We start from the raw sequence: 144,179 nt of genomic DNA, 5'->3' as shown, positions 1-144,179 counted from the left end.
TTGGATAGGAAGATTCGATCTGTTTCTTGGAACTAAGGTTATTTTGAGATTTGTTTACAACCGGTATCTTATTTTCGTGTCATCCCTTCCCCTGTCGTGTGGCCATAGTCCCATATGACTTCGAATCCAGCATAACTCGACTATTTTGCCTTTTTTAGTTAGAAGATGGTAAAATGTTTGTCATTAAAGATTTTAATGTACTCAAACGCAAGCTGAAATAGCTTTTGAGGTTATAAGATTAAAGGTCAATATACTCTGGATTTATGAAGATATTAAATATCTTGAGAACCCCTTGCTTAAAAGACATCAAACTTGGTAGACTGATTGCTCTAAGACGTAGGTGCCCCTTATTGATTTTGATGTCATAAGATCAAGCTCGACATTATAAAACATATTCGGTTCAATACAGAATCCTTTGCTTGAAAAACATCAAACTTAGCACATTGGTTCTACCTAAACGGTATATCATCCCTATTGGTTTTAACCACAAAGATCAAACTGGACACAGTAACTTAATGTCTGCTTAATACCGTATAGCGGGTTTTTTCGGCGGGGTGATAAAGAAGGTGTTGCACGTCTCATGTTAATTTCCCTAAAGGTGTTGCAAGAAGATCGAAAAATTTAAGTTATTCAAATACATGATAAAACCAATTGGAACGCATGTCTTGATTCAATGATTTTTGAAAATATATTTAAAAGACGTGTATTGACAAAATTTGAAAAATATTTTGAGTTTAAATCGAGCAGTAAGCGATTTATATGATTTTTTGCGTTGAAATGGAGGGGTATCCCCGAATTTCAGAAAAACTGCCCCTGTGAAACAAAATAAATTTAGCACGAACATGTTCTTCGACTTCGAGTTTTCTTCTAAAAAACTGTCGCTTTGAAGTTTTGTTTCACGGGGGCATATTTTTGTAAATTTAATTTCCCTTAGTATTATATGGTCTACTGCGTGGTTCAGTGGATAAGGTCGTCGACTCTTGTATGTAAAACTTATACGGTACCAATTTTGATGCACCAGATCCGCATTTCGACAAATAATGTCTCTTCAGTGATGCTCAACCGAAATGTTTGAAATCCGAAATAACAATGAAGTTTTAGAGCTATTATAGTCAAAAACAGCGTGCCAAAAAAAGTGGAGTCAAATTCGTCTAAGGATAAGAGATAATCCTTTTTGAAATGAATTTCTAAATTTTATAACAGCAATTAATGTAATTTTAAAAGATGTTTTCTATTTTGAAAACGACCGGGTTCGAATCCCTCACGAACACATTTTTGTTGTTCATATTCATCTAGATTTTTTTTTTGAACTGAAACACGCTTCTAGTTTTTATCCATGGTTCAAGTCAAATCTCTGTTTATTACCATGTGTCGAGTTTGAAATAAGCTTGCAACCGGGCCACTCTTTAGTTTGTGAATAGGACTCTCAACAAACACGCCGAACACACCTGTGTTTTAATAGTCAAGGCTGCTGACGAGAACTTGTATGTTTTTCTGAATGAAAGTTGTTGACAAAGGCATGGTGCCTTTTATGATTAATTGATTGATTAAATATTGTTTAACGTCCCTCTCGAGAATATTTCACTCATATGGAAACCACCACTGCCGGTGAAGGGCTGCAAAATTTAGGCCTATGCTCGGCGCTTTTGGCCTTTGAGCAGGGAGGGATTTTTATCGTGCCACACCTGCTGTGACACGGGACCTCGGTTTTTGTGGGCTCATTCGAAGGACCGCCCCATTTAGTCGCCTTCTTCGACAAGCAAGAGGTACTGACTACTGAGGACCTATTCTAACCCGGATCCCCACGGGACGCCTTTTACGAAAAACCGTTGTGAACTTTGCAAAGCTTTGGAAGGAAACCTTTAAGGCCAAACAAGGTAAATAACCGTTAAACATTTGAGTTTATATGTATTCCAGTAGCAAATTGCTATGTTGAATCAATTTTTATAGGTGCATGTACTTCGAATAATGTTGAACTTTATTAATGCGTATTAAACTTTCCATATTTTGTTTTGTGGCCAGTCATGTACAGTTGCCAATTGTTGGTTGTAGAAAATAATACATACGAGTAAAAGAGCTTTTGGACTGTAGTAGTATAGAATATTAAATATTTGATACACTCGTAACATGTAACCGTATACATTATATCTGATACTCAGAAAAAAGAAGACAATTTAATTTTCACAATTTCAAAAATTATCTTTATACTACATGTATAATGTATTGACATATAAAATGTATTAGGCTTGTCCCTAGCACTGGGGAATCCTTCGGGTATTTAAATTGCAAATACGCAATGAGTGTAAATATGAATGAAGGTCACGAATGCTGGCACGGAGCTCCGATTAGGAAAAATTCCTGCTTCGGTGCAACACCCTCTTTGGTTTATTTTAGCGGTTACAAAGCTTTCCTTTAAAATTTCACTCGCCAAATATGCACTTAAATGAGACTTTAATATTTGGAAGGGAGAAAACTTTCTCTTTGTCTGCCGAAATATATTCCGCTAAAATTATTAGCATATCGTTCAGCAACGAAATCACCAAATTTTAGACCCGCGGGAAAAAAAGCCGCTATATGGTATCTTGTGAGACGTTTGATGACATACCTAAAATTACAGAGTAGATGACCTCCATTGGTTTTCAAGTAACAAGGTCAAACGTCATGATACAAATGACTAACTATTGGATGGAAATGTGTGCTCAGTATCTCGAGCGATCAAACTTAGTGTTGCAGTTGCCCTTGAGTAGTAGATAACCCATAGTTCCCACCATCATTTGAACTATTCTAAATCTAAAGTTGATCCTTTTCAATATATGTTACACGGCGGGCAAATATGTTTTTAAATTATTTCTTCTTTTTAGAAGTAGTGATAGTGGAATTGTCAGGTTGAATCGATGAATTGAACCCGTTAAATCAATGATCATACCCTCTTTACGATTTGCAGCAGAACTACCCAGGTCCTTATGTTCATTTTTTCCCTTAAACGTTCTGACGATTGCGAAGTCAACGTCTTTCCAGCTGCTCCCTTTCCCACTTTGAAAGTATAAATAACTCTACATGTACATGGTACTTCTCTTTAATACCTATACACCTAGCTGCAATAATGTAGCCCTCTCTGATTTTTTTTTTTTTTTTTTTTTTTTTTTTTTAGGGAGAGGGCTACAACTCCTTAGGATCTCCGTAATGGTGCAAATGCGGGAGTGATTCACTCCCGCAACATTTGTGCTCATTCTATACATTTCCTGACTTTCTTTACGTAAATAAAATGATATTCTGTTTCTTAGTCAATATATAAATTTACAACCTGCAACTTTAGATTTGTGAGGCTCTATTCTACCGTTTTCAACAATTTCGATAAATTCCAATTTCTCGATTCATATTTGTGCGCCATGTTTGATGTACTGAAGTTTCAACTTCCGGTTGTCAAGTCATTTGCATATGCCATATAAGGTAGTATTTACATCAATGGACAAGTATGGAGGCGAAAGCTATTTCATCGGTATTGAAAAGGTTTGAATTTAATATCAAGTTAAAAACCGAACAGCAGAGTGTAAATTCTTTCTGCAACAATATGATTTTCCTTTCTTTGTCGAAGTGGCTCGAGTAACTACATTTTCGCGCTGATGGTCAATGTTTAGGCTTTTCATTAGATCCACCTACGAGATCTCGCGATAACAAGCATGACGGAGCAGACGAAGAATTTTGCATGCTGTACATTATATTTAATGAAAAACACCTTTATTAGACATGCCCGAGCACAAAGTTGGTACTCCTTTTGGTGTAAACAACATTTGGGACTAAATACACAGAGTTTATTATCGGTTATTCATAAATTATTTTGCACCATTACGGAGATCCTATGGAATTGTAGCCCTATCCCGAAAACGTCAGAATAAAAAAAAATTAGATAGGGCTACATTATTGCAGCTACTATACACCATATTCAAAAACTTACCCAGTGTATGGTTACCTCAGAAAACGTCCTTTTACAGTATACAATTCCTTATAGTGTATGAACATTGTCGAATATTCTATTGATTTAATTAGCGTCCGTCATATGAAAACAAATCACACTTTTCGTTATTTTTACCTTTTCATTTAATTACAATACTGTATTCATTCTCTCACCAGAGGGCGCGCTACGCAAGCTTCACTTTCACCTCTGTTATCGTCTGATAAATAGTTCGGCTAACCACATGATCTCGCACGGACAAAATAGCGTCTTTGACTCCAACAGAAAGACATGTTTCTGTTCTTTGTGTAATGTCAGATTTTCATCATTATAATCTCGCTAGTTTTTCTAATGTACTTTTCTGTAGAGTCCATAGTTACGAAGTGAAAGTGAAATTAATACATTTGACAAGACAAAATAGTTCCATAAATATGGAGGTTACACTAACGTAATACAGCGTTTCGATACCTACCAATGTGTTTTTAACTCATAAATTTATGTCTCATTTATGAAAATGATGCAGATTTATTTTATTTTCAAACACGCTCTGTTTTACAAAATTCTTGTAAATCAGACGATAACAGAGGTGTTGTGGAGCGTAGCGTAACGCCCTCTGGTGAGAGATTGTACTATATTGGGACAAGCAAACTTAAGGTTGACATAATGACGATTTAAAATACTCGTACATACTTTTCCACTTCGTCCAAGGCGTCGTTAAATTGTTTCAATGTCGTTAAATTCCATCGATTCTGTCCATTTCTCATCGTTAGTATAGCGCATCCGTCATTCTGAAAATCTACTGTTACCCCCATGGTTTACAAGTGTGCATTTAAAAACATCGGCACACATTGTCACCTTAGGCCGAAGATAATGTATGGAACACAAAAGGGCTTTTCTGGTGTTTATAAAAAAAATAATGTCTAGAGATAACTCTACAGATTCCCCGAGGTTATGCGAGAACGGAGAATATGCCTGTATGACATCTAAATATGGTCACGCTTAGATACACATACATTTTACTTTTGGTTGCACGTGCATTTTACGCTTGGATGCACGTACATTTTAACTGATCACGCGTTACAAGTTTGAAAGTTTCAGGTTAATGTGTATCCTACATGACTGCTCTAAATCGTGAAAGTTTATTTTCTGATACATTTATACGACAGTCGGTAAGATATATTCCTTACACTGTATGTAGTTGACCTAAGTGGTTTATATGTGGACTAGAAATCCCATATACTGATTATGTTTAAGCCATATTACAGTGTGTACAGGCTGATAACCGTAGTATACGAGGGCTGTTCGATATGTAATGTGTGTTGTAAGAAATCTCAAAAGCATTGGACTCAAATAGTGAAATGAACATTACATCCCTTCAAATTATTCTCCGCGGTTTAAAAAATATAATTTAAATCTCTGAATCCATTTCTGAAATGTGTCACGGTACGCTATGGTGGGTGTGGCAAGACGGTAACCTTCTCCGACTTCAAAAATTGCTTCACAAGCTCAGATGTACATGTATGTGATGGAGCATTATCATGAAGTAGACAAACATGCCTAAATCCTGACACAGGGCGTCGTTTATGATAATATTTCTTGAGATTTTGTAGTATAACATCCCGGTAATATCGACCTGGAACACTTTTGCCCTTCAGCACCGGAATTTATACGGCTATACCATCACATGAGAATCACATGCAATAAAGAACCTTCTTTGTGCTTATGGTTCTGCCTTCTACCGTGTTTAGTTTAGCCATATTTTGTTTCCAATTTTTCTTACTGGCTGGAAATATAGAACCCATGTTTCATCACCAGTAAAAATGTTTCCAAATTGTCTTTGATTTAATTTGGGAAACATTGTGAGCAATTCCTTAGCGGTTTGTACTCGTACCCATTTTTGGTCATCTGTCAATATATGCGGTATCCATCTGGCAGAAATCTTTCGTACTTTGAAAATACGCTTCAAAATGAAATGCACCCGCGATAGCAATATGCCAACAGCTTTAGCAATATCACGAATCGTGTATCTGCCACCACTGTCAATTATTTCCCTGCCTTTTGAGACATTTGCCTTGCCTGTTACAGTCACCGGTTGGCCAGATTTTGCTACATCTTAGACGGACTCTGTTCCAGTCAGAAATGTCTTTCTCCACCTACGAACTGTCTCATAAGATACCTTATCAGAATCAGACCCACAAACTTCCCAATTCAGTAAACATCTGCATTATCGAATGACCGAGTTTTGTATATACTCTAATTTCTTCAATATTCTCAACCCATTTCCCAACCATTTTTACAACAGTGATCAACGACTGGCTCTATTGAAATGACTATACGTTTAAAACTATGTGGAGCTGAATAGAGCTATTCAAGAGTATCATCATCCACGAAATAGTGCAAAGCGTTATCGCGTTGTGGTACAATACACATTATATATCCCTGTGAGCTCGAAATAAAGGACACCACAGAGTCGTCCACTTCTGCTTCATACTTAGATATTTTATTGATAGTAGACATTAACGGCAAACTAACAACTCAACTGTATGACAAACGGGATGATTTCAGCTTCTCCATCGTCAACTTCCCACATTTATGTAGCAATATTCCATTATCACCTGCATATGGTGTTTATATATCTCAACTGATTCGATATGCAAGAGCTTGTTCTGGGTATAGTCAGTTTTTAAATCGAGGTAAGCTACTGACAAACAAGTTGGTGGTACAGGGATTTCAACAGTCTCGATTGAAGTCAGCATTTCGCAAATTCTATGGTCGTTATAACGATCTAGTTCGTCAATACAACCTCGCATTGGGTCAAATGTTGTCTGACGTGTTTCATACCGATTGTTAAGCCGTTCTTGGCACATGGATTTTGACTGCGGATAACTCCGTTTACCCGATCAGGATATGGGGCTCACGGCGGGTGTGACCGGGGGATGCTTACTCCTCCTAGGCACCTGATCCCACCTCTGGTGTGTCCAGGGGTCCGTGTTTGCCCAACTATCTATTTTGTATTGCTTGTAGGAGTTATGAGATTGATCACTGTTCGTTATCTTCACCTTGCATATCGAACAGCCCTCGTATATATGGTAATCAAAAAATGGCGGCTGACCTGATCGGGACAGTTATATTTCACGATTTCAAACAATTGTCTGTTTATCCCCTTACTTATGAGTACCGTATTCTATCTATCGATTCCTTCTTTAGTGGAGGTTTAAATGTAATTTTTAATACAAAAAATAACCATGATGTTGCATTGTTACTATTCCCCAAGTAAACAAACAAAATGTATTCACGTTTCCGAAAACCGTTTTTGTTGTTTGGGTTGTTTTTTTTACTAAATTTTCGATTTTCGACTCAACTCTAGATGTGATCAACATAAGTGTTGAGATGGTGGATATCTGATTTTACTTTATTACACTCCCACCCAAATACATGTATTTTGTTAAATCAAAGAAAGGCATGTTAAACAATTAATTTATTAACCTGTTAACAGTGATTGACAAACCTGAACAGATGTCATGCGTCTGCGATTGCGGAAACAGATGATCTGACGTCTGGTGCCTTGGTAAAGCAGCTTCCCATCGTCTTCTTTGGGCCAAAGAAACCTTGCCGTAACGCTGGATCGCTTTAACTGACTGAAATCCGCGTTTTCCCCGCATTTCTGAATTTCAATGTGTCAAAAGTGTCTCAGACGACAACACTATGTTTACATTGCCGAAAAGTAATTGAAGTCGTAAAATTTACGCGATTGTTTTTATTTCGAATCTAATAATATTTTTAACTTAGCTTATGTAAAATATATCTATAAAATTAAATGCAATGAAGATATTATCTTATATGTACTCAGAATCAAACAGTAGATGCGAACGACATAGGATTTATTTACGTCATTCGGAGTTGCGCGGTAATTTCAAAATCGTCAGTCCCGTACATCCTTAAATTATTTATATAAATTCAGGATACCTGAACTAATGCAGTAACATCGGTAACAAATATAGAATCCTGTTTAATGTATAGTCCTCTTTTAATCTGGTGTTTTAGTCAGTAGTGGATCGGGGGGAGGGGGGGGGGTCACCAAAATGTCGTCAATATGCTTATATTTCAGATGAGGGAGATAAATGTATGTTTTCTTGTAGGAAATTGTGCAATGACGTCGCGCACGTTGGTGTCAGAATGTATTAATACATGTAGCATTACGGTTTTACATTAATAAAAACATTACTATAAGAAAGTTACACATCATTTTGACGACATTTTTACATTCTATCCATTCGATATCAATACATTTCATTAAAATGCGAATTATTATATGTATTAGCTTTGGATATTCTGATACTTGCGTAAATATTGCATGTAGACAGGTAACGACAGTGTCGCACAGACACTTTACAAAAATGTTCATAGATTTCTTAAAACTATAAAGTAGTTACTACTATTACTGTAATACAAACAAAATTTTGCAGAATAATCAAGATTTGAAATTGTGATGTCACTTAATCCAGACGTGTAGATGTTGACTCACAACGCAAGAATGGAGGTGTAGATAAACCTTAACGTGAGGGAAATAGACCATGGCCGTGTTACATTTTGTACGTACATTTGGATATTTGGAAGAATTCTGAATTATTTATTCAAAATTCGAATTAATATTAGGATTAGTGATTTTGATATGAAAATAATTATACTTATGAAATGATGGATATTGTATACATATGGACTACCCAATGGGACGAAAATGTTCCCTATCGATTTTGGAGTCAAAAGGTCATATATCACACAAACATATGATATATATTAAAAGGTCATTTACATTGTGCAAATCGTCCAGCGATCAGTTGATTCCCGCACTATTGTACCATTAATACAGCTTCCTCTACAATCGATCTGAATTCGACCGTTGTCACAAATTATATCACCATATGGTAATGGTATGTGATGTCTAATGAACTTATTTTTATTTAAATAATATTTTATTCACAAATAAGTGAATGGGATCGGGCATCAGGTATAGCCTATTTTAGATCTCTCCCTACATGAAGGTCATCGTGAATCAAACACTTGTACATATATATACATTTGTAGATATAATATGTGTGCAAGATAAAATGTATAGAAAAACGAGATACAAAAATATATAGACTAATGAAAATAATCATGAAACAAGTGAAGAAAAAATAGTAGAATTAGAAAAATATATATAATGCACTTATTATGCAAAACATCACATGCTACGGTTATATCACATGACCTTTGAGTGCTACCTGTATAAATAAGAGTACCGCCGCTATGAATCTCGATTTCAGAACAACAAAGGCCCGTTCAATTACGTTCCTTGTTCGACTGTGTGCCCTGTTAAATTCTTCTTGAGCTTCTGTGGTTGGAATCAGTACCAGGATCAGAAGCCACGGGCGCAGTGTGTACCGGCTATCTCCGAGTAGCCATTCCTCTGATATAGTACCGTTTTCAAAAAGACCATGTATTGAAGAGTTTCCCCCAAAAGGAATCATATGTGTTGCCAGACCATTTCGATATAACATTCATGAAAATCAATGCACTGTCACACACCTAGCTGCAATAATGTAGCCCTATCCAATTGGTTTTTTTTATTCTGACGTTTTCGGGATAGGGCTACAATTCCATAGGATCTCCGTAATGGTGCAAAATAATTTTATGAATAACCGATAATTAACTCTGTGTATTAGTCCCAAATGTGGTTTACACCAAAAGGAGTACCAACTTTGTGCTCGGGCATGTCTAATAAAGGTGTTTTTCATTAAATATAATGTACAGCATGCAAAATTCTTCGTCTGCTCCGTCATGCTTGTTATCGCGAGATCTCGTAGGTGGATCTAATGAAAAGCCTAAACATTGACAATCAGCGCGAAAATGTAGTTACTCGAGCCACTTCGACAAAGAAAGGAAAATCATATTGTTGCAGAAAGAATTTACACTCTGCTGTTCGGTTTTTAACTTGATATTTTAATTCAAACCTTTTCAATACCGACGAAATAGCTTTCGCCTCCATACTTGTCCATTGATGTAAATACTACCTTATATGGCATATGCAAATGACTTGACAACCGGAAGTTGAAACTTCAGTACATCAAACATGGCGCACAAATATGAATCGAGAAATTGGAATTTATCGAAATTGTTGAAAACGGTAGAATAGAGCCTCACAAATCTAAAGTTGCAGGTTGTAAATTTATATATTGACTAAGAAACATAGAATATCATTTTATTTACCTAAAGAAAGTCAGGAAATGTTTAGAATGAGCGCAAATGTTGCGGGAGTGAATCACTCCCGCATTTGCACCATTACGGAGATCCTAAGGAGTTGTAGCCCTCTCCCTAAAAAACAAAAAAAAAAATCAGAGAGGGCTACATTATTGCAGCTATCACACACCCCTTGAACATTAATAGATAGATGTTCATCTACATTTTTTTCTTTTTTGTGTCCAATAACTAGTAATTGCTCCGACCGTGTTTGGGAAGTTTGAAATCTTACTGAAGTCAGGTATGATTTTGGATATACATGTACGTCGTCGTTCAACGAGCACCACGATGTGATCACGAGATCTCTGTAGTAAGGATTCATTCATGTCGACAATGACGCGACTCACACTAGATCTATGTATGTTTGTACGTCCCCTATCACCGTCTGAAAGCTACCGGTTGCGTAAGTTCTTGAGTGGGACGTTAAACAGTATATAACCAACCAACCGGTTGCATAGAATCTTAAGGAAACCATACATTACAATGATATTGGCAATACACGTGATCGTGCAATAGTTCTTTGCAGTTAATTGTCATCAATGTTGCATAAACTGATGATCAAAGGCCGCGAAAGTATGTACTAACGAACTATATCATCGTCGTTTAAATAATCTAGCGGGTTGTCAACCCATCAATAAACATCCTCCCACGGTTTCTCTCAGCTCTTTGCATCAATATCATGGCTGCCGCCATGGTTGACCTTAGGACAAGGGTTATGCTACACGTCGTAGTCCTACGATAGCTTCGTGAACATACCTGCAGGGATACAAGTATTTCTGACGTGTTTCATACCGATTGTTAGACCGTTCTTGACACACTGATAACTCCCTTTACCTAATCAAGATATAGGGCTCACGGCGGGTGTGACCGGTCGACAGGGGATGTTTACTCCTCCTAGGCACCTGATCCCACCTCTGGTATATCCAGGGGACCGTGTTTGCTCAACTCTATTTTGTATTGCTTAGAGGAGTTATGAAATTGATCACTGTTCGTTATCTTCATCTTTCATTAGAGTCCCTACTATGAAGTTAAGGTGTGTGAAGTGTCATAAAACGTAAACTTCTTTTGTTCCAAATAGAATATAACAGGGCATTACATGGTAGTAGCATTCCGTAATTATTGTGTATACCTGGAGAGATCGATCAAAGGACAACGTTCACAATTTGATAAACAATGTATTTACAACCTTCGCTGCCCGGCTTTTCAGAATAACAGAGTATAGAAAACAAGATAACGTTGTTATTGTGATTTGGTTCAATTTAATATGACTAAAGCGTCCAAAACAACAGGCGCAAAATAATCTGCTGTGCTTTTGTTCAAACGATAATAGGGAAAAGAAAATATGTACACGTACTTCCACACACACATTTAAACTTTCACACTATTTCACGATATTTCTAATTCTTCAGAGTTTGGATACACTAATGGTTCGTGGTATCATGTCTTTCTTCATCATATGCAAATCATCTCTTTTGATCACATTTTTCCCGAGAGCTTCAAATCCTATGTTTACTCCCGGATATCAAGTTTGTCTCCGTTTCGATCTTATCTACGATCCTCAGCTTCCGGGCCTGTTATTCTTTTGGCAAAAATGACAGATTCTCGTAAGGCATCTCTACTTAATTTACGTCTGAAAAATAAATACAAGCTTTATATGCAAATGTGAAGATACATAGTACTCCCTTTATTATAGATACTAGCTTTCGTTCTCAAAAATGAGTCTAAGGCGTCTTCTTTGAATTACATGTTAAACTATCAAACTTACTGTAAAATTTCATAAAATGGCCGTAGGATACGAATGCATAGGCGTAGCTTGGGTTCGAATATTACCGAGGCAGGGGGTCTGGGGGGCGCAGCCCCTCAGAAGCTATCGACATTTTAACAACGTAAAAGGTGTTGTTTTTTTTTACCGAGGCAGCTGCCTCGGTTGCCTCAATGGAAGCTACGCCACTGGAATGCTAATCAACATTTCATTCCAAGATATCCATCCGCGATCAGACCGCATCACCCGGTAATCATGACACACTGCAAGGAAAGCTCCGCCAGCAAAACAGTGCCCTAGAAATCGGATCAAAGAAGGCTTATTAGAACACGACCACAGTTATAAGGTTACGTTTTTATAACCTAGATTTTCCTACTCAACTGCTATCAGATCATTTATGCCACCATTTATACATGTCACGCCTTTACCGTTAATGGCGGCCACTGTGGGAAGCGGGAAGTGCTCCACATGGTGTCCAACAGGAGGGTGTGGAATTTATCAATGACCTCTTGTCCTTGTATCTTCCTCCAGTCCAAATAAACTCCATTACTAAAAAATCTACCTTCCCCCGTGGTCACCAAAATACGAGTAGCCTCGTTCCTGTCAATAGAAAGATAAAATACACCACCGCTTTAAGGTAGCTATTGATAGCTAGCTCCAAAAAAACTGCTCATTGAATTTTTTTCAATTTTATTTTTTATAACATTTTGACTTTATCCTAAAACATATCAAAAAATCAACAAAAGTAATCAGGTTAATTTTCGAGGAATGCGAGATTGAAATCCCCTCTTTTGCAGCCCCAAAAGGCAAAAAATGCCAAAATTGAGCAAATTAACAAAGAAGCCAATAAAATTTTTATTGACACCAGAAATATTGTTTGTCATATATAGTTATGTAAATTAAACACAAACAGACAAATAATCAACATTGATCAGAAATTCAAAATGCATCTAAGGAAAACATTGGGATGATTCGACTTGGCAAATGGCCAAATTTACCCTAAATATGGCGTTTCTCAAATACTACCAGGCATACATTTTCTTACAACAACAAAATTCTGCTTAAAAAATTTCTGATTTTATTTCATTTTTACAATAAGTCAAGTAGTATCTAAAATATTGAATGGAAAAAAATATACCAAATGAGGTTTAATCTGAAACTATGTCAGATTTTGTAACCCTACCCCCTCCCTTCTAGAAATGAATTTTAAGAGATACAGTCAGCAGAGATAAACTATTGACCTTAAATGATTAAGCATTCCCAAATTACCACATTGAGCATTCAAATTCACAATACTAGAAGTTTCTATGAGCCATTTAAGAATGATATATAGTGTGTGCTATTGCAGTTGACCTTTTTGCACTCGCAATGATTGCCTAAATATTTAGTTATTTTTCACACAATTTCTTGTAATAACTGGACCAAATCTATTACTTATACATATTTTTTTTATAGAAATTTATATCACTATACAGTATAATACACCAAATATGTTTAAATAACCATTTCATATTTCAATAAATAATTAATATCAATGGAAAGAGACCCATGGACTGCCCATGGATCACTACATGTAAGTCCATCTGAGTCATCTTGCCCTCACAGATAAGTGTGTCTTTCATAAGTTTAAGATTTTTAATTGTAGTTTCACAATGAACCAAAAACTCACTATTGGATAACTGAGAATGCATGTACATGTATATTGCATTAACTAACAGTAGATTTCCCCAGGTGAAGGTCTATGTTCACTGTATGTGTATAAGGGGGGGGGGGTGTGAATTAGTTCCATTATGAAACTTTTATAAAAAAAAATTATGTACATTAATGTATCAATGATGTATGTTTCAACTAAATTTTGAATTACAAGGAAAATTCAAACACATTGATTGAAGTTATAAAATTGATATTCTATCATGTGCACATTTTTTACTAATATATCTAAGAAAGAATAATCAACATTGAAATTTCCTTTACATCTATGCAATATTATTGTCTTTCAAAAGGCATGTACATGTAATACACGAGTACATGTACTTGTTTTCCCTCAAATTCACAATTTAGTTTAAAGTATGTTGTACAACATCCACTGCTCTGAGCTCATATAAGTGAATTAACGTTTTTCATCCAAGTCCCAAATTTTGCAGTAGTTCTTTAATCTTCGGAACTTGATCAAACATTTTTAAATTTGTGGAGTTGTGGGGGCCAGGGGATATGTCATCATCACTGTAAATGGAGTACCTGTTCAAAATATAGATAAATATATTTAAATATAGCAAAAAAGATGAATATCTGATATACTCAGAATTGTCTTTACAAATATTTATCAAAAGAAAATATAGTACCTCTCTTGCTGTTATACTTGTTGACTCGATATCTAACCTCCCTTGGTCCTCAGACTGATGCCTAGAAAAAAGATCATCATAATTGATATTTGCACAGTTAGGTCTATATTATACCATTGAGTAATTAGACTGCGTCAGACAATGTGAATTTTAAAATTGTGTCGCAACACATATGCAGTGAACATTTTTATACTGATGTTTCAAAATTATAAATTGCAATATGAGATGACATGTATATATGTTTTCATAAACTGCCATAGACTTATCATATCTGTTTTATTTACAAAATGTGGGTCAAGAGAAGGGCATACGTGTAGTATACATATCTTACTTATACATACAGTGCATACATTTGCCTATGAGAGGGCATATGCAGACTTGTGATTAATTTACATTATTTTTAAAAAGTTTTTGCCAACCCTACATGTTTGTGTGAAACACGAAACCTCAGGTTTGATATATTTCTTAGGTCACTGAAATTTCAAAGTAATAGTATATGTATACACACTATAGTCTAGGGAATTATAATTCAACACATGCCCCCCCCCCCCCTCCTCCACTTTCTATCCGGTTTCCTCATACCCCTAGATAGTAGGTCTATACAGATATTTGTTTTTCATTACTTTTATACATGTAGTTCAAGGTATGTTATTTTCGTAACGGTTATTTTCATAACGATATTTTCTTAATAAAAGAGTTGTGAGAGCCCATGTTTACAAATGTGGTATACATTTACATGACATCCGTTCGTTTACAATCACATGCACAGGAGGGAGTTACATTTTAAGCACACATGGAATATATATATACATACAAAATAATACATCTACTGTGTATGTCGTGTGTTTAAACTCTTTCAAGAAGCTTTCATGTAAATGTCAACTCTTCTGGTCCAGTGGTTCTTGAATAGATATTTTAAATGACCCCACCCTATTTTTGTGATTATCTCCCCCTTTGAAGGGGGCGTGGTCTTTCCTTTGAACAATCGTGAAAACCCTTTACCCAAGGATGATTTGTACCAAGTTTGGTTGAAATTGGCCCAGTGGTTCTGAAGAAGAAGTCGAAAGTATGAAAAATTTACAGACGACGGACAACGGGTGATCAGATAAGCTCACTTGAGCTTTCAGGTCAGGTGAGCTAAAAACTTACCCTGTATATGGTTACAACATTAAAGGTCTTTATCTATTTTACAGTATACAATTCTTTATAGTGTATGTATATTTGTCAAATATTCTATAATTGATATACTTAGCGCTCGCCATACTATTATAACAAAATCACACTTTATCGATCTGAATATTGCACCTAATCCGACCTCTAGTGTTTCAAAGATTCGTGTTTGCCATGCCTAGACTGATCACTGTTCGTTATTTTTACCTTTTTATTTAATTTCAATACTGTATTGAGACAAGCAAAGGTTAACATAATGGCCATATCAAACACTTGTACATACTTCTCCACTTCGTCCAAGGCGTCGTTAAATTGTTTCAATGTCGTTAAATTCCATCGATTCTGTCCATTTCTCATCGTCAGTATAGCGCATCCGTCATTCTGAAAATCTACTGTAACCCCCATGGTTTACAAGTGTGCATTTAAGAAATCGGCACACATCACATTGTCACCTCAGACCGAGGATAATGTATGGAAACACAAAACGGCTTTCTGGTGCTCATAAAAATATAGTGTCGAGAAACTATTTGCCTATGCGGATAACTCGACAGATTCCGCGAAAATGAATGATCCGCCTGTCCGATATCTTATTATCAAAACGCTTGAATGCACATTTCAACTAATCACGCGTGACAAGTTTGAATGTTCCTCGAAGTAAGCAAACAAAATGTATTTATCAGCTAAAGTCACTTCTTGGACGCGTATCCGAAACAGGTTTGATGGACTAAAAGTTTCCATCTTCAACTCTAGATGTGATCGGCATGCGTGTTTAGATGGTGGATATCTGATCTTAATTTACACCCCCTACCCAAATATTATGCTAAATCAAAGAAAGACATGGTAAATAATAATAGCCTTTATTTATTCAGGATGACAAATTAGCATATAGCTAGTTTCCATTGTAGTCCTGCATTAAAACATATACACAAACATAAAATTAGCATATAAATATGAACACATGTTATTAAAGGAAAGAAAGAATACATAACATACCATAAGACACACACAGTAATAAAATTAGTATATAAATATGAATACATGATATAAAAGGAAAGAAGACAAAAATACGCTTTGGCATAAGACACACGCAGTGTCGTATAACAACTACATTATTTGACACACTGTCAATGACCTGAGCAATAGAGGAAAGCACGATGTTTAAGTCTTACTTCTATTAAAATATTCCATCAGATACACAGCTTTAAAAATGCCAACCGAACCAAAGTTTCGAACATTATGAGACAGTTTGTTCCAAAGAAATGCAGAAAAGTAGCTGTATGAACCTTTATAACAAGGTATAACACGCCGCCATCTTGGTTTTCGTTTTTACCAGCTGCATCGCTTGAAAATTTCGGCGAAAAGTTCGATATAATACAATAATTAGAACCCTACCGTTTAGAAGCAACTCTGTCAAGGTCTTACCTCTCGCATCGTTATGGAAAACTCGAAATAATGTCCATTGATCAGATATAATCAGGTATAACCCAGGTACATTGTATCTGGGTTCTCTCTTTCACCAATAAAACCTGGGTGCCACCATATAACTGAAAAATTGTTGAGTGTGGCGGAAAACATCAATCAATCAAAATTACATGAAAAAGTTTGATACACTAGGTTAACCATTTCAAGTTTGATTTTGGGGTCTAAGGTTAAGGTTACTATGATACTTTAAAGAAAATGCTGTAGATAATATTCATTGGGAGGAGAATATTTCTCTTCCTACTAATTACCCCCCCCCCCCCGAAAAATTCCTGCAAGCTGTTTGTTACATTAAAACCTCTTAGTACAACATATATTTCCTAAATATTTATAAGTAATCACCTCAGTAAAATTTACAGGTGACTGAACCACAAGAACTCATAGCCTGAGAGTCCTCATCAATAAGAAAAAAGGTTGTGCCATACAAAAATAAACAATTATATTTCAACAACATTTGCTATATCACATTTGTTCTTTCTGTAGAGGAATGCGCTACATTGGATATCGACAGTTGGCCCATTGGTGATGGGGATATATAGGGGAAAGTGTTCGTGTTGCCTTCCTGCCTGTGCTGTACGTTTCATTAGGGCAACCTATCCTGAGGAGAGTGGACAGTGTCATGGATTAACTTCCTGCCAATTCTGTCTGGAGGAATTGTGGTACAATCTCCTGGAGTGGTGGCTGTCTTTGTCAATATGTACGCATAGCCTGAAAAAACAAAAGCATAGCAATATAGATTGTGTTTGCATGTAAATTTCACAAATTTTCATTAAGCACTTGCCACATTATAAACCATATGATATAGTGCATGATATTTTTGTTCTTGTTATGATATATATAAGGATTGTACTGTATTTTTCTGTGCACAACCCCTTACAAATGAAAAAACAAAAATGCCTGGGGTTTTATAAAGTTCTCCTTGAAATGAAGTCCAGCCAACACCAAACTGAAAATAAGTGACAATTCTAGTGGCTTGCAGATTTACAAAATTTTATGAAACATTGCTACTTGGGATAATTAATACTGTGTAAAGGAAAACATCTTTTTACTAAGAAAGAAAAAAATCTACTAATATGTAATTTTGTAATGATGAGGCGAGTGGCCAGTATAATAGACATACCCCTCCCCCTAATTCTCCCTGTATCTTGCGAGTATTTTCCGAAAAGCTTCACCTCTGGCCAAATAAAGTTGAGATGGAGGAGCATCCCCTATAGCATCATAATGAGACACGTGGAACATTTTACACGAGTGATGTCAGGCTGTCTTCATAACCTGAAAAAACAACAACATAGGAATAGATTCAATCTATTAGATTGTACAGATAGATTGCACAGATGTGAATTTCATATTTTAGAATACATTTTGTCAAAATGCTTTATTTGTTCTTGTCATTTGAATCGTTTGGCACTGTATTGTAAATTTACTGTGGAACCTCACCTATCCCAATGAAAAGAAAAATACCACACACATTTTGTTTATTTAATAAATATACAGTTTACTTGCATATAATTTACATACCAAAAGTACTAAGCGCCTTCACTTTTTTTGACGGTATAATATCCCCTCTTTTGCTTAGGGAATGCTATCTCGTACTGGAAAATACCCCTGTTTTGTGACTCACTGACTGAAGTCCAGCCTAGGCTATACCAAACTGAAAGTAAGTTACAATTCTAATGGCCAATAGATTTATAAAATCGTAACATATGGTAAGAACAGTGATACTTAGAATACTTTATACTGAGTAAAAGAAAACATCTACAATATTGTGATGAAAAACAAACTTACCGGCTTTGCATTCGGCTCTTCGACCATGTTCGATAGAAGTATCAGTGTCACGGAATTTACAATGCTGATCACGAATACTGCGACTTAAAACTGTTCACGATGGCTAAATCTTAACTATAACATATGAATACATAAAAACTACAAGTAAATACTATAGATCAGGCGAAATTCAACTACTGATTTACACTCTTTTCCTTCTTCCAAAATGGCTCGGGGTATCCGTAGTGACGTCACAGCGATTTGGCGCTTGAACCCGACCATTTCAAAAATACGTTCAGGTAATTTATATCTTCGTCAAATTTTCAATTAAGTTTTAATTTAGATAGACGTTTTTCTAAACAAAATAAACCTTAATTGGCATCCAGTTCAAACAAGAAAATAAAAAGTTTGTATACAGAGGTCCCCATATCTCGGATAGTTAAAAGTATTCTTGCTGCCTTTTTTTGCAGCTTGACTTTTTGTTCTAAATATAGTTGCTTTTATACGTCGCACCAGACAGTACAGCAGTAAGTAAACTGGACAAATGATACTATTAAAAACTGTTATAAAGTGCATTTGGTGGCATAAAATAACTCAATCTGTTAAGTACAGCAAGTTTTCTTACAGTGGTTTTTGAAATACTCCACGTGTGTATACCATGATAAAGTATTATCTATATAAACACCTAATAGTTTAGCCTTCTTCACAAATTCAATTTGTACACCATGACATTCGATATTCGACATTTCTGTACCCTTTGAGAAGTGCCAAAAAAAGCATACGTTGTAACTAAAGATTGATTAAATATTGTTCAAGGTTTAAATCGAAAACATTTCACTCAGTTGCAGAAGTCAATACTGCCGGTGAAGGGCTGCAAAATTTAGGCCTATGCTAGGCGCTTACGGCCTTTGAACAGAGAGGGATCTTTATCGTGCCACACCTGCTGTGACACGGGACCTGTTTTTTGTGATCTCATCCTAGGGATCGCCCCATATAGTCGCGTCTTACCACAACTGAGGACCTACTCTAACCCGGATCCTACGGGATTACAGAATGTTTAAGACATTTTGGATAATCGTCAATGCACAACGTAAAAAATAATGGTCCTAAAATTGATCCCTGAGGAACACCTAAGGATATACCTTATATATAAGGGTACTTTTTTCTAGATAACACACCTCTCCAACTGATACATTGCTTACAATTTGAAATATATCATTGAAACCATTTAAAACTATTGTGACAAATCCTAAAAGACACAAGTTTGTGCAAAAGAACTTCATGGTTGACTGTATCAACGGCCTTACGCAAGTCAATAAACAGAACCCCTCCAAGTTTTCCATCATCGATGTTTTGAGCCATTTATCATTAAGACCATTCAACGCTGTCTCACTTAGATATTTGTATTGAAAGTAGACATTAACGGCAAACTAACAACTCAACTTTATGACAAACGGGATGATTTCAGCTTCTCCATCGTCAACTTCCCTTATTTAGGTAGCAATATTCCATTATCACCTGCATATGATGTTTATATTTCTCAACTGATTCGATATGCAAGAGCTTGTTCTGGGTATGGTCAGTTTTTAAATCGAGGTAAGCTACTGACAAACAAGTTGATGATGCAGAGGTTTCAACAGTCTGGTTTAAAGTCAGCATTCCGCAAATTCTACAGTCGTTATAATGATCTAGTTTGCTTATGTAACCTATGAATGGGTCAAATGCTGTCTGGTGTGTTTCATACCGATTGTTAGACCGTTCTTAGTACACTGTTATTGACTACGGATAACTCTGTTTACCTGATCAAGATATAGGGCTCACGGTGGGTGTGACCGGTCGACAGGGGATGCTTATAGCTCTTATGCACCTGATCCCACCTCAGGTGTGTCCAGGAGTCCGTGTTTGCCCAACTATTTATTTTGTATTGCTTTTAGGAATTATGAGATTGATCGCTGTTCGTTATCTTCACCTTTCATCTCCAACTGGCACATCTGACAAATGTTAGCAGTTTACACGGACTTCTAAGGCCATAATTGGTTTATAATGTCAGTTATTTTTGTTTATATAAATTTGGGATACCCCAACTAATGCAGTAATATACATAGAATGCTATATTTTTAAAATATGTGATCCTCTTTTATTCTGATGTTTTACTCGGCAGTTGATCCTGGTAGGGGCGGTTACCAACATGTAGTCAGTATGCTTAACATTATCGATTTATTAATGTTACTGTGCATATTTCCAGGTGAAGAAGATAGTTGTGCATTTCGTTTGGCTACCAACATAACAATTCGAACCACAGAACGGTGTAATGAAAATCTATTCATGAGGTGAAGATAACGATAACTCCTAAATGGAATACAAAATAAAAATAAGGGCAAACACGGACACCTGGACACACCAGGGTGGGATCAGCTGCCTAGGAGGGGTAAGCATCCCCTGTAGACCGGTCACATCTGCCGTAAGCCCTACTCTCTCCGAAGTGTGAAACCTCCTCCTGAATCAACACCATGTCTCTCCTTAGTATTGAAAACAGTTCGGGGGGGGGGGGGGGGGGTACGACGCTTTGATGCCAATAGTGACAACAACATTTCCCCATATCATCCGATCTATTGTTAATGGTATCTAAATAAATAGATCTGCAAACCTTCATTTTTGGAAGTTGGTGTTTCAACATTGTAACACCCCCTCCCCTGTTGGAAAACATTTCTGGATATTGCATACACAAAATATTTGTGGGTACTAACTAAAATTCTGGTAAATTAATTGACATTCGGTAGCGTTTTAAAAGATTTTTTTATTATCAATTTATTAGATGTAACAAACTCCATATGTAATAGTAGATTGTTAGTTTTGTTGATATTATTATAATAAAAATTGTCTAATCCGTACATCATTAGTTGTATAGAAAATTGCTGGATTAGACAATATTTTAAATCTTAGGGGACCACAAGTTAATATGATTCCAGAATAAACAAAATCCGGATTAAACTTAAAAAGGGGGGGGGGGGAGCGGGGGCAATGTGATGTATTTTACGGTCATCATAAATTTACGGTCATAACGGATGTTAGAATTTTTAAAAAAATGTTAGGGTCATCATTCTGGGAAAAAAATACGAGGTTTTATCTTTTAATTTGCTTGAATTCCAGTAACCAATAACACGTAACAACGAAATTACACACTGCATTTATGTAAACTGCAGATATATAGACAATTGTTTGAAATCGCAAATGTACAATGTTGAGCGATTAGGTCAGCTGTCATTTTTTTGGTGACTCTTATATATTCTACAGTATTCGCTTTGTTCACAGTAAGCTTAAAGGACACAACGCATGTTTCTAAACTTTTTTCAGCAAAATTACTCTTTTTATGCCTAAAACTACTTTAAATGTGTTTTAAATTAAATATTTTGCGTAGTTTTCGAGTTGAAAAGTGATGAAATTCAAATCTTGCGATATGCATATTTTCGTTCGCTAGTTTACGCGCCATTATGTGACGTCATATGCGCTCTCGGGGTTTGAAAACATCTATTATAGCCATTTCATAAACAGATTAGATTTAATCGACAAAAAACCAATTATCTCGTTAACAGCTTGTAAATAATAATGCATTAAGATGTTTTGTGCCGTGCTCGGGTGTACTAGTTGTCGGTAGAAAGGATTTAGACTGAGTATTTTTCGAAGGAAGGTACGAGATAAAAGACGGATAATTTTTTTGTTAGAGCAAGAACTTTACCTTATAAAACACACCCAGTCACCTTTTCAAACACCGCTTGGACATAGACCCTGATAAACTGCGAGAAAATGGATATATCGAAGCTATAAGCACTGGTAGGCCTATATACATTCTGTTTTGCTCTTCAAATTCAATACACACTCGGATCAACTGACCTTCACCTTGTACCAACATATATCGACGATACAATGTAACTTCTACCAACTGTTAGATTTACAAACAAGAAAAAAAATTAAAGATACAAAATAATTGAACTTTTAATTATACAAATAATAGAATATTGTATTTCCTAACTTTAAATTGAATTATAAAATTATTTCCTTATTGAACTCGTAGCATCTTGAGTGCGTCAGTAGGCTATAACGCCGTGCTCCCACATCGTACTTCCTAAAGACGTGCAGATCACAATTCAAAAATAGTAATAAGATTGCTTTATCAAAATAAAATAATGTGATTACCACTTTAAATTTGAATATTTTTATTGATTTGTGTGTGTTGTCTTTTTCTTTCTTTCCGAAATGCACGCGTGACAATAGCCTTGCATAGGGCCTAGTTGTCAACAATTTAACGTATCATAATTTGTCTAATCCAAAAATAATGATTGCACTGTTTATTTTAGAAAAACAGCGTCAATTACAGATGTATAAAGGAATAACATCCCCTAACAGTTTGTAGACAGCGACCCATATAAACATTATTTACTCACAATATTGCCGATTTCATACACGCTTTACTCGCTATATTTGGGTATTTACATCGTTATATGTGTGCACTGGTGGCGAACACATATAAAACTCAGACAATTTGTCAACATCGATTTAAATGTTGCCCATGGTAAATAAATTAGGCCCCTAAAAGTTGAGTTTTTAATAATATCTCGCAGTACTTTCACAATCCGAAGGGCGCATGTGACGTCACTGTACCACGTGACTACCTACCTAATTAATTTGACTTTTTGAAATCGGGGCTTAGATTTAAGTCTGTATTGTGGTTAATTATCGCAAAATTTCGGCGAACTATTAGAATTAATTACTATAAGCATAAAGAAGACAAAATGCATGTAATATTGTATACTTTGAAAACATGAGATGTGTCCTTTAAGTCACATGTATGTCTTAATTGTGTATACAATGTACCTGAAGAGAGAATGATAACGTTCACCATTTGATATAATATTTAAAGCTTCCACTGCCGGGCTTTTCAGAATATAACATAGAAAATAAAGTAACGTCGTTATAGTTAAGTCATAGCAGAATGTAAGTTTCGTACAATTTAATGACTAATGCGCCCAAAAGAACTTTTTTAAAAACAAAGGTGAAAAATATCGGTTCGTTCAAACAATAATGGGGAAGATATAAATATCTAATCTCTGTATAATATCTTACACACAGGCACAAAATAATTTCTTTTGTATATACGCGGTAGTTAAGATAAAACCTTTTCGAAATATCTCAGTTTGTGGGCATGTTTAATTCCTCAAAGTTTGGATACACCAATGGTTCGTGGTATCATGTCTTTCTTCATCATATGCAAATCATCTCTTTTAATCACATTTTTCCCCAGAGCTTCAAATCCTATCTGTTTACTTCCGGATATCAAGTTTGTCTCCGTTTCGATCTTATCTACGATCCTCAGCTTTACAGCTTCCGGGCCTGTTATTCTTTTGGCAAAAATGACAGATTCTCGCAAGGCCTCTCTATTTAACTTACGTCTGAAAAATACAAGCTTGATATATAGTGTTCTTTATATTACATGTATTAGCTTTCGTTCTCAAAAATACATGTAAGTACGGCATGTTATTCAAATGTTTAAAAAAAATGAAACTCACTCTAAAATTTCAAAGAGCTGCCCTGGAATACGAAGGCTAATCAACGTTTCATTCCAAGATATCCATCCGCGATCAGACCGCATCACTCGGTAATCATGACACAGTGCAAGGAAAGCTCCACCAGCAAAACAGTGTCCTAGTAATGGGATCAAATAAGGCTTAATAGAACACTACAAGAATGGGAGGATTTCATTTTAATAAACTATATTTTCCTAATTAACTGCTATCAGATTATTCATGCCTCCATTGTAACATTTTCACGCCTTACCGTTAATGGCGGCCACTGTGGGGAGCGGGAAGTGTATGACTCTCCACATGGTGTCCAACAGGGCGGTGAAGTACTTTGCACTGGTGTCTCTCGATTGTGTCTTCAGCCAGTTCACATCAATTCCATTACTGTAAAATCTACCTTCCCCCGTGGTCACCAAAATACGAGCAGACTCGCTCCTGTCAATTGAAGCAGAAAGTTCACCCACCGTCTAGAGTGTGCTATCCACAAGTACAACAGGTAGACAAATTCAAAACACGCGTTTAGGCACATCCAAAATGAAATCATGGAAGATGAAGATAACGAACAGTGATCAATCTCATAATTCCTAAAATCAATACAAAATAGATAGTTGGGCAAACACGGACCCCTGGACACACCAGAGGTGGGATAAGGTACCTAGGAGGAGTAAGCATCCCCTGTCAGACGGTCACACCCGCCGTGAGCCCTACATCCTGTTCAGGTAAACGGAGTTAACCGCAATCAAAATCAGTGTGCCAAGAACGGCTTAACAATCGGTATGAAACACGTCAGACAGCATTTGACCCAATGTTAGGTTGTATTGACGTACTAGATCGATATAACGACCATAGAATTTGCGAAATGCTGACTTCAATCGAGACTGTTGAAACCCCTGTACCATCAACTTGTTTGTCAGTAGCTTACCTCGATTTAAAAACTGACTGTACGCAGAACAAGCTCTTCATATCAAATCAGTTGAGATATATAAACACCATATGCAGGTGATAATGGAATATTGCTACATAAATATGGGAAGTTGACGATGGAGAAGCTGAAATCATCCCGTTTGTCATACATTTGAGTTGTCAGTTTGCCGTTAATGTCTACTTTCAATAAGATATTTAAGTATGAAGCAGAAGTGGACGACTCTGTGGTGTGCTTTATTTCGAGCTCACAGGGATATATCAAATCGACATATGAATGAAAGTTATTAATAATAGACAAAACGTCATCGAAATGTCGAATTGAAGGCCACAGCGAGAGATTTTTTCTTCTCACGTAGAAGTTTTTGAATAAAATCTGCTTCGTATGAATATAGAAACAGGTCAGCTAACAAAGGAGCACAATTCGTGTCCATGGGAATTTCAACAGACTGTTGGAAGACCTGATCACCAAAGACCACGAAGATATTGTCAATGAGGAACTCTAGCATATTTTTTATTTCAACTTCAGAGTACTTGTGCGTGGAATCAGAGTGGCGTTTAACAAAGCAAGTTTTTGAATGACTGATCACTAGATATGAATATTTCCGTTTTCAATACTTGTTGAAGAAGCAACTGTCTATGATGTCAAAAAGTCTAGTCTTTAATTTATCGTGAGGAATGGTCGTGTATAGTGTTGGAAAGTCATAGGTTTTAATGTCAATGATTTGGGGAAAATTCTGCGATTTTAAGTTTACTAAAAGTTCTATAGAATCCACATTTGATTAACACCACTTCTGGAATATGTAGTCGCACAGTAAGTTTGAAGTTTCTCCTTCACAGCTGTTAATATTTTCGTGAGGAGCAAAGATAGGGGCTTGGTAGAGCACTTACTGGATCCAGCAATGTATCTTTGTTTGTAAGGGTTTTTATGTAGTTTAGGAATCCAGTATAGGTACGGTAACTCATATTCATTCGACCCATTGACTGGGATATTAAATGTGTCTAAAACTGAAGCATGGTTTTGAAGAACTTCATCTTTTGAAAGGGCATTTAGAATATAAGTACGATTACTAAAAGTGGAATTAATGCCAAGTTCGTTGAAAATACAGTTGTAATAATGTTGTAATAACTTATAACTAGTGACGTCTCGATATGAGTAAAACATTCTTGATGGAACATAAAACATTCAACCAACCTAATTTATAAATCTTCCCCTTTAAAGGGGCATGGACACGATTTGAGCTGAAAATTTTCAAATTCTATTTTTGCACTTTTAACGTTTAGAATGCTTAACTAAGGTATCTGTAATGGTCAGCAAAAATTTTATGTCAGTTGTAGAGGTACATGAAAGATATAGAGCTCACAATTTTTTGCTATGTAAACAAGACTCGTGCCATGTTTTTGTTTACATAGGTTAAATATACAAGTAAAAGTTCGTTTAAAAGCAGATTTTTTCAATTTACATTTTAATTCTGAACACAATTAAATAGTTTCTTGTGTTTAGCACATCTCATTTAGTTTTAAACATTCTATTTTCTATGAAGTAATCTATATGTAAACAAAACACATAGCACGAGCCCTGTGTACATAACAAACATTGTGATTGATGTATCTCACTTGTAACTTAAAAACTCATATTCAAATTTTGGTTAGCCATTAGAAATACTTTAGTTAAGCATTGTAAACAATAAAAGTGGAAAATGAAATTTGAAAAATTTCAGTTCAGATTGTGTCCATGCCTTACAATGAAGAAACCTTTTGATCGTGATTTTCATTATGTGAAAAAAAATAATCTACATCAAATTTCATATTTCAGAGAAAGCGGTGATTGTTACATAATATTCACACCCATATACGCCTGCGTAGAACTTACGCCGTCTAATATTTACGTCATATAACGTTCCCTGTATCTAGTTTACACAATTCTTTCATATATTCTATTCATTTGTAACACCCAGTGTCCGCCATACGAAAACAAATCGATAAAAACTATGACCAAATTGAAAACTCGTACATACTTCTCAACTTCGTCCAGGGCATCATTAAATTCTTTCAATGTCGTCAAATTCCATCGATTTTGTCCATTTCTCATCGTCAGTAAAGCGCATCCGTCATTCTGAAAATCTACTGTTATCCCCATGGTTTACTCACATTGTCACCTTAAATCGAGGATAATGTATGGAAACACATAAGGGTTTTCTGGTTCTTATAAAAGTATAGTATCTAGAAACTATTTGCATATACGGTTAACTACTGATTCCGAGAGAATTTTTCACTCATATGGAGACGTCACCAAGACCGGTGAAGAGCTTCAAATTTAGGCGCTTACGGCCATTGCGCAGTGATGGTTGTTTAGCGTGCCACACCTACTTTATGACACGGGTCATCCGTTCTTCAGGTAATCTCCGAGGACCCGTGACATTCACACCTGATGCCGAGCGTTTGGCGATGGAACTGTTTTTTAACGACTTAGGTTTGTCGCGGCTGGGATTCGAAACCCGACCTTTCGCATGCCGCTCTAACCTCTCGGCCACCGCGGCGGCACATCTATTCTGATCACATGTACATTCCACATTGATCACGCGTGACAAGTTAAGGGGGACTACTACATGAGTGAAATTCGATATGGATGAAAAGTGGAGTACACTGTACAAGAATATTTTGAAATTGAAAACTTTTAAATCTGCTTTATTTAGTCAAAAATGCAGTTTTAGTTGAAAATAATTTAAGACATTTTAAAAACCTTGTGGACTCGAACCTGGACCTATAAACCAACAGTTTACGCCCTAACCCACTGAGCTTCTCAGTTAGGTAATAATTACACCGAAACGGATTTGACAAATTAATATTGCTGATATTTATGTTTTCATTCATCTTTCAATAATAATATTAATAATAAAATTTAATGTAGCTCCTCATATAAAACAAAGGTGCTTTACAAGGGTAAGGAGAAGTATGCAACGATAAAACACTATTATAAATGAAATTAAATGACAGTTTGACATAAGATCTCATATCTATAAAATTATGAAAACAAGCATTCGAGAGTATTGCATGGCAATACTTGTTCCCCTACCGGTTGCAAATATCAGTGTACCACGACAATATTCAAAGTTCATTATGTAGGTTATGGTAAAAGGGAAAATTGGGGAACCAGTATAGGAATGGTTGGAAATCAACTACTATTCGAGTAGAGACTAGACCAAGAAAAAAGACAAATTTATAATTAGGTTTAGGTCTTTAACCAAGTCAATAAACTGTGACATGAAGATGATCATGAATAATTTATCTATATTGTACTATTACTATGCTAGAAGTTTTAATGAGTGTAGTATTCTTAATTCTTATCTACGGAGATAAGATACTTGGATGTAAACTAACAATTCATGCTATTTTTCCACGTCCAAGGGCCATAACTTGATGGAAAATCAACGGACCAAAATGAAATTCAAACTTGATCTGTAACTTGTTATGGCAAAGCAATGTACAAAATATCAAATGAACATCTGCAAGCACAACCAAAAAAAGTCCGGAAAACTGATAATTCATGCTATTTTTCTAAGTTCAAGGGCCATAACTAAGTGAAAAATCATCAGACTGAGACGAAATTCAAACTCGATCTGTAACTTGTTATGACAAAGCAATGTACCAAATATCAAATGAATATCTGCAAGCACAACTTAAAAAAAGTCTGGAAAATTGATTATCCATGCTATTTTTCTAAGTCCAAGGGCCATAACTAAGTGAAAAATCAACGGATCGAGACGAAGTTCGATCTTGATCTGTAACTTGTTATGGCAAAGCCACACACCAAATATAAAATAAATATCTGCAAGAACAGAGAAAAAAGTGTGGAAAACTGGATTGACGGACAGACGGACGAACGGAGCGCAAACCTAAAGTCCCCTCGACTTCGTCGGTAGGGGACTAATAAAACACAATAATTACGATCGATGGCTAAAAGGTGTTTTGATTGTTATTATCACGATGTAGTATACGTGTACCTCCTTAAGTTTGATCAATTATGATGGCGAGAACCTGTAAATCACACATCAAAGACCGTAGGCATTTGTAAAAAACAAAATGTGAAAAGAAAGTGTTAACATACTGTCCATATTAGTTTACTAAAATCGGAGTTCCCTTCCTCATGGACATTTTTTGCTGATTTATACATTCTCACCCCTCCCCTACCTATAGCTTCCTGTAGAGTTTGGATAAACCGAGACAATTACATGACATAGACCTACCTGCATATAGTCCAATATCTGCCATTTATTTATTTTACTTTGATTTATTTCACGTGCAGTCTGTGACTTTTTGTTTCACTATGTATAAATTTCATGTCTGATTTCCATGTACTTTATATTGATTTACCACAGTGGCTTACACAGTGATTTTTATAAAACACAGACCTTCAAAAACACTCAATCTCATCTTAACATACACATAGAGATTTTTTCTTCATATCCGCAAAATGGAATCGCAGAAAATATACCCATTACACGATGGTTGAACTCGAGACCTGCGGAACTAAATCTCATAGCAGTATTTGACCAGCGCGCTAGACCGCTCGACCATCTAGGTAAGTCAAACAAGAGGCCCACGGGCCCTTTCGGTCACCTGAATACTAGTGAAAAACTATCACTACTCCCAAGGGCTATGAAATCTAGAAAATAATTCCTGTTCTGAATATCTAAGCTAAATTCTAATGTTCAGCAACAGTATAAACAAGATCTGTTCTTAAAACTTCAATGCCCTCAAAAGTACATACACTGATGAAAGGCTTTACATATTATAATATGTGTATTAATTAACGTTAAAAGATATGACTAATTTGGACCCATCCTAGAGTCAAAACCCTGGGTTGTGAGATTCGCCATTTTTTGTACATCCTTTTATGCTATTCCTAAGTATGCATTTAGATTTTATACAGTATCAGCAAACTTACAAATAAATACTATATACTAGTTTGGCGCCACCCTGGGGGTCAGAACCCCCTACCCCGCGGATTGTCAAATTTACAATTTTGGTAAAGGACTACCTCCTCTTTCTAAATATCCATTAATTTTCAATTTAGTATCAATAACACTGAAGAAGATATTTAAGTGTTTTACATATAAACACTATATAACAAGTTTGTATTGACACTAAGATCAGAACCCCTACCCCGGGATCATGAAATGTTTACAATTTTCGTAGAGGCCTTCCTGTTCTACATCGCTATGCATTTAGTTTTCCTTACACATGTGTGGTTTAAGAGAAGAGGATTTTTGAAAATTAGTCACTTTTTGGCAGTTTCTGTCCCGCCCCTAAGGCCCCAGGGGTGCAGGGATTCTGAAATTTACAATTTATGCCCCCTTGTTCCAAAGACGCTTCATACCAAATTTGAAAAGTATTGGAATGATAGTTTTCAAGTAGTTTAAAATGGCTATTGTTCACACATTTAATAACTGACCATTTTCGCCCCACCCTGATACCACAACCCCTACTCCTGGGGTCATCAAATTTACAATTTTAGTAAAGGATTACCTACTCTTTCTAAATATCCATTTAATTTTAATGGCGCTAAAGGAGATGTCATTTAAGTGTTTTACACATAAACACTACATGTATATACCAAGTTTGGCCCCACCCTTGGGTCAGAACCCATACCTCGGGGATCAAGAAATTTACAATTGTGATAGACATGATAGAGGCCTTCTTGCTCTACATCATTATGCATTTATCTTTTCTAAACAAATGTTCGGTTGTAGAGAGGAAGAGTTTTCAAAATTGGTCAATCTCGGGCAGTTTTTGTCCCGCCCTTAAGGCCCCAGGAGTGCAGAAATCCTGAAATTTACAATTTATGACCCCCTTGTTCCAAAGATGTTTCATATCAAATTTGAAAAGAATGAAATGATAGTTATAAAGAAGATTGATTTTTTACGCCGTTTTGGCAATATTTCAGCCATTTTACGGCGGTTAACTAATTGAATCATGTTTGGTTGTGAGTGTTTCAGTTTCCCTAACGGCCCCCAGTGAGCCTACTCTTTTTCGAAAATCAGGGAAACGATCTTTTGCGTGCCAAGGGGGTTGTGATCTTTGACACGGGACACCCTTTAACGTCCCATCCGACGGACATAAAAGTTAAACATACATAAACAGGTTTTAGAAAATTAATTCGTGTATATAAACAGTTGTATTATAAAAGTTTTCAAATTTTTCTGTTAAGGTCGCATTCTTGTAAATATTGTATACTAGTAATATAATGATTGTCGAGATTTGTAAAAAGTTCTTTCATTGATTGAACGCTATTAAAAAGTGTATTCCGTATGGGCGTAAAATCACTACATTCTAAAAGAATGTGATGTATAGTTAAGGGACAGTCACAAGCTATGCATTCAGACTGAAGTTCTCTGTTTAGTAGATAAAAATGAGTCAATTTTTTTAACGTCCGATGCGTATTTTTGAAATAATCACTTCGTTTTGGCGTTTCATTACGATGTTACACCGTTTGTTTACTTTGAATAGAATAAAGTTTACTTGTGTCACGGAAATCCCAATAGATTTGCCTAAGAGAATTTTATTTAGTTTTATGAAATATTTGAAATCAGTGTAGGGATTTTGAAGTGTGCAATATCACCTTAAAGTGCATTTTTGCCTCTTTGTCTGCTTTGGTGTTGCCATGAATACCAATGTGACTTGGGATCCAGCAGAACTCAACTATTTTACGCAAACGGTTTATACGAAACTCTCATTGTAGGCATGCTCTCAAACAACATTACCTTGTTTATTTTCAGATCTTGGGGATTATATTAGTTATACCGATATTTGTTATTTGCTGCATAATTGGGTAGTTGAAAAAATACCGTCAGTTACAGCTTGTACTGCTTTAAAGCAATACTAGCTCTCATTTTGGTGTCGAAATTTTTTCTTGCAAAATTGTGATCTACTGTTTCAATGACAGAAAAAATAAGGTTTATATGTTTTTGTTATCAATACATGTATTTGTTTTAGAAAATCTATCCAGAGGTTCTGAATGAAGTAAAATTACATTATTGTCTTCCGGTACAAAAATAATTTCTATATAATGTTATATATCCAGTGGAACTGAAATCTTTATTTTAATAAAATCTTAACTTAGTTTTAATCTTATCAATGGCACAAGTTTATCAATCACACGAGTTATATACAAAACTATCATAATAGAACATTTTTACACCAAAATAAAATTATCAGAATTAGAGCCAATATTACAGCTTCCATCGCCCTGCTTTTCAGAATAAAACAAGATAAAGGTGGTTGTAAAGTCATAGCAGCATTGTACATTTGGCTTAATTCAGTATGACTAAAACATCCAAAAAATTTTATAGAAACAAAGGCGAAAAATAATGGTTTTGTTTCGTTCAAACAATCATAGAGAAAACAACATTTCCAATATACATGTATATATATATATATATATATATATATATATATATATATATATATATTGTATATAGATAGATAGATACAAAAACTTGCACGCACAGGCACAAAATTATTTCTTTTGTATACGAGATAGTTCAGATAAAACCTTTTCGAAATCTGTCAGAATCTCAGTTTGTGGGCATGTTTTAATTCTTCAGAGTTTGGATACATCAATGGTCCGTGGTATCATGTCCTTTTTCATCATATGTAAATCATCTCTTTTGATCACATTTTTCCCCAGAGCTTCAAATCCTATCTGTTTACTTCCGGATATCAAGTTCGTCTCCGATTCGATCTTATCTACGATCCTCAGCTTTACAGCTTCCGGGCCTGTTATTCTTTTCGCAAAAATGACAGATTCTCGTAAGGCCTCTCTATTTAATTTACGTCTGAAAAATACAAGCTTTCTATATAGTGATCTCAATATTACAGACACTAGCTTTTGTTCTCAACAATCAGCAAGACAACATATTTTTAATACATGTATCTTAAATTTTGAAACGTACTCTAAAATCTCATATAGTGACCCTTGAATACGAAGGCTAATCAAAGTTTCATTCCAAGATATCCATCCGCGATCAGACCGCATCACTCGGTAATCATGACAGATTGCAAGGAAAGCTCCGCCAGCAAAACAGTGCCCTAGAAACCAGATCAAAGAAGGCTTAATAAAACACTACAACAATTGTACGTTTAAACTAGAGTTTCCAACTTAACTGCTGTCAGATCATTTATGCCTCCATTTTAATATTTTCTCGCCTTTACCGTTAATGGCGGCCACTGTAGGAAGCGGAAAGTGCATGACTCGCCACATGGTGTCCAACAGGACAGTGAAGTACTTTGCATTGGTGTCTCTCGATTGTGTCATCAGCCAGTCCACATCAATTCCATTACTGTAAAATCTACCTTCCCCCGTGGTCACCAAAATACGAGCAGACTCGTTCCTGTCAATTGAAGCAGAAAATACACCCACCGTTTATACAGTGCAACCCACAAGTACAACAGGTAGAGTCAGTACTTTATTCTATTCACCTGAAAAAAGAGGGGGGTAGCCTTTTATACCAAAGGGTAAGGGTTTTTGTATCAGAGTCATAGTTATTAAATACTTTTGTTAACAATTGAATATTTTAAAATTTCTTCTTGATAACTAGTTATCCAATGCTTTTTCAAATTTGATAAAAAGCAGCTTTGGGGCAAGAGGTATATATACATGTATATATATATTGTATATTTCATGACTTCTGCACACCGGGGTTTTAGGGGCCGGACAAAAACCGCAAAAAATCGACTACTTTTCAATAATCTTCTGATGAGCGTAACAATGAACATAAAACATAATAAATCAAGCACAAGATGTTTAACTTGTTGACTTAATAAGATCATGAGTTATCGTTGTTTTATCTAAATTTTCATCACACTTCCTGCTGTAAGCACACACATACACAGTATACATTACATGTAGGTGTAAATACACGTACATGTTCGTTAATGACGTTTTGCCACGGGAGGGGGTAGGGGACATATAAACCACGTGTGTTCTTTTCATTCTCTACACAGTAGGTGTGGCACGCTAAAGAACCCTCACTGCTCAAAGGCCATAAGTGCCAAGCAAAGGCCATAAGTGCCAAGCAAAGGCCTAAATTTGAAAGCCCTTCACCGGTCGTGGTGACTTCTCCATATGAGTGAAAAATTCTAGAGAGAAACATTAAACAAGATACAACATGATAAATCACGAGTATTGGGGTGTATCGTGTAATTAGGTATATTTAAACTTTCACAACTTATTTGGATTTGTTTTTACACGCGAGTATACGTGTATGTGTGAAAAAGATTCATCGTATATTGTTAAACGTTCCACCATATTGTTAAACGTCCCACTCTTGGATTTTTCACTCTTATGGAGACGTCACCATTGTCGGTGAAAGGCTGCAAAATTTAGGCCTATGCCCGGCGCTTACGGCCTTTTAGCAGGGAGAGATCTTTCTCGTACCACTCCTCCTGTGACACGAGGCCTCAGTTGTTGCGGTCTCATCCGAAGGACTGCCCCCCTCTAGTCGCCTCTTACGACAAGCAAGGGGTACTGAGGACTTATTCTAACCCGGATCCCCACGAGAGAGAAAGAAAATTAAAGTATCGTAAATAATTTTGAAACGACATGACTACAAAATATACGGCTTCTGGGGTAGAGAATATGGGTAATATACAAATAACAAATTATAGAATACTAGACATTAGACTGTGGAGGCGCGGGCGGATATAAGATAATTATAATGGAAGTAAAAATCAGACGTGGGAGTTTTGAAGCCTTAATTGAATCGAATTTCTCTTTGTTTGAAAACGGAAGTCGTGTACTGAATAATGGATAAAAGTGAAATGTACATGCGAGTGAGATAGTTTTTGAAATTTATTTAAAAATCTATCCTTTGAAATAAAGACCTATCCTTAAATTATAGAACATATCCCTAAACAAATTAAAGATAGGTGAAATTCAATATAAGAATATAGATTTATTCAATTCAATTAGAAATAGGTCAAATTTCCTATTGATTGATTGTATATTGTTTAACGTCCCTCTCACTCGTATGGAGAAATCACTATTGCCGGCAAAATTTAGGCCTATGCTCTGCGCTTACAGCCTTTGAACAGGGTGGGGGGGAGGGGGTGTGTCTTTATCATGCCACACTTGCTGTGACACGGGACCTCGGTTTTGTGGTCTCATCCGAAGGACCGCCACATTTAGTCGCCTCTTACGACAAGCATGGGTACTGATGACCTATTCTGGATCCCCAAAGGACCAAATTTCTTAATGAAATATACCCATCTTTAATAGAATGTGACCCTTTCTTTGAGTTAGAGATAGGCGAATAAATTAAAGATAGTTTCAAATAATTGAGAATATTTAGTTTAAAAATATTTTGTTTTGTATCATACATTATTAGTTCCATCTTCAAATAATTGGACATGCATGTAACTATATTAGGAAATAAAGATAAATTTCGTTAAATAAAAGATAGGTCTGATTATATAATCTCAAGTTGGTTCAATTAAATTGTAAGTATCAAGTGAATTAGATATAATAGAGGAAAACTAAAGATGGGTTTATTTGATTTATAAGTAAAGGTGACTGATTTAAACCTTCAAATCTTTTGGGGATATTTTACAAAGTATAAAACACCTGTTTGTGATTTAACTCTACTTATCTCTAATTCAATTAGAGATATGTCAAATTATTAGACCAGGACCACTTTTTCCAAAAGAACTTGCGACTAAGATCAATTTTTTTTTCAATTTATTTTTAAAATATGCATTTTTTAGGATGATTAAATTGTGATTTTAATGTGAACAGGCATTCTGAGAGTATTGCATAGCAATACATAGTCCCCTACCGCAGACAAAATTATTGGACCGCAACAATATTCGAAGTTCATTATGAGACCAAGGTTATGATAAAAGGGAAGATTGGGAAACCAGGATAGGAAGAGTTGAAAATCAACTACTATTCAGGTACATGTACAAAGACTAGACCAGGAAACTTCAAAATCGATCTGAAACTTGTTAAGGCAAAGCAATCATCATGATGTATTGAATATCAAATGGATATCTGTAAGCACAACAAACAAAAAAGTCCGGATAACTGATAATTCATGCTATTTGTCTAAGTCCAAGGGCCATGACTCAGTGAAAATTTAACGCACCGAGACGAAACTCGTACTTGATCTGTAACTTGTTATGGCAAAGTAATGCACCAAATATGAAATGAATATCTGCAAGCACATAAAAAAGTCCGGAAAACTGATTTGCAGGACTGACGGACAGACAGACGGACGGAGCGCAAACCTAAAGTCCCCTTCGACTTCGTCGATAGGGGACTAATAAGAATTTAGTTAGGTAATTTTACAGAAGTATGATCTCACAAAATCAATTATGTTGACGAGTTTTCATAACTATGTAACATTTTTAGTCTTTAAGTTAGTCGTAAGTTCTTTTGTAAGACAGCGCCCTGAGACGCAGCAGGAGTTTGTGCCCGCATCCCCAAAAACTTTGAAAAAATAAAGCGAGTAGCAAAAGGAACATATCAATTAACAAAGAGCACCGCAGAGGGTACAGCATACGTCCCTGTAAGCACATTATGCACACTAAATTAATATCATACACATTCCGAATAGAAATAGTAGGTTATGGTGCACAAATCTATCTGACATGTGAACTGATTATGTATTTCTCTGAGAGGTAAGTTGTGGCAAAATGGCATTGCAATATCTGTATTCATGATGAGAAAAAGTCCAGAAGACTAGTTGACCTAATTTTAGCCCTAAAGTAGCTCACAGTGCACCAATCAAGTTGAAATGTGAACTGATTACATGTATATATTTCTCTGAGAGGGAAGTTGTGACAAAATTTAAGCGCAATACATGTACCTGTATTCATAACGAAAATAAATCTGGAAAACTGGTTGACCTATTTTTACCCCTAAAGTAGGTCATAATGCACCATTCCAGCTGAATGCAAACTGAACTTGTATATTCTTCCGAAAGAAAGCTTGTCTTGAAGGAATACTAATTAGCTGTCATTTTGGTGTTGGAAAATTGTGATTTACTATTTCAATGACAAAAAAAAAAAAAAAAAGATTTATAAACTTTTGCTGTTAATATAGTGTTAGAAAACCTATCCATAAGCTCAGAATGAAACAAAATTACATTACTGTCTTCCCGTACAAAATTCATTTCTATGATAATGCTACAATGCATATACTAGTATTCAATTGATTCAAAATCGTTATTTTCATAAAATCTTAAACTTAAGTTTTATTAATGATTATGGCCAAAGTTACATACAAAGCTATCATGACACATTTTTATAACAATAAAAAAAATTTTAGTTTTAGAGCTAATATAGCTTTAGAGGGAATGAAAACACGTTGGTCGTGATATACATGTATGTGGGGGGAATCAGGAATAAAATACACACTCAGGATTTTATAAAGGAAAAAGTGATAGCAACAGAGTATCAATTATCCATCTGCTTAAAACTTTCGTCTTCTAACATTTATACGTTTCCTTCCTCTACACAATTCCATACAGTGTGCGTACACTGTCACCATTCTATTAATTTATGACACTTGGTGTCGGCCATACGAAAACAAACTAGTCCTTATCACCATATCAAAAACTTGTACATACTTCTCAACTTCGTCCAGGGCATCGTTGAATTGTTTCAATGTCGTCAAATTCCATCGATTTTGTCCATTTCTCATCGTCAGTAAAGCGCATCCGTCATTCTGAAAATCTACTGTAACCCCCATGGTTTACTCCTGCACAGTTTGTACAACGCGTGGTCATTGGGTCACACACGTGATCACATTTGATTACATACTGGCCTATGATCGAAGATTAAAGTCTGGATACACAAAGATGTCCTTTAATTTTTATAAACATGTATCTAGAAAACAGACCAAAATACGTTAATTTTTTCGCAAGTTTTAATTTTTTACATAATCAATTACTACAAAGATTGATCAACTTGGTACAGTTTAAAGTGTTAAAAGGTCAAAAAATGGAACGCGTTTTGCCAAGTGTTAAAAGATCACGAAATGGAACGCTTTGAATTTTGTCGCATAAATGGAAACCTGGTTCCGTCAATAATCAAAGGGATCTATTTGATAGCTTAAAAATAATTGTGGAATGATCTTCTGACACATGTTAAAGCTGCCCAAAGCATAAACGTTTATTTAAAAAATGTTAAACTCCCAAATTTTAAGAATTGCTTTCCCTGACATTTAAGCTTCTTACACAGTACAAGTTTTTCTCAGTCCATGATCGTTGTTCGTGCTTCTTCTTAATGCTTATTTCGTTGATTTCTAATGCTCTGCATAGTGCTCTTTAACTTCCAAATAACTAACATATTTGTGTTCCGTTGGTGTCTATGTATATTTTAGATATGTTTAGACATTTAAATCATACCTATGCCTCACATAAAATGATAAAATGAATCCCGAGAATTTTAGATATAATCTGAAAAGCTCGATGAAATCATACATGTATGATGATATAGATAAACAGTCACGTTGCATCGGTTTTTCAAACAAGAGGCTCATGGGCCACATCGCTCACCTGAGTCACCTTGGCCCATATTTTAAAGATTTCCCCTATATATTCGCCTGTAAACTTTGATCCCTATTGTGGCCCAACCTACTCCCGGGGGCCATGATGTTTTCAAACTTAAACCTGCACTATGTCAGGAACCTTTCATGTCAATGTAATCTTCTTTGGCCCAATGGTTCTTAGAAGAGTTTGAAAGATTTTCTCTATACATGTATATATTTGTATGTAAAACTTTGATCCCCTTTGTGGACCCATCCTATCCCCGGGGGCCATGATTTTAACAAACTTGTATCTGCATTATGTCAGGAACCTTTCATGTAAATAAAAAAAATTCTGGCTCAGTGATTCTTCGGAAGATTTTTAATGATTTCCCTATATATTTCTATGTAAATCTTTGATCCGCTATTGTAGCCCCATCCTATCCCCGGGTGCCATGATTTTAACAAACTGGAATCTGCAATATGCCAGGAACTTTTCATGTCAATATAAAATTTTCTGGCCCAGTGATTCTTCAGAAGATTTTTAATGATTTTCCCCTATAAACTTCTATGTAAAACTTTGATCCCCTATTGTGGCCCCATCCTACACTCGGGGGGGTCATGATTTTAACAAACTGGAATCTACATTATGTCAGAAACCTTTCATGTAAATTTCAGCTCTTCTGGCTCAGTGGTTCTTTAGAGGAAGATTTTTAAATGAACCCACCCTATTTTTGTGACTAGCTCCCCTTTGAAGGGGGCATATCCCTTCATTTGAAAAGAGTTAAATGCTCTTTACCCAAGATGCCTCATGCCAGGTTTGGTTGAAATTGGCCCAGTGGTTCTGGAGAAGAAGTCGAAAAGTGTAAAAAGTTTACAGAGGACGGACAAATTGGCGATCAGAAAAGTTCACCTGAGCTTTCAGCTCAGGTGAGCTAAAAAAAAAAAAACGGGGGGGGGGGGGCAGCCGAAGGAGAAATTGTTTTCACAATTGTAGGCTCGACTACGTCAATGCTCTTCTTTTCGGTATTAATACAACCGACTTGGCAAAACTGCAGCGGATACAGAATATGGCAGCACGAATCATCACTCGTACCACGAGAAGTGATCACATTACTCCAGTGCTGATTTCTTTACATTGGCTTCCTATTGACAGGCGCAGCCAATACAAAATTATCCTCTACGCATATAAGGTGATCCATAAGATGACACCAAAATACTTGGAGGAGGTGATCACTGTTTACCAACCAAATCGTTCCCTAAGATCTGAAAATTCACTGACATTAGTTAGACCTAGATGTCGAACCTCCACATATGGAAACAGGCGCTTGGATGCAAGGTGAAGATAACGAACAGTGATCAATCTCATGTGGCAGCAGCTACACTCTGGAACTCTCTGCCTGATACCCTCCGCCGTTGTCAGAATTTGAACACTTTTAAAAAACATTTAAAAACGCATCTTTTTAGACTTGCATATTATTAGTATTATAGGTGGTTAAATCTTTATGGTTTCTTTACCATCATTTTAACATGTCTTTTTCAAGTGTATAATTGTATATTTATTTCAACTATTGTATTTTATATCATTTGATTGTACGGCGTGGAACTTTTTTCATGCACATCATGTTTTAGATTTTAGTAATTTTACTTCACATTATTGATGTTTTTCTAGCATTGTTTTGATATTATCTGTCTTAATGCTATTATAATTTCATTTTACTACTTTTATAACATGCTGTATCATTTTTATTGAGTGCTGCGCTTTAGAGTGGTTATTTATAGTCATATAGGGCGCTATATAAATAATAATAATAATTATTATTATTATTATTGTCTGAAAATTCTTATCTTGCAAAATTTAAAAAGAATGCAAAGCCTTAAATCGTAAATTTTAGGGTAAGGGGACAAGGCTTGATTTTATTTAAACTATTAAAGAGTTCGCACCCGAGATTTGGAGTAATGTCAATTTTTTGGGAAGTGTATATTTGATTTCTGCATTGAAGGAGAATTAGGATATTAAAAAGAAAAATTGGGGTCGCAACACTTGTTATTGAGCTATAGTGTTCTAAACATGACATTTTTGCACTTAAAATTTATTCAATTAAACTTGATATTTCTGTCGGTGTCAACACAACATAAACGACACAAATCAATCATTACATAAAATAGATACATAATCATGTCTTCTAACACTACAGATAAAAAAATTAAATTGATACTAGTAATGTAAATAAATAATTACCTTTCTGCACTTGATATACGAAAAACTTCATGATATCAAAATTGATAGGTTAAAAGAACATATTAGAAGTAATGTCAATTTCAAGGTCTGGTCTTACAATTTAAAATGCAACTAAAAATGTGGGGGTTGAAGATCAAATTTTTGAATTATTGGCGGAAATATTGATTTTTTATACAAAATTTCGAGTAAATTAATTAAAACTTTTTTAAGAATCAGTGCTCTTTTTGAAAAAATATATCAACCAAGTTAATAAATTACAACATTTGAACTAGTTCCAAGTCTCAACTACATGTACCTGTATCATAAATCATAAAACTGAAATACATGTATAGGAGTATAAAAATAGACGATACATTGGATGAAACAGAGACTGTAATATCATGCAGAATTAGAACTTTTTGATTAATGAATCTTTCCACCACAAAATAGAGTCCCTGCCAAACCCTTTCAAAATTTGAATTGACACAAAATTTTTCAACTGGATAAGGTTCAGCAATAAATGTGTGATGTGTTTGCACCAATGGGAACCAGTAAATACTTAATTGTAGCATCCTGCGCAGTTGTACTGAAAAGCGCAGGAGCTAACTTCCTTAAGTTAATTTAATTACATTTCCACTTAAATTCATCGATCACCTGAGTACTAGTGAAAAATTATCACCACTCCCAAGGGCTATGAAATCTAGAAAAAAAATTCCTGTTCTGAATATCTAAGCTAAATTTTAACATTCAGCAAAACTATATAACAAGATGTGTTCTTACAACTTCAATGCCCTCACAAGTGCATCCACTGATGAAAGGCTTCAGATTATGCAATAGGTGTATTAACATTAAATCATTAAAATATATGACTAATTTGGACCCATCCTACAGACAAAACCCTGGGTTGTGAAATGCACCATTTTTTGTGCATCTTTTTCTGCTATTCCTTAGTATGTAAAATTTATACGGTACCAATTTTGATGCACCAGATGCGCATTTCGATAAATAATGTCTCTTCAGTGATGCTCAACCGAAATGTTTGAAATCCGAAATAGTAATAAATTGTAAGAGCTATCTTAGGGATAAACAGTGACAAAAAAACTGGGGTCAAATTCGTCTAATGATAAGAGCTATGCATGAGGGAAATAATCCTTAATTTTGAAATAAATTTCTAAATTTTACCACAACAATTAAATATACATCCGTATTTTCAAGCTAGTAACGAAGTACTTAGCTACTTGAGACCCTAGGGAACTAACAGTCCACCACCAGAGGCCTCGATACAGGGGTCATAATGTCAGTATACATTTAGATTTTAAACAGTATCAACAAACTTACACATAAACACTATATACTAAGTTTGGTCTAACCCTGGGGTCAGAACCCCTACTCCGGGGATCATGAAATTTACAATTTTATTAGAAGCCTTCCTGCTTTACATCTTAATGCATTTAGTTTTTCTTAAACATGTGCGGTTTTAGAGAAGATTTTTTGAAAATTGGTCAATTATGGGCAGTTTTTGTTCCGCCTCTAAGGTTCCAAGGGTTTAGGAATCCTGAAATTTACAATTTATGGACCCCTTGTCCCAAAGATGCTTCATACCAGATTTGAAAAGAATTGGTATTTTGGTTGTCAAGAAGAAGTTGAAAATGTCTATTGTTCACACATTTAGTAACTGACCATTTTGACCCCACCCTAATACCAAAACCCCTACCCCTGAGATCATCAAATTTACAATTTTGGTAAAGGACTACCTGCTCTTTTTAAATATCCATTTAGTTTCAATTTAGTATCAACAGTACTAAAGTAGATGTTATTTAAGTTGGTGTGTTTTGTTTTTACACATAAATACTATATAGTAAGTTTGGCCCCGCCCTGGGGGTCAGAACCCCTACCCCGGGGATCATGAAATTTACAATTTTGGTAGAGGCCTTCCTGTTCTACATAACTATGTATTTAGTTTTTCTTAAACATATGCGGTTCTTGAGAAGATTGGTCAATTATGGGCAGTTTTTGCCCCGCCCCTAAGGCCCCAGGAATCCTGAAATTTACAATTTATGTACCCCTTGTCCCAAAGATGCTTCATACCAAATTTGAAATGAATTAGAATGGTAGTTATCAAGAAGAAGTTTAAAATGTTTATTGTTCACACATTTAATAACTGACCATTTTGGCCCCACCCTGATACCAAAACCCTTACCCCTGGGATCATCAAATTTACAATTCTGGTAAAGGACTATCTGTTCAATATAATATCAATAGCACTAAAGAAGATGTTATTTAAGTGTTTTACACATAAACACTATACAACAAGTTTGGCCCCACGCTGGGGTCAGAATCCCAACCCCGGCGATCATGAAAACAACTTTGGTAAAGGCCTTCCTGCTCTACATCATTAGGCATTTGGTTTTTCTAACACGTGTGCGGTTCTTAAGAAAATGATTTTTGAAAATTGGTCAATTTTGGGCAGTTTTTACCCCGCCCCTTAGGCCCCAGGGGTGCTGGAGTCCTGCAATTTAGATGGTATGTCCCCCTTGTCCCAAAGATGCTTCATACCAAATTTGAAAAGAATTGGACTTGTAGTTATCAAGAAGTTAAAAATGTTAACGCATGACGGACGACAAGCAATTGCAATAGGTCTTTAGACCGAACTTTAGAAATGGCCAACGTTGGCAGAATAGAACGATGTCGAAAAAAGTTTTGGGCTAGTTCTCACCTTCACCCCCTAGTGCCACATGTACGTAACAGCAATACATGTCGATTGATTGATTGATGTTTTCCGCTACACTCAACAATTTTTCAGTTATCTGGTGGCGCCCAGTTTTTATTGGTGGAAGAGAGAGCCCAAATACAATGTACCTGGAAAGAGACCACCGACCTTCCGAAAGTAAACGGGGAAACTTTCTCACTTACCGGCGCGAGCGGGATTCGAACCTGCGCCGGGCAGAGGTGAGAGGCCGTGTGATTTTGAGCGCGATGCTGTAACCACTACGCCACTAATTTTTTAGCTTCTCGTTTCATCTTCTACGCTTTTTTAAATCTTTTGTGTGTCCCATTGAAAACACCCATACTTTTCCTAGCATACTTTTTCATTATTTTTCCAGTCAGAACGTCTTCAGTAGAGTTTTTCCTCCCATTGTTTCCTTTCACCTTTCATTTTTGTAGGTTTAATTCACGTAGCTGATCAGACTTGGCATAATGGAAGTTCTCAGTTCTCAACACACACATACTCTCTCTACACACATCTTTATGATGTTTAGATGCTGACAAGTATTTAAAAATATTTCTGGTCATTGTTCTAGGGGTCTCTGGTTGATTTGGTTCTTTCATTGCTGGGTGCTTCTGTCTATATAATTTCATTTTGTACATTGCAACCTTTTTAGACAAGTTTCGTAATTGTTCTTTCAGGATCTTATTGTCTCTGTAACATTTTGCAATTGGCCGCTTCTTTTTCCTGTTTGCAGAGAGCTTTGGTGACTTGGTACCTGGGCTCTATTCTCATTTTCTGGTGGTGAATGAGGTGGAGTTAAGTTTGGAAGATTATCAAGTATTATTTTTCTTTTCCTATAGTCTCTTTTTGTTGTACTCCATTTACGTCGTATGCTTCTCTTCTCTCTTTCAGTAAGTTGGTCTATGTTTTTTCGCTTCTCTTCTTTCAAATGCAAGGTGAAGATAACGAACAGTGAACAATCTTATAACTCCTATAAACAATACAAAATAGAAAGTTGGGCAAACACGGACCCCCAGACATACCAGAGGTGGGATTAGATGCCTAAGAGGAGTAAGCATTCCCTGTCGACCGGTCACACCCGCCGTGAGCCCTATATCTTGAGCCCTATACCTCTGCTGTGTTCAGGGGTCCGTGTTTGCCCAGCTATCTATTTTGTATTGTTTATAGTTATAGGGGTTATGAGAATTATCACTATTCGTTACATGTATCTTCACCTCTCATTATTTTCAACATTCATCAAATTTAGCTTTAAAGGAGAGGGGGTGTTGATGAAAACTATGTGAATTTAGCTTTATGTCAAATGTTAAACTTTGGATGCAAGGTGAAGATAACGAACAGTGATCAATCTCATAACTCCTACAAGCAATACAAAATAGATAGTTGGGCAAACACGGACCCCTGGACATACCAGAGGCGGGATCAGGTGCCTAGGAGGAGTAAGCATCCCCTGTTGACCGGTCACATCCGCCGTGAGCCCCATATCCTGATCAGGTAAACGGAGTTTTCCGCAGTCAAAATCAGTGTGCCAAGAACGGCTTAACAATCGGTATGAAACACGTCAGACAGCATTTGACCCAATGCGAGGTTGTATTGACGAACTAGATCGTTATAACGACCATAGAATTTGCGAAATGCTGACTTCAATCGAGACTGTTGAAATCCTTGTACCATCAACTTGTTTGTCAGTAGCTTACCTCGATTTAAAAACTGACTATACCCAGAACAAGCTGTTGCATATCGAATCAGTTGAGATATATAAACACCATATGCAGGTGATAATGGAATATTGCTACATAAATGTGGGAAGTTGACGATGGCAATTCGCAATGTTGTAAATTCGTTAACTTTGTCATTTCAAATTATTTTAAAGGGCGTTTTTAATTGGTAGTTAACTTATAAAACCTCCATCCCCAATTCAAACTTTTCTCGACCCGCGCCTGATGTTTGTTAATTTTAAACAAGGATATCACAAATCATTGAATTAATAAAAATCATGAATTCAATTTGAAATTGAATTCAGGTAGTGTACGAGGGTTGTTCGATATGTAACGATATCTCAAAAGCACTCGATTCAAATAGTGAAATGAACATTACATCCCTTCAAAGTATTCTCCGCGGTTTGAAATACATAATTTCAATCTTCGAAGTCTGAATCAATTTCTGAAGTGCGTCACGGTACGCTGATTTAGGTAGACCTCTGAGGCACTGACTGATGGCTGAGCCAAGGGCTTGTAATGACAACCATATAAGAACTTGTTAAGTTTTGGAAAAAGGAAAAAGTTGCATGGGGCTAGATCTGGGATTATGGTGGGTATGGCAAGACGGTAACCTTTTCCGACTTTAGATATTGCTTCACAAGCTCAGATGTATGTGGTGGAGCATTGTCATGAAGTGGACGAACATGCCTAAATCCTGACACAGGGCGTCGTTTATGATATTTCTTGAGCTTTTCTTAGTATAACATCTCGGTAATACCGACCTGCAACACTTTCGCCCTTCGGCACCGGAATTTGTACGACTATACCATCACATGAGAAGAATATGCAATAAAGAACCTTCTTTGTGCTTATGGTTCTTTGGCAACTACAGGCCTACAACCGTGTTTAGTTAACCATATATATTTTGTTTCCAATTTTTCTTACTGGTTCGAAATAATGATCCCATGTTTCATAACCAGTAACAATGTTTCCAAATTGTCTTTGATTGAATCTGGGAAACATTTTGAGCAATTGCTTAGCTGTTTGTACTCGTACCCGTTTTTGATCATCTATCAATATGTGCGGTATCCACCTGACAGAAATCTTTCGTACTTTCAAAATACGCTTCAAAATAAAATGCACCCGCGATAGCGATATGCCAACAGCTTTCAAATTGGCAATATCACGAATGGTGTATCTGACATCACTTTCAATTATTTCCCTGACTTTTGAGACATTTGCCTTGCCTGTTACAGTCACAGGTCGGCCAGATTTTGCTGCATCTTTGACGGACTCTGTGCCAGTCAGAAATTTCTTTCTCCACCTTCGAAATGTCATTTCCGTTCAGTTGTTGTCATTACCGCTACATTTCTACCCGTTTTGGAAATGACAGTTACGGAAATGACAAAAATGTGTTATTTCTCTGATGGATAGCCATAGTTGTCTAAAATTTTTAAAAGAAAATGTAAATGATTTTTGAAACATCTCTCTATAAAACCTTGACTTTAAAATTTGTTTTCAACACATATCCAACTTTTGAAAACATGTACGGTAATGACAATTAAAAAATGTATTTGAAAATTATCATACATTCCTGTAAGTTTTTCTGATGTTGACATTGTTTGTGGTGTTAGACGGGTAAATAATTTTGTTGTTGACGTCATGAAATTGCGCAAAGAACGATAACTCTATCTCAGTTCATTTTATAGAAAAACGTTACGGATATGACACGAAAGTCCTGGACATCTCCAAACTTCCATGTTTTTCATCAATTAAGCAATTTTGTGACAATATTTTTTCAGTATGTGAATCTTTTGAATTTCACAAATAATATTACCCAAGAAAAATTCTTGAAAAATTGAAGATATTGCTCCTTATAACTTTGATCTTGGGGACATCGGTTTTGTGGCATGCGATTTACAGCATTAGAAAGTATTGCACACATCAATTTTATTAATAAATCTATGGACACAACATTCAGTACCGTGTTTTTTCTTTTAATAGTCAAATGATAACAGGTATCGTAAAACTCAACTCTATATTACTATAGTCCAATTTGTAACGCGGGACATAAATTGCAACATTTCTGTAGAATGACTCGCGAATCATTTGAGTACGGTTTCTTAAATCAATATGCAAGCATCCTTGTGTAGTGTACATCTATTAAGTTGAATTTGTCCGACAATCGATGTGGGAGTAAATTGGAGCCAATTTCAACTTATAAAAACATCCTTAGGTAAAGGAAATGGAAGTTTATTCAAAAGTACAAGTTCCGAAGAGGTAATTAAGAGATTGTGCAAGTAAAGGTAGGTGTTAAAAATCTTCTCCAGAACCAGAATCGACAAAACTTGTATAAAACTTTCAGATAAATGAAACCTGTTCAATTCACAGACTCCGGGGTTTTACCATTAGACGGTTTGAAAGTTTTATGTAAGACTAGGCCTTTAAAAATTTTCTATTAAAAGTTTCCTTAAAGATCCAAAAGGGCACAAATACATGCATACCGCAAAGCTTGGCGCTTTAACTGTATAAGAAAAATCTTATATTAAAAAAATCACAAGTTAGCTCAATGGTAGAGCGTTCGCTTCGTAACTGAGAGGCCGTGATTTCGAGCCTCGCTCGTGCCATGGTGGCCTAAGACGTAGGAAGTGATTGCTCCTTCGCCAAACGTTTGGAATCAGGGGTATTTCAGATATGACCTTAAAGACGGAGGTTCCGTGTTTCGACAGACATTGGCACGTTCAAGAACCCTCACTACTCTACGGCCCTGGGCGATAAGCAATGGTCTAAAGTTTTGGTACTTCACCTTCAGCTGGTGATATGCTAAATTCTCGACGGGACGTACATGTAAAACAAACTAAACAAAAACAAGTCTACAACACGTCAAATTGAAAAGACGTTCAAACCAAGAGTCCAGAATTAGGGCGGAGTCATACACTGTACAAGGGGCTTACAGTTTTTCATAGGTACATACATGTACTGTGTATCAAAACTCCTTTTAAAATCTGTTTTTGTTTCTTCAAGAACCACACATTATTTTATGAAATCAATATGCAAGTGTCCTTGTGTAGTGTTTATGGACGTTTTTCAAACTATGACCCTAGGGGTTACCTGTATGTACGAAGGTTGTCCAAAAAGTTCGTGGGCAGTTTCGTTACGTCAGTTTAACTGGTTTTAGATCACATACTGTAAACCAAAATTTCAAGTCAAAATAAGTTGGTTTTAAAAGTTTTCTCTGACATGATAATATTGCGATTTTAAAAGGTCACGGCGTACGGGTATTGTCCAATGTAAATATGTAACAATCTTCATAACTTTTTGAATTCAAATGGTTCTACGTTTTGTAAAACATGCCAAAAGCAGACACATGTGTGTATATAATAATTACGATGAAACGAAAACAACTGACGTCACATTTTGATGTAGTAATATCGGTTATATCAAGAAAACACCACAAAAAGTATGTCTCTGAAAACGTCCGAAAAAAGCATGGCAGTCATCCGCACGGAACTGAGTGCAATGAGAAAATTCAGTGTTAACCTGGGAAAAACACCGATAGAAACAAAAAAATGATTGAAGTAACAAGAAATAATCAGAATAAATCTAAATTGTTGGTTTGCAAGTGACATAAAGGGCTAATCCTTTACTGATTGTGTACTTGTTTTGAGAGATGCTGCAAAATAGTAAACACCACTATCATGTAATAAAAGAATGAAATCCTGTATTCATGACGCTATGATGAAAGTCAGAGAGAGATCTCAGTCATGTCTATTGTTAATGTTAGCAAATCTTCAGTTAATTCTAGTTTAATTGACTCATAGCTAAGGAGATGTAAGAAGTATGTAGAATTTTTTTTAAGGATCTGATCGCAAGCTACAGAAACACCCATCTGGCTTGATGCACAGCTGTGCCTGGCCTACAGCTTGTATATACAAAGTATCTATGCTGTGCTTTGATTTTGGTATATTTACATCATGGTCTAAATCAAAATATAATTTTACACAATTGACAATCGTTACTATAAAGAGAAAAGTGTTCCAGAACTTTCTGGGGCAACCCTCATACAGAGGAGCATGTGATGTACACTCTCAACCGTGCTTAAAGAAATTAGTGAAACTCACAAATTCTTGACAAATTATACAGTATATTTAATACATGTATATATACACATGATGGCACAGGTTTTGTGAAGCTGAAAAAGTACTACATGTGTGTTCTCATGTAATGAAATTGACAAAACATAGTAATTCAATAACATAATAAAAGTCCATAAAACTCTTTGGAGTGAAATATTTTTGTTCTAAAACATTGTTGATTTACTGTGTTTTCTTTTCATCTTCCTTTGATCCATAGAATCTCTCTATAAGAAGTCGTATCAGTTCATATCCTATAGTTAAGGAAAACTCTGGTTTCAGCATGTATATTTTTGGGACTCTCCCTGGAAATTGAAAAACATGTGAATATACATTCTTGAAAGAATCTGAGAATAAAGACAGCTAGTCAAAATATTCTTCAGTGAAATTGAATTCAGATGTATAATTAAATGCATAATGAAAAGAATGACATGTGTTACCATTATTTAAAACAGGATTGTTTGGAGACCGATGTGATATAAAGCTGTTTACAAACACATAACAGTATTTACTTCATTCTACAGTGATCTTTACTACTTGTATAATTATGTTTAGTATTGGCAATTGATATTAGCAGTTAAATCAATCCATAACTTTTATCTACACATATAAGTTTCCTGATGTGCTCTAGTGGTACTCTTATGTGTCATATTGACATTAAATGATATCTATATTCTATCTCGTAAGAATGGTCATGATAGCAAATATTCACACTCATGTAATTTGGATTTGATTTCATCATTTCATGGCACAAATACTTGTTCAATGTATATTCACCAGTCATAATATCAGCCCATTTAGCTAAGAATTTGTCTCCCTTTCTCTTCAGTGCTGCAGCAGAGGCATCCAGTAAAATGGGAAACCGGTACATCGCTTGACAAAATATCATAGACCTGTAATAAACCGGTATCACTTGACAAAACATCATAGACCTGTATAAACCAATATATTGTGTGAAAAAATATCAGACCTATAACCAGTAAACCATTTCTATGACAAATATAGATCTGTGATAAACCAGTATTGTGTGACAGACTCTGACCTACATGTAATATAAACAGTGCATATCGCTGATCCATAATAAAGCACTGCATCAATTACAGAACATAGACCTGTAATAAAATGGTACATCTTATGACAAATTTTGCAACTGCAAAACACAAGTCACACATATGGTGGTTAACCAAGAAGAGGTCATGACTTTTTTTCAGATAGTGATAATTTTTAATTCAATGATGAATGAAATTTAGCACTTACCATTTAAAATCGAAACCAAATTTGTTCATCCATCGCTGATGGTAAAGTTTCATAAGGTCGTTGTCATAGTTACCCTGCTTGATGGCCTCATCTAAGAACAGTGCTGCCATCTTTCCTCCCTCCATTGCATGATGTATACCTTCCCCTGGTAAGGAATTAATTTTATCAAAAAATATTTCTCAACTTACATTGTACAGTACATTATCCATTGAAAACCAAAGGAAAATGGAGAGCCTATCAAAATACCATTTCCTGAAAGTAAATAGTACCGGTACATGCGCATTATAAAATCTCACTGGAATTGAAATGTATGGACACAGTTAGTACTTTATTTATGGGGGTACTCTACATCATCATAATGATTGACTTCCTTTTAAAACATGGATGAAAATATAGCCATCAGCAATATTTGTCTATTCATTGAAAATATCATTGCCTAGCTGAATAGCTCAGTAGATTAGCATGTCGACTGCTGAACTGTAGATCGTGTGTTTGAGTCCAGCAGGGGTTTTAAATTTTTTTCAGATTGCTATTTACTAAAACTGCATTTTTTGACTAAATAAAGTAGATTTTCAATTTAAAAATATTGTTGCACATATCCTCCACTTTTCATCCATATCAAATTTCCCTGGTGTAGCATACATGTACCTCCTTTAAACTTTAAAATTTATCTACAAGATTGGGGTTTTGCTTAGCACAACTGATTCCTGTTTTTGTTTAAGTTATAGTTACATCATTGTAGCGAATAAGAATCAACTTCCTGTCAACCTTAAATATAGCATTGTATTAAATAAAAAGAGCATTTACTGTCTATCTTTCAGTAGATATTAGTGTACATACATGTAATAAATAATCAACTCACCTGTCAGTGGATCTATCATGCCTGCTGCATCCCCCACAACCAAAACATGATCTCCAAATGACACTTTCTCTCCCCCCAGTCTGAGACTGGCTGTTATATGCAAAGACATTAAATACATTATGTTGACTTTCTTTTAAACAGAATTACATTATGTGGACTGGCTATCAAATACAATGACATGACACATTATATTGATTCAATTTGGCTATTAAACACAATGCTATTATAATATCATGTTGACTGGCTATTAAAGACAATGACATAATAACATTATGTTGACTGGCTTTTAAACACAATGGAGACTAGAACTGTCCTAACAGGACATAATACCCACCCACCCCTATCCGCAGGGTACATTGAATGGTGGGAAATAGTGAACTTGTGCTCATTGAAGAATAAACGCATCCTTTTGACACGAAGAAGAGCTCCGTTTTCTTGTACTAAATGTAAGGCTATAAATTCTGCAGTAGAGCATTACTCATCAGAATATTTAAGATGCTAAATGAAACTCCATGCAAGCGTGGGAAATCACAATTAAATAATATTGCATAGAGGAAGGGCTTTTTAGATACAGGTTTGAATATTGTTGCACACATGAATTCAATGAACAATATATCTTTAATTCAAATAAGTTTAAGAACAATTTTTGAATAATTGCGTACATTAGTTCTGTTATATTTATTGATATCATATACAGTAAATAAAACTTGATTATTAGGAAGTCACTTGGAGCTCCAAATTAAATGTTCTTTATGTAACAATAATGATCTCTCTCCGTTTTGAAAATTAGATAATGATTTTACGAATGCAATTGTAATCCGTCATGCAGAATAGTTGACCAAAGACAAAATGAATGGCCATTCATAATTACTCGGTATTGCAAATGTGTTTCTGATAGTAATTTTTGTCCAGTGTGACAATAAGGACAAAATTATGAAAACATGTCATTTCTTCTCATCAAATGCAATAATCGAAAACATAATGCCCTATATGCAAGGTGAAGATAACAAACAGTGTTCAATCTCATAACTCCTATAAGCAATACAAAATAGATAGTTGGGCAAACACAGACCCCTGGACACGCCAGAGGTGGGATCAGGTGCCTAGGAGGAGTAAGCATCCCCTGTTGACCAGTCACACCCGCCGCGAGCCCTATATCCTGATCAGGTAAACGGAGTTATCCGCAGTCAAAATCAGTGAATGACAAACAGAAAAACTGCTATATCATAATCAGTGGCCTGATTTCTTGGACATTGTCAGGTAGTGTACAAAAATTAATCTAATTTCAGTAAATTAGCGAACCTCCAGGGTTGGCAAAAAACAATTCGTTATGACCAAACTGTCTTATATCCAATACAGCTTTTATTATTTTCCTCTAACAGACATCGGGAGAATAAATATTGATCAGTTCACAATAAGCCTGGATTCATTATAAGCCTGTTCGTTATAAGCATGTTTTACTGTTAATTACTAATGATAATCTCCTGTCAGTTGACAGAGTGTCTACCTGCATTCATCCTCTCTATTTTAGCATCCTCCCCGAGGGCTCGGCTGATGTTGGGGTCTTTCTTCTGGAGGTAGTCATGCCAGTACTTAAGGTCATCAGGGGTCACTTTGGGGTTACCAGGAATGATGTAAACACAGTAATTCAGCTCATCGTTTGGATGGCGAAACAGAGCAGAGTATCCTACAGATATTTACACCAGTTCAAAACTAAAGAGTTTCATTTACAATTGTATTCATTCAGTCATGTATTGTCAGAGGGGAAACTTATGCCGAGATATTTATGGTACTTCATGGCCCTTTCTTGTTTGATAAATACATGTAAGAAACTTTTGTAGTACAATACTGCATATATCTATTATCATTAATGTTAGAAACAAAATATGTAAACTATTTATATCAATTGTTATGTAGCTACATTTAATGGAAAGATAAATGAGTATTTCTTGATGTAATGATTATTGAACAGGATTATTGCATTACTCTCTAACAGATGTAGGAATTACCTTCCTTAAAACATTGTTTTTTAAAAAAAAAGATATTTATCATTTTAAAAGTTTTAATAACTCGATTTTAAGCTACAATTTACATTTCTATACAGATGTGAAAATTGACAAAGTTTGTTAAATAAAAATTGATTCTAGGACTCATATGTACATGAGCCCTAAAAGAGGGGTTATGCCATACATGTATATATGACCATATCATCTAACTATAGGTCACAGTGACCTTGATTTAGGGTGTGATACACCTTCTTCCTAAGATGCATAACTGACCAAGTTTGATGATTCTAGACTATATAATTGTCCAGTTATGAGTCGGACAGGATTTTGCCATATTTGACCATATCGTCTTAATCAATTATTTGATTGTCTAAAGGCGGCCAGCATATAATAAGCACTGTATGCTCCTTTGAGGGTAAATTCCTGAAGTACTAAATATATAATAAACAAACTGGTGAGGAAGATAATAGAACATGCTGTGGAATGCCAGTCAACTAACACCATTACCAGCTCATCATCTTGACTCAAATTTTTGTCAACTCACCCTAACATTAAAAAATTGATATAACTCGCTACAAGAGCATTTTATTATCTTCTCCATTTCTTAAAATTTATGAAAGAACTCACCCAAAGTCAATTTGATAATCTACATGTACATGTATTGTAGCAAACTAGGGGGGGGGGGGGATCTTTGCATCACTCGGGGATCGAACCCAGGGCCCTTGCATTATGAGTTAGGTGATCTAAACAAAGAGCAAACCATGCAGGCCTACAAAATATTGCAATATAAAATCTAAACCTATATTATATGTATTTCTGAAATCATACAAGAACTCTTCAAATTGAGGAGATGAAAATATCACTTTAGATAAATTGTCAAAAACATCACGTACGACCTTAACTAGAAAACTGACATGTCAGAAAGGGCCCAGCGATAAATCTGATAATTGAAAGGGGTCTTCCTCTGCCTTAAATTAGCCAAGTACTATGTATAAAATTTTAGAAAATATTCCTAAGGAAATCATTCCTAAGGAACCTTAAGTTATTTGACAGACACACAGACAGACAGACAGAGCAATTACCGTAAGAATCTGAGAATTACCATTAAATTCAATGAAAATCCTCTCATTACAAGTAATCTCAAGTTATTGTGTGCCATTGAAAGTGCTATTATCTTATCAAAATTGAAAAATTGTACATGTAACTCCCATAACTCTCCAGTGAAAGAGCCACTGTTATTTCTATAGAGCACCCACCATATGGCTGGACCCTAATTATGATCATGATCACTTCTTTTGGAGTTTTACAAGGTGCAAAGCTTTGTACTTAAATAATAAAATGCTTTCTTTGCTGCTTCATCGGCTGATGAAGGTAACTAGCATTGCAGAAAAAATTCATAACCCGCTTAATCGGGTTATGTAAATTTATTTGCAATATAATTGCAACCTTCATCACCCGATGAAACAATAAAGAAAGACATTTTATTGTTTATATTTATATTTTTATGTATTGCTTTGAAATACAAACTAGATTTAAGTACTAAAATATCATATGGTTGACCCTTTCGTTATGTTAAACGAAACAGCCAATACACCCTTTGACCTTGATGACGCTCCATATTTTTGGTAATAATTACACATACAGGTGCACAGGCACTTGTTTCTGTAAATAACTTATGACCTCTGTATACTAATATTGTTATTATTAGTATACAGAGGTCATAAGTTATTTACAGAAACAAGTGTCTGTGTACAGGTGGTACTAAAACAAAACGGATCGAACTAGTATAGGATTAAACATTCCTTTTGAAGAATTTATCGATGTGTAAACTCCGGACATTTTCCTCACAAATTGAATAAAAGTGCGAAGCACTTTTATGTTAAGTTTGTGAGTAAAATGTCCGGAGTTTACACATCGATAAATTCTTCAAAAAGAATGTTTGATTTTTATAATTCCAATTCATTCCCTTTATTAACAATTGCAAAAATTTGAATAGTTTCCCCGCACTATGTTATTTGTTTTCAGGTGTGTATGAATACATCGCGTTTTCGGATTTATTGATGTATAAACTCTTGTTCAGCTTTATTTTTGTCCAATCAAAACAATTGTAATAAATAACGTTGGAATTATTTTGCAACAAACATGCATTCATTATCGCAGATGAAAGCAATGTCAATTTCAAAAGAAATATAAGAGAAATATATTAAGATATAGTGAATGTATATAATATTTAAGAAATGAACATCACTGTTTAGCTGTTCATGGTCAATATGAACAGATTTGGATTTGAGGAAAATTCTGTGAATTTGCCTCAAGACCAAATCCATTCATATTGACCATGAACAGCTAAAAGTGATGTTTATTTCTTAAATTTATATTCATTTTTTAAAACACCATTTCTTTACATTGCTTCTATGTTGTTGCATAAAACGAACTCCTAGCCTCTGTCACAGTAGTATTGTGACGTACGTCAACACAGACATGATGTCACACTTCGTCTCACCCTGCCTTTTATAAACATTGCACGGTGCACTGTATTTTGGAGCTAGGAGACTGCAAGATTGGGATGATAATCCACATAAGTTCACAATCTTAATCCCAAGTGTGACTTGTGAGATCTTCGTAACACATGCTGTATTTTTTCAAATCATTACGCTCTCTCAGTCGCATGCTTTAAGCTAGTTCATAATCCGTTCAAAGTCAATATGAACGAATTGTGTCGCGTGCTAAAATTGGTTGGTTCATAGAGAAAAATGCAATTTGTAATATAAATATATAATTATGACCATATCATGTTACATTGATGCAAACTGTATTAGATTTCATTTTCAAATATAGACAAAAATGTTTAATTTGGCAAGTGTTGTCATAATTGCAACATTCAATCTATTTATGAAGTTTATTACAATAGTATCAAACTTGTTTAGACTATTAAAAAGCTAATTAACAGGAAGCAGTAATATGAAGTCTGTCCAGAACAGGAATTGGTTTAATTCCCACAAAGAAACACACACTGCACATAACTCTCTTTATCTGGAAACATATTCTTATTATGGAAAATATTTACCTGGTAACATTTCTTTATTATAAAAGACAACACCATCAGCTTTGAATTTGTGAGTCCCTCCCTCAACATACGCCCTGGAGCAGGTACTATCTGGGGGGCGTGATATCAAGCCAAGCTGTGTGGCCAGTCTAGATGGAGCACCATCGGCACAGACCAACACCTACAAAAATGGCAACAAACAGGTATACAGTAGAACAGTAAACCACAGAAACAGATAATAGTGGCTGGTATCAAGGAGGGGGAGGGGACTCTCCAGCAGCACAGAAATGGAACATTTCAAGTACTTTTTTTTTTAAATTGACATTACGGACACTTGTTGTCTAATTAAGACTAAGTTTATAGGTTTAAATGTACAGACTTACAGAATATGTTGTCTAATTAAGACTAGGTTTAGGTTTAAATGTACAGACTGTGACAGAATATGTTGTATGATTAAGACTAGGTTTAGGTTTAAATGTTCAGACTTACAGAATATTATGTTGTCTAATTAAGACTATAGGTTTAGGTTTAAATGTACAGACTGTGACAGAATATGTTGACTAATTTAACATTAACTTATTCCAGACCTACAGATCAGCTTAATATATGTTTGTTCAGATAATCACACTTTAGCATGATTTTGTTGTCAAATGATTCAATATGTCTTGCGGTGTGACAGTTGAAACAAACTAAGACCCTTAACATCTTTCAACATGATTTTCAAATAAGATATTTAATCCATCTATTCATCAATGTGGGAAATATAATGCAGACGATGTAAACAGTGCATTATGACATCGTATTAGCTGTGATGGTTTTTCTTTTAAATTAAGAAAATTTATCAACAATAACAACACGTAAGAAGCTCTGTGTGGAATTTAAAATCGTACGTTTGTGGAATGTGTACTTTCCAAACAATTTATATATTTTATCTACAAGCTTATCAATGAAGTATACTGCAGTGATGGCAATATTTTTCCTGAGCACTATGGGTAATCCTCATAATTTTTCAGCTGATGAAGAGCAAATTACGTGACTCAAATGTGTAATCATTGGAGTAAGTTCGTCTTGACGACGTGATCTTTGCTTGCTATAAACACAGATTATCTTAAGGGGAAACAATTCACAATGACATCACAAGGCTAGTGTACTAAACAATAATATTGACATCATGATATAATTGTAGTTTAACCAATTACAATTTGAAGAAAGTAAGTAGTTGGGGCAATTTGAAATCCATGACTGTAACCATGTGTCTGTTGATCCCACTCTATAAAATGTCTAGAGTCCTGACCTACCCTTGATCTGAATGTGTCTGTTGATCCCACTCTATAAAATGTCCATAGTCCTGACCTACCCTTGATTGGAATGTGTCTGTTAATCCCACTCTATAAAATGTCCATAGTCCTGACCTACCCTTGATTTGAATGTGTCTGTTAATCCCACTCTATAAAATGTCCATAGTCCTGACCTACCCTTGATTGGAATGTGTCTGTTGATTCCACCCTAGAAATTGTCCACAATCCTGTGGAGTTATCAAACTTGGCTTCATTTACTGCCCAATCTTCTTGTAGATCTGCACACATCCTGCAAAAATACAGACACTGTAAAATATATCCATCCTGTATAAATACATTGTAAACTATATCCATCCTGTACAAATACATTGTAAAGTATATCCATCCTGTACAAATACATTGTAAACTATATCCATCCTGTACAAATATAGACACTATAGACTATCTCCACCCTGTACAAATACACTGTAAAGTATATCCATACTATACAAATACACTGTAAAGTGTAAACTATATCCATCCTGTACAAATATACTGTAAACTATATCCATCCTGTACAAATATACTGTAAACTATATCCATCCTGTACAAATATAGACACTTATATAGACTATCGATCTCCATCCTGAACAAATACACTGTAAACTATATCAAACATGTACAAATACATTGTAAACTATATCCATCCTGTACAAATATAGACACTTATATAGACTATCTCCATCCTGTACAAATACATGTAAAGTATATCCATAAGTACACTGTAAACTATTTCCATCCTGTATAAATACATTGTAAACTATACCCATAAGTACATTGTAAACTATATCCAATAGTACACAGTAAACTAGCCCCGTGTGGATCTAGGTTAGAATAGGTCCTCAGTACCCGTTGCTTGTCGTAATAGATGACTAAATGGGGCAATCCTATGGATGGGACCACAAAAACTGAGGCCCCATGTCACAACAGGTGTGACACATTAAAGATCCCTCTCTTCTCAAAGGCTGAAAGCGCTGAGCATAGGCCTAAATTTTGCAGCCCTTCACCGGCAATGGTGACAACTCCATACAAGAGAAAGATTCTTGAGTGGGACATTAAACAATATACAAGTACAAACAACCAACCTCAAGAAATGGAGATTTGGTGAAGGGAAGCAATGAAGAATATTTCCAGATACATCATATCAGGGACCTGATTATTAGGTTCCTGGGAATAGAACTGTTTCATAGACAATTGGCCTTTTACATTCAGTGAAATTTAATTTCTGTGAAATACTGTTACTCTAGTGAATCAACTGATCAACACTTGTCAGTACCTGTGGGCTGCTTTTGCTATAGCATCATCCAGATGAAGTCGCTTGCAGGCAATGGCTGCAGGGATTTCTCCAAGAACCTCTTTACTGCGGCCAACATAGCTCAGTCCCCCAGGACTGCACAAACCCCCACTGTCTGCCTATGATTAATCAACATCAGTATGATTATTAGTTAAATTACAACATCATGACTATTACTTAATTAACATCAATCTGACTATTAGTTAATCAACATAAAAAAGATTAGGAGCTAATTAACATTCAGCATGATATTTAGTTAATAACATCAGCACGATTATCAGTTAAATAACATCAGCATGATTATTAGCTAATCAACATCAATATGATAGTTGGTTAATTAACACCAGTATAATAATTAGTGTGTTAACATCAGAATAATTATTGCTTAACTAACATTAATATGACTATTAATTAATAAAGTCGTTACTTGAATAACATTGACATCAACAAGATTTTTATTTAGAATGACTAGTTGTAGTATCTCAGTGGTTAGAGTATTTTAAAACTTATTGACCAAGAGGTTGTTGGATCGAGCCCTCCCTTATACAGCACAATAAAGAACCCCCCTGCTACAGCACAATAAACAACTCTCCCTTATACAGCACAATAAAGAACCCCCCCTGCTACAGCACAATAAAGAACCCTCCCTTATACAGCTCCCTTATACAGCACAATAAAAAACCTCCCTGTTCTCTTAAGTGACTATGAAACGGGTTGGCGGATCTAAGATTCTCCAACTTTGCATCATGTTTTCAGCATGAAAAAACGTTTTTCTCTCATTCCCACCTACAGTCTGCACTTATTTACATCTAGAAGGATTCGCTAAGTCTCGAAAATTATGTCATTGCGCAGTAATGGCGAAAGTTACACCCAAATTACTTAAAACTGACTTGCATTAACTTGATTACTAAATCTAACACCATCACCATAGAAACACGAAGTAACTATAGAAAATAGCAAACGAAGAAACTACAGTAAGCAAATCAGATATCTATACCTGCCATACGCTGTAATAATTATAATGTCAACATAAATAATTATATCAGTACCTAAATGTAATACACATTGTTGATCAACATCAACAAAAAATACTAAATAAATGTACAAAGTAATTTGTGATTTCGTATATTAACAGTAGCTTGTTTATTTCGCGTTCGCGTTCTTAGCGTAAATAACCATTAGATCTGCCGAGGCATTTCACTCAGTGCAACTGAGTGAATGCGACGTCAGATCCTAAGCGGAAATGACGCTGAGCTGTGTCTGTTGTGGCTGTGTTTACATCGGGAAAGAGGACTGGTTTGGAATTCATCGCATTTTCGCCGCAGATACATGGGTTTTCTGCATATATCATGCTTTTATCATAGTTTCCTGTGATGTTGATTGTACGGACACAGGTTCTAGTGCAAAAATTAAATTGAAACATGTCAACATCCATGGAAGCGGCATGACCTTTGATCGGCATTTCAGTGCACTTTGCCGTTGTAACTGAGACGTCTTACTCATAGGGGCGAGATTCCCATGCCATATGGATAGAGTAATGAAAAATTGTTGATAACAAGGATTTTTATCTACTTTGAAGCATTTTATTAAATGCCGCGCATGCGCTGATAGAAGTTATGTCTGCCGCGGCAGTACTAACCCCTAGGAGGTTATTTCTGCCGCGCCAGTACTAACCTCACGGAGGTTAGTACTGCCGCGGCAGAAATAACCCATCTGCGCATGCGTGAATTAATAGTGCAAGTCCATCATAGATTGAGAAATAAAAATAAAATAACACAGACACAAACAAATGCAACATCAACAGATTACAAGATGCAAATAAATGAAAACTTGTGTGCATTACAACTTTTAACACAGGCATATAGAACTGTCACATTTCAAATAACTGTCAGATTTACTTCAATTTTCATAGGGATAGGCATGCACTGTGCAAATTTCAGCCAACCCAATATTAGTAAACAAAAGTTTGGTTAGTTAGGTAGGTTAGTTGTAACTAATGTAAATTTATCTACAGTTTAATGATATTAGTAGTAGTTAGTTGTGACTAATGACTTTTTCCTACAATCTCATAAATTCCAATAATTAAAATAATTCCAGATTGCAATAATACTCTGTTTACAGCACAATAAACAACTCTCCCTTATACAGCACAATAAAGAACCCTCCCTTATACAGCACAATAAACAACTCTCCCTTATACAGCACAATAAACAACTCTCCTTGCTACAGCACAATAAAGAACCCTCCCTTATACAGCACAATAAACAACTCTCCCTTATACAGCACAATAAACAACTCTCCCTTATACAGCACAATAAACAACTCTCCCTTATACAGCACAATAAACAACTCTCCTTGCTACAGCACAATAAAGAACCCTCCCTTATACAGCACAATAAACAACTCTCCCTTATACAGCACAATAAAGAACCCTCCTTGCTACAGCACAATAAGGAACCCTCCCTTATACAGCACAATAAACAACCCTCCCTTATACAGCACAATAAACAACTCTCCCTTATACAGCACAATAAAGAACTCTCCTTGCTACAGCACAATAAAGAACCCTCCTTCCTACAGTACAATAAAGAACCCTCTCTTATACAGCACAATAAAGAACCCTCTCTTATACAGTACAATAAAGAACCCTCCCTTATACAGCACAATAAAGAACTCTCCTTGCTACAGCACAATAAAGAACCCTCTCTTATACAGCACAATAAAGAACCCTCCCTGCTACAGCACAATAAACAACCCTCCCTGTTATAGCCCTAAGCACCAGGCATAGGTCTAAATTTGAGGCACTTTATGTACTGCCGGTAATGTCTATTTGAGTGAAAAATTCTCAAAAGGAAGGAAAGCAACAAAGTGTATAGTTAATAATTGATCATTAACATCAACATAATTAGTGGTTAGTAATGCATACAGTGAAATATTCACCCCCGTTTTATTTCGTCCCTTTTGCCCTCGTTGTCATGTGGCAAATTTAAGAGTGTGCGAAATTGTTTTCTCTCAAATCTAACGCAACTATGTCTGGGCGAATTTAAAACGGAGTGAAACCATCAGCAAGTGTAGAAAGGTGAAAATAACATGGGGGAAAAATAACCTGTATATAGTAATCATGATGAATCTTTGAATTCTCTCTGTATTCTTGAACTGTAAGAATGCAGACAAATACAAAAATTCAACCCCTGAAAAAGTGAAATTGGAGTTTTTCCTCTATATTACATGTAGGAATTAGTGGTAAACTTTCTAAGTATATATACCTTGTGTAATCATTTGATGAATAATCAAGTTACCCTATACAACCATGGCGAATTTTCACATGCAATGATGTCAAATATAGACCTACTACATGTGCCTTGTTTTCTTGAATGAGTTGGTCATAGACACCCATGTCCATCAAAATCTCTATGGCTGTTTTACACACTGCATCTCCACAATATTTGTCACGAGGGAACTTCTTTTTCTCCAGAAGCAGACATTTCCAACCCAATTTTGCTATAAAAGTTCAAAAGGTTAAACATAAAAGATGAAGATGATGAAAAGTGATCAATCTCATAACTCTCACAAGAAATACAAAATAGAGAGTTAGGCAAACACGGAACCCTGGACATACAAGAGGTAGGATCGGGTGCCTAGGAGGAGTAAGCATCCCCTGTCGACCGGTCACACCTGTCGACCGGTCACACCTGTACAAATTCCTACAAAATAACCTTAAAAAATACAACCGACTTATAGGCGGACCGACTTATAGGCGAGTATATACGGTAGCCTAACAATCGGTATGAAACACATCAAACAGCATTTCACCCAATGATAGGTTATATGAAGTTATTGGTAGGCCAAGACCGTAGACATATTCATTAACATCAATCTCTGAGTCATATGACAATTTCGAAAACTTTTAGAATTTAATTCAGTCGATCACAATTAGATGGTTTGATCGACAGTGCTATATAACTCCATTGATAGAACACCTGACTAATGATTCAGGGGACCTGGGTTTGAATACAGGTCTGGTGTGTATCATTATCTCCCTTCCCAATACATTGATGCCATGATCTGCTCCTGAAACTGACAGGTGAAATGACTGCCATGCTTGTCTTTTGGGATGAAGACATTTAATGAAAAGGAATGCAGTGGCCAAACACGTTCAATTTCTGGAGCCTGAGAGATCAATTCATGGAACCCCTGACTAGACATTCATGGGGCATGGGTTGAAATCCTGGATTAATGGTTCATTGCATTTTACTCTCCTCTTGATTACACATTTCCAGCTTGATAATTGATAATATATGTATATGTATATCTGAATAGATATTTGCTAAAAATTTTGACTCGATATTTCCTAATTAGACCTAGACTTTGGGAGTGTGAGTCAATCTTTACGAAAACTCACTAACCTGAGGCTAGTTAAAATTGTCTCAAAAGTAGCTTGATGGGCTAGTGAAGAATTGATATTAAACCATTCTGAATAGAAATCATAGTCAAATAAAATATAATTGAGTTAACTTTTCTTTTGTTTACCTTGTCACTTGTTTGTTACTTTAACACTAACATAGAAGTTTAAAAGTGTTTTAGTGTTTTACTTGACCTTCAAGATTAATGTCATTAATGTTTTGAAGGCAATCACAGTGAAGTGAAAAAAACAGAGAAGAAAATATGGAAAAAGAAACTCAAAGTAAGCACAAGAAATATGATGAGAAGAGGAAAGGGACCTTTTAAGAGACTTGGCTTTCACACAATTGTAACTTGGGCAAAATACTTTACACACAGTGCAAAGGAAATCACCACCCTGTCTTAGCAAAATGATAAAGAATAAAATGATACCACATTGATTTTTAATTTCATTTATTTTTCTGGGCTAGTAAAAATATCATATCTGCTAACCCAACTGACTAGTGGCTTAGACTGGTGAGGGAGTGGCCAAGTGAGTGAAAGTTAGTGAGAAAGTTTCAGTGAATGAGTACATGTAGCCAATGAGTATGTGTCAGTGAGTAATTCGGTAAAAGAGCAAGTGGGTGAGCAAAACAGTGAGTGAGAGAGAGAGAGTGAGTATGTACATGTATGATTTCAAGTGAGTGTTCAAGTGAGTGAAATTGTTTAAGTAAGTGATGGTCAGTGAGTTAGTGAACAACAGTGATCGAGTGACTGTCGGTGAGCTTTAATAAAACAGTGTGAGATGAGTGAGTGTCAGTGTGTCTTTGAGTGAGTATCAGTACAGTGCAAGTTAGCCAGTGAGTGAGTATCAAGTTACAGAGTGTGATTGAATGAGGGAGTTGCTGAGTGTGAGTGAGGGAGTCACTGCATGAGTGTTGGTGAATGAGTGTGAGTGAAGAAGTCACTGAGTGTTGGTGGGTGAGTGTGAGTGAGGGAGTCACTGAGTGTTGGTGAGAGAGTGTAAGTGAGGGAGTCACTGAGTGTTGGTGAGTGAGTGTGAGTGAGGGAGTCACTGAGTGTTGGTGAGTGCAAGTGAGAGAGTGTGAGTGAAGGATCGAGTCGCTGAGTGTTGGTGAGTGAGGGAGTCGCTGAGTGTTGGTGATGTGTGAGTGATGGAGTCACTGAGTGTTGGTGAGTGAGTGTGAGGGAGTCACTGAGTGTTGGTGGGTGAGTGTGAGTGATGGAGTCACTGAGTGTTGGTGAGTGAGTGTGAGTGATGGAGTCACTGAGTGTTGCTGAGTGATGGAGTCACTGAGTGTTGGTGAGTGAGTGAGAGTGAGAGAGTTGCTGAGTGCTGGTGAGCGAATGTGTGTGAGGGAGTCGCTGAGTGTTGGTGAGTGATGGAGTCACTGAGTGTTGGTGAGTGAGTGAGAGTGAGAGAGTGTAAGTGAGGAAGTTGGTGAGTGAGTGTGAGTTACAGAGGGAGTCACTGAGTGTTGGTGAGCGAGTGTGAATGATGGAGTCTTTAAGTGTGAGTGAGATAGAGTGTTTTAAGGGAGTCACTGAGTGTTGGTGAGATAGTGCGAGTGATGGAGTCACTGAGTGTTGGCGAGTGAGTTTGAGTAAGAGAGTGTGAGTGAGGGAGTCGCTGAGTGTTGGCGAGTGAGTGTGAGTGAGCAAGCCGCTGAGTGTTGGTGAGTGTGTGTGAGTGAGGGAGTCGCTGGGTGTGAGTGAGGGAGTCACTGAGTGTTGGTGAGTGAGGGAGTCACTGAGTGTTGGTGAGTTAGTGTGAGTGAGGGAGTCACTGAGTGTTGGTGAGTGAGGGAGTCACTGAGTGTTGGTGAGTGAGGGAGTCACTGAGTGTTGGTGAGAGAGTGTGAGTGAAGAAGTCATTGAGTGTCAATCATTGAGTGTCAGTCATTCAGTGAGTTTACCCTTTAACTCCATTGATTGAGCAATGGATTGTCATGTGACAGGTTTCAGGTTTCATCCTCAGTGTTTCTGTTACATTTGGTGCCTGACTTGGGGTCAAAGCATACTTTCTGGTGAATGAGAATGATTTGGCTGACATGTGTCGGCACTCCAGAAGAAACTGGGATGCCTTTGAAAATAAAACCATGTTCTCAATGGAGACAATGTACAATGGGTGCCAAATGAAACAGAGATAGTATTTACCTCGGGTAAGGATTAAACCTAGAACTACAGGCTCATCAATCCAGTGCTGGCTTCTGGTCAAGCTTAAGCTACTAACAAGAGCTGTAGGAAAGCTATATATCTCTAACACTAGTACAATTTAAAAAATAAGCTAGTTCCTGAAGTCTGTCTGAGTTCATATGCTTGAAAAGGAAGACACAAGAGATCCAAAATTCACTGAAATTGAAGACTTTGCACAAGTTGCAATAAATTAGATGATGAAAAACATTTGTAACAGTTTTATTCTTCAACATAGTTGACTAATTACAAATCACCAGGAATTAATATAATTGTTTCTAAATTTTAGATATTGAACATAGATCAAGTTCAACTACAAACCCCAAAAAGGTTTAATCTACTTTTTTAAATCTTATTTAAATCCAAATAATGTTGGGGGTATGTTGTTTTACATTCTATTGGGGTAAATTTTCCCCTCAAGTAAAGATATATGTCACCAGTTTTAGATGATTAGTGCCATTATAAATGAAGTTTACAGACTTTCATTTTTAAGGCCATATCCGAAAGACTCATCATGTCCACTTGTAAAGCTGTGCATTTGCAAAGGAGCAGTAACTACCTATGTTAAACATCTTAAGTTTGGCATGGTGCCAGGATCAAGAATCGAAGCCGGACCTTCATTTTAAAAACATTTTAAAAGTGCCCTTTGAACCACTAGGCTAAACAAGAATGAACTAGTATGTAAATCTGTTGAATGATCTGTATCATTTAGACATACTTCTACATGTATATGTCAACATTGTCAAGGTGTTATATCCCTTTAACACATTTCTAAATGCATAAATGGATTTAAAAGATCTCCAGACATCAATGAAAATGTGTAAAGAAAATTTAAAAAAAAACAAAAAACAAAACCAGAACATTTTGATGAAATACATTACCTAGGTAGTAAGCACAGGTACTGCCTGCCGGACCCGCACCACAGATTGCTACGTCATAGTGAATTTTCTCGACATTCTATCAAAAAACCAAAATCCCACTGTAATCATGAACAGCTGATTGTAAAGTAAACGAGTTAACTCCCTTGATGATCTCTACCTTGATTTTATCTTTAGGAAATTTTGACGCAAAATCTTTAATCTTTCTTTCGTTCCTCTTGTGGTATATATAAAGTATGCAAGTAATTATAACTAAAAGGCAAGTTATCTCAAAACACTCCATAGTTCTGTTCACGATGCAATGTGTTGGTGTTGACCTTTTGAACTCTGAACTTTAGAATCAATGAATTTTTAAATATTTACACCTTCTTTTTAATCAGTTCACGTACCAAAAAATATATATTCAACATATACGCATAAGACATTGCCAAGAAAAATAAAATGAGATAAATAAATGATTTACTGCGGAATTGGTCGTTTCTGCGGCGCAGCTGACGTCATATTCGTTCCACCCCGTCGAACCAGAGGTACACTGGAAACAGAGAAACCGAAGTCATGCCGTCCACTCCCAATATGTGCGAGTAGTAAGTGCACTTACCTTTTTCCTATTTTAGATAATCGGTTCAAATTAATTCTTTAGTTTTATGGGAATCACTTAGCCGGCGTCTATCGTCTTTTTGTCAAAGAATCGTCATTTCTAATTATTGACCAGCTGATCTGTGCGATTTCCCAATAGGAAACTTGTAATTTGATTTGTTTTGTTTCAAAGAAGACAGTAAATGCTAAATGAATATTGTGTATTTTTTCTTTTTTCCTTTACAAAATGAAGTAATGATATTCATGTTTACATCAGTCATTACATATGCACATGTATATAGGTTAGCAACAGCCAATTTATTTTACTCTGATGACAAAATGAAGGATTTTCAACTGTCAGATGCATTAAATAAATGTGTAAGGACGGTAGTTTAGTTCTGTTAATTTTAATTTGTAACATATATCATAGATGGGTGGGCCAAAATACTATGGACTAAACTGGGTTTCAAACCCAGGACCGCTGAATATCAAGTCAGGAGCCATCTACTTACTGGTGGTTGAATCATTCAGACCATAATGGGCATTACATTCCTCCCCTTTACATAATTTTGTCCCAAAAGACAACCATTCTTAGACTCCGTGTTACATCTGGTTTTGTGTCAAACTTACCCCTGGACTTGATAGGTGAAAATGACTACCAGGAGAGAATCTAAATCAGACCAGTTTGATCATCAGTAACATAAGATGGTTCTATTGATAGAACACCTGACTAGCAATTTAGCTTGAATCCTATCTAGATCTGGTCCATTGTATTTTTATTTTATTTTTTCTTTCGACTCCCAATTTTAGATTACAGTGTTCATGAAAACATGCATGTGCCCATACTATGTATAGAATAATTACAAAATAATACATTAGACAATTTATGATGAGATGCATTTGGCATTAGACTGAATACATACATGTACAAAGATGGTTGTGTTACCGTTATATTTTCTGTACAGTTAATACTATTATGTTTCTGTTTATTTTTCAGCCGCATTGTACTACCTATGACAGTAGAAGAGGTAATGTTTTTTTTTTTTTGTTTGTCTGATTTTTTTTTTTTCAATTTATTTTCAATGAGAACTTTTTTATCAACATAGACTGATCTACCTGCCGTTTCTTTGAGGATAAATGTATTGAGGGAAGATCACTGGAATTTCAAAATAAAGTTCTATGATGTGTATAGACTGTTCACAAAATTTCATGCTTTTTCACCCCTTCATGCTGTCACGTCTGTTTATTAAAACTCGCGCAAAATGAAAAAATGTACATATTTTAAGGTCTAGCCCTATAACTTCAGTCTAACAGTTACTTTACTCCATATTACAGGCCATTGTTTAGATTGCATAACATGTCAATTTCCTACCACTAGAGTTCGACACGCTTGGCAGATCCCAGACAAAAGTGCTTCACTGTGGTCAGAAATAGGTCAAACATGTGTTTTGTTAAGAAGAAACCAAGCTGTCATTGTTAATTGACATCTTTTCAATTTGAGTTTATTTGTACATGAATTAAAGCGAAGGTAAACAGTCTTTAAGATATGAGGATGAAAATATTCAATTTCTGAGAAAACATCTTTTAGGCCTTTGACTTTGAAAACATTTTAAAAATATTTCTTTTATGTAGGAATCGCAAATGCATTGTATATATGGTTAGAAATTAGAAATTGTGAAATATACACCGTCTCAATAACAATCAAATAGATAACTTTAGATACTACATTCATGAGTTAATTTTGTTTTATTACCATAATTTATGAATTCCCAGCATTACAGGCATATAAAATCATTTTATGATTTATATTTTATATAGATTTCATACCACTCTTTGCAAACCTATGTACCTATTTTTCACTCAAAATTACTTTTTAAACCATTGTGACAGTACAGATTTGTAGTTGAAACATCATCACATTTATGCAGTAGGGGAGATGTTGACTAACCAATTTGTAGTCTTTCCATAATCTAGAAATGGCAATTTGCTGTTGGGACCATTTGGCATATATTTTTTAAATAATGCTGATTATATATGGAATAAAATGATCTTACTTGGTCCCTAACAAATATTAAAATCTATATATTAATCTTCCTCAATGTTTGAGATTTGAAATATGTTTTCAAATTCCAATACTTTTGTGACTTAACCAATCAAGCTGTAGTAAGAATGATTCATCATAGCACCTTTGAGCGTACATAGTGTATGAAAAGGGTGCTATATGAATATGTTATTATTATAGCAAACTCACTTTTTCATTAATATCTCAAAAATCGGAAAAAAGTCATATCTTTCAGCATTTTGCCATGTATTGTAATATGTATATATATATATATGCTGTATCGCAATCACACAACTGCATATTATATACTCTTCATCAAACAATATATATAGAATTTGAAGTCATTTTAGAGGGCCAATTAATGGGCCCATATTCTAAGACAATTTGATCTTTTAATAGTTAATTTCAAATTATTATTAAATGATGAAATCTATAAATACTCATACCAAAGACAAGTAACTTTACATCTAATTTTGAGTATTTGGAGAAGGAACAATTGTCACATATTTTAAATTTGGATCTGACCAAGATTTTAATTCATAACTTCCTGCTACTATGCTGACTAAGCTACTGGAGGAATCTGTGTTACTTAATATGTTAATACAGCACAAAGTGGTAGAAACTGCATGTACATATTGTTCACTGTGTTTGATTATAATTGTAATCAATATTCACATTTACCAATGTTTTGTCAGAAATAATTAATGAACCTATGTTGTTTCAATGTCTTGATGAAAGGACTGCCCTTTCAACTTGATGTAAAAATCTATATAATCATTTAATGGTATAAGAAGATACAAGTTTACTTCAAAATATAGATACATGTAGAAGGAAGAAATGGCATGGTTGTTTGTATATGGTGGATTTGGAAATCATGAAAGACTGGGCTTATTTCTACAAAATCAGTCGTCATGTTTTCATTATTTTCATACTCCAATAATATTAAAAACATTCTGGACATGTATTCCATAAATCAAATCATTACAATGAATTACAATGAATTTAGTCTGTTGCATAAGCACTGCATTGTATTCATGCAACATACCAGTTATTCTAAACTGCAAAAACAAACTTTATGTACAATTATGTGTATGATGTTGTAGTTATTATAATTCTTACAACTATCCCTGATCATTAGTACAAGCTTGTATTGAAGTGTTTAAAGTCTTCACCAATCAGTGCTACATGAATGGATGTATTTGAGTGTAAATGGGGTAGTCAGTTCTGATTGGTGTACACACTATACAGCATATGTTACCTGTCAGAACCTTACCTTTCTACCTGTGACAGGTAACCAAAGTACAGGAAGGAGAGTCAGGAAATGCCTAAGGTAATGGGAATGGGTTTAATTTCCTACCTCCTGGGCAGCAACTATACATAGAACTGTTATTTGTAATTGAAGGTGCTAAGCCTTGAAGAACAGAATACAATAGTGACAAAGCACCCATGCAGTCATTGTACATGATGATGCTTGTAGATTAGTGCAGTCATTTCTTGTCCTCACAGGAGAACTGTCTCAAGAGTAGTACCCTGTCACTGCTTTCACTTATATTAGTACTACAATATTACACATTCTCCGGGGTGTCAGGGTAGCGTAGTGGTTTTAACGCACTTGTTTCTCGCAGTTGGGACCCGAGTTTGATCCCTTGATTGACAGTGGTTGTATGTGAGAGGGTATGATGATCGCCTGCTAACTGCTCAGACACGTGGGTTTCCTCCAGGTACTCCGGTTTCCTCCCACAAAATGACCCCCTGGCGCCAACATCTGTGCAAGTCGGTAAATAGCTAGTATATAGCTAATGTTCATTGTTGTTATGTCCGACTTTAGAAACAAAGATAATTATCTCCTTACAGAATTTATTTTGCAGTAAATCTCTATGGTACATGTGTGAATTTTATCCAGTTACATGTAAGTTATGTTCTGACCATAAAAAAATCTCGAAGTTCGCCAGATTATCTTTAGCTGCAGAATATTATAATTTTGGCGTGCTGCTCCTCCAACTTAATGGCTACCAACATCCCCATCCTGGGGCAGTATTTTGGAATCAATCAGGAAATGTCCAGCAGGTTTGTGCATCTGTGTCGAAATGGACCTTAAAATATAAGGATATTGATTCTTCCCTGACCAAAACCTACTCTTCCACCTGATTTTATTGAATTTCATCAAAGTGTGATTTAGAATTGCAGAAGAAGCAAAGGTGCAGAGAGCGGACATAAGACATATAAAGTTGTTATAGATCTGACATTCATCTTCCCATCACTCACATTCAAATCAATAGCTCTCAGTAACACAACGACTTCATTTATCAAGACTGAAAGAGATCAATAAAAAAAAAAACATCCTGTAGGAATGGATTATGGATAAAAAAAAATTCCTTCTTTCAAGACTTCTGAGTAGTTCTAAGAATATTTCTCTGCAAATTTGCAAAGTAGGTCTATATCATACTCGATGGGAATTATGTTGAAACATAATAAATTGTCCTTCTAATTTAATTCACAGCAGTCAAACAATGCATTTAGTTAGATATCTAAATTGAATGTTTTTGTGAAGGGGGTGTAGACATTGTTACCACTCCAATAAAACTATATTATTCAGTGAAGAAATTTGTTATGACTTTGGGATTCAGTTTGTATTGTAAAGTATCTTGTATAGCACAAGCTATTGAAAAATGCACAGCTCCAATAAGTATGAAAAATGTTGATCCAATGTAAAGTCAGCATCCAAAATTTAAAGATTTGGGGTGTGTAACTTTCCTAAATCAATGATGATAAATTTTGCATATTTTATTTTTTATAATTCTTTTGAAAATACAAATACTATTAAACATAATATATTTAATCAAAATAGTAATATAATTATTGTACATGAATATACATGTACTTCCATATTTTGCTTATGATACCTTTGAAAAACTCTCAACTATTGTCTATAGACCAAGTAATATTTACGGCAATCTGTTAATACCATAGTATTGTTATTAATTGACCATTATCCCAGGGTACAAGACATTATTGGTATAATCCTCTTACTGATGTTTAAAATTTGTGAACATTGTTCAATTATAAATTGACAGTATCTGTCAATAAGTAAAAAATGTGTGCTAGACAGGAGCCGTGTAAAACTCTAAATAAACTTATGACACTGACTAGAGGAGTGCATAACTGCTGATCAGCTTCAAAGCAATTAACTCTCAACTTTAACTTACAAAAAAAATAACAAAAATCAACAATTTGTTTTTAAGTTTTTATACATGCACATGTTGGGGTGATAGTGAGAAGATTGTAATATACATTTTTCACAAGTCAACATAAAACAAATAACAGATGGCAAAATTGTAGGGCATTATTAAAAATAGATACAAAATAAGATAAAACGACAAATTATATTTTTTTCTGTTTTCGTTTTTTCCTCATTGTACTTGCCTGACCTTTCATTTTACCTGTAACCGCCAAATAATTTCTGTGGTACACATACTTAAGTTTTACTAAAGTAGCCTACAACTTTAGACAAACATTGTGGATAATGCAATAAAAAGTTAGAAAATATTTTTTTCATATGAACGTAGTTTTGACTTTGTGATTGCTATGTGTCTATAGTACACACCTGACATGATTGAGCATCAGTATAGCATTAATGTGAGTAATGATGGTAAAAACAGTTATTGGTCAAAAAAGTTTTGAAACTGGAAAAAATGGCTGATCATTTTTGGTCCTATGGATTTTGTTTGCATCATCCCTTTTAGTGTTAGAATTTATGAAGGAGAAAATAGTGTACTGAAAACAGAATATAGTGGTGCAAAAATGAAACAGAATGAGTGAAACATTGATAACTCAATCAACTGATTTACAATTATGGCTGTGTTGCAAGCACTCATTAAATACATGATTATGTAATTTATATTTGATGTAAAAATGTCTTTCAGTATCAAGTTGGGCAGCTGTGGTCGGTGGCAGAAGCCAGCAAAAATGAAACTGGAGGAGGGGAAGGGATAGAGGTTGTAGTAAATGAACCTTTTGATGAAAACAATCATCCCCCAGAGAAACCATTACTACCACTGACACCTGGTGGTAAACCCCTGACTGAAGGACAATACACTCACAAAATCTACCACTTAGCCAGGTAAAAAATGTGTAAACAAAATTTTATCTACCAGATGCAGATATCTAGAATCACTTAATGGTTATTAGAAATTTTACTGTCACTTGTATTCAGAAGTCTTACCTACTACATGCACTTTATGATACATGTGTGTAGAAGTCTTTCTTGTTTTGTTTTTAATCTATGGTGTCTGGAAAAAAACCCAAGTACCATTAAACAGCTTGTAAAGTCTTGTGGTGTATCATATAATATATTTACTTATAACATATTTGTTTATATATTTTAATCTTTTTTATTTTCAGTCGTGTGCCAGCTTTTATTCGACTTATAGCACCAAAAGGATCTTTAGAAATTCATGAGAAAGCTTGGAACGCTTATCCATACTGCAGAACCATTGTCTCTGTACGTAACACTACAGGCTTCATCCATGTGTGATGCTCTTTAATCAAAGAATGCAGTTTATCTCTTTGTTCATTTCTTTATATTTACATTTGCCAATGCACTTCCTTATATGACAGTACTAATGAAATTGAGATTCATTTTTGTGTAACATGAAGTTGGTCACGTGATCAGTCTTTTCTTGCGTATGAATACGATCACCGCTTTAAAAGTCAGTTCCTGTACTTTCACCTGGCTTCTTGCTTATGCAATGCAGTGGGGGATTTAGACACACACACACCCCTCCTTTCGCCACAAATTTAAATAATAGAAATAGTGTGAGTAAAATTCCAGATTGGCACCCAAAATGGCTGAGTATTTTGGCTAATACTTCACTTTCACACACACCCTTTTGTAAACCCAGGATCCGCCACTGCAATGACATCGTAACAGAAACAAATGCAGCAGGATATTTATACAGAGTTTATTTTGTAAACAAACAAGAATTCCGTCAATTTATAAAACAAAACATACCGTTCTGTTGTTTCATTTTAAAGTTTTAAATACCGTCTGCAACTATGCCTAAATTGCAACTTTTGCATGGCAAATTTATAAAATAAGTTCTATGATATTGGAAGTGAAAAAATGTAGGCAGAGTTATAAGCCTATTTACTTTATGATGATAAGTTAACCTGTTGTTTCCTGGCAACTGCCATTATGGCTATGACTCGGCATGATCATTAGCGAGGCTGGTTTCGAAGTTCGAAAAATTATGTTCATGTCAGGGTATCAGTGCGAGTCTTCATTCAAATCCTACAACAGAAATCTCTCGAGTGAACAAAAACTCTGTCAGTTCGTTTTTATTTTCTCTTACACACACTGAAGGTAATTAAAGGAAGCAACCTACCTGCACTTTTTCTAAATCTGTCCTACTGTCTCGAATCGTTTCCTGCATGGCTACAACCGTGAGTCCTAACAACGAACATGCTGTTGTTTCTTTCCAAAAACCTGACCAAGAGCTTAACATTAACTTGATCATATCCTCCATCAATTCTCTCAGATCCTTTGAATTTCTGTCGAAATCTGTGTTCAACAATTGCGTTTTCAACTTTGTAGGCTAGCCCAATGCCAGTTTTCTCCATCACTGATCATGACCAAATCACATCACAAATGTAGTTTACTCCGCTCTTCTTATCTTCATTTACTTTACACTCAAAATTACCTTTATTTTACACCTGTTTCGTCTTTTTTTAACCTTTTCAATTTAATATCTATATCTTATATTCTGTTTGATATTATTCCTAATTTTTTATTTGATAAAACTCTAACGAACTATATTTTGTGCTTTATGATCGTTATTTCGGTCATCTCCTACATAATCATGGAGGTTCAGTAAGAACACAAATCAAAATAGAAAATATAAATATAAGAAATAAAATATCATTTTTGAGTGTTATTGGGATATGACATGAAGTTGGTACATGATCAGATCTACTATAACGCCCTTCGGGCATTATAGGATTGGATCACGTGACCAACTTCATGTCATATCCCAATATCATTCAAAAATGATATCTTATTTCTAAACAAATTTTCGGTTAAATGTTTCCACTGTAAGTGATGGCAATTGATAATACAGTTGATATGTCAGTTCACTTCAATACTATATTATTTACCATTATCTGATTCCAATGTAAGTGATGATAATTAAGATGTTAATAGAGTTAATTTGTTAGTGTGTTCATTATAAGGCATTAAACCACTGTCATGTCTGTGTACAGTACACTCTCCCTTCACATCTGACTTGAGGAAGGGGAGGGGATGGGGGTGTGTGAACATGGAGGTGAACGGGGGGGGGTGAATTATGAAAAAGGAATATATTACATGTACATGTACTTTGATGTTTCCTCACTCAAATATAGATCAGTCTGTATATGTGTGTGTTTCTGCTCTAGAATCCTGATTACATGAAGGATGGATTTTTCATCAAGATAGAGACCATGCACTCACCAGATAGAGGAACACAGGAAAATGTATGTATATCTCACTCAGGACAATGTATGTATATCTCACCCAAGACAATGTATGCATATCTCATACAGGGCAATGTATGTATATCTCATACAGGACAATATGTGTATATCTCATACAAGACAATGTATGTATATCTCACCCAAGACAATGTATGTATATCTCACCCAAGACAATGTATGTATATCTCACCCAAGACAATGTATGTATATCTCGCTCAGGACAATGTATGTATATCTCACCCAAGACAATGTATGTATATCTCACTCAGGACAATGTATGTATATCTCACACAAGACAATGTATGTACATGTATATCTCATACAGTCACTCAGGACAGTGTATGTATATCTCATACAGGACAATGTTTATATATCTCATACAAGACAATGTGTGTATATCTCATACAGGACAATGTGTGAATATCTCATACAGGGCAATGTATGTATATCTCACTCAGGACAATGTATGCATATCTCATACAGGGCAATGTACATGTATGTATATCTCACTCAGGACAATGTATGCATATCTCATACAGGGCAATGTACATGTATGTATATCTCACTCAGGACAATGTATGCATATCTCATACAGGGCAATGTATGTATATCTCAAACAGGACAATGTGTGTATATCTCATACAAGACAATGTATGTATATCTCACTCAGGACAATGTATGTATATCTCATACAGGACAATGTATGTATATCTCATACAGGACAATGTTTATATATCTCATACAGGACAATATGTGTATATCTCATACAGGACAATGTATGTATATCTCATACAGGACAATGTTTATATATCTCATACAGGACAATGTTTATATATCTCATACAGGACAATGTTTATATATCTCATACAGGACAATGTATGTATATCTCACATGGGATAGTGTTTGCACACATGCTTGTCTCATTAGGAACTCACAGTGTGGAGTTCTGGAATGTGTGTGCATATGTACTCTCATAAAGTACAGAATATGTTAGTCTTTCAAAATCTTGTTACAGGTACATCAACTTCCTCCAGATGTTGTAAAGGACAGAAAAGTGGAGAATATAGACATTGCCAATGATGCCATAAAGTCATCCGTGAGTATACCTAAATGTGTTGTACTAAATCCTTTAGTGGAATGGCTTGTGAAATTCATGTAATCCTACAATTTTCTGACGAGCTTGAAATTTGGCTGTGATGCCTTACAGAAAATTGACATCCAGATAAGGGATTGCCTCAACATTTGTAAATGATATTTTAAAGTTTACAACAAAGCCCCACCCACTAATCCTGTGCTATTTGATATGCACACTTCAAGCATTTTCTTGTCTGGTTTTGGTTTCTTGCAAAACTTTTTAAAAATTGTAGTATTTACATGATCTTATTTCAAATAATTTGTATCATTTAATCTTACTTGAATACATGTAGTTCAAAATTATTGAACATGGAAGCAGATCGGTAAATTCTGCATGAATTACCTTTTCATGCATGTACAGTATTATACACACTTCATGGATTCAAATATGACTTACTAAAATAGCATTATTGTGGTTTCATTTACATTAGTTATTTCCTCAAAAGTGTAGAAATCAAATCAGAATGATATATAAAAGGAGACCTCTAGTTCTAAATTCATTGAATATCACTACGGTAAACAATAACCAGGAAGTGACATAGATATCCACCACACTAAATCCTCCAATGTGCGACAGCTACTGTACAATATCGCAAGGATTTATTTTTCATGTTGCAGTAATGTAGTTAGAAGCACCACTCGCAAAATGAAATTACTTTTCTTTTAATATTGCTGAAATCCATGGAAAACTTTTGATTAATAGTTCATTCACAAATCCAAGTGCTTGGAAGTTGATGTCTGCGAGTCATCTCATGATATTAAGTACCTGCATAAAATAAGAATTCTACAACATAGCAACAAGAAATCAAAGTTATTTTGCTCCACTGCGTTGGAAATTAACAGTTTGTATGAAATACATGATTTTTTTCCAATGTGACAGAAAGAACCAATCAGACAGATAGTTTTCATTATTTCAGCAGATTGATTTCTAAATGTTGAGAGAGTCCATTAGTTGTTTGTCAGAATTTGTGTCTGCTGGACAATGAACTTGAAACAGACGTAACACTGAAATTTCATGTTTGCCTGAAAAGTGTGATAGTAAGATATAACTGCAAATAAATAAGCATGCCATGGCATACCAAGGTCTTAACACTCAAATGTTCTTGTTAGGCTTCGAAAAATTCATTATCTGGTTCTCTGCTCATTTTTCCTTAAGATATATGTGGCAGGTTTCTTATTTTAGATATATACTTTGTTGAAAATGGTATGATCAACAATTCTTCTATGAAAATGTTTTAGTAATGTGCGTTGATTGAAAATGATTGCTAAGCCATGGCATTGAATGAACTCAGCTAATTACAGAAATATTTTAGAATATAATACAATAAATCATTGAGCCAGCATTGCTTGGATTTTTTTATTATTTTTTTTGACTGCTGTATGAAAAATAATTAGTTTCCAAAACTAAAACCAGAAACAGGAGAATTTTTCAAAAAAGATACCAAACCACATCTAAATTTTCCATGATTAAATTGACATTATAGCATCATTTATGCAGTGACTTTCAGGTATGTGTGGGCAAGTCTGAGAAACCAAAACATCAACTTCTGGTGCCCTTACATCCTTAATTACAAACATATGAAGGAATTTTTGCTGGAATCTAAAAGTCCCATAGCAATATTTGTAAGCCTTGATATATCCAGAACTGGCATGAACTTACACTATGTTTTGTTGGGTTATTTAAAAAAAAAAAAAAAAGACCAATAGATAGTTACCAGGTATTTTGGCTAGTCTTCATTTTCTGTATGTCAATAACTAGGCTAGAAATAATTTGGTTTGTGTTACATGATAAAGAAATTTTAATCACTTGTTAAAAGAGTTAGGTTGTTGGGTTTTTTTTATGGAGTTAGATAGAGTAAATTAACTTCAGTTCATATTCCAATAGAATGTATCTCTGATATTGAGGAAGCTCAAATACAATAAAGACGGTTATAATAAATTTATGGCTAGCAAAGAAGTTATTCAAAAATAAAGTAAATCTTCATGGTACACTTCAAATGAGAAAGTAAGAAATTATACTTAATATCATTAAATATTATACAGACACAAAGTGTCTATAGATTTTATCACCTTATAATTTGTCACTGCATCTTGAACTTAAATCTCTGATCATACAATGCATAGCATGCCTCCATATGTTAATTCCTCAGTCCTGTTATAAGTCATCTCAAAATAGATCATGACCCGAAATGGCAAGTTAAAACAGATTGTGGGAAAACAACATTTGCACCAAACTGCTTTTATCAATACTGAATAAAGATCATTGCTCATGCTTCTATTTATTTATTTTGTACTATATATTTTCTTTGATATAAAATAATTACAACATTTCATGCTTTAACTAATATAACATACAAGATACCCATGATATAAGCCAATACACTGACAGTCTGTACATCTGTACAGATATTGTGAAGAGCAATGTAACATCACTGTCATCAGTGATTGGGATAAGCAAATTGCTAAATGTGACAATGGCGCATTACCAGCTAGTGTCAATGTGACATTTCTAAAATGAATGCGCCATATTGAAATTTTTATACGACATTTAAAATGACAAGTCCGAGAGACCTGTAAATCATAATCTAAACACTACTGATAGACGGAATTGCCATAGATATCTTTTAATTAGTTTTCTTATTAACTGACTGAATAGTATACTGATATGGGCAAATCTACAATAACATATTTGATAAAAAGAAAACTTTCCCATTTTTATTTTTATTTCTGTTTTCTTTATGCTCTTCTGTGTCGTCTTTGTGTTCAAACGCCTTCCTCAACAGTGTTTTTTGGTTTGCCATTCTGGCGAAATTACGATTCAATGGTATTACCAATCAAATAATTTTTACTGTTTGATTAGATCTTGAGGTAATCAAAGTCATACTTGTGCTTAAATGACCGAAAAGTTTTACTATTAAAAAAGCACTACAGTGATAAAGATTTTTCAAGCACTAAATCGATATAGATTCAGTGGGGGAACAGCTCAAAAGTTTAAAAGTTCATATGTCTACGAAGTCAGTGGGGGGAAAGCTCACACTACGTATATCAACGATATTCCGCCACAATGGCGCAAACATTTTCAACACCTATGCACCAGTTTTTAATTCAATACGACTATGGCACAGGGCGCGTGCTTATTCCAATCACTGTGTCATGTGTGTGATTGGTGTTCATAATTAAAAGCTAATTGCAAATATTTGCCAAACTTACATGATATTCTGTTGTATTTCAGTATTTATTGTGTGATTGATGTGAATTTTTAGTTTATTATGCATTGCTAGTCCTTATGATTAAGCTATATGTAAAAATTCTAGTTACATAATGACTAGACTATAATATCATTGGAATTTTGGCTTAAAATCATAATTAGCTTGGATTAAGTTGAAAGTTACACTGGTAGTCAAACACAACTGAAATTAGGCTATTCATGGAATTCTAATATCTTCAAGTTAGAGTTCAGCATTTTTAAACATAGATTTATTATTATAACTTGGTCACAAATTATTGAGTGATTTTAATTATAGAGTAGTGTACTATTCTACATATAATTTAGTTATTGTGCGATTTTTACGTTACATGATTATGATTGAGTTACGAATTATTGAGTGATTTTTATTATAGAGTGGTGTACTATTCTACATATAATTTAGTTATTGTGCGATTTTTACGTGACACAATTATGATTTAGTTACGAATTATTGAGTGATTTTAATTATAGAGTAGTGTACTATTCTACATGTATTTTGTTATTGTGTGATTTTTACGTTACATGATGTGCAGAGGGTAAGAACTGTAAATCATTTGCCCTCATCTTTTTCTAGCTTTCCAGATTGAGCACAGTTAGCAGCTGGGAGTTATTTCTTCCTCTTGGGGTCATGCAATGTCCTTAATAATAGCTGTTAGCGTGGGGGTACTATTTCATGTTTAAATCAATGAGTTTACATTTGGTGTAGAATTTCAATGATTTTTTACTGTTAGGTGTAAAGTTTCATTTCATGTTAAATCAGTCAGGTTTACTGTTAGGTGTAAAGTTTCATTTCATGTTAAATCAGTCAGGTTTACTGTTAAGGTTTAGGGTTTCATTTCATGTTTAAATCAGTCAGATTTACTGTTAAGGTGTAGGGTTTCATTTCATGTTTAAATCAGTCAGATTTACTGTTAAGGTGTAGGGTTTCATTTCATGTTTAAATCAGTCAGGTTTACTGTTAGGTGTGGGGTTTCATTTCATGTTTAAATCAGTCAGATTTACTGTTAAGGTTTCAATCCATATATGTTTAAGTCAATCAGGTTTACTGTTAGCATTAGGGTCTGATGTTTAAATCAATCAGTTAACATGAAGTTTCATTGATCTGTGTGCTTTTAGCTATGGTTCTCATTTAAATGTTAAAATCAATCAGTTTACTGTCAGCATGGGATTTCATTTTGTTTTCAAATGGATCAGTTTGATGTTTGCTTAGGGTTTCATTTGTGTCATAAAGAGTTTGTTTTGAAAACAAATTTAGGTTGACATTTTCTTATTTAGCAAATTTTTTTAAATTCATCCGCCTTGTCACACAAACAGTATAGTGATAAGATAGATTAAAACTTTTTCTTTTGAAAAATATCTCCTGAAAAACATTCACCAAAAAAATGAAAGTTTGAAAATTCGGTGACTCATTGCATGACTCTTTCATTTCAGTTATTTTTACTCTCTGAACTAATTTCATCTTTTCCCTGTTAAACTCTCCCAGTGGGGAAAAAAAATTTGTTATAGAGCTACAAAGAATTTATTTTGATTCCAAACTACTGTCTGCTTGTATGTAATTCACTTAGATTCCCATTCACACATATATACTAATGAAGTCTTAGTTTTAGCATTAGATTGAATAGATTTAATACACACACACTGTATTGCTTTCACGTTAAGCATTGTGAAAAAATGTAATAAAATTTTAACAATGCTTAACATGAGAGCATGTTTTTTATCTGCTGTGCATTAACATTTGAACATTTTCAACTTCAGATATTACACTGAAATTGAGATGTAGCATTATTGGGATGAAGGAGTCCATTTGAGTGTTTAGCTCACCTGAGTCTTTTCTGATTAAAATTTGTCTGTTCTCATCAGCGCTTTTGGCAGTGTAAACTTTCACTATTTCATCTTCTCCAGAACCATTGGGCCAATTTCAACCAAACTTGGCAAAAAGTAGCCTTGGATGAAGGGATTTCAAGTTGTTCAAATGAAGGTCCATCTCCCCTTCCAAGGGGAGATAATCAAGAAAAAGAACCACTGTGCCAGAAAAGTTTAAATTATGGGAAGCTTCCTGTCAATGAAGATTCAAGTTGTCCAAATCATGGGCCCCAGGGGTAGGGTGGGACTACAATTTGGGATTACAGTTTTACATGGGGATAACCGATTCAAGTTTGTTGAAATCATGGCCACAGGGGGTAGGGTGGGGCCACAGTAAGGAAGCAAAATTCTATATAGAGAAACTAGTATATCGGGGTGGAGGGATGAACTGTAATGATCTTTTTCTCAAGAGCAAGTGTCGTGATTAGTCATATCAAAATGCAAGCATCATCAGGAAATGCATATTTAAACTTGTTATAGTTGTGGCCCCCTAGGGGTATGGAAAGGCCACAACAGGGCATCAAAGATTTACATGAGATTATACAGTCAAAAGTCTTTTAAAATTTTCTCATGAACCACTGTCTAGGATATGATTTGTTGTTATATTATTATGCAAGCATCCTCGAGTAATGCAGATACCATTTTATTCAAATCATGGCCCTGGAGGGTAGAGTGGAGCCACAATTGAGGATCAAATTTTTACATGACAGTATATGGAAAATATTATTTTAATGTAGATCCTAGTCCCTACAAGTCATGAGGGGAAGGGGAGGGGGGCTCAGTTAGGGGATTAAATGTTTACATAACAATTTATAGAAGAAAATTGTTAAAGGTATTATTCTTAAGAGCAGCAGGGCCAGAATTAGTTATATTGATATGCAAGCATCTTCAGGTAGTGCAGATTAATGTTTGATCAAGGCAGTGCCTAAGGGATGGGTTTGGGCCACAATATGGATTCAAGGTTTTATTTAGAATTACATGTATATGGAGGATTTTTTTTTAAAATCAAGAACGACAGAGTGGTGAGTAGTATGCAATCATCCTCAGGTTGTACAAATTCAGGTCTGTTTAATCCATGGTCCAGGGAGGTAGGTTGGGGCCATATTAGTGATAAAAAAATTACATGTATATATCAAAACATCTTGAAAAATACAAGCATTCCAATGTAGTGCAGATTCTTATTTGATCAAATTATGGTCCCTGGTGCTAGGGTAGGGCTAGAATTTGGATATAGTTTTACTTGAGTATACCTATAGGAAATTTAAAAACTCTTTTCGAGAGTCATAAGACCACACTAAATAATATTAATATCCATACATTCCCAAGTTGTGTGATGATAAAAATTTTTGTGGAGTTTTTATTTACAAATATGTGGAGACTGGGTTTTTGAGTGGGCCTAGAATCAGGGGTCTTTTTAAAAACTTCTCCAAAAACACAACAGCAAGACCATATAAATGATATACATGCATCCCTACGTTGTGTGGATTCAAATTTGGTTAAATCATGGTCCTCTGGGGCTAGAGTGGAGTCATGATATAGGATTCATATACTGAAAATCCAGAATTTCTTTAAAAAATGTCTAGAGTCCTGAACACCAAGGATTATAAACTAAGTGAATAATATTAATGAGCAGAGATATCTTTATTAGAACTGGGAAAATCATTGCTACAGGGTGAGAGATTTAGGTCACAGAGTGTTAATATATGAATCAAATAATGAAAAGGCATTTTTAAATCTGTATTTTAAAAAAATTCTAATGAGGGATATACTGCATGAAAACTACCCAGAAATTATAAGATTCAATTAAAACACCACATTTTAATAGATGATTACCTTTGAATCAATATGTCATATTCATGTTCTCTGTTGATTGTAGGATTACAAAGAAGAATGGGACCCCAAATTAGTGAAGTCTCAGAAAACCGGGCGAGGACCATTGGAAGGGGAATGGAAGGTAATCAATCATCAGTGTCTTAACTTTAATCCAAGGTAACCAATCAGTGTCCAACCTGATCCAAACCAATCAGTGTCTAACTCTTATCCAAGGTAATCAATCAGTGTCTAGCCTGATCCTAACCAATCAGTGTCTGACTTGATCCTATCCAATCAATGTCTAACCTCATCATATCCAATCCGTGTCTAGCCTGATCCTAACCAATCAGTGTCTGACTCTAATCCAAGGTAACCAATCAATGTCAAACCTGATCCTAACCAATCAGTGTTTAACCTGATCCTAACCAATCAGTGTCTGACTTGATCCTATCCAATCAATGTCTAACCTGATCATATCCAATCCGTGTCTAGCCTGATCCTAACCAATCAGTGTCTGACTCTAATCCAAGGTAACCAATCAATGTCAAACCTGATCCTAACCAATCAGTGCTTAACCTGATCCTATCCAATCAGTGTCTAACCTGATCCTAACCAATCAGTGTCTAACCTGATCCTAACCAATCAGTGTCTGACTCTAATCCAAGGTAACCAGTATGTGTCTAACTCTAATTGAAAGTAACCTTCATTTCAGTAGCCAGTCAGTGGTGACATTTCAGTAACCAATTGGTGGTGTCATTCTGATGACCAATCAATGGTGTCATTTCAATAACCAATCAATGGTGTCTTTGATAACCAGTCAATGGTGCAATTCTCTAACCAATCCATGGTAGGATTTTGATAACTAATCATTGATGTCAGTTTTATAACAAATCAGTGCTGCTCAATCAATGACATAGTGATGGTTGTTTGCTTGTTTTATGTCCTGTCAATAATTTTTAGCCGAGTTGCAACAAAGTTGAACTCGGCTATTGGTTTGGTGATGCGGGCGTGTGGGCGGTTGGGCGTCAACAATTGGTTTCCGGATGATAACTCGAAAAGTTTACAATCTAATCAAATGAAACTTTGATATATTGTTAGGTACCAGGCAAGGAAGACCCCTATTGATTTTGGAGAAAAAAGGTCAAAGGTCAAGGTCACAGTGACCGAAAATAGAATGAAAATTTCAGAAAAATTTGGTTTCCAGATGATAACTCCGAAAGTTCAAATCCGAATCAAATGATACTTTAATATATTGTTGGGTACCAGGTAAGGAAGACCCCTATTGATTTTGGAGGAAAAAGGTCAAAAGTCAAGGTCACAGTGACCGAATATAGCATGAAAATTTCAGAAAAATTTGGTTTCCGGATGATAACTCCGAAAGTTTAAATCCGAATCAAATGATATTTTAAGATATTGTTGTGTACCAGGTAAGGAAGACCCCTATTGATTTTGGAGAAAATAGGTCAAAGGTCAAGGTCACAGTGACCGAAAATATATTTAAAATTCCCCCAAAAAAATTGGTTTCCGGAGGATAACTCGAAAATTTTTAATTTGAATCAAATGAAACTTGGATATATTGTTGGATACCAGCAAAGCAAGGCCTCTATTGATTTTGGAGAACAAAGGTCAAAGTCACAGTGACCGAATATAGATTGAAAACTTCAGACAAATATGGTTTCTGGACAGTAACTCGAAAAGTTTAAAACTGAAATTAGTTCTTCACAATTATAAATATGCCACATCATTCCTGGCTTTACAATGTATCCCATGCAACTCGGCTCATGCACCCCTGGGTGCATATACTGATTTTTCACTCATATTGAGACGTCACTAACTGTAGGGGAATTATCACAAATTTAGACCTATGCTTAGTGCTGAAGACTGTAGCACTAAAGGTTCTTTAACATGCCAACATGGGACCTCCGTTTTTAAGGTCATATCCAATAAACATGTGATTCTCACTTTTAAATGCAGAGCATTTGGCGATGGAGCAGTCACTCCCCACAGGGGCTTCTTATCCTGTGCACTACCTATATTTACGTCTTAGGTTTTACGTGGCCATGACACAAGTAGGGTTTGCACTCACAACCTTTCAATCATGATGCGAACTCTCTATATCAGTGGTGTCATTGTGTTAACAAATCAGTGGTGTCATTTCTATAACCAGCCAGCAGTATCTTGATGATCAATCAGTGTTGTAATTTTGACAACCGATGGATGGTGTAATTTTGATAATGAATTGTGTTATTTTGACAACCAATCAATGCCATCATTTCAGGTACCAATCAGTGATGTCATTTCAATCACAACTGTTATATTCTGTATCGTCAAGAAAATCTTAAATGTGGTGATGAAAACCCATGTAAATTAATACATGAAGTATTCACAGTAGTTGTAGAACATTGCACAATATAACTTTGATGAACTGTTCTGTTCAGAGAAAATAAAATGCAAAATGAATCTTTTCATCATTGCAGAAATCTTGTGAACCAGTGATGTGCTGCTATAAATTAGTGTCTGTCAAATTTAAGTGGTTCGGTTTGCAAAACCGAGTGGAAAAATTTATCCAGACAGTAAGTGTTGCCTGTATATCATATAAATTCATCCAGATAACAATTGTAATATATATAGAATATTTGTATTCATTCAGACATAACATATATATCAATTATATGGATTTCAGCCAGACAGTAAATGTAGCATGTTTGTATCAATTACATAAATTCACCAGACAGTATGTGTAGCACATATCGATTACATGAATTCATCCACACAGTAATTGTAACATATATCAGTTACATAAATTCATCCAGTGTAACATAGATCATTTACATACAGTGTTCAAAATGTTGATTACTTGCATTCATCCAGGCAGGAAGTGTAATGTATATTGATTGCATGAATTCATCCATACAGTAAATTTAACATATATCGATTAGTACATGAATTCATCCATACAGTAAAATTAACATATATCGATTAGTACATGAATTCATCCAGACAGTAAATTTAACATTTTTCGATTAGTACATGAATTCATCCAGACAGTAAATGTAGCATATATTGATAACTGGAATCCAGACAGTAAGTGTAGTAGATGTCGATTACACAAATTCATCCAGGCAGGAAATGTAGATAAATGTATATCGATTACATGAATTCGTCCAGATAGTAAGTGTAACTTACATAGAGGACTGTAGAATCATTAGATTTGTAGAGTCTCAATTTTCATGGATTTTGTTGCAACATTAGTCCAGGAATTTCAAACCACAACAAAATACAGAATTTTTAGAATGTTTAATGTACAGAAACTATATTCATGAAATTACATTCCAATAAACCTGTAAAATTTCAACAATCCATGAAAATTGTCCCCTTTGAATTTACATAATTCCGTGATATAAAGTTCATTCAGACAGTAAGTGTAACATCATTTGTAGCTGAATGAAGATTTGCTGACTTATGTAAAATTGATCTCGGCATGAATTTTATGAATGTTTGCCTTTATTTCAGCAAGAGAAAAGAATATTTACGAATTTTCACAGACAAGTGTACTGTTGGTTAGATAAATACCATGGCCTAACAATGGACGATATCAGAAGAATAGAGGAAGAAACTAAACGGGCATTAGATGAGGTAATTACAAACCAAATAGATTAGCGACTGTTGTATTTCGTTGTCCATAGAATTTATAGAATTGAAATTTTTGGTTTCAAATTATATAGGTGAACTAAAGCATTTATTGAATCTGCTTGGATAATTTCATGAAAATATGATCATTTGAAATATTTTTTATCAGCAATTTGTTTATATACCTGCCAGAAAATTTTCCTGGAGTATTGAGTAGGTGATACTCGATAAGATTTTTCATAAATTACAAAAGTTTTTTCTGCGTATAATTGCCATTCAACTCCACATTTTTTAGCTGTTTCACTTAATTCTTAAATCTGTAAACTTTTCTTTTGATAAGTTACAATATTTATTATTCTTTTCTGTGCATTAAACCTGGGCCTTTGTAATTGAGACTTAAGATAAGGACATTTATAGTGACCGACATCATGCTTGAAGATACAATTGAACTACACAGTTTTCATCCCTCAAGTTTCCTCTTTCTTAAAAATATTACCAGTGATGTTCAAAGATCAATTTCAAATATATATCTTTCAACTTTGTATTCAGTCTTCGCGAAAACTCACTAGCCTGATGCCTGAGGCTACTAGATTTCACGACGGGCTAGTAAAATTCCACAGGGTCTAAGCCCGTTTTGGGCCCGAACTCTATGATACCATAAATATAGAAAGGGGTCTAACTCTGACACAGATAAAAAACTAACCACTCGCTTCAAATGCCTAAAAAATCTTAAACTAGGTAAGCTATGTGTAGTTTGTCGTTTTTATACGCCCGTCTTAAGACGGGACGTATTATGGTATGGCGTTCATGTCCGTCCATCTGTTAGCTTTTTCGTGTCCAACCCGTAACTTAAATACTACAAGGCCTAGAATCATCAAACTTTGTCTGTAGATACATCTTGGGTAGAAGGTGTGTTGCACATTAAAACCAGGTCACTGTGACTTTTCATTAAGAAGATATCCGTCTGTCCATCCGTCTGTTAGCTTTTTCGTGTCCGACCCGTAACTTAAATACTACAAGGCCTAGAATCATCAAACTTTGTCTGTAGATACATCTTGGGTAGAAGGTGTGTCGCACATTAAAACCAGGTCACTGTGAAGAAGATATCCGTCTGTCCGTCCGTCTGTTAGCTTTTTCGTGTCCGACCCATAACTTAAATACTACAAGGCCTAGAATCATCAAACTTTGTCTGTAGATACATCTTGGGTAGAAGGTGTGTCGCACATTAAAACCAGGTCACTGTGAAGAAAATATCCGTCTGTCCGTTCGTCTGTTAGCTTTTTCGTGTCCGACCCGTAACTTAAATACTACAAGGCCTAGAATCATCAAACTTTGTCTGTAGATACATCTTGGGTAGAAGGTGTGTCGCACATTAAAACCAGGTCACTGTGAAGAAAATATCCGTCTGTCCGTCCGTCTGTTAGCTTTTTCATGTCCGACCCGTAACTTAAATACTACAAGGCCTAGAATCATCAAACTTTGTCTGTAGATACATCTTGGGTAGAAGGTGTGTCGCACATTAAAACCAGGTCACTGTGACTTTTCATTAAGAAGATATGGCCATATATGGCAAAAACTTGTCCGGCTCATAACTTGAAAACTATTAGACCTAGAATCACCAAAATTGGTCAACTAATGCATCTTAGGTAGAAGGTGTGTCGCATCCTACTTTAAGGTCACTGTGACATTTAATTAAGGTGATATAAAAAAAAAAATGTTTTAATGGGTACAATCTATACTGTTAACAATATGTGACGGGCGTATCATGTGCCGTGGCGGTTCACTTTATTCTTGCATAGATTAATGTTTTAACTACTTGCATGCCAAATTTCAAGTCACTGGTTCTTAAAATAACAAAGATATACGTCATCGTTCTCTCGATTTCACTTGTTTATTTTTACTAGGACATTTACCGGTCCAGGTCACGGAGTCGTTTCTCGCCTATGACAACAGCGAAATTCAGACTAGTATGGAAGATTTCGGACCTGTCAATTGAAATTTCACATCAATTGTAAGCTACTTACTTCCTCATATTTTAATAATGTTCTTCGTGTAGACGTTACACGACTTATTTTTCCTCAGCATCATTAACTGTTGACAAGAGCTGCCGTTTTAATGAACGCACTAAATACCCAATAGACTTAAAATCTCAAATACCTTAAAACTGATCAAAACATTATTCTTGTGATATTGCACTTAGAGAAGGAAATTGAACATTATTTCTTGGCTTTTATAATTTTTTGTTTTTGTTTATTCTATTTCATTTAGGTTATTATTACCCATTTTCCCCTTCTTTAAAGTTTTAAACATTTCGGGTATTTAGTGTATTCATTAAAATGACAGATCTTGTCAACAGTTGATGCTGCTGAGGAAAAATAAGTCGTGTAACGTCTACACGAAGAACATTATTAAAATATGAGGAAGTAAGTAGCGTATAATTGATGTGAAATTTTAATTGACAGGTCCGAAATCTTCCATACTAGTCTGAATTTCGCTGCTGTCATAGGTGAGAAACGACTCCATGACCTGGACCGGTAAATGTCCTAGTAAAAATAAACAAGTGAAATCGAGAGAACGATGACGTATATCTTTGTTATTTTAAGAACCAGTGACTTGAAATTTGGCATGCAAGTAGTTAAAACATTAATCTATGCAAGGAAAACGACAAACTACGCATAGCTTACCTAGTTTAAGATTTTTTAGGCATTTGAAGCGAGTGGTTAGTTTTTTATCTGTGTCAGAGTTACACCCCTTTCTATATTTATGGTATCACAGAGTTTGGGCCCAAAACGGGCTTAGCCCCTGTGTAAAATTCGAGTATGCACTGGCCTGACGGGCTAGTAAAAAAAAAATTACGACTTATGTATGGTACAAATTGTCTTTAGAAATCATCGGAGATCGAAGTTTTTAAAATGCTTCAGTCAGTGACTCTATTTTAATACTTTGACAAGCATCTCAATGTCATGATAGCGTTGACCAAGTACAAATAAACACTAACACCACAAACGCTTTTGAAAAATTAAAATCGGGAGCAAAGAGACAATTTAGTTTTAGACATGATTTTAAAATCAATATTTTTCATGTAGTGCTATACCAGTTAAATTATGTCATGCACATTTTCTAAGAATTTCAGCTCAATGTCATAAAATTTTGTGGTTACTTAAGAGTCCAAAAGTTGGAAATACAGAATTATGTTGCGATGTATGCTTGAATTTGGAGATATTGTACAATACTTGATGCAGAAATATCAATATTAATAAGAAGTTTTACATGTGACGTTAATTTTTGGAGAAATATTACTTGTTCACAAACGATGCAAAACAACCTTCATATTTGGACCAGTGATAATGCTTCTCTGTGTTTATTGATATGAATCGTAAATTCACAGGAAAATATTTTTTGTTACAGGCCCGCAGCAAAGGAGAGATTCGTGGAACAACAGCAGCTGATGAAAAGGAGTGATGTCATCAGGGTCATTAGGTCATTCCAATCGCCATGACAGCAGCCAATGGACACTATCACACTGACCCTTGACAGAATGTCAATTTTTTTTTAATGAAGATTTACTTGAACAGATATAATGTAGGACATTGTTTTTCACACAATTCATGTTTTGTTTTTCAGATCAGATTTTTATTTGTGATAAGTTTTAAAAACTGGTTATACTCATCTTTCAGTAGATGGTCCCATTTTAAAGATTTGAGAAATCGCTATCATTAATGTACAATAGAAGACACATTTTATGGTTTATTTTCTTATGACTGTAAATTGAGGTTGTAGAAATGTGTCAGTGTTTGTCCACGATGTGGAGTTATCCCCCTTGTGATCTAAGGGAAATAATCCCACCATCCTGTCATGTGCTCACTGTTTGTTAAGATTTTATTATTTATTGAGTATTAGACTTCTAAATGAGCATTTTTTTTATTTTACTGCTGCTACAGTGATACATAAACACAAGAGACCTATAAACATCTATAATGCTTGTAACTTTTTCTCATCTTTTGTTTTGATGATATTTTCCCTGTGTTGCATCTCCATTTATTATTCTGGCTCTTAGAATTCAATAGTGCTCATACAGATCAATTTATATGATTACCTAGACAATGGAGAAAGTTGTTGATTTCGTGAGGTGGAATGTGTTGTGCTTGTAAGACCTGTGTATTATGGAATATTGTATGTTTGCCAGTGATTTGTGGTATATTTGTAAAATTGATGCATTATGGGATAATGTATATTTGCATGACAGTGTATAGTGAGATCTATCTGTCTTCACCTCTGTCAGTGCCTTGGGTTTATCAGGATTCTTGTAAACCTCACATTGAGATTATTTGTTAACATCTACTTTCGCACTCCATGAATAATTTTTAAACAGTTGTTAGATTTGAGCATTTTTTTGTTGAGTTATGCTAAACCTTGGGGGAGGGAGGGGTGTGTATATATTTTACAGACTGAAATTAAAGTTGAAAAAACTAAACTTAATATTAGGTAAAAGATATATTGGAAAGGAATGTTTCAGAATGGAAACACTGTCAAATGAAATATTTATAATACTGCAGAGCAAACAATCAGACATTCGCAAATGGAATTGTAACGGTAAATTGAGATGTTGACAGAGGTTTAGGAGAGGTACAAAGAACAAATTTGTTTAGAGATTGGTGTTGATTATGTGAAGATTGTAAGATCATTACATTGTGGGGTAGGCTGGTCTCCTGTCCTGTTGTTATGGTCTCACACACAATGTGTATAAGATAGAGTACTATTGAACTTTAAGTGTAGTGTCTGACATCTTACTCAGTGTATGACTTACTACAGAGAAATCCTTCCTTGTGGTCCATAGATATAAACATAATCATGCATTAATAATGGAAATATGAAATTGAATTAAACATCTGGAACATAGAATTACAAGTGTGTTAGAATTTTTCTATTTGACAGAGGAGGTTTGCCAGTAATGAGAGTCTTATCTGCCTTCGGGTTCCTTGTTGGTTGGTTTCTCTAGTACTGATAAAAGCTTACGCTGAACATTAGATACGTTCACAGGGGCTAAACCCCTTTTGGGCCCGAATATTTATGGTATCACAGAGTTCGGGCCCAAAACGGGCTTAGCCCCTGTGGATACGTGGTAGCCATCCATTGTTTTGTACATGTAGTAAATAAGCTCTATAACTCCATTGTAAAATTGTCATGTGATACAGTTAAGCACACTATGATATGACTTATAAAATATTACTATAAAGAGATTACATAATATTACAAGTGATACACATGTTCTTATGTACAGCGTAGTTATCTAAATAAAACTACATTTTAAATGCAGAGTGTGTGTATAATATGATTTACATCATACAAATTGATTAAGGCAGTGATATGATTTTTATATCGGGCAGTAATATGATTTTATATCATACAAATTTATTAGACTGTATGTGTATGTGGAAATGACATTAAGTACTTGAAACTTGATTACCATAAAGTTGCTTTCAGTAATGATGAATAGAAAATCTTTCTTAATTTCAATTCGTCTACAGTGTTGATCCAGAGTTGTTTTAAAGATTTGTTACAATTATGCTGAAAAGTTAGGATATATTTCACAAGAAGCTTAATTATTATACAAAATACTGTATGTAAGGCATTTAGATTCATTAACGTATACACGGGGTTGTCTAGTTCAGCGCCAGACGATCCTCGTGACAGCATTGTCTTTATATTATAAGCGTTACGTGTGTAAATTCCCTAATCTCGGTCGTTCATAGTTTTCCTTCCTGTTTGAACAGTTTCTGTGTTCAGAGAGAGGAAGTTGTGATTTACGAAATCCTTCGAACAATATGACTAGTCTACTGTGGGACTGGTTCTGGATTCTATGTACATTTAACGCAATTCATCCGGTAAATGAAGGACAATCTGGTATTTTATTTTATGCTGAGCGCTTATGGAAAATTCGAAGTATTATGTCATAGGTCTGCATGTATACAAAGAGACACCTCCGAAGAATTTGGCACGTATTGAAAATACCACCGAGTTGTAGTGCTAAACAGAGCATCTGTTGACGACAGGTATTTCGTTTTGTTTTTAAAGATCTGACATAAAGGCTGATATACCTGTTGTCAATTGAAATCATTGCGTATATGGTGACAGCGACGTTCTATTTATAGTAACGCGTTTACAGACCTTGAGTATGTACGCGTGCTTGTGGCCTTGAAGCATGTGACGATCTTGCACATCTCGCATAGGGATCCCTCGGTGTCTTTCAACCAGGATCAGTCAGTATTTCTGACAATTTTTTAAGGGATTACTCTACGATGTGATACCAGAGGCCTGTAATTAATTACAAGTTCCGTGATGGAGGCGGAAAGCGAGTTCCTTGAGTTCTGCAACTCCTCCGAGTTCTGGGTAAGATATATATCGCATCTTTATGATCAAAGATTTTTAATATTATTAAATTATGTGTGTGTTTGGCTCTGAATAGTGGACGTTGGTTATTTCCAACTGCAGTGGAAAGGATACTACGAGTATACTGCACGTGTAACTTAATTTTTAAATGAATTGCATGTAGAATTAAAACTTTGTTAAATAGGGACACGTGACATATTGTGTTTAAACATAAGACTACAGAACAAACAAGCTGTTGACGATGGAGGAAGTTAACTGTTGGCTTTAAGATGTTTTAACAAAGCATTTTCTATACACCAAGTAGGCTCATTGAATCAATCTCTCTCTCTCTCTCTCTCTCTCTCTCTCTCTCTCTCTCTCTCAGTTCGACAATAAAAAATACGTCATTTACAAAAAATACAATTGAATGAAAACTTCTCTCATGAAGTTTGATAATAAACAATACACGTCATTTACAGTAAAATTAAAGTTTACTTTAGTGAGTTCAGGCATGAACTTGCATTTTAAAAACTGTTTCAAGCAACGTGAGACTTGAAATGTAGTTGATAATTTTCAGTGTGAACATATATATATAAAATAAAAAAAATAAAAACTGGGTACATGTACATTGTATGTGTATCCTGTTGTGAAATGAAAAAATTGCATGCTTGAATTGTGGAGAAATACAGAAAAAGGTGTGAACATGTCACTAGGTATGAAATGGTTAATAAGTATATTATGAGCTGACTAGCGAAGCGAGACTATTACTTGCGAACGCGGACATTTTATGACGAGTTATGGATTTATAATGACAATTCATACAGAAAAAAAATTGGACACATGGGTTGATACAGAATTTTTGGGCATATTTTGATTGTAATAAATACAAATTTCCTAATCAATATTAAAGAAACTTGTAAATTTTCTATGATGTTAAAGTTTAAATTATTATTCCTCCCTATATAACTATATAAAATTGTCCCCACTGTTTTGGATTTCATTGAGAAATCATGGGAATAAATTACATTCCATACGCCAAATTGTATTCATTTTACTTATAAATATATGTATAATTATATGCATCATTTTTGAAGAAAACAAATTGTTTGTAGCAAGTGTCTTCAGTTGCCAATCACACCAGTCTTGAACCCATACAGTTTGCGAATAATCGTGGCAGAGCCAAACACTCCGAAAATCTAATTTTGATATCAAGTTACTGAAGACAGAAAGTAAAATGAAAATTGTCCTATATCTTAAATCAAAATTTCAGAACAACCATTCATTCATACTTTATCCCCCCCCCCCCTTAGGAGATTATAAAGAAAATACATTTACATCAATATAATTACAAATACATACGAAGAAAGGAAGAAGAAAAAACACACATACGCACACTATGCACACAATATAACCAAAAATAGAAAAGAATAGGATATTCTTAGTTGTACATCTCAATAGATGAGTATATATGGTAGCAGATGTCCCTTTTAAAACCAAGGCATATTTAATATAGATAAAATTGCTGCAGTGAGCATCTGTAGTATAGGGCTGAAGTGCTGCGCACCAATTTAAAGTTCAGCAGACAGAATGATGTGGCATAAAGACAGAAAGTAAAACGAAAACTGTCCTGTATCTTGAATCAAAATTTCAGAACAACCCTCCTCTATGAATGTATAATTTACATTCTCTGTACTATTGTAAGCTAATTTTTACATACTATTTCATGGTACATTGGTTACCAGGGTGAAAAGTACCAGTGTAGTTGAATCAGGTTAAAATCATAAAGTAAAGGGTATCCCACGGTTTTGTGCCTTCTTCGGGTGACGTACTTATCTATACTGAGGTGACCCGTCTCTTCTGATTAATCAATCCTTTAGTTACAGCTAGAAAAGAGTCGTCTCTTCTGCATAATCAATTACTTAGTTACATAGAGGACCCATCTTCCATGGCCAAAAAAAAAAAAAAAATGCCGGATGAAGTTCAACCCAGGGCCGTAAATTACATAGAGGCGGAGGAGGCAGCTGCCTCCTCCAACTTTTGAGCCAAAAAAAATTAAAATTTAAAGTTCATTAGAATTTATGTTGTTTCCAATAACTAAGAACATGATACCTCCCTTAAAAAGCATTCCAAATCTTTCTTTTAGAATGAGTTAGTCAAGTAACATCTTAGAAGGCCCTAGAATCAAGGATTTTGCACGAAACGTGTTCAGTGTGCACAAAATGTGCTCAGCGTCTGGGGGCCTGGGTGGCCCCCAGACCCCCGCCTAATTTCCTGCCTCCTCCAAATTGAAGGTTAATTTACGGCCCTCAACCTTTCCAAAACTAAAGCGCTACATTTAGGGTCCCTCCATACGGCGGGTGCCCTGTAGCCCTCTGTCCGTCCGTCAACACTTTCTAGAGCACGTGATAACTTTTTCATAAATTTTATGCACAATACTTTGATTAGGCAGAGAGAGAAATCTCCTTTCAATTTTCAGATTTATCGCTTTTGTCCTGACTAGGAATTCTTTAATATTAAGATAATAGCACTTTTCAAATCTATGGTTTTCAGTGTTGAAATTTCCGAGTATTTAGAAATTGTTCGCAATTGATTTCTTTCTTTTCCAGAACACCACAACTTTCCTGAATAACTCCTGGCCCCGTGTTCCATCCTGTTTCCAAACCACCGTGTTGACATGGCTTCCGTGTGCCTGGTTATGGCTGGCACTGGCTCCGTATGCCTGCTACCTGTATTACTCGGACAACAGGGAGAGAAGTATCTCTGCCAACGCTCTCAGTGCCTTCAAATCTGTAAGACCACTTTAAAACACAAACAGTATACATGTACCTCTGTACAATAACAGTACAAATAAGTAAAATTAGGATTTTCGAAAGAAAAAAACAACAACAAACACAAAACGAATTGCTGCCGTCGCGGTTTTAGAGTATCGGTCGGCATTTGCGTTATTTCACATTAAAACATTGTTGTGACGTCAGTTCATTGTTTTGACAGTACTTATATTTTTCATACTGTACTGAACATAGTCCAGTATTATTAAGAGCAGTCCAGTATTATTAAGAGCAGGCCAATATTATGAGAAATACTGGACTGACAGTAAAAATCAGGAACAAAGACCACTCTTTGTTGTTCGAGAAAACATATTTATCATTTATCAAATACAATATTCAAGGCATGAAATATTCCAGTAAATTATACGAAATGAGTGTTTCATGAATAATCCGATATAATCCGGATATGAAATCGTTAAGGCACCACAGTTATAAATCCATGTCACAATCATTCATTTAAACACATGCACATTAAAGTCGCAAATTCACTGTTACATCCCCGGCAGTGATGTTTATTTCTTTTCTCGATCCAAAGGAAACACTTTCATTGAGCTTCACTTTTTTCGGCTCCGGCAGGGACACTGTGGACGGTTTTTGAATTAAATCACTAACACTCTGTAATTGTTCATCGGAGGTGCGTTTGTAGTTGCGAATCGCAGATGACATGACGAATCTTTTATTTGCTCTCAAATGATGCTGCAGTGATATGATTATTTCATACACTGTATTCGGATAGTACTCTTTTCCTGCCTTATTTCGTACTTTAAGAATAAAGAATTTCAATGCCGAATTCAAATGTTCATTTGACATAGTCAGAAGTTCGCCGTGCCATTTCCGCGCGTTTTTCCAAGAATTAAAGACGCTCACTGCCCAACGTGTCTTGTTAATGGTATTGACAGGTTTGGAGTTCAAAACAAAGTCTTGTACATCGTGTTCCTGTAAAGGCAATGCAAATCGCTCGAAATTGTCCACTTTCTCTATTTCCTGTGAGGCCTGAACTAAGAGGTCGTTGTCTGCATCTGATATATCAGAAAAACAGTCACTTTTAAGGTCAAAGTTCAATTTAAAATTTGGTTTCTTCCTTCTTTCTTCCTCTAAATCCAGAATATCATTCATCAGAATTCTCGTCTGCTAAATCCGTAGTAGTATCGCGAAATTTATTTCGAGTAAGAGGGTAGTCATCATCTGAGTCCATTTCTTCAAGACACCCGGACTAAATGCTAAAAGAGGGATACGGCTTCTGTTTTTATACCAGTTATAAGCCTACGTGTCAGTATCATATTATTAGGGTTCCCAGAAAGGAACGTAGGAAATCAATGTTTTGTTTTATCTAAAACATTCTTTCCGAACACCCTTTACGTCCCCCCATTCACCCAAAAAAGAAAACCTGTTTTGTTGAGTAGTCTTCAGACAATAGAAGCGTTCGAATCGCTTTCCATGAAGAACAAAACCCTGTTTTGAGGAGTACCGTATTATGACAATTGAAATGATGAGCTAACAGTTTTTTGTGAATTAAAGACAAGATTTGACCTTGTGTGCCATTAAAGTTTATGAATTCCTAATATATCAAAATTATTAAAAACAAATCAGAAACGAAAGGTGTAAATATATTTGTCTATACCAATGATTATTTGTACGTGGGTTTTTTGTGTGCGTTTAAATGCATTTGTTTTTAGATAGAACAATGTTTTAAGTAAGATACAAGACTCGATGGTCTATTGTGTCAGATACGGGACTGATCACTCGCCGCTACGCGGCTCGTGCCAGTCCCGTATCTGACATAATAGACCATCTTCGTCTTGTATCCCTTACATATACTCGGGCTTCATTTTAGCAAGCCTTCGATTCGCGTACTCTCATGCCCTGATAGGTGACAGTAAGCTTGAAAACTTGAAAATACATGCTGTATTGGTATTTAAATATTTTTAAGACCTCTGAAGTAGTTTTGAACTTTTTAATTGTTTATCAAGGCATTTTCATGATAAGTTTATTTTAATTTACATTCCCAATGCTCTTGCCTTTGATATCTTTACAAATTTTAATGACAGCCATTTCCTCATGAATGCGCTGCAGTTGTGAACAATGCGCTTATGAATCTTGATAGTACATGTATGTCTATTTTTAACTGCTGGGAATTTCGACGGAAATGAAAATAGAATGTAAACATAAAAAGTAATTTTTGTTTTGAAAATACATGTAGGTATGTATACATATAGGGTATTAACGCGCTTAATGAAGTATGCAGATGTGAAGCGTCGCATTCCATACCTTCATGTATTTTTAGGTAACCTGAGTAAACTCAAGTGACCTATTGCAATTGGTTGTCGTCCGTCATCGTCCGTCGTGCGTTAACAATTGAACATTCGTAACTTCCTCTTTATCGTTTGGACAAGGGGAACATTAATTATAAATTTCAAGACTCCTGCACCCCTGGGACCCTAAGGGTGGTGCATGCAAAAATTGACCAAAAATCTCGTTCTCTACAACTACATATGTGTAAGAAAAACTAAATGCACAGTGATGTAGAGTAGGAAGGCCTCTACCACAAATATAATTTTCATGATCCTAGGGGTAGGGGTTCTGACCCCATGGCGGGGCTAAACTTGGTATTTTGTGTTAATGTGTAAAACACTTAAATAGCATCTTCTTTAGTGCTACTGATACTAAATTGACACTAAATGGATATTTAGAAAGAGCGGGTAATTCTTTACCAAAATTGTAAATTTGATAATTCCCGGTGGGGTAGGGAATTTGGTATCAGAGTGGGGTCAAAATGGTCAGTTATTAAATCTGAACAATAGACATTTTTAACTTCTTCTTGATAACTACACGTACCATTCGGCGTGACTAAACACAGAATAAACACTGTGTTCCGGAGTAACTCGAAACACGGCTATTGTTTTCAAATTTGGTATGAAGCATCGTTGGGATAAGGGGGACGTATATTGTAAATTTAAGGACTCCTGCACTCCGGGGGCTTAGGGATGGGACAAAAATTGGCCAATTTTCAAGAAATCTCCTTCTCTACACCTGCATATCCTTAAAAAAAATTATTATTGTATTATGTAAAACCTTTTTTAGGGCATTGGAGTTTTAAGAACACACATTGTTTTGTACTGTTACTGAATATTAGAATTTAGCTTGGATATTCAGAGAGTGTGGCGTTGAGAGCTTGATGGTGTTATAAATTGCGTCAGCTGAAATCGCGACGTCATGAAATTGTATTAGTGAGTGATAACGTGTTTTGTGACAGTGGGACGGTGTGTTGGATCAAATTGACTTTCAGTATCAAGTTTGATAAAAAATTAAATGGTGATTATTATCAGTGTTTGATATGTTTCTTTTTAAGGGGATCAGCTTCTTACTCGGGTTAATGGTCCTGGTGGGGCTGATTCATGATCTCACAAAAGACGATAACAGGACTCTGGCTAACTTACCACCTGCCATTCTCCTCAGTGTCTTCTTACGGCTGGCTACGTTTGTAAGTTGTAACCAAGAACTTAGAAAGACGGATTCAGAAGGGGCGGAGGGGATATTGACATCCCTAAAAGATTCCGCTTAATGATATCGCATTCATTAACTGTTCTCAAAACTTCAACACATTTATGGTCATTTCTCGTTAATGATTTTACGTATAGTAGACATAACAAAGGAATACAACAAACAATTAAAATCACAATAAAAGTTTTTTCGAATTTATATGAAGATTCTATCTATCTATCTGATTATCTATCTATTTATGAAGATTCTATCTATCTATCTATCTATCTGTATATGTGTTTTGGATTTTATAATATTGTTTATTCGTCGATAGATCTCTAATGCGACTCTGTCATGGTTGATAGTTAATTGTGATCAGTATCTTGTATGTTTTACATTTGATTTCCGTGGTGTCGTTGACAGCTGCTAGCAGGCTTCCTGAACCAGGTGGAGAGGTTGTGCGGCATCGTGTCCTCCGGTGTACAGTTTGTGTTCTGGTTATTGCTCCTGGTGTTCAATGTAGTGCCATTTTATTCCAAAATTATGCTGCAGGTAAACACATATACTAACAACACATAGGAAATACCCATCTTCTTCTGTCAGATTAAAGCCGTAAAATAATGAACAGTAAAGGAATTCAGAACATCATAGGTTATTTTCTATTCAGCAGATTTACCTATCTTGCATTGGTAGAACTTATTTCACAGAAACAGATACCACTTGTTACAATGTAGGAAAAGAAGGAAAAATCATTTTGGCAGATATTTGTTGATTATCTTATCATTCACACAGTGTGATTTCAATAAAGAGACTATCTATACCCCCCCCCCCTCCCTCCTAAGTTTTGTTTTCCATCAGTAGTATATCACTCGTCTATTTTTTTCCAGGCATATCATTGGGATCTCTTTAAGTTTATCATGTTTTACATATACTATTCTGCCATCTTCGTCCAGTTTGTACTTCACTGTATAGCAGAAAAAGTAGATGGGCCTACATCGAAACCTTCCGAACAGGTACCACACTACTGTCTAAGTGACATTTCGGCATTTTTTCTGTTCTCGTCTTCTTTCTCCTTGATGAACTATATCTTCTTTCAGAGTGAGCTAAACCCGCTGTACTGTTTTAAACAAAAGCCATGTCCAGAGAAGGAGAGCTCGGTGTTGAACAGATTGTACTTCTGGTGGCTCAATCCGTAAGTCGTTCTTTCTATTTATTCCTTCATTCATTTGTTCTTTCATTTGTATGGAGACGACTTCTTTATCGGTCTAGTACTAGATTTTATCTTACAACTTGGACTCCATCCCGTTATGAATTGTCATCGTTCCATCGCAGCCTAACATGTCAGGGGATTTCATGGGTTTCTAAATCGTCACATGTGATTCACTTCACTGGTACTATGTCAAAATCTCGTGGAAAATTCCGCACTAATCAATCTGTATTGACGTCATATAAGTGTGCCAACAAGGTCACTTTTACGGACAGTAATAAAGCGAAGTATTTTTAACGACTTGGCGAATGTTCTTACTAATCTTGCTTGTGAATAAAATTAGCATGAAAATAAGGAAAAGCTACATTTTGATGATTTATTTGAATTCATGGACACTGTTATCGGCAGTAAAATCTCCCGGGACCGGTTACTGTGATATATGCTACATGTACTTCTGCACTGCCGTAAAATGTAATCCTCTTCCATTCTATATTCAAACATACTCTCCAACTGTAGAGGTATATATGCTTAATTCACAGTGGAACATTATTTATAATGTACATGTAGGATTACATTTATTGGTTTGACATTAACCATTTATACAATCGACGTTTTATACCCGATACCAGCCTCTTGAAATAAAGATGGATGATTTTTCATTGATCTCAACGACCTAGTGAATTTTGTTCTGTTTTAAAACAAATATCATTCACACGTATTTCCTGTATACAAGTCTGCACGAAATCCTAATAAACATTAATCTGTAAAATGGATAAATTTGTTTACAGGTATTACCCTTTCGGATTGGTCTTTTCTAATTCACGAACTTTTGAACGCTGATTTCTCAGTAATGTATGATGAGTAGACAAGCACTAACTAAATCATCCGTGGAAATCCAACGATGCGTGTTAGGTGTAATAAACACTGTATGTACATGTATAATATTATGTTCATGGACATGTATATTATACATGTAACTTAAAAGTCTCAATTTTCACATGTCGGACTCGTAATGACGAATTTACATGTACGATCCCCCCCCCCCCCCCAACCACACACACACACACGAAGCTATCGCGAATATTCCTCCGTTGTAAGCATAAATCCATTAGAAGACTGTTTGTTCTAACCGTATTGTACTGTATATTAGTAAAGTCTGGGAATCGGAATGATGATAAAAAAAATTCAGCATACTGCTATCAATAACTAGGTATGTTTAGCGTTCAAATTTTCATTTATTTTTTCAGACTTGTGACATCTTCCTTAAAGACTCCATTAAAACTTGAAGACATGTGGCTTTTGAACAAGGAAGATAAGAACAGCACATTGACAGAGGAATTCGAGAAACATTGGAAACGAGAGATCATAGACTCTAAAATCAAACTGTACGTCTTCCGGGCATCCGTAAATATTTCTCTCATTTTCAAGGTCTTTTGTTTTAATTTTGAATATCTTTAATTATCAAGCCTCCCAAACGAAGGTTGGAAACATATTGTTTTTGATCGGTTATTCTTCTTCCACCTATTGATTTTCCTTCTTACGCCTAAAATTTCCGCAGCCGTTCTCCGTTAACTGTTGATGAATGTATTAGATACCCATGGATATAATAGGCCAATGTACATGTATATCTAATTCATAATTGTGCAGAAATGTTTTCGTTTTCAGGTTAAAGGGGGTTAAGATACATTTGGGGGGGGGGGGGGGGGGTGTTAAATGGAGTGGCTCTAACATAGAAATACATGTACACATATGGCGAAACAATAATTCCAAAATTTAACATATACAATGTATATAACTTGACAAATATGATAGATAGAGTCCTAGGGTTTTCAGAAATGAGAGGAAAATGACAGGGCCTACAAACTATTAGCAAGGTCAAGGGACTCCAGTGACCTTGACCTGACCATTAAGATATTAGGTTAATAACGACATATGTTCGTGTGTGTCTAAAATTCTCGTGATGTTTCTCAAACGTTATGCATGATAATGCATAATGAATCTGTGAATTGAGATACAATGCTTCTTTTAAGTAGCAATGTTATTGAATAAGAAAGATAAATTTCGCTAATTTGATGGTTGTGAGTTATGTCTAATGTACTGTATGTTTGACTGTATAATTGAACTTCGCTGGGTAGAAATAGATGATTATGACATTATAAGTCCAAGTATGTAGGTAGAACCGTGACAGATAGCGACATGGGATCTTCAGAAATGATAAGAGGATGATACACGTAAGACCCACACATTAGTATCAAGGTCAAGTGACTCCAGTTACCGTGACATCTGACCTTTAAAATAATTGTATTGCTTCAGAACAGGGTCTGATAGAGTCATAGGATCTTCAGGAATAATGAAAGGATGATGAGACCTACAAATCACAATCAAGGTAAAGTGACTCCAGTGACTTTGACCTCTGACATTTCACATAACAACTGGTATAACTTTAGAGCCGGGATTGATAGAGACATGGGATCTTCAGGAATAAGAGGCTACAAACTAGTATCGATCTCAGATTACTCCAATGAAGATCATAAAATGTATTTCTTCAGAACCCAGACTGATAGAGACATGGAATTTTCAGATGTGGTAAAAGGATGCTGTGACCTACAAACTTGTATCAAGTGACCTTGACCTCTTACTCGATGAAATGTAAATAAACATATTATTCTTCAACGATTGACAGTCATGTTCAATACACTTTATTTAATTTCTCTTGTTGGCATGGATTTGTGCAAGGAAGTTATGAATGCGGGAGAACACAGTAGAGCTCCGTAAAAGCCATCTCTTATACAGCCAGTAGCTTGTTAGGGAGACTTTATAATCGCCAGATTATAGTCTTAATTTGTTATATTAATTTCTGTTTAGAAATGCGTAGGGTCCTGCCTAATTTTCAGGGTTTTGTGAAATTCTCACATTTTATGGTATCCTTACGTAATAGTGTAGATTAACACTGGTACATTGCATCCTTTTAGACAAAGGCTGAAGACGTCCGACATGAGCAAACAAGAAATCTACGCACGAGCCTCGAAAGCACACGAGAAAACCCCACTCCTAGGCAGCGGGAAGTCGGGTCCAGTGTTTACTGCCAGTCAGGGAGCAGCTCCACCCCCGACTGTCCCCCCATCCATCATCCCCTCCCTATCCACCGCCCTGACAAAAACTTTTGGGATTGTTTATCTGGTGTCTCTTGGATTTAAGTTTCTCTCTGATGTTCTACAGTTTGTCAGTCCAATTCTGTTGGGGTAATACTACAAAACACCTCAGATTGATATTATATCTTGCATGTTAATGTAATAACATACGGTAGTTGAAATTATATACCATTAATGTGTGAAATAACATGTGAAACATTGATCTCTGGTTATTATGTCAGTATCCTGATAGACTACGCCGACAATAGAGCTGAGCTCCCACTGTGGAGGGGGTTAATCCCCGCCATCCTCCTTTTCCTGGCTTCCTGCCTCCAGTCTGTCTTCTATCATCAGAACTACCACGTGGGAATGTCTGTCGGTATGAGAATCAGGTCCACTCTCATCGCAGCCATATTCAGAAAGGTACGGGTTGTCTAACATGAAAACAACAACCAGTCGCGGTAGCCAAGCGGTTAAGTAGGTACATACCACATCGTTATAATGGCTGACTTATTTAAAAAAAAAAACATGAATGGAAATATAAATATCAGCAATATTTTTGCATTCCTTTTACATTTGATTGTCTAGCTGAGTAGCTTAGTAGGCTGGTATGTCAACTGCAAATCTATAGATCGTTGGTTCGAGTCCAGCAGGTGTTTACAATTCATTTTCAGATCACTGTCTACTTAAACTGCAATTTTTACTAAATAAATTGGAAAGGTTTCAATTTCAAAATAGTATTGTGCATATCCTCCACTTTTCATTCATATCAAATTTCTCCTTAAGGCGCTCGCTTCACAACTAGGAGACTCATGGTTTGATTCTCGGTCCTAGCGCTGCATCAAACCTAGGACGTGATAGGGAGTGACTGCTCCATCACCAAGTCACATAGGTTTTTTTCCGGATATGACCTTAAAAACGGAGTTCTCGTTCTACAATAGGCGTGATGAGAGAATCCTCTCTACTTCGGCCGTAAAGCCCCTTTCACACATTCACGGATGAGACGCCGGATTATCCCGGATTGTCAATCCGTGATGGTCCGCGACAATTCGTCATCACCCTGTACAAACCGTGTACGCATTCGGAGTCGTCCGGGACAATCCGGCTTGGCCAAGCCAAACCGTGATTTTTAAAAAAAAAATTTTTTTTACCCCGGATCGTCCCGGAAGAAATTCCTCCGTATATATCAGTGTAGGTACCGTGTATCAAACGAGAGGTCCGTGTATCAACCGAGAGGTCCGTGTATCAACCGAGAAGTCCGTGTAGCCACCGAAGTAACCGTGTAAAGTCCCATGTCATCCGTGTACAAAACTTTTCTGCTGAAGAACACGGATGTCTACGGTCTGGACACGGACTGTTCCAGGTAACTACACGGAGAGACACGATAAACGCAGGGAAGAAAGACCGCGATAATCCGTGAAACAACCGTGGATGGACCGGCAGAAACCGTGATCTTCCGTACGCTCCGTGATCATGCCAGCACCGACTGGGATTTTTTTCGGGGACGTACGGGTAGCCACCTTGCTTATCCGTAGCGAAACCGGCGTTTTCCGTGTCTGCATCGTGATAAGACCGTGTTGACACCGGCATTACGGATCACACCAAATGACTAGAATTTTGCATCCGGCGTCGAGCGGCCCCTGATCCGCGAATGTGTGAAAGGGACTTAAGCGTCATATATTGGTCAACATTTGTGGCACTTGACACACTTGCTGGTGACGTCTTTATAAGACTGCAAAAGTGAAAACACCATACAAGAAATGAAAAACATAACAAAACCCACATTATTTGGATTAAGAAAGATTCATAAACGTGGATGTTGAGGCCTTTTGTGGGTTTATAATGAGATACTGGAAAATTTTCGAAAGGGCACACAATAACATTTAAAAAAAAAACCATGGAAACGCCGAATACAAAATGGGGATTATCACCCTCAAATTCGTTGCTGGGTGTTACTAAAACGCAGACCTGAAGACGGAACGAAACGAAGTTTAAAAAATTAAAATGATTAATATAGCTTAGATAACACCTAAAACCGAACAAATACGCTTTATTTTAATCAAAATTAGATTTTATGAAATTTGTTTACAAATGTAAAAACAATTTTATTTAAAAAAAAATTGCATCATAAATTAATTGATTTGAAAGTATTTTCTAGTAACCATCATTTCCAGATTTCATTGTTTCACTACATACATATAGTTGAAACCAGTAATATATGTACTGTAGGCGCTGGCACTGGAGATATATGTACTGTTGGCGCTAATATTGGTAATATATGTACTGTAGGTGCTAATATTGGTAATATATGTACTGTAGGCGCTGCCACTGGTAATATTGTACTGTAGGCGCTGGTTTTGGTAATATTGTACTGTAGGCGCCGATATTGGTAATATTGTACTGTAGGCGCTGACACTGGTAATATATGTACTGTAGGCGCCGATATTGGTAATATATGTACTGTAGGCGCTGACATTGGTAGTATATATGTACTGTAGGCACTGATATTGGTAATATATGTACTGTAGGCGCTGACACTGGTAATATATGTACTGTAGGCGTTGATAATAATATATGTACTGTAGGCGCTGATATTGGTAGTATATGTATTGTACTGTTGGCTGTAATACTGATAATATATGTGCCGTAGGCGTTGATATTGGTAATATATGCACACTGCTGTAGGCGCTGACACTGGTTATATATGTATTATAGGCGTTAAGACTGAGTCCCTCGGCACGGAAGGACAGCACATTGGGGGAGATAGTGAACTTGATGTCTGTAGATTGTCAGAGGATACAAGACACATTTACATACTCCTGGTCCCTGATGACATGTCCCCTTCAAATGTTGCTTGGAATCTACCTATTATGGAATGTGGTGGGGGCGTCCTGTATCGCTGGCTTGGTAGTGCTAATTCTGATGGTACCACTCAATTCGTACGTTGTGGTCAAACAGAAAGATCTCAATATGAAAGTACTACGTCTGAAGGGACAGAGAACCAAATTAATGACGGACATCCTTAACGGAATGAAGGTCAGTAAAAGTAGAGCAATGGTTTTTATATATTCGTTCGTAGTAAACGCAAATGAATGACATTAATTCCCTGTTGTGAATCTGATAATAATTGATATTGTTGAAATCGGTTCAGAACCTTGACATTTGTAAAGTAGGATGAAGGATAATTATATTATCATCAAATTCATTGAAGGAGAAGGGTGTGATACTATATTCTTACAACCTAAATAGGTATTAAAGATGTATGCTTGGGAACCCTCGTTTGAGGAAAAAGTAAAGAAAATTCGGGACGAGGAGTTGGTACATCTCAGGAGGGTTGCTTGGTTACAAGGAAGCACCACGTTTTGTTGGATTCTAGCACCGTATCTGGTAAACAGTGATATAATTTTATATAGTTCTCCATTGTTTGTTTTTCCCCCGAAGATAAATGTTTGGATGCCGTATATTACCTATACATGTAGAATTCAAATGAAAACAAAAGGCAATTGACATAAAAAGTCCTTGGATTCCAGGTGACGTTGGCGACCTTTGCCACGTACGTCATGTCTTCTGCAGATCATATCCTTGACGCCAAGAAGGCTTTTGTGGCCCTGGCACTCTTTAACATACTGAGGCTTCCTATCAACCTTATGTCACAGACCATCTCCCTACTAGTACAGGTAATTCATTCTGATGTATAAATATGATTGCTGAAATTGTAACCGAAGTCGAGGTTTATCAATACACCATGCCTCTCTTGACTTCCTTTCTATATCAAGACAGACAATTGCATCGCTTGGGGTCGAATTTACTATTAAAGAGGAAAGGTATAGAACTTTTAATATAGGGTACCCACGTTATCCGGTGTAAAACAATAAACCAATTGATTAAAATTCTACTTTGTTTTCTAATATATCCATACATAATCAATCTACACTACTACCAAAGTATACCCCGATATTCCGTATACTATTCCATATACTATGAATTGGGGTAAGAGATTCATTTTAGAAATGATATCTTATGCTGCACATTCTATGTAATAGCTTGTTGCAATGCTCAAATATTCTGTTTAGTCGTATAGTAACAGGGCCCAGCTAAAAGTGGACCAAAAATAATGTGCATTTTTTCCTAATTCATGCCTGCATATCTTGGGAAGTATAAGGAGTTTCGGGATGAACTTTGGTAGTAATGCAGATTGATTATGTTTGAATATATTAGAATACAAAGTAGAATTTTATTTCATTTGGTTTATTGTTTTTACATCGGCTAACTTGGGTACCCTACATTTAGAGTTCTATACCTTTACTCTTTAATACTAAATTCGACTCCAAGCGATGCAATTGCCTGTGTATCAAGACTGGTTTTTCCGTTACAGGCTTTTGTGTCCATCAAAAGGATACAAAATTTCCTTGTCATGACGGATCTGGATCCTACAAATGTACACCACTCAACCCTGTCAGGTCCGTTTTTATAGATTTATATTGTTTTATTATTGAGGCTATAGATTGAAACTAATTTTGGTAGTTTACCATTACAACAAAATTCTGGTACCTATTTTCATACCGTTCATAGATTATGCCATAGATGTGGAAAATGGGTGTTTTACCTGGGACATCGATTCACCGACACCAACTCTTAAAGAGTAAGTTTACATAAATGGGACAAAAATTGTTTCGTTCAATAAGACCGGCGAACATTAAAGGGAAAGGCAACCCTAACCACATTGTTGCCTTTATGAATAAAGTATTACTTACTGATATCGTAAATCACAGTCTTTAACAATAAAAATCCTTGCTAAACAATTTTGCTAAGAGAGCGGCCATTGAAGTTTGATTTATTACGTCACACCGTCGGTTCCGGTTTATTTCATCAACAGCACTGTAAACATGACAATTCTCTAACAGTTAAGTTTGGAGCCGTATAGATTTGAGCCCGTTCTTTCGCAAAGAGAATTTAAAAGAAGACGTTCAGTCGAGTCGCAAACCAGGCAGATGGTACTCGTTTCTTCATACATGTAAATGTCTCAAACCTCAACATGTCATTGTACGTAAATGATGGATCCACAGTTTACATAGTATTTTCTTTTCAAATAACTTTGTTGGGTCAAGAATTTCGGGGGGGGGGGGGGGGGGGGGGGCACATCTCCCCTTCGCATTAGTGTAATTAACTGCTTGACAGGAAGGCATCCACCTATTTACAATGTATTCATAAAATCTAGACGGTGTGACGTAAACATTGATTTTTGTGGTCTTGGATACAAAAGAGTACCGGCATTAATTCAATTAAAAAGTGCAATAATTGAATTGATGATATCTTCAATTATTTGAGTTTATGTTAATTTGGCGCTCCATACATGTAGCTTTAGTATTTATGCATGACCAACTTTATAAAATTCAATTCAACCACACGTTATTCGTATACTCTTAAAGCATATTTGTACAATTAACATTTCGAGAAAATAGTGTGTCTGTATATGGAACTCGATTTACGAAAAAGCTGCCCCCATTTCTCATTCATATTTACACATACTATATTGCTATCGCAAAAAAGTTAATTGCAATTACTTGCAGCGCTTTCATCGATATGAGCAAGACTGTGTTAAATTATATGTGTATATTATATATATAATAAACATCAAATCAAAAGAAAAACAATACTCAAAATTAAAATCCCCAGTTCGTGCTGAAATATGTTCCCACTCGTGCGCGGCGATAACTTCGGATAAGCTTAGATCTTTTCTCCGTCCGCCCATTGCATGGTGACGTCAAATGAGATGAACATCATGGATGCTGTATATTTCATTTCTTGCCACTTTATGTTCGCCGGTCTTATGTTGCATGTATAGAAGAAACTGGAAAGGGCATTCTGGATATTCTTTTGATACATTTTAAAGCATTGTCCTGAAGATTCCAGAAGGAATGCTGGTAGCTGTGGTAGGGCAGGTTGGGTGTGGTAAATCGTCCCTCATCTCTGCCCTGCTAGGGGAAATGAACAAACTCGAGGGAAGTGTTAATTTCAAGGTGAGTCACAATTTGTATTTTAAAACACCGATCCTTAACGTCTTAATTGTGCAAGCTCATGGAAAACACTTATTGCCAGTGCTACCTATACTTTCCACAGAAGTCGGCAATTTTATCAATAAAGTAGAAATATATGAGAAATGGGCATAAATACTACCACTGAGCTTCGCGAGCGTAGCGCGCTCGCTACGCTCGTGAAGCTCAGTGGTAGTATTTATGCCCATTTCTCATATATTTCTACTTTATTGATAAAATTGCCTACTCCTGTGTACTTTCTAACATCTGCGAAATACTGGGGAGTTGATAAACTCACGGCAATTGTTGGTACATGTATTAGGTTAGGTCCTGATCTCTTGCTTCATGGTATATGGTGGTTGTATTGCATATCTAAAATTGAGAGAAATATTTTCCATTTGGAAACGATGCTCATTCTGAAATAAATTAAGATTTGGTTGAGACTTCGTATGATTGCGTACTATCTACACCTACACTCTTTTAGGGGACCACGGCTTACGTTCCACAGGAGGCGTGGATCCAAAATGCAACACTGATGAACAATATTCTTTTTGGGAAGCAGTACATACAGAAGAAATATCAGAAAGTCGTGGAAGCGTGTGCTCTGGTTCCGGATTTAGACATGCTTCCGGGGAGGGACCACACGGAAATCGGTGAAAAGGTAAGGCTATCTAACAGTAGGGATTGCAGTTGTGGGAATGACAAGTTCAAGTAAGCGTCAGAGTTTGGCGTTTGGTTTTGACAGGGAATCAACATCAGCGGTGGTCAGAAGCAGCGCGTCAGCCTAGCGCGTGCTGTCTATAGTAATTCCAATGTATATCTGCTGGATGATCCTCTGTCTGCCGTGGACTCTCACGTAGGAAAACACATCTTTGATCGCGTCGTCGGACCTAAAGGACTTCTGAAAAATAAGGTTAGGTTTTCATACTCATTAAAGTATTTTTATCAATAACAACGTTTATGAACATGATTTGCTTGAGAGATATGCTCGCAACCAGCAAACTCTAATATTCAAGTACCATTTCATAAAACAAAATGCTTAAAATGCCTTTCACTTAACTTTGTAGCATGATGGTGGGCAATATTATTCAAAACACTCAGCGGTCAGAAAGCTTGCTTTGACAATATGCCTATGAATTAAATGTGCCAATCTCGGTAATTCAATCAAGGTTTCTATAACTTACATTATAGACGCGCATTCTGGTGACCCACGGCGTCCATTGGCTACCCATGGTAGATATGGTGGTTGTCATGGTGAATGGCAAGATCACAGAGGCGGGAACTTATGACGAGTTGATCACACACGACGGACCGTTTGCGGAGTTCTTGAGGGAGTACTTCATCAATGAACCAGATACTGAACTGGAGAATGAACACCCAGAAAGTAAGAGGAATCAGTTAAACCTTATCCTTAGGCTGGTGATATTGTGTTCCCATGGTTTGTACTTGTGTTGAAATATTGATTTCTATCGAATTGCACTTGTCAAAATATCAAGAAAGCAGTCTGTGATTTTTTCAGTTTACTTTCAGCTTCAATTAAGTCTTGGTTGTTACAAGTGTTGAATTGCATTTGCTTTCAGCTACAATCAAGCACCAAGTGACGTTAAATTTGCATGATTGATTACACATTTGTTACACTTTGAAAGAACTGTAAATACATTCCACAGCATGTACGCAATATAGCATAAATACTAAAGCAAAGGAGAAAGCTACTGAATAAAAACTACCCATCCATCAAATCTAAATGCTGCAAAATATCTCTGTTTACTTGATATGAATGCTGCAAATATTTACATTGATTTCATATTTACCCTTAGTTTCCAAAATAAAGACACAGATACTGGAGAAAGTCGAATCGGTGACGTCAGACGCTTTGACCTCTGACACAGAAGGCAGGAGGCTCAGTCTCTCTATCAGGTAACACAAATTCTAACATTGATTCCTTTACTGCCTTTACGAAAAAGCTATATTCTCCTTTGATTTAAATTCTGTAGGAGAGAATCAAAGAAACAAGAATTAGGACGAACAGCCTACCCTAAACCTGCAGAACAACCGCTTACGAAACGACAGAAGCTTACATCAGAAGAGACCTCCCAGGAGGGACAGGTGAGAGGAATGATAATTAATATACTAATTGTAGCTGTTGTAGGAAGGACAGTTGAATATACATGGAAAATACTAATGATCCCGTGAGCTAGCTAAGGATATATATGCTACATCAATATCTCTTTTAAGATTACTCATTTTACTTGATCGAGATAAGGGTTCACGGCTGGTGTGACCAGTTAACAGATGTTTACTCCTCCTCGGCACCTTAGTTTACCTCTGGTATGTCCAGGGATCCGTGTTTGCTCTACTCTTAAGTGTATATTTTTGATAGGAATTATGAGATTGATCACTGGTAGTTATCTTTCACTTTTACGTGTTTGTCTTTGTTCTGCAGGTGAAGTGGTCCGTATTCACAGAGTATGGTAAGGGAGTCGGCATCGTCACTTGTCTCTTCGTTCTCCTCGTCTTTACGTGCTATCATTCCACCAGCGTGTTCTCCAACTACTGGTTGTCCTTCTGGACTGAAGATCCGCTCCTCTTGGATCTGGAGAAGAGGAACACGACAGAATATAGCGATAGAAAAAAATATTACCTCACCATCTACGGGGTTCTGGGAGTTATTCAGGGTTAGTTCTTCATATTTATTAAACTTTGTATCTCGCACAAAATCCGCTAATTCTAACACTTTCAGATGTGCATACAGCTTTGATTTCGCTCATTGTTACAAATGCCCGATTTCACTCTGTGTTGATATAAATCGCTCGTATGTCTTCTTTCTGACATTAGAAACTGTTAAAAGTATTTTCACTCCAGTGAGTACGGTTTTGATTTTGCATATTGTAAAACAAGGGAACATCAATGACGACACTGCTGCATATAGTGATGGACTATGAATATCACGTGTTCTTTTACAGGGGTTCTTATATTCCTGTATGCCATCATTTTGTCTTTGGGAATGGTGAGAGCAGCTGGAAAACTACATCACATGATGCTCAAGAAAATTCTCCGTGCGCCAATGGCGTTTTTCGACACAACTCCTCTAGGGCGGATTACAAATCGATTCTCAGCTGACATTGACATTATGGACAACACATTGCCCTTGACTTTCCGGATAACTCTGAACTCGCTGTTTCTGGCTCTCAGTACTTTGATTGTCTGCACTATCAACACACCCTACTTTGCGACATTCGTTATTCCTGTGGCCATTCTGTATTATTTTATCATGGTAAGACACACCTATGCTTGCTTGATATTCAATAAAGTCTAGAACAGCAGATAGGTGTTCACCTAGTTCCCACATATAAGCACACTGTCTAGCTCAACGATATTTCAGCGATAAATTTCATTCTATATTTATTGGTTTTGGAATTTTGTAGTATCTGTGATAGTTTTGATGGACCTGGTAACTTTTTGACTAACGTATTGTGCCCCTTTTACGAATATCGCATAACTGCTGTAGTTTTAATCCTTGATACGGTGCCGTTGGATTAGCCCCTGAAAGGTTCACAGAGAGGAAATAGGGAGTATATTGTGACGATGCGCACGTGCATGCTTTCTCGTAAGGGTCTGTGTAAAACACTATTAATGACTTGTCTAGGAATAAGTGGTTAGGTTTTTTGTATGATGGGGTTTATGTATTCTCCATATAAACAAACCAGATGATATTCCTTATATTTATGTTAGTGTCACAACTTGATTTTATGAGTGCATGCTTTTATGTCCAACTGAAACGTCACTGTGTGTCACAGTGCTTATATAAAATTAAAAAAATACATTTACAGTATAATGAAATAGCAAAGTTTTGTTTTTACAAATATTTCAAAACGTTAGAAAATTAGAGTATTTAGTTTATATTTCCAGACAATCAAAGCAAAGAATACTTACGTGAGTAATACGAATGGGTTTGTTTTCATGTTTAGAAATTCTATATTCCCACGGCTTCCCAGTTAAAGAGGTTGGAATCGGTAACGCGGTCTCCGGTGTTTAACCACTTCAGCGAGGCTGTGACAGGTGCCAGCGTCATCAGGGCCTATAGAGCCCAGGACCGGTTCCGGGAGGAGTCCTCTCGGAGAGTGGATCAAAACATGGAGCCCTACTACATCAACTTCTCCTCCTCCAGGTCAATGGATATTTCATATCTACTTCTGTTACTTATATAATTATTGTAAATACGGGTTTTGTTCGCAGAGATATTCTAGTAAACTGTCGAGTTTTTAAAAACTTCTTTTACGTTACGAGATATTTTCTTCCGAAGGTATGAAAAATGAAGAGATTAACATCAACATACATTGGAATCCTTTACAGTGGTAGTGATTCTCTCGTTTAAATGTTTTACTTTTTTTCTTCTGTAGATGGCTCGGTGTAAGGTTGGAATTCCTTGGAAACTGCCTTGTCCTTGGTGCCACTATGTTCAGCATATTTTCCGATCTTAATGGCGCCGTTGTGGGCTTGTCAATCACCTATGCACTCCAGGTATGAATTGCATTTCCTTAAGGAGTTTCAAAAATCTTACCATAAATTTAATGGAAAGGGGGGTGAGCGATAAATCGTTTCCAATCGTGTCTTTGAATCACTTGAGTCTACAACGAAACGCAACATAAAGTGTCCATAACCATTGCATAAAGATAATTCGTACTTCTCGACCATCCTGAGGGAATACGGGTAAAAGTAGGTCCGCAGTACCCCTTGTTTGTCGTAAGAGGCGACTAAATGGGGAGATCCATCGGATGATGTCCTTAAAACCGAGGCCCCGTGTCACAGCAGATGTGACACGATAAAGATCCCTCCCTGTTTAAAGACCGTAAGCGCCGAGCAAAAGCCTAAATTTTGCAGCCCTTCACCGGCAATGGTGATGTCTCCACATGTCAGAGTGAAAATTTATTGAACTTGATGTTAAACAATATACAATCAACCATCCATTAATTTGAGACCGTGCTTTAATATTTTGGGATGAAATGACTGGAAAAATGAAGGTCATAGAAATAAGAAATACTACATTAACAATTCCTGGGTGTGTGCAGTGAAAATTAAATCTCGGACGTTAAACTCGTACTCTAAGAGGTCAGGAATCGGTGGTTTCAGCGCTTTGTAATAACTAATGCTCATTTTGCCGATTATCGTGAATGAGAAGTATAATTCCGCATTATTTACATGATATTAAACCTGCGAGAAAATTATATCTCGAAGATTAATACAATTGAATTGATTGTAAAGTCTAAAAATATGGAGGGCCTCAAGCAGAGGAACTATCATTAATTAAGCGGGCCTTAAAAAAGGGAGGGGTATGTAATTTTGAATACGTACAGTGTATATGTAGTCCCTCAAGTAAAGGGATGGTATATTTTTAAAACGCTAAACACGCCTCCAACAAAAAGGGAAGGGGGCTTTATGATACTAAGAATATGAAGTTCCTCAAAGAGATTGTAACACTAAGAATGGGAAGGAGCGAGCATATCGAAATAAGAATAAATAGAGCGATTTATGCCCCCTTTTTGTTAAAAAAAATGTACATCCTTTCTTGTGACATTTGGCTACAGAAAAGATCCTCTATAAATTGCGAGTTCGCATGTCTGTATGTATGAGGGAAGTTCCCCTAAATGTTAACGTCTATCTTTCATCGTCGCCGTTAATATTCTGGTAATGTATATACTCTCTGTTGACGCAACTCTCGTATACTGCAAGTTGGACGACATGAATGTCGCTGTGGTAGATAAAGTTCTGTTTTAAAATCCACGCAAGATGTCTATTTTACATTTGAAGTACACAAAAGTGTAACAATTCTGTTGATGATTGATCAAACCTACAAGATAATCATTTTATACGCCTAAAGCTTTTGGTTGCTTAGGCATAGTCCACTTGAGTACAGACGGACATTGCTGGAGGTTAGGTCAAGTGTGCAATGTTAAGCATGTATTTTCTGGGTTCTCGCCTCAAAAATTTATACAGTGGACGCTAATTTTGGCTTGTTGAAAATAAACAAGTTTGTCCTCATTCAACAAATTCATCCATTCAACAAATTGATTATAATTAATGATTAGAAGACAGTAGAAACATTGCTTGGGCAGTCACTCTTCATAACTCCCAAACAGTTTTGGAAGGCGTATTAGATATATGGGTACATGTACAATTGGAGCAAATCGGCTGATAAAAGTCATTTACATGAACCATGACTAATACAGATCAGCTGAAAGGTCAAGGTTACACATTCGTTTGAGTAACATTTGAGATAAATAATATCGAATATTACATTCATCATTTCAGGCCACAGGGATACTGAATTTGCTGGTGGTGAACTTTAGTGACTTGGCCAACAATATCGTGTGTGTGGAAAGAATCAAAGAATACTACACAGACGTCAATAGTGAGGTGAGGATGACATCATAGACAAAGACTGTAAACCCAGGCTGATACTGTAAACTATTTCTGATACTGTAAACCCAGACTGATACTGTAAACTATTTCTGATACTGTAAACCCAGACTGATATTGTAAAGAATTTCTGATACTGTAAATCAATACTGAGACTGTAAACTTACTAAGTCTTATAACCAAGACTGAAAAACCAGATCTGTACTAAAGCCAAGTCTGGTGATTAAATACTGATTGTACGACAATCAAACATCATTTATAAGACTGGGCGAAATTCTAACTTGATCTGTAACTTGTTATGGCAAAGCAATGTACCAAATATGAAATAGATATCTGGAAGAACAGAGAAAAGGTGCGGAAAACTGATTTGCCGGACTGACGGGAGTGCAAAGCTTCAACTTCGTCGGTAGGGGACTAAACATCTTTGCGAATTGTGTCAGGAACCTTTCTTTTTCCTTAGGCTGAGTGGACAAACACGAACAAGCCACAACCAAACTGGCCATTGTCTGGAAATATCAAGTTTACCAACTACAGAACTCGATACCGGGAGGGACTGGACCTAGTCCTGAAAGGGATCACGGTGACCGTTAACCATGGGGAAAAGGTACTGTAAGACCTAGTCCTGAAAGGGATCACGGTGACCGTTAACCATGGGGAAAAGGTACTGTAAGATCCTTATCATAGGGAAAAGGTACTGTAAGATATGCTTATCACAGGGAAATGGTACTGTAAGATCCTTATCACAGGGAAAGGGCACTGCAAGATATGCCTATCACATGGAAATGGTATTGTAATAAGTCTACTTTGAGAAAAAGGAAAAGTAACATTTTTACTACCGGAAAAAGGTAATGGGACAAGCTACATGTACCATGGAGAAAAAGGTAACGTAGGATTGCTTTCCACAGAAAGTAAAATGGTAACTGCTTACCTTGAGGAAAACAGTGATACAATGCTGTATCGTATTGACCATCAAATACAGGGACAAACAAGGTTGTGTGTTGTATTATCCGTCATACACGGGGACAAATTGTATGTCGTATTGACCGTAAATAGGGACACTATAAATATTATATTGACCAACAACCACAGGGAAACCGTGATGTTTAGTGGTTAGCATGTGGTATGTCATGTATCATAGTTACTGCCGGGAAAAGTTGATGTTTCATCGTTACCATCAAACACGGGGGGGGGGGGGGGGGGGCGTTTACATTTACCATGTGGGAAATTTTAATATTCTTTCATTAAGCTTTATTAGAGTTGTTGTACACTGTGAAGGGGGGGGGGGGGTTAGAAATGAGAAAATATCCCAATTACAGATAAATTTCATGTTCGTATACACATACATGTAGTTTTCTTTGACACATTGTATGTTATGATTCCTATAATATACTATGTTATCATTCCTTACTTTGACACATTATGTATGAATGTATCATTCCTTACTTTTGAGCCACTTTATGTCATCATTCCTTAACTTGACACACTACATGGTATCACTTCTTCCTTTGACGCACTATGCTATCGTTCCTAGCTGTGACGCAATATATGTTATCATTCCTTCCTTTGATACACTACATGTTATGATTCCTGACTTTGACGCACTGTATGTTATGATTCCTTTGACGCATTGAATGTTTTCACTCCTTCCTTTGATGCACTTACTGTCTATATGTTATCATTCCTTATTTTGATGGACTACATGCTATTCCTTAATTGAATGAGGATTATAGGTAGCCAGGAGTTTGATAATCCATGCCACTGATATACCTGTAATAAGCAGTAATAAGAAGTGTTTGTTATAACATTGATTTACTGTATATTTATAGATTGGGATCGTCGGTAGGACAGGGGCAGGGAAATCGTCCATGACGTTATCACTTTTCCGCTTGATTGAGAGCGCGGGGGGCGAGATCTCTATTGATGGTGTCAGGATTGCAGATATTGGACTCCATGATCTCAGATCCAAAATTACCATCCTACCTCAGGTTATCCACTATAGCAATATATTGACAACCAGCGTGTTGTTCTGGAAATTCTCCCTTGTATCGTTGTATCATTAACATAACGAGCAAAGATATGTTTAGTGTGTGTGTGTCATATATATATATATATATATAGAGAGAGAGAGAGAGAGAGAGAGAACTCTAAACACTTTGTTGAAATATTTCGACCGTGTTACCGGTCTTCTTCAGTCGTGTTGATCGAAGAAGACGGTAACAGGTCGAAATATTTCAACAAAGTGTTTAGAGTTTTTTCTGTATTTTACTTCCAAAAAAGAGACTTTATATATATATATATATATATATATATATATATATTCATATGAATAATATGCTTGTTTAGGATCCTGTAATTTTTTCTGGAAGTTTACGATTGAACCTTGACCCTTTCAACGAGTATACAGACCTCCAGATTTGGAGAGCTTTGGAAACCGCCCACCTTAAATCCTTCGTCCAATCACTGACGGGCCAGTTACAGTATGATTGTGGGGAAGGAGGCATGAATCTCAGGTTTGTTTATTTTCATGTCGCGGTCATGTATATAAGGTCAAAGGACAATCACAGTACGACTGTGGGATAGAAACGTTCATTTATAGTAATTAAATAATTATGTACTTCAGCTTGCAACTCAATGTCATTTGGACAATGTCGTATTCATAGGACAGCTACAACTGTAAGATAGAATAGTGTCATGGAAATTGCGATTATGATTGATGGATTATATCTTGCATAACGTCTCGCTCGAGAATTTTTCACTCATATGGAGACGTCACCAAGACGGTGAAGGGCTTCAAATTTAGGCCTATGCTCGGCGCTTACGGCCATTGAGCAGTGAGAGTTCTTTAGTGTGCCATACCTACTGTGACACGGGTCATCCGTTTTTAAGGTCATCTCCGTGGACCCATGACATTCACACTTGATGCCGAGCGTTTGGCGATGGAACTGTCACTAACTGTTTTAACAACTTAGGTCTGTCGCGGCCGGGATTCGAACCCCGGCCTTCCGCATGCGGGGCGAACGCTCTAACCTATCGGCGATCGCGGTGGTGAAATTGCGATTATGAAATGTTTTTCAAGTAGCATGCTACGTTTATTTTCTTTATATAAGATAGATAAAAATTGTATGACAAAACGCGTTTGGACTTGTACATGAAAGTATTCAAACTCACCCTCAGAAACTTGCGCCTTAGGTTATACAATCATGTGACGATTATTAGTATTTACCGAAGAGTCCAAAAACTAATTAAAATGAACGGCATAAGTGTAGAAAATGTTTCCCTTATGATCAATAAATTCGCCTTCGAATTCTGTATTTTCATTCTTTTAATTTAGTGTTGGGCAGCGCCAGTTGTGTTGTCTGGCGCGAACTATCCTGAAGAAAACAAAGATTCTCATTCTGGACGAAGCAACGGCTGCCGTGGACTTCCAGACGGACGATCTGATTCAGCAGACGATACAGCGAGAGTTCGTCAACTGTACAATCCTTTCTATCGCACATCGGCTGAACACCGTCATAGATTACGATAGGTAGTTTAGTTCAACATGATCAACAACTTCTTTTAAAATTAGGATTTACCAAATAAACCAAATGGTATTCAAATAATTTGTAGATCTAAATCTGATATTTCATCGTCTTTTCCTAGAATTATGGTACTGGATAATGGCCAAGTGGTGGAATATGACAGTCCAGAAAACCTACTAGCGAAAAAAGACAGTATATTTTACAGTATGGCCAAAAATGCAGGATTAGCGATCGATGTCCAAGCACGAGGTGCCACACCCTTGCTGCCGTCCCCGCTTTCTACATCAGTGACCAAGCCTGACAGCAGGCCAGGGTCTGCCAGCAGTGAGGACGCTTCCGCTGCGTCAGCATCTCCCTTCGGTCCTCCACCCCTAACACCCATCAGTAGAATAGACAGTGAGGAGACACTGCCACGATCGTCCAGTTCCGAGTTTGAAACAAACGACCACTCACCAATAAATGACGAGACACTTACTCCAAGATCAGGATCACTGGCTGAAAACAAAAGAGAATCGGAGGTTTGATTCCAGGGGTAGTAACCGTAATTATGAATAGCTACTAATTACAGAATACACAGGGTGGACTAGGGTGGGCATAGTGTTCTAAGGTTAGGCATTTTTAAAACAAACAATACCCATAAAATCAAAGAGGCACTGAGTGTGCAATTATGACATCGCCAGTGTGGTAATAAAACCTGTGTAAAGGATTATAATAATGTATTTCAAATTTAATTTTCATTTAGAGATACATGTAGTTAAACTAATAAATTAAATACCTTTTTTCAAGCATATATTTTTATGGTAATAAAATATTCTGTGTTTATGAAGATTATGATTTGCATTTCAAATGTGATTTACATACATGTATTGTTTTGTCCTTATTAGGATAGTAAAATCAGTAAATCAAATTAGTAAGATATTACCTGTGAAGGCTTATAACATTGTGGTAATAGAATATTTGTGTTTAGATAGATAATTATTGTGTACATGTATTTCAATTGTGAGTTACATATATTGTTCGGTCCTTATCTAGATAGTAAATATAGAAAATCAAGTATAGTTAAGATATTTCTTGTGCAGAGGTATAAAATTATGGCAATAGATTATTTGTGTTGATCAAGATTATACTGTGTATTTCATTTGTGATTTGCATGTATTGTTTTGTCCTTAATATACTAGATAATCAGAATAATCAATCAAATATTTAAGATGTTTCCTATGTAAATGTATGTATTTGCACTAAAAATGTGATTGTTGAATAGTGTTCATGTAATAAAAGCTTTATCGCAATCAATGATGAATTAAACTTCATAGAATTAAAAAGATCATTCTATCCTTATCCAAGCTGCAGTCTAATAATAATGATTTCATTTAAGCCCTAGGATCAGCTAGTGTTGATCTACAGGAATCGCTGTCATTGAGTCTCAAGAGCTGATATCATTGAGTACTGGAACGGTTATCAGAATTTTAAAAGTGATACGCATGGAAAAATAACTTTTACGTTTCCTGATGGAATTTTTATTGAACGATGTTTGAACTCTATCCAATTTTCCAAACCGTCAAACTTGCTAGGGATTATGCGATTCCAAAACATTTCCCCCGGAATTTTTCTTCTTTACGTTGCACTAGATAACTATAATGGCAACCTGAATGTCAAACGGAGGTGAAAGGAATACTAGTAGGCCACAGGTCTGCATTCACTGATCATCGTACAAAATGTAGATTCAGAAAGGGGAGGGGGAGAGTTGAAACAATTGTTGAGGATATATAACTGGTGAGAGAGATGAAACGGTGAACATTTGGAAAAAGATATCGTACAATTTTTAAAGGAATTTATGTGCTGAAGGTGTAATTTGGCCATTGCTTACCTACTTTTAAAAGGGGAAAGCGAATTTGGCAAGGTAATGGGTACTGGCGATGCCCTACTTCAATCATTTGTCTATGAATATTCCAGAGACATACTAGAATATCTTTAGATTTGGATAATTCCAACAGTCCCAAATGTAGGGCGAGTTGATGTTTACAGGAACTTTTATATTCTAAAGGAATGTGCAGCAAAAGGTTGGTGGGCCGTGTTTGAGTCTCTGTCACCTTCCTTCAAAATCGTCTCATCTCTACCCGGCTTGTAACTTTAAAAAAGATTATTTTTCATACACAGTGCTTTCAACACAATGAAATTCGTGTTACACTTTAAAATTATTTATCAAACACAGTGAACATGAACAGATGTAAGGCATTACCTTTCCTTATTGAACTATTCTTGTGTTATACTGCATGAAGTACAATGTCAGGATCTATGGGCTAACTAGATCTTGGAAACGACCATAGAATTTGCAAAATGACTTTAAACGAGACGTTGAAACCCCTGTAACATAAACTCGTTTTTCAGTAGCCTGCCTCGATTTAAATATTGATCATACGCAGAACATGTACAAAAGAATCATGCCGGATCGATTTCTTTTATAAAGCGTTTATACTGTCAAACGTTTGGTGCCAATGTTTTCATCTTGATGTACATTCTTTCATCAGAGGACGCGTTATAAACTTCAGTTACACCCTCTAGTGAGAGAATGCTTTGTTTCTAACTGGTCATTGGGCAAGTGTAGCGCGAAATAATCTCCCCTAAAATAATTACGCGCTGGTCACAGTGAGTCAATGCTGTCTGACGTGTTTCATACCAATTATTAGGCCGTTCTTGGCACACTGATTCCGACTACGGATTATTCCGTTAACTGATCGGAATATTGGACTCATAGCGGGTGTGACCTGTCGACAGGGGGGAGCTTACTCTTCCTAGGCTCCCGATCTCACTTCTGGTATATCTAGTGTTCAGTGTTTGCCCAACTCTCTATTTTGTATTCCTTTTGGAAGTTGTGAGATTGATCACTTCATTATCTTCACCTTTTCATGTACAAATATGTTTATTAATGCTTTCAAAAAAACTTGGCAAATGTTCCTGATAAACTAAGGTGTTCAAAAAGGTCCTTTTCAAGCAGGTGCTATTAGGACTCCCAATTTGATCAAGAGGAACCGTTTGTAAAACATGAAATCGATTCGGAATTCTGTGTTAAGATGTAGACTTTCAAGCACGTGTTTTTCTAAGCTTACCTGACAATTGTTGGTTACCTCTACGCTATGACCTTTGGGCTCTATTGAAAGTTTTTTCAGAAAATCAATTTATTGCTTGATATTGATACATAGATTTTACTACAACCCCAAACCTTTTTATAGTACACCATTTTCGGTAGTTCAGTAGAAGAACGTTAGCTTCGTAACCAGGCTTGGATTTCTCGAAAAAATCTCAGACTCAAATCCAAGTTTCTACTTCAGATTTTTTCGAAAATTCCAAGCGAGGAGGTCATAAGCCCGAGTCCCGATCGTCGCGAGATTGCTGCTTTGCCAAACTTTCGGCATTAAAGATATAGAAAATGTGAAGATAACGCGTATAACTCCTAAAAGAAATACAAAATTTAAGAGTTGGGCAAACATGGACCCCTGGATATAGAAGTGAATATCACATGTCTTTCAGACAAAACCTTCAAAACAGAGGTCCCGTTTCGCGGCAGTCGTTGGCACGTTACAAACCAGTGCCCTGAACACGAAATGTTTCTTACCTTAAAATTGGTGACGTCTCAAAATGAGCGAACATTTTTCGAAGGGAGGTAAAACAAAGAAAGCAAAATTAAATGTACTTTTTGAAACTTAGGACTAGCCGTCTAAAAGTTAGAAAATCGATCCTGGATAAAGAGCATTTAATCAATAACATAAGAGAACAAAGTATGAATTTCACAAGTAAATCAATCAAAAGACTGCAATACTTTTATATTCATTCAAGATACTGAACATCTTGCAGTCCAACATTGAGGGCATTCTTTTCTTCGAACGTCTACTTCGCTTTGTACTGAAAAGGAAACGTTTTAATTCCTGTTTAATTGATATATTTCTCATTACTACTTATTGCGAGGCTAGTGTCGTAGGTTTCAAACAATGATTATAAAGAGTACTCACTTTTTCTAGGAGCCACGCCATATCTTCTTGTGCTTTATCAATTATCTGATGAATCCTGACTGGGTCCGTCTCATCAGAGTGGCTGTTAAAGTTCTACAACATGTGCAAAACATAGAATATTTCAGAAATAAAGATCGCGTTTTCGCGGACGTTGCAGAAATAACCTCTGAGGTCGAGAAATGTAATTTTCAAATCATTTCGAGACCGAGGATGTTAGCCGGCGTCATCTACAAAAACAAGAACTTTATTTTTATTATATACCCATCAATGTATCGTTCATTGATACTGTGGATTTGACAGTGTGTGATCCGGTTTTCCGGATCACCACACTGTGGTTTTCTGATTCCGTATCAGTATCCTCTGAAACTGATGCCGTCACAATGACGTCACAATGCATCAACGCAACGTTATTTGTGGAAAATATTGAACGCGTCACAAACGAAACTGCGTACACAAAACATAATTTCATAGTATGTCTGTGTTTTTGATAGTTTGGATTACATTTTATTATCTTAGAAATGTGGATTTAAAATGCAGAAGGGGGTATATAATAAATTTATCATTACTACAGTAACTTGATCCGAAGAGTTGGATCACGTCTCGTTGACAGGCGCGGATCATCAGATCAAACTCGACGCTTCGCGTCTCGTGTGATCTGATGATCCGCGCCTGTCAACTCGACGTGATCCGACTATTCGGATCAAGTTACTGTAGTAATAATATATATATATATTCTACTACGGATCAGAAATATACAGCCGATCGTTTACTAGTCTCGCTTTCCCCAGACTTTCGCTCTCGAGACTTTGTGCGAGCGAGAGTCTGTTACTAGTCGCTTACCTATAGTTACGAATTAGGTGACGTTGTGGCAGTTTCCGAAACAGATTTGTCTTAGGCCAGTTAGGGTTGGGTTGATCGTCGGTGCTAAGCTAGATATATAGGTCTATTGAAGATACTGTATGAATTAATGTTTGTTAACCCTACGTAGGGCTAGTCTAGATGTTCGTTCAATTTCATAGCACTATCTAGACACTACGTAGCCGCTATACGATCTTGAACGCAGCCCTGGTCTACATGTTTTTTCTAACACAAAACGTGAGGTACTAGGTATCCTAGATCTATTTTGAGTTTGATTGATTGATTGTATAATGTTTAACGTCCCTCTCGAGATCTTTCACTCATATGGAGACTCACCATTGCGGTGAAGGGCTGTAAGATTTAGGCGTATGTTCGGTGCTTATGGCCATTGAGTAGGGAGGGGTCTTTAGCGTGCCACACCTGCTGTGACACGGAACCTCGGTTTTTGCGGTCTCATCCGAAGGACCGCCCCATTTAGTTGCCTCTTACGACAAGCAAGGAATACTGAAGATCTATTCAACCCGGATGACCTTAAAGAACAAAAGTCGAATCCCATTTGGCATGAGGAGTGTGACCTTAAAAACAGATGTGTAGCGGCAGGTGTTGGCACGTTAAGGAACCCTAACTGCGACGGCTCTGAGCGCTAAGCATAGCTTTAGATCCTACATATTCACGACCTCCCAGATATGAAGAATGTTGCAGGGTTTCCGGGTGTACACGGAAGCTCCATATATTCGGTAATTTCCGAATCGGAGCTGTTTGAACTTTTTAAACCCACGGCAAGAACATCCGAAGGAACACAATGAACAAAATGGTTAAATGAACAATCCTGTTATATCGCGTTAATTGGAATGGATACAGGGGTCCACATTACACACTTCATTCTAACACGCATCAAAGTCTCACTGGCTTTACTACATGTAGTTGATTCTGACAGTTTGTGCTCTTTGGGAAAATGTTAAGGATGGGCCTTTATTGCACTGCAAAAAACATAAATGTGTAGGAAGAGGGAATATTCACCTAAATTTCTAGTTTAAGAATTTCGTGTTGCAAAGATTTTTTACCGGATTCATCTAAAAGGGAAGTTAAAAAAAATAGGCACTTTCCAACATTGCACCAGTTCATATGTATAGTTCTGATCTGAATTTCAGCACTGTATTGTAAATCTTTCAGGGAAATTTAGAGATTTAGAAAATATTTATCATCAGCTAAACAGAAAGCAAGGTCACAGACTGATTTAAATAGCAAATATCGCATTCAAATCTCTTAAGATATTTGGATAGCAAACAAACAGCCTATAGGCCTACAGAATACTCCAATATAAATACAGTGACATGAGTGTCGCCCACCTTTTAGTAGTTGTAATACTGTAACATATTCACTAGACATTTTCTTGAAAAATGTTAACTCTCTGACATTGTCATCCATAATGAATTTTAACAGTATCTTGCGGTTCAGTTTCAATCAATAAAAGTAATCTAATCTAACAGATATAAATGAAATTCTACCACTGACAAATCTTGTACCGTAACGGTATACCGGTAAACAATAATACGAAACCCGAGTTAACGAAGTGGATATTACAAATGATGTGTACGCGATGCACAATCTAATGATACAACGTCAGATTGTTGTTTTTTCCCCGGGGTCTCGTAGATTTTTTTTTTTTTTAATTATTGATAAGATACATGTAGTCGATTTCGTATGTATTAACCAGTGGCGGATTTAAATCGTGGTACATGTACCTTGTTTTAAAAAATGTACTAAACGATAAAAGAAGCAATAATTTCTTCCACTCCCGGAGAAATAAATGACCAATCTTTTGATTTCTTGAATTACTTTATCGAGAGAACTTAATTTTTTTTTATAAAAACCTTGAAATTTGTGTCATTTTATCAATTTCACCTGATGAAAAATGATAAAAAATATTACAAATGACTAAATATGAGACATATTTCAAGCTCTATAAAATGCCAGACTCCTTGGCCTGCATCATAAAGTGGCGCCCCCCGTAACCGCAATTCCTGGATCCGCCCCTGTTAACCCCCTCCCCTTACGATGCCTATGCGTTAAATATGTTCTCCCTATATTTAAAACAATGGTACTTCTGGGGCCTCCATAACTGTGACCATGTTGAAAGGATTCAAATTATCGCGTGTATCGTTTGCATCACAGTAACGAGTAAACTTAGCTATTTTGAATGATTTCATGTTTAGAAGCTATTTAATTTTCGAACCAAATTGCGTATATAAAAGGCGCCCCTGTATACAGATACCTGTCGCACGTAGTGTTTGTAATGACCCTGGCTCTCCTTCGGAAGTTTCCGAATGTTTCTCAGCAGAAATCGATACAGTTGTACTGGCGTCATGTTATTTCACATTTTCCATTAGTCTCCAGAATATTTCAGTACGTAACTAACACTCCACTTCTCAATGCACTGAATTTTAATGGAGAGCTCCGCCGTTTAGGCCTAATGATGGGACAAATGTATGGTGATCCAAAAGTGACTTAAATTTTAAACCATGCGTCGTGAAAAGTGTTTGTTTGCTTTACGTCCCGTCGAGAATTTCATTTAGACCTATGTCTAGCGATCAGGGGGCCAGTTTTACAAGACAACTTACGACAAAGTCGCAAGTTTTAAATTCTATTACACAGTTATTACTTTAAATGAATGAAGTAAAAAATTTCTGGGGCTTAATTGTCAACAATTAAAAAAAATATTTTGCATTTTGAGTGAATGATCTAACAATAAACTGAACAATTCCAGTATGTTAAGTTGGATGTAAGTTCTTTTGTGAAACGCGCCCCTGGCAGTAAGGGTTCTTAACGTACCAACGTCTACCACGTTTCACAAATTTTCTTTTGCAATCCAATTGTGATTTTAATGTGAATAAGAAGAGTTTAAGCCTAGTTATGTAATTTCATATACGTATAGTTTCACAAAATTAGTTGAGTCGACGAGTTTTTAGCACAATATATTTTCAGTCTTGGTCATATATTACAGTCTTCACAAAAAACTTTGTGAAGCACAGGCCCTTCGGGCCTCCCAGTATAATAATTTTGCAAGCCCGAACAATATTTTACAGGCCCAAAATGTTTTTTTCTAATTTGACCACTTGTCCTTTGCAAGGTGCTGCATGTTGATTCTACACTATAGATACATGTGCATGTTCTACATGTAATTACAGATCTAAATAGTGTTAATTACACATCTCAACACAAGGTTAATTGCATACATACACAATCGTGTGTTCAGTATTGTAATAAACACCATGTTAATTACAATCCTATGTGGATTACAGCAGTATTAATTTCACCAGTGTGTGTTTTGTAATTAAGGTGTGTATTGACAGTAATGTGCGTTTGTTTACGTGCGTCTGATTGAACATTATTTCGTTTGTTTCAATGTATAGATAGATAAACATGGTTTGAGTACAGTCTAACTCTTACTTACTAATATGTAGTTCCGGTATCCCTGAAAGGCAGGTCTAGAATAGGGCTCGCTGGGTGGCAAAGCTTATCTGGTATCCCTTATAAGTAGGTATTTATATCGTCCGGGAACCCGGGCTAGTTGAGCCCTGATAATTAACTCGGTATCCCTGAAAGGCAGTTCCAGCCTAGGGCTCGCTGGGTGGCAAAGCTTATCTGGTATCCGTCAAAAGTGGGTGTTTATATCGGCCGGGAACCCGGGCTAGTTGAGCCTTGATAATTAACTCGGTATTCCTGAAAGGCAGGTCTAACATAGGGCTCGCTAGGTGGCAAAGCTTATCTGATATCCCTCAAAAGTAGGCGATTTCAGCGCCCGGGAACCCGGGCTAGTTGAGCCCTGATAATTAACTCGGTATCCCTGAAAGGCAGGTCTAGAATAGGGCTCGCTGGGTGACAAAGCGTATCTGGTATCCCTCTAAAGTAGGTGTTTATATCGTCCGGGAACCCGGGCTAGTTGAGCCTTGATAATTAACTCGGTATCCCTGAAAGGCAGGTCTAACATAGGGTTCACTGGTTGGTAAAGCTTATCTGGTATCCGTCAAAAGCGGGTGTTTATATCGCCCGGGAACCCGGGCTAGTTGAGCCTAGATAATTAACTCGGTGCATGGACTTATATCAATTGAAAAAGTTACAGATCAAGTTTGAGTTAGGGCTCTCTTGACCTATTTTTCCTAGAGCTAAGGAAGTTGAATTTGGCGGGACCTTTTTGTAACACTTGCCATCACAATGATATCTAGTTCTGTTATGTTCATAGTTTTTACTGATGAATTATTAACTATTTAGTAAACAGGTCGACTAATATGAGTGGTATTTCATGATACCACATCGACGAAAGTGGGAAGGGGGCATATAGTTTTACCCTGTTTGTCCAAAACTTTCACTCGCTTATAACCTTTGAATGATGAGAGATAGGGCTTTCATATCTCATATTATGTGCATTTCCTGCGACAAAATCTTTCTCTTGGTACAATGGTTTGTGACCTTGGTATTTTACCTACTTTTAACAATGTCTAATATAGGCAATATCTCATATATCAAATATATATTTTTAAATGGTAACTAAAAGATATGTAGATTTCTTACGGCAAGATCTTTCGTTTGATGCCATGGTCTTGAACTTGAGGTTTCACTACTTTCAAAAACACCTAACTTTAACAATATCTCTTGAACTATTTAAGACAGAGTATTCATATGTTGCTTATGAATTCCTCTTGACAAGTGTTTTCATTTGATTCTATGATTTATTTTTACCTCTTGATATTCACCTCAGAATTTTACCTACTTTTAACAATATTTAACCTACGAAATATCTCCTGAATTAAGGCAGTTTTCATATTTAAAAATTTGTATATTTTAATTTCTTTTAACATGACTTTCTGTTTGATACCATGACCCTTGACCTGGTGACCTTTGGGCTTGACTCAATTCTCCAAAACTTTAAACCTTTCTCAAAACTTATGAATGGCGATTGATAGGACTTTCATACACCCTATGTGCATTCTTTGTGACGTGACCTTTCTTTTTGTACCTAAGTTTGTGACCTTGTTTATTGTTCTTTGTTACCACGTGACCGGGGATACTTCTTGTTGGTGGCTGTAAAACATGAATTTGAGAGATAAGATTACCTGGATAAAGGTATATAACATGAATTTGAGAGATAAGATTACCTGGATAAAGGTATAAAACTCTAGATATAGAGTACCCTATATTTAGATTTCTTTATTTGTAATACCCTATATTTAGTGTTCTATACCTTTACTCTTTAATAGTAAATTCGAACCCAAGCGATATAATTGCCTTTGATTAGAGTTATGTTGTTTCTATTTCTTATTGTTATTCTTTCTGTAGCTATTGTTTTTATTTCTCGTGTTTATTTTATCTTTGTTTCAGTTTCAGTTGTCTCTTCCACTGGCAGTCAAAAAGGAGGTCACAGAGTACGACTTTATAACGTGTCGTGTGATTGGTCCGCGAATAATCCCGAGACCCTTCGGATGATCCCGGGACTAAGCAATGTCTTTGCGAACCAATCACACGGCTCGTACAACAAATTCGTACTCTGTGACCTCCTTTTTGGCTGCCAGTGGAAGAGATGAAGCCCTGTCCGATCAATGCACGCAAGATTGTGTCAAATAAAAGAGATGAGATGGGTTTTGAGTTGAAGAGACTTGTAGTATGACATCTCCCCGACCTGCCGCTCGTCAAAATTCCTTAGGTAACGCTGTAATTACTTGGAAAATGTACCCGGAAACGGGTACCCCCTGTTTGTTTACAAATTTTTGTTTCTTACCTTGTGTATTTTATTATACCGGTAGAAGGCCAATCTTTAAAGCTTACAAAAAACGTGAAACGATTACATGAATCGAAAGAGGGATGAGATAGACTGGGAATTCATACATTTCAGAGAAATTATTGCCACCAAAAAAAAAATTATGAAAAGGGGGGGGTAGTAATATCCATACTTCAGGTGCCTGTGATTCTTGGTACATGTGTATTGGTATGGTAAATAGTAGTTATCCGTCCCATTGAATACTACATGTGCTTAAAACTGAAACATTATTTTTGAAGAATTTCTTCTTTTGAAAGGAAACTTGCAGTACTAGTTGGATCACCAAATGTGGAATAAAAACCGTGTTCGTTTAAAATACAGTTGTAGTACTCAGTCATACAATCAAATACAGTATTGTTACAAGCTTTTTCAACTGAATGTATATACATTCCTCATGTATAACCTATCAAATTGTTTCATCACTTCTGGTTTTGGTATGTTTAATACGAGATTTTAATATTCCTCTTATACTTTTTTTATCCATTTTAACAAGGTGTCAAGTTTTAGCCTATCGCATGCATAATATTCTACAGAATTCTGGCGCAAACTGAAAGACATCGTCTGAAAGAACGCCAGTTTCAACTATATGAACATCACCAGTAATATCATATCCCGGACTAAAGTTGACAAAAGGACGTGTTTATAATGAAACAAAGTCCATCATATTTCAAGTACAAGTCTACACCCTGTATTTCCTACAATTATATGTCAACAAGCGTATCCAAACTTTTGGATTACAACTTTTACAGTGCCTAGATATAGATCATCTTACATAATTTTTTCTTCCATCTCTGCATCAGTGTTTGGCATGATCTAAATTAAGGACAGGTTCAATACGCAACTTTCGAAATATCAGCTCTTCTGTGATGGAGGTACGTTCAGTATTCTGTTGAACGCTTGGGAGGGTACAAGATGTATACATATGTATACATGTGTTATAGACTAGCTACGTAAATAAGGATAAAAGTTATGAAAGCGTAAATTTTGTTTATATCAGCTGTTGGTATACATTAAACTGACCATATCAAGAAAAATATTTGTTTGAATTAGACCATCAAATTAAATATGAAATAATTTTTCATTTTCTCTTCAGCATGAGTGATACTTTAATCAAAGAAAGATGGCTATTATCGATTTTTGTTTGAGCTATTTTATTATTAAATACTCATAAACTTACTAATATTGTGTGTCCCTGCAATTTGGGTGTTTGCATGGTGTCTGATAATCGGCCTTTAAGGCAATATATGAAGGCGCCTATAAGCATTTGTACCCAACGCGTGTGGACAAAAATATGTTTTGCGTCTCACTGTACGTAAGAGTTCCACAAAGGGAAAGAACTATTGGGCAACTCGGAAATTGCGTATTACAACACCTGAAGCATTCTATTCTACCATTTCCGTTCGCTCACAGTGCGTCATCAGAGATATGATTTTGAACTAAAAAGCATGTGAATTATCAACTGTGAAAATTCAAAGAAAACTCCAATCCACTCAGCGTCGACGTCAGAAGTTGACCAGATAATGCTGTTTTTTCAAACGTCGAAATATTTTTTTTCTTCTTTCCAACAAATCGTTAATAATGATTTGTATTTCCTGCATTGAAATATCATTACAAACTAGATATACACTATATACAACAGATGCACACTCTGTGTTAAGTGAGATTGCGTGTTTGGTTGTTTTATTGTTTGTATTCTTGTCACGCCGGATACGCTTTTTTCAACAATGTTCAGATTTGTATAACAACATCAGAAATATGATTCAATGACATTCCTCTGTGAGTCTGCAGTCTGTGACATAAATGCAAATAGTGGCATGGAGCATCTACAAGTACTTAAACTTGTACAATTTATTCTCATTTATCATTGACGTAGCAACATGAAAGAGGGGGTGGGGGGTGGATGGGTGATAAAGTGATTCGTCTGTTATCTTCATACGCAAGTTTTGTGTTGCCCCTGGCAGTAGTACACGGTAGTGAAGTTGTAATATTTTACTAAATTGACCTCAATCCCACTTTGAAAATCATTGATACGGGTCTGTATAATACATTACCAGCATTTCATAAGAAAGATACATTCAATACTTGTATCATGTTTTGTTTAAACTGAATATATTTGGAGCTCTAAAACACACAGTTTTCCGATAATTTCCAGTTTATTTTGTTATAGAATGATAATAATTTTTAAAAAACTGAGGAATTTTTCAAAAGTTTGGACAGAATTCTATTACTATTATTATACATTTATATAGCTCTTTATCTAATTATAAAAGACAATTACTCTATTCAAAAACGCTTTACATGTAAAGCAATCTAAAACAAAGAACAATAAATACATAGAAAAAGGCATGAAATAATACTATAACTTTTTTTTAAAATAACTGCATACATAAATACCGAATTACAGATCAAATGCAAGTTTAAAAAGATATGTTTTAAGTTTGTTTTCTACAGATATTCTTGAGTAAGTCATTGAAATAAACTTCTTTTTAAAACAATATGATATAAACAAAATGATACTTGTGATCAATCTGCAATTTTTATTTAAATAAAAAAAGAAAGCACAATAAAAGTATACAGGTTGTTTAATTGACTGAAAATAAGATTTGATGTATACATGTTAGGATAATGCGATCTTTTATAAATATTCGTTGTTAAAGATGATAAACAACTTCTTGAATGATCCATTAATTATTTTTAACTATTTTTGTTTCTTCATGCAGGAGATATTCAATAATACATAATAAACATAAAATTTAATACATGATAATGCAACGTACATGTACAACACATGCACCATATTTCTCACTAATTTCTGTGGAAACGAGGAGGTTATTTATATTCGGTAACCCCCTCGTTTCCACAGAAATTAATTTTTCACGACATGATGAATGATCTTGTACCCACGGTGCAGTGTAGAATGTGACCTCAATAGGGAATCACAGTTTTACATGGTAACACAATGCTATTTTTTATTTGCCTATCATGGAAAACAATCGTCTTCTCGAGATCAACATGACCATGGTTAGTCTAATTAATTTGCAAGCATCATCAGGTAGTGCAGATTCCAATTTATTCAATTAATGGCTCTGGAGGATAAGGTGAGGCCACAATAGGGAATCAAATTTTGAGTAGTTTTGAATATAAACTTTCATATTTCCGACATACAAAAGTACATGTAGCTGATCATTAAATGAAGACGCCTATATGTTTTAGACTCATGAGGTCAAAGTCACAACAATATAACCTTACAATGCTTTTCTTGTCACACTATAAGTTGAAAAGTTTTCCACATTAATCTCTCATGTTTTACAGAAAGGTTGTAAACCACTAGAGGCATAAATCTATATATCTTCGAGTTGTGGGGTCAAAGGTCAAGTTCATAAAAGACCGTCAAGCAAATATCTATTTTAACAGTTACAGACTATACTAAAGTTTTCAACATACTGCCTTCTTACTCTACAGAAAGGTAATTGCTCATTAAACCGTCAACATAAGCAACATTCTTCGTCATAAAAGGGTTCAGTCGTGTATTCCCACTTATTTTAAGTTCAAGTCTCAGTGGCGGATTTAGAGGGGGCGCAGCCGCCCCACCCCCTAAAATTTTCAAATTTACGGTAAATCGCGGTATCTTGTTTCGAAAAATGTACTAAACGATAAAAGAAGCAATAATTTCTTCCATTCCCGGAGAAATAAATGACAAAATCTTTTGATTTCTTGAATTACTTTATTGGGAGAACTTAATTTTTTCCAAAAAACCCTTAAAATTTGGGTAATTTTTATTAATTTCACCTTTTAAAAATGATAGAAAATAGTACAAATGACTTAATAGGAGAAATATTTCAAGCCACATAAACTCTGTAAAATCCAGGAGCTTCGCCCCCTGGACCCCCACGAGGGCTTCGCCCTGGACCGTCTGCCTCATAAAGTGGCGCCCCCCGTAACCGCAATTCCTGGATCCGCCCCCGAGTCTCCAACAAATATACTTCCACTATTGCATCCAAACTTTTTAATTATAAACAAACTTTGCAGTGCCTAGATATAGACCATTTTATACCTATCTTACGTGTTCTTCTTTCAACTATAGTTCAGCCGGACATGATGTTGATATAGTTGAAAATGAGGACCTGAAATCACTTTTTCGAAAAGGTCCTAAATACAGAGAACCTCGGTCTTTCTATTGACGACAGAACTTCATCTCTATTATGAATTCTGTCAAAGATTATGCCAGACGATGGGCTAAATATGAAAAAGAACTTGATAAAATGAGTTAAAAGCATAAGAGGAATATTAAAATCCCGTATAAGACATATCAAAACAAAAGTACGTACCATCTATCCTTCTGTGATTAGTAAACCAGAAGTGATAAAAAAAATTAGATATAGGTTACATGAGGAATATGTTTTGGTTCCAGCTGACAAAGCTTGTAACAACATTGTCTTTGTTTGTAAGGCTCATTATTACAACTGTATTTTAAACGAACTTGGCATTAATTCCACTTTTGGTAATCGTACTTATACACTAACTGCCCTTTCAAAAGATGAAATTCTTCAAAACTATGCTTCAGTTTTAGACACATTTAATATCCCAGTCAAAGGGTCGAATGAATATGAGTTACCGTACCTATACTGGATTCCTAAACTACATAAAAACCCTTACAAAGATACATTGCTGGATCTACCAAGCCCCTATCTTTGCTCCTCACGAAAATATTAACAGCTGTGAAGGAAAAACTTCAAACTCACTGTGCGACATCTTCACAAGTCAAGGGTTATTGATGAGTGCGAGGTAACGAATCAATAACCCTTGACTTGTGAAAATGACTGTGCGACTACATATTCCAGAAGTGGTGTAAATCAAATGTGGATTCTATAAAATTCTGAAGAACTTTTAGTAAACTTAAGTTTTTTTTTTAATAAATTCTGCTTCATATGAATATAAAAACAGGTCAGATAACAAAGGAGCACAATTCGTGCCCATGGTGAATTCCCCCAGACGGTTGGAACACCTGATCACCAAAGACCACGACGATATTGTCAATGAGGAACTCTAGTACATTTTTTATTTCAACTCCAGAGTACTTGTGCATGGAATCAGAGTGGTGTTTAACAAAGTAAGTTTTTGGATGACTGATAACTAGATATGAATATTTCCGTGTTCCATTTTAGTTGAAGAAGCAACTGCCTACGATGTCAAAAAGTTTAGTCTTTAATTTATCGCAAAGAATGGTCGTGAAAAGTGTTGAAAAGTCTTACGTTTTGATGTTGTTTTGCGATTTCAAGTTTACTATTACTTCATTATAAGAAGTTCTTTAGAATCCACATTTAAATTACACCACTGGCAGGTGTTGTGGCACAGTAGTGTTTAATTTCTCCTTCACAGCTGTTAATATTTTCGTGAGAACATTTACTCAATCCAGCAATATATCTTTCTTTGTGAAGTTTAGGAATCCAGTACATATATAGGTACGGTAACTCATATTCATTTACCCCATTGACTGGGATATTAAATGTGTCTAAAACTGAAGCATGGTTTTAAAGAATTTCATCTTTTTCAAGGACAGTTGGAGTATGATTACCAAATGTGGAATTAATGCCAAGATTGTTTAAAATGTCATGTTATCTATGTCATTTACTGTTATTGCATTGTGCTATAGATTATGTCAGGTTTCCATTTGTGATTAAAATTTATAATCATGACATTCTGTGATATTTTACACCTGAATAAAATGAAATCCCATTGTAGATGTGCATACACAAATGCAACCCATATATCACCGGTATCAACTATATGTATTTTGGTTCAACTTCAGCATTACAAAGTTCAGCAAAATCACCAGTGTATCCTTTTCAACTGGCGTGTCTCACCTAGACAGAAAAGTCGTTTTGTAATCCAGTTTCACTCATTCTCCAGTATGAACCATCTTAGCAAAAGTATGGGTCGAAACAAAGAGTGAACAATGTAGAACAATTTAATCCAATTTCTGCATCCTGTGCATTAATTCAAAAATAATAAACTGCAGTATGTTAGTGTTGTTGTTTTTTTTTATTTCCCCATATATACACATAACAATCTTCTGTTTAGATGATTCCAATCTGAAAAATAAGAAATAATTCATTTATACAATAATCTAATATTGTCATGGTTACTATGTTAAGACCCAACAAAACAGTTTTACATCAGGTAGATCTTTTTATGCTTGAAAAATATTTCATGTATCATATATCCCCCCACCCCCCCCCCCCCCCCCCCCCCGAATCGAAGATGGTTTTTGTCCTGTCTGTCATTAAGCAAGTACTAGTCTAAGAGCTTTAATATTTCACATGAGCATTCCTTGTGACAAGACCTTTCTGACAATATTAGAGCTTTCATATTGCACATGAATATTTTTTGTGACAAGATACTGGTACCAAGATATTTGTCCTTGTGACCTTGGCCATCTTTGGAATTGGCCATTATCAGGGGCATTTGTGTTTCACAAACACATCTTATTTTACACCTATGCATGAGGGAATGAAAGAAAAAACAATTTTTTTAAAAAACATTTGAATAAAGCAACTTTTTGGGTGTGTATCAAAATACAAAGCGAACTGAAGGTATATAAAGGCAACAGTCCTTACTGATGCTATTTAACCAAAAACTCATACAAACAGGCCATAAATACAAATTTCTTATTTTCATACTCAACAATGAAATCTAAACAAGAAATGTTTCAGAAACATGTAAGCCCACATGGTGCAAAATTGAAAAGGGTTATAAATGTGTAATTTCATTGACAGCATCAAGATATTGAGCAGACTCTTGACCTTTGACACTAAGATAATGAAGGATAAGATTTGGTCTACAGACCAACTGACCAGTGTTCGAAATTAACCATAGACCGATAGTCCGAGTCTATGTCAAATGACACTGGTATATGCCAATTGTAATTGAGATAGACCAAATTGTCTATGCCGATTTTCTAGATTTAAAGCAATAAAGTTATCCCAAAGGACCCTGCATGGTCAGTCAATGTCTGATAAATGTTATGAGGAAAGGAGGATATTAAAATGGAAAGAAAATATGCTTTCTAAGTACAATTTGAAATAAATAAAAATGTAATAAATACGTGTTATTTTTTTCAATGTTGCGGTCTATGTCAATTCGATGAGGTCTATGTCATCTTGTTTTCGCATAGACCAGTGGTCAATACCAAGTTTTAAACCAATTTCGAACACTGCAACTGACAAGTGTAAAACAATATGCCCACTAGTTTCGGGGGGGGGGGGGGGGGGGGGGGGGGGGGAGGCATAATAAATATTTGAAAGGATTCAAAATTAAATGTTAAAATTGTGGGTTTTGTTATTAGAACAATTAACACAAATATCCTATACTTATTGTTGAAAAACATAAACTTTATTTAGTTCAGCCTGACCACACATGTGAGCAACATTGACACCAACCAACACTTTTTATTTCATTAACACAGTTAAACCTCATTATCTCCAACTCAATGGGACCGAGAAAGCACTTTCAATATATCAAGGGTAAAATACTTATAGAATAAGTGGTTCAGATTTCCGAATCACTTCAACATATCCATGGTATTCGAGATATCAGTGTTCAAGATAACGAAGTTCAACTGTATTTGATCTTAATCCAGTTTAATCTCAATAATGATAAGTTTAGTATAGTACCTTGTTGGCAACATCTAATGCATCATAATCTGGGGCCAGTCTGACATAAGCTTTCTTCTCACCATCAGGTCTGTAACAACAACATCTATAGTTAATAGTCATATAGGAGACATATACTAAGAAACATTCACTAAACTCTGGAGACATAAGCTAAAACTTTATTTTACACTCACTTTCTGTACTGAAAATTATATGATGAAAGTATTCCCTTGCAATGAAGATGAATTGCAGATATATGTCACTGGATCCCGGACTGAGAATAAAGTGTACTTAGAACATGATCAGTAATGCATAACAATGGAAATCTGCCCCTGGGGCCATATATGGGAACACTTTACTGGTATACCTTTTTATCTAAGTCTCGCATACAGTGAATCAGTAAAACAGACTCATAATTTTCATTATCTTTCCAAAATCAAGATTGTTGAGCTCTTCCTTAAAATGACTTTGTCTTGGGTTTTACTGTTAGAAACTCAATTATCAAGTTTTGTGCATGTGCAAAATCGAACCGAACCCGACCCAAACAACACAACAGCTGTTTTTTTAGTATGGTTATTTCAAGTACCCATTGCAGTCTTTTTTGAGAAATGTTAATTTTCTTATTCTTTGAATGAGAACATTAACATTTCTCCGATAAGGTTGCAACATGTATCTGAAATAACCATAAAAAAGTTGAGTCGGGTTCGGTTCCATTTTTCCGTATTTCGTTTCAGGTCCACTTTTTATGATAGAATCATTATTCTAATTTATATAAACAACATGGAGTCAAAATCTAAAGTGTGGCTGCACTTTAGTTTATTGTTAATTGATATCATGGACAAAACAATGACAGTATTGAAGATATGTCAGACAATGACAGTATGTGCAAGATATGTCAGGCACACTCAAAATACGCCATAGGATCGACATCATCAATGACAAAACATTTACATCGGAAGCATTGAATGGAAATAAGTATTAGAGACTACTGTTTCTAGTACCATAGATTCTGACAAGTTAAACTAGAGTCCATTTTAACAAAATACAAACAAGAGACCCAAGGGCCACATTGCTAACCTGAGTCACCTTGGCTCATATTTAAAGATTTTCCCTATATTTTGGTATGTAAAATTTTGATCCCCCCTTGTGACCCCATTCTACCCCGGTGGCCATGATTTTAACAAACTGAAATCTGAAATATGTCAGAAAGCTTTCATGTAAATATCAGCTTCTCTGGCTCAGTGGTTCTTGAGAAGACTTTTAAAGATTTTCTTTATATATTTGTATGTAAAACTTTGATCCCCTATTGTGGCCCCATCCAACATTCGGGGACCATGATTTGAACAAACTTGAATCTGTAAATCTCAGCTTTTCTGGCCCAGTGGTTCTTGAGAAGATTTTTCCTATATATTAGTATGTAAAACTTTGATCCCCTATTGTGGCTCCATCCAACCCCCGGGGGCCATCATTTGAACAAACTTGAAAGACCCATCACCCAAGGATGCTTTTGGCGAAGTTTGCTTGAAATTGATGCAGTGGTTCTTGAGAAGTCGAAAATGTGAAAAGTTTATGACACCGACGACAGACAACGGACAAAGGCTCAGGTGAGCTAATAAAACTTTTTGATTTTAACTTGCTAATCAAAATTCTAAATAGCCATATAGAACCGATTGGAATTACCCAAACCTGAATGAAAAATCCTAAACCGACCCAACCTGAAATTTTTTGGAACCATGATAGCCCTATTTAGTTTGTGACAAAAAGATTCCATTCTTGTTTACATACATGCAACACAAAGTAAAGCAGTGATTCAGATTGGAATGCAAGTTAAAAGGACAGAAGACCCAAATGATACAAAAATTATAGGCCATTTTGGCCTAACTCCATGAAAACTTTAGGCCCTAAACATATATTCAAAGCAATGGTGCAAAATAAACTCAAAACTTCAAAGTTAAACTGACTTTTTATTTTTCAATTCTTCAGTTAATTATCATGACTGCAGATAACTGTTTCTGAATTCTTCTCGGTTGTTCCTGTGTTGCAGGGTGTTGTTTGTTTTACATCCCGTTGATAATTGAGACATTACCAATTGTAGGTTAAGTATCACAAACAACGCAAAAATAGTGATCAGTCATACTGACCGAAAAACAAAAATTTCATAGGCCATGTTGGCCTTTCTGGAGAATTTTAGTCGGCCATTTTCAATATTTATCAGCCATTTGCCGATGCCAATTTGAATCACTGTGAAGGCTAAAATATTGCTCTTATCCTTGCATTAAGATGGTCCATATTTTGATTGTCAACTTTAAAGAGTTATATTTTTAATGTTTAACATAAAAATGAAAAAAATTCTCACAAAAAAAACAAAACAAAAAACAACCAGAGCACCATGAACCAGTCCCTTGCAATGTGTTTGATCAAACTAACGATCAATATGCACTATATTCAGATCATCGCCAAATTTATTATACTGCCATTTTCCAATTCACAAAAGGTGGTGGTTTAACAAGCATTAACTTTATGATTTTTATCTATGAAGATTTTCAAATTTAAATAACTGTATAATGGCTAATCAGAAATATTACTAACAACCTTGCATTTGTTGCAAAGGACTCCATTAGTTCAATTGTTGTTTATTCCCATTTCAGAATTGTTCACTCTACTAGACATTATCAGTTTGAGGTAAAGTGCCACAAATTTAGACTTACATGTATTTATACATGGTACTTTCGGCCATAGCAGTGAGAGTTCTTTATCATGCCAACCCCTACCATAACACAGGACCTCCGTATCTAAGGTCATATCAAAAGGGCCTGTGACCTTCACTTTTAATGCCAGGTGATCGGCAAGGTAACAAGTTGGAACACTACGTGATTTGAATATCTAATTTTTGACGCGGCGTTAGATCGAGAATCGTAAAAAAGGAAATTATAATTTGTATTCTTCAGTGATGATCATAAAACATTATAAGAAACCATTGGTGCAAAATTTCCATGCAAACACACATCACAATGGTGAGACTGTCCAGTAAAAGAGCTACATACAATTAAATGTAATTAGTGTGCTGCCAAAACTGTTACAAAATAACCCACTTTGGGCCCCAGTTTTATTTTTGACGAAAACCTCTCGAACATTTTTCTCCAATAATTCTAATAATAGAAAAATAATTACTTCCTATATTCAGAAATCCTCCAATGACATACATTAATTTTGACCATGTAAAATGACCAATTGTTTGTCTACTCACCTGACCAGAGTATTGACTTTGGCTACATCAATGTCGTATAACTTTTTGACTGCTTGCTTGACCTGGGGTTTGTTTGCCCTTTTGTCCACAATGAACACCAGAGTGTTGTTATCTTCAATTTTCTTCATGGCGGACTCGGTGGTGAGGGGAAACTTAACAATGCTGTATTTGTCCAATCTGAAACACAAGTTATACATTACAACCAAACATCAGGGTACAGTTCATTCTCAATAACTCCTTTCCAGAGAATTTTTCATTGAACCCTAACCAGCTTCATGTAGTTTATGGGTCATTGTAAAAGGGGAAAAAAGAGACAAAAATCAGGGATTCTAAATGGTGGGTGGTGCATTTTAAAACAGTGATATATGCATATTTTGAGTTTCAGTCAACAACTTTATTTTTCCTTAAAAATATTTTTTTTGGGGTCTCAAACCAATAATCTTATTGTATGTCAATGTTGGATTTTTCATTAATGTTATATGATCACGAATGATACATCAAATATTCGCAAATGAAAGCAATAAGTAACAAAAGCTTCTTCACGGTGATGAAATGGACTGGTTTTGGGAATGACATTCTTAGTTCACCTACTTGCATATCTTGGAGACGCTCTTCCTGGGATACTTGGGGGCCCTGGGGAGGGACAGAGTCTTGGGCCTCCTGAAATGGACTGATGGCCTGAATTTCTTGTTCCTCTTGGTGTGAATACCACGAAGGACTGCCTTCTTAGCCTTCACAGCCTTGTCTGCGGTCTTTGGAGGCTTGGTCTTGGATTCCTTCTTAGCTCCACCCTCCTTCTTTGTGGCCACTGATTTGGCAGGGGCTTCTGTGAAAGAAGTGGAAGATATTTAACGACCTGCTTAAATAATAACCATATTCTTTGCTTGTCCAAAGCTAAATTGAATGGCTTCAAGTATATTACTACTAAATTTTATTTGTCCTCAGTTTTAGGTGCCTTTAGATATTATCAACACTACAAGTTTTCAATTCCAATGGGGCTTTGATACAATGTTTGATGGTATGTCAGTCTTGACACAAGTGTATTGGCAAATTATGTCATGGATTCTTTGATTTTAAAGTCATGAGCAGCAATGAAAAAATACTGACTTAAAAAGTTAACACCAAAATTATTTGCAGTAAAAGTTGGACTGTAAATGATTGATTGATTTTAAAGACCTGTTTACTCGTGTTGTTGTCTCTCAGTATTTGTGATTGGATTTGTCAGCAAGATTTTCTTTAAGACGTTTTTACATTAACAAATGAAGACCATGCAACTACATATACCCTTATCAAAAAACAAATGAATATATAATTAAGATTGCATCTCTCTACATTGAAAATTTTAAATAAATACCAATAACAAAATAAATAATTGTCAATAGAATATGCAAATGCCACATGAAGAAATTTCTGATCTCATGAATTAATCTTAAGTTCCAGTTATTAATTTTTTAATCATGTGGGCGATAATTTCATAAACATGTACTTTTGCTTGTTATTCCCACCTGTAGCTCATCTTAGCTCACATTATTCAAGATATCCGTTCATACCTCTTGTCTACTTTCGAAGTGATTCCCAATGTTTGTGTACTTTTGTTTCAATGTGACATAAATTTCTGCCAACATGAGAGTAAGAGAAATTATTTACAAATACTGCAACGAACATACGTAGATGTACTTCTTTTCATAGACAGACCCGAGAAAATTTCCAAAGATGGTCTTACTTCGCCTTCATTCGCGGGGTTTCCGTTATTGGTTATGATCAAAGACGTTTTATAACTCACATTTTTGAGCAATTGGTAAAGCATCAAAAGGATACGGATAAAAACAGGAAACTGTAAAAGCTAAAATGCAAACTCACGGATTTCCGTATTCTTGTATATGAAAATGTGAGACATATTTTGGACTCAAAATCCATACAAAATACGGCGAAATCGTGAGAGTAAATAG

The 144,179-nt window shown here is 35.8% G+C and overlaps 8 protein-coding genes and 1 pseudogene across 10 annotated transcripts in view; 2 read left to right on the top strand and 7 right to left on the bottom strand.

Annotated features, from left to right (window-relative positions):
• Window positions 1-4,835, bottom strand: part of LOC125656858 (uncharacterized) — a 7,078-nt gene extending 2,243 nt beyond the window's left edge. The window contains exon 1 of the mRNA XM_048887475.2: window positions 4,643-4,835. Coding sequence (XP_048743432.2) covers window positions 4,643-4,764 — 122 coding nt within the window. The 5' untranslated portion in view covers window positions 4,765-4,835. The remainder of the gene's footprint in view (window positions 1-4,642) is intronic.
• A 6,644-nt stretch (window positions 4,836-11,479) lies between these two features.
• LOC125657096 (uncharacterized) lies at window positions 11,480-19,085 on the bottom strand (annotated as a pseudogene).
• A 2,780-nt stretch (window positions 19,086-21,865) lies between these two features.
• Window positions 21,866-27,722, bottom strand: LOC125656873 (uncharacterized). Its single transcript, XM_048887499.2, has 4 exons — window positions 27,264-27,722; window positions 24,581-24,759; window positions 24,313-24,448; window positions 21,866-24,195 (listed from the first exon to the last, which is right to left on the bottom strand). Exons 1-4 carry the CDS (start codon window positions 27,383-27,385, stop codon window positions 23,961-23,963), a joined length of 672 nt encoding a protein of 223 aa, XP_048743456.1. The 5' UTR covers window positions 27,386-27,722; the 3' UTR covers window positions 21,866-23,960.
• A 4,590-nt stretch (window positions 27,723-32,312) lies between these two features.
• On the bottom strand, window positions 32,313-38,128 carry LOC125656864 (uncharacterized). The gene is made up of 4 exons (XM_048887490.2): window positions 37,875-38,128; window positions 33,460-33,638; window positions 33,201-33,336; window positions 32,313-33,083 (listed from the first exon to the last, which is right to left on the bottom strand). The coding sequence occupies exons 1-4, from the start codon at window positions 37,994-37,996 to the stop codon at window positions 32,849-32,851; spliced, it is 672 nt and encodes a 223-aa protein (XP_048743447.1). The 5' UTR covers window positions 37,997-38,128; the 3' UTR covers window positions 32,313-32,848.
• Window positions 38,129-49,546: 11,418 nt separating this feature from the next.
• LOC125656728 (conditioned medium factor receptor 1-like) lies at window positions 49,547-67,169 on the bottom strand. 2 transcript variants are annotated; one of them, XM_048887320.2, is made up of 11 exons: window positions 66,990-67,166; window positions 66,833-66,908; window positions 62,710-62,858; window positions 59,340-59,476; window positions 58,202-58,313; window positions 56,748-56,907; window positions 53,182-53,361; window positions 51,675-51,764; window positions 50,813-50,957; window positions 50,333-50,448; window positions 49,547-49,860 (listed from the first exon to the last, which is right to left on the bottom strand). In XM_048887320.2, the coding sequence occupies exons 1-11, from the start codon at window positions 67,110-67,112 to the stop codon at window positions 49,739-49,741; spliced, it is 1,410 nt and encodes a 469-aa protein (XP_048743277.1). In that variant the 5' UTR covers window positions 67,113-67,166; the 3' UTR covers window positions 49,547-49,738. The 2 variants fall into 2 exon arrangements, with proteins under 2 accessions (XP_048743277.1, XP_048743285.1); XM_048887328.2 differs by lacking the exon at window positions 53,182-53,361 and having other exon boundaries at window positions 66,990-67,169.
• Window positions 67,170-67,289: 120 nt separating this feature from the next.
• On the top strand, window positions 67,290-92,568 carry LOC125656827 (phosphatidylinositol transfer protein alpha isoform-like). 2 transcript variants are annotated; one of them, XM_048887414.2, is made up of 10 exons: window positions 67,290-67,413; window positions 68,403-68,433; window positions 73,391-73,587; window positions 73,869-73,968; window positions 75,900-75,977; window positions 76,993-77,073; window positions 84,098-84,175; window positions 86,511-86,606; window positions 87,547-87,669; window positions 91,072-92,568. In XM_048887414.2, exons 1-10 carry the CDS (start codon window positions 67,385-67,387, stop codon window positions 91,123-91,125), a joined length of 867 nt encoding a protein of 288 aa, XP_048743371.1. In that variant the 5' UTR covers window positions 67,290-67,384; the 3' UTR covers window positions 91,126-92,568. The 2 variants fall into 2 exon arrangements, 1 of the variants encoding a protein (XP_048743371.1); XR_008798350.1 differs by lacking the exons at window positions 84,098-84,175; window positions 86,511-86,606; window positions 87,547-87,669; window positions 91,072-92,568 and having other exon boundaries at window positions 75,900-76,522; window positions 76,573-77,031.
• Window positions 92,569-93,409: 841 nt separating this feature from the next.
• Window positions 93,410-121,944, top strand: LOC125656389 (multidrug resistance-associated protein 1-like). Its single transcript, XM_048886997.2, has 30 exons — window positions 93,410-94,053; window positions 96,639-96,821; window positions 100,210-100,341; window positions 100,764-100,892; window positions 101,228-101,353; window positions 101,438-101,532; window positions 102,795-102,932; window positions 104,520-104,789; window positions 104,921-105,101; window positions 107,394-107,714; window positions 107,928-108,065; window positions 108,209-108,355; window positions 109,054-109,138; window positions 109,251-109,320; window positions 110,572-110,698; window positions 111,198-111,374; window positions 111,459-111,626; window positions 111,905-112,097; window positions 112,531-112,630; window positions 112,708-112,819; window positions 113,157-113,388; window positions 113,677-113,987; window positions 114,682-114,881; window positions 115,114-115,234; window positions 117,023-117,127; window positions 117,591-117,734; window positions 118,957-119,115; window positions 119,474-119,640; window positions 120,462-120,656; window positions 120,773-121,944. The coding sequence occupies exons 1-30, from the start codon at window positions 94,003-94,005 to the stop codon at window positions 121,173-121,175; spliced, it is 4,980 nt and encodes a 1,659-aa protein (XP_048742954.2). The 5' UTR covers window positions 93,410-94,002; the 3' UTR covers window positions 121,176-121,944.
• Window positions 121,945-124,387: 2,443 nt separating this feature from the next.
• On the bottom strand, window positions 124,388-128,038 carry LOC125666675 (LYR motif-containing protein 9-like). Its single transcript, XM_048900238.2, has 3 exons — window positions 127,792-128,038; window positions 124,659-124,751; window positions 124,388-124,574 (listed from the first exon to the last, which is right to left on the bottom strand). Exons 1-3 carry the CDS (start codon window positions 127,882-127,884, stop codon window positions 124,452-124,454), a joined length of 309 nt encoding a protein of 102 aa, XP_048756195.1. The 5' UTR covers window positions 127,885-128,038; the 3' UTR covers window positions 124,388-124,451.
• A 9,314-nt stretch (window positions 128,039-137,352) lies between these two features.
• LOC125657171 (60S ribosomal protein L23a-like) overlaps window positions 137,353-144,179 on the bottom strand; it is an 8,692-nt gene continuing 1,865 nt past the window's right edge. Inside the window, exons 2-5 of the mRNA XM_048887828.2 lie at window positions 142,822-143,056; window positions 142,231-142,407; window positions 139,005-139,074; window positions 137,353-137,423 (exon numbers count right to left, since the gene is read on the bottom strand). Coding sequence (XP_048743785.1) covers window positions 137,409-137,423; window positions 139,005-139,074; window positions 142,231-142,407; window positions 142,822-143,056 — 497 coding nt within the window. The 3' untranslated portion in view covers window positions 137,353-137,408. The remainder of the gene's footprint in view (window positions 137,424-139,004; window positions 139,075-142,230; window positions 142,408-142,821; window positions 143,057-144,179) is intronic.

Source organism: Ostrea edulis, chromosome 1 (genome assembly GCF_947568905.1).
Source record: "Ostrea edulis chromosome 1, xbOstEdul1.1, whole genome shotgun sequence".
NCBI lineage: Eukaryota > Metazoa > Mollusca > Bivalvia > Ostreida > Ostreidae > Ostrea > Ostrea edulis.
The sequence above is the reverse complement of the archived record's forward strand: the minus strand, read 5'-3'. Positions and strand labels throughout refer to the sequence as shown.

Bases quoted from the DNA above. Each gene is read 5' to 3' on its own strand.
- LOC125656873 (XM_048887499.2), bottom strand. From the start codon at position 27,385: ATGGGGATAACAGTAGATTTTCAGAATGACGGATGCGCTTTACTGACG. The intron at 24,760-27,263 runs GTATGTACGAGT...TTCAATTGACAG, and splicing joins GCCCTGGACGAAGTTGAGAA to GAGCGAGTCTGCTCGTATTT. The intron at 24,449-24,580 runs GTAAGGCGTGAA...TCCCATTACTAG, and splicing joins CACAGTGGCCGCCATTAACG to GACACTGTTTTGCTGGTGGA.
- LOC125656864 (XM_048887490.2), bottom strand. From the start codon at position 37,996: ATGGGGGTTACAGTAGATTTTCAGAATGACGGATGCGCTTTACTGACG. The intron at 33,639-37,874 runs GTATGTACAAGT...TTCAATTGACAG, and splicing joins GCCCTGGACGAAGTTGAGAA to GAACGAGTCTGCTCGTATTT. The intron at 33,337-33,459 runs GTAAAGGCGAGA...TCTGGTTTCTAG, and splicing joins TACAGTGGCCGCCATTAACG to GGCACTGTTTTGCTGGCGGA.
- LOC125656728 (XM_048887320.2), bottom strand. From the start codon at position 67,112: ATGGAGTGTTTTGAGATAACTTGCCTTTTAGTTATAATTACTTGCATA. The intron at 59,477-62,709 runs GTAGGTCTATAT...GATTAATCATAG, and splicing joins AAGAAAACAAGGCACATGTA to GCAGACAGTGGGGGTTTGTG. The intron at 50,958-51,674 runs GTGAGTTGATTA...ATTCCTTACCAG, and splicing joins CATGATAGATCCACTGACAG to GGGAAGGTATACATCATGCA.
- LOC125656827 (XM_048887414.2), top strand. From the start codon at position 67,385: ATGCCGTCCACTCCCAATATGTGCGAGTA. The intron at 68,434-73,390 runs GTAATGTTTTTT...AATGTCTTTCAG, and splicing joins TACCTATGACAGTAGAAGAG to TATCAAGTTGGGCAGCTGTG. The intron at 75,978-76,992 runs GTATGTATATCT...ATCTTGTTACAG, and splicing joins ATAGAGGAACACAGGAAAAT to GTACATCAACTTCCTCCAGA.
- LOC125656389 (XM_048886997.2), top strand. From the start codon at position 94,003: ATGGAGGCGGAAAGCGAGTTCCTTGAGTTCTGCAACTCCTCCGAGTTC. The intron at 100,893-101,227 runs GTAAACACATAT...ATTTTTTTCCAG, and splicing joins ATTCCAAAATTATGCTGCAG to GCATATCATTGGGATCTCTT. The intron at 119,641-120,461 runs GTTTGTTTATTT...CTTTTAATTTAG, and splicing joins GAAGGAGGCATGAATCTCAG to TGTTGGGCAGCGCCAGTTGT.
- LOC125666675 (XM_048900238.2), bottom strand. From the start codon at position 127,884: ATGACGCCAGTACAACTGTATCGATTTCTGCTGAGAAACATTCGGAAA. The intron at 124,752-127,791 runs GTATCTGTATAC...CACATGTTGTAG, and splicing joins ACAAACACTACGTGCGACAG to AACTTTAACAGCCACTCTGA. The intron at 124,575-124,658 runs GTGAGTACTCTT...TCAATTAAACAG, and splicing joins TGGCGTGGCTCCTAGAAAAA to GAATTAAAACGTTTCCTTTT.